This window comes from Crotalus tigris, unplaced genomic scaffold (genome assembly GCF_016545835.1).
Source record: "Crotalus tigris isolate CLP2741 ecotype Arizona unplaced genomic scaffold, ASM1654583v1 scf7180000024167.7108832, whole genome shotgun sequence".
In the NCBI taxonomy this organism is placed as follows: Eukaryota; Metazoa; Chordata; class Lepidosauria; order Squamata; family Viperidae; genus Crotalus; species Crotalus tigris.
The window spans coordinates 6,871,592-7,015,770 of NW_024100417.1; the positions used below are offsets into that span (position 1 = coordinate 6,871,592).

At 39.5% G+C, this 144,179-nt stretch overlaps 2 protein-coding genes across 11 annotated transcripts; both read left to right on the forward strand.

Moving 5' to 3' along the window:
- Positions 1-16,018: 16,018 nt before the first annotated feature.
- On the forward strand, positions 16,019-77,315 carry AADAT (aminoadipate aminotransferase). Of its 4 annotated transcripts, XM_039323151.1 has the most exons (15): positions 16,019-16,307; positions 17,567-17,681; positions 18,488-18,604; positions 20,906-21,074; positions 23,253-23,385; positions 33,558-33,632; positions 41,142-41,351; positions 42,433-42,498; positions 43,480-43,562; positions 44,020-44,116; positions 55,055-55,116; positions 57,550-57,614; positions 71,083-71,189; positions 71,302-71,403; positions 75,985-77,315. In XM_039323151.1, the coding sequence occupies exons 3-15, from the start codon at positions 18,538-18,540 to the stop codon at positions 76,024-76,026; spliced, it is 1,278 nt and encodes a 425-aa protein (XP_039179085.1). In that variant the 5' UTR covers positions 16,019-16,307; positions 17,567-17,681; positions 18,488-18,537; the 3' UTR covers positions 76,027-77,315. The 4 variants fall into 4 exon arrangements, with proteins under 4 accessions (XP_039179085.1, XP_039179084.1, XP_039179086.1 ...); XM_039323150.1 differs by lacking the exon at positions 17,567-17,681; XM_039323152.1 differs by lacking the exon at positions 17,567-17,681 and having other exon boundaries at positions 16,019-16,090.
- A 25,317-nt stretch (positions 77,316-102,632) lies between these two features.
- On the forward strand, positions 102,633-119,990 carry MFAP3L (microfibril associated protein 3 like). 7 transcript variants are annotated; one of them, XM_039323336.1, is made up of 3 exons: positions 102,633-102,916; positions 113,202-113,522; positions 118,152-119,990. In XM_039323336.1, exons 1-3 carry the CDS (start codon positions 102,850-102,852, stop codon positions 119,012-119,014), a joined length of 1,251 nt encoding a protein of 416 aa, XP_039179270.1. In that variant the 5' UTR covers positions 102,633-102,849; the 3' UTR covers positions 119,015-119,990. The 7 variants fall into 7 exon arrangements, with proteins under 7 accessions (XP_039179270.1, XP_039179269.1, XP_039179275.1 ...); XM_039323335.1 differs by having other exon boundaries at positions 102,635-102,916; positions 118,149-119,990; XM_039323341.1 differs by lacking the exon at positions 102,633-102,916 and adding an exon at positions 103,113-103,731 and having other exon boundaries at positions 118,149-119,990.
- Positions 119,991-144,179: the final 24,189 nt, after the last annotated feature.

Sequence of the window (144,179 nt, forward strand, 5' to 3'; positions counted from 1 at the left end):
GTTATTCTTTGCTCCTTTCTTAGGCATTTCTGTAAAATCAACTTGCCAAGCCTCTCCTGCATAACAGGCAATTCTAATATGTCCTTGTGGGATTTTGGCTCCCCCTTTAGGATTATTCCTCTGACATACTTCATACTGATCCATTACTGTCTTACACAGTCTTCTCACATTCTCAACTCTGTAACATCTCTTTAATCATCTTTTTATCACTCTTGGACCTACGTGGGTAGCCTGGTGAACTCTTCTCACAATTGGCCAAACTAGCTGTCTAGGCAGCTGTATTTTGTCATTTACTACCCACCAGCCTTCTTCCCATATACCACCTGCTTCTAATTTGTCTCTACCATCATACCAAGGGGGAAGGGAATTAATAGGTTCTTCTGGTATTAGTGCAACTGCACAAGTCCTGATCTCTGGTGACATGGCAGCCTGTTTTGCCCAATAGTCTGCTGTCTTATTGCCCCTGGAGACTAGACCAGAGTCAGTTTGATGTCCATGACAGTGCACAATTGCAATAGCTTTAGGTAAATGAATTGCTTCCATGAGATCTTTCAGAAGGAGTTTCATTTTTAAAGTTTTTCCATCTGCTCCCACATAGCCTCGGGATTTCCACAAGGTAGTATGTGTGTGTGCAGCTAAAAAAGCATATCAACTGTCAATGTATATAGTCACTTTTTGACCTTCTGCTAAATAGCATGCTTCTATGAGAGCTATTAGTTCAGCGGCTTGGGCAGACATGTGTGAAGGGAGTTGTCTTTGAAGCACTGGTCCATTTTCTGTCACTACTGCTAATCCTGTGTGTCTTTTTCCATCTTTCATGAAGGACGAACCATCTGTCCAGAACACCAATTCTCCATCCATCAATGGCTCCGTCTTTAAATCACATCTGGATCCAGTGATGCATTCTAGCACATCTAAGCAGTCATGGGGTTTTGGTAACAGAGTAGCAGAATTTAAAAGCTGACATCTAGATAATTGAACATTTTCTTGCTCTATGATAGTACTCACATATTGGGAAATTCTATTGGATGTTGCCCAAGCAGAATAATAAAGTTTGAACTGCAGGGGGTGTAAAAACATGGAGTGGAGCCCCAAGAATAATTTTCTGTGATTCTATGATCAGGACAGCTGTAGAGGCAACTACCTTTAAACATGCTGGTCATCCTTTAACAACATTGTTCAGGCTTTTTCACAAATAGGCCACTGGGATACACTCAAGACCAACTTTTTGCAATAGAATTCCCACTGTACAACCTGCTTGTTCTGTGAGGTATAAGTCAAATCCTTGAGACTGGTCTGGTAGAGCCAAGCAAGCTGCTCTCATCAGACTTTCTCTCAAGGTTTTCCATCCTTGGGTGTGTTCTCCAGTCCATTCCCAAACCATATCTGTTGAGTCCTCGGCTTAATGGTGAATGAGCACAGAACATCTCGTAGTTCCAACAAGTCTTTATTTTCAGTCTCTTCCACTCCATTACAGCTCTGAGGCTCGCAGGCCTCTCTGCTTCTTTTAACAACGTTCCCCGGGCAGAATGGCAACAATTAGGCACGCGCCGTGCCTCACGCATGCGCGCGAAGCTGGTGCCAGCCTGTCTGGTCCCGGGCAGCTTGCAACTGCCCGGGACCATTGCAACGTCCTGAGCCTGCCTTTGCAGGCTCAGGACACAACACCCCTTCCCCCCCGGCTAAGACTTATAAACTATATTGATAGTTATACACGACCTCAACACGAGCGTGGTATGCCAACCCCCCAACCAGCACATCTATTGCAGCTGGCCCAAACCCACGCCACAATGGTACCGGGCTATTGTTCTGGGATTAATATCCAATGCCCGTATTTCCAATTTCCACAATAGAAGGCACCCTCTCACTGTTTCTGCTTTGCCAGCAGAGTTACAAAGTCATCAAGATATTTGGGAGATCTTTTTACTCTCTGTGACCTCCTTAGAATCTGAGAATCCCCTATTCCTTCTTGCACAGAGGATAACATGGAGTTGCCCCCTCTTTCAAACCCTGGTGGTCCCCGTGAACCGTGCCCCGTTGCCTGGTCTGCTTGCTTGCCCACCGGGCTCGTCAGACCAGGACTTTGTTCTCCCAATAACCTGGTTGACCTGCCTAGTTGTAGGCTCTCTGGCCCCTCTATAATCCTGCCACTGTTTGGCAACTCTGTAGAGCCTTCTAAGCCCACACTGGACCTATCAAGGGAATGCATCCCTTCACTCCCCAGCCCCGTAACGGGACTGTCTGGGGTTTCTGTATTTCCCCAAAACTCAGTTGCCCCCCAATCTGTGCCGGAGGTGAATTTGCTCTCCGACCACCTCCCTGTGTGAAGGCTTCCTTCTGGAAACAGTAGCAGTACTGGGCCAACTAGGCTATTTGTGTGCCAGCTCTCTTGCAATGTTTGGGTTATTAGGATGCTCCTAGTTATTCTCCCTGACTGGAGTGCTGAATGGTAGTTGTGAATGATGAGTATGCCCCCTGGGTGACTCCCTGGCTGGAGTAGACACTGGTGCCTGTGTGATTTCTTGTTCCCATGAATTCCTGTTTGGAACACTTGCGGAACCTTGGAATAGGCCGTCTGTGCCCTCTCCATTTGGCCCCGGCTGCTGCTAACACCCATCCCTTTGCCCATAGTGGTCCCCCTCTCCCCTGGAAAAGACCCAGGAGGTCCAGAGGGTAAGTCCAGTCTCGTACGCAGCTGGTCGATATGCCACCGAAGGACACGACCGTCATCCAAAGAGACCTCGTATGACAAAGGGCCAGTAACCTTGCATACTACAGCAGGAACCCACAAGTGACCAGGCCCGTAGTTACGGGTCCATACCGGGACACCCACTTGCAGGTATCGCGGTGCCCTGGTTTGTGTAGCCTTAGGAGGTAGTCTGTCCGGGTGCAACCTGTCAAGTTTGGTGATCAGTTTGCACCCCCAGCGAAGTTCAGCTGGACTCTTCCCAGTGGAACTTGAAGGTGTGGTGCAGTACACAAGAAGAAAGTCTGCCAACCTGTGGTGCCAGTTTCCGTAGGTCAGTTTCTTTAAAGCATCCTTGGTGATGTGGACCATCCGTTCAGCCATATCGTTGGTAGAAGGGTGGAATGGTCCAGAGGTGGCATGACGAATCATGTTGGCCTGTAAGAAAGCTTGAAACTCGAAAGAAGTGAATTGAGGGCCATTGTCAAACACCAAAACATCCGGAAGCCCATGTGCAGCAAAAATCCCCCTCAGTACTTGAATGGTCTTGGCAGCAGTGGTTGAAGAGACAGGTACAACCTCAAGCCACTTTGAATACCTGTCAACAAGGCCCAAGAAGAATTGACCCTGAAAGGGCCCAGTGTAATCAATGTGCACCCTAGACCAAGGTGACTGTGTTTCCTCCCATCTATGTACAGGAGCCTGGGGCATTTCTGGGCGTGAGCGCTGACACAGGTGGCATGCGTGCACCTTAGCCTCTATTTCCCTGTCTAACCCAGGTCACCACAAATGGCTGCGCGCAAGCGCCTTCATTCTTACAATGCCAGGATGGCCCTCATGAAGGGAAGCCAAGACCCTAGACCTCATTGAGGTAGGAATAACAACTCTGCTGCCCCACAGCAGACAACCCTGAAAAGTGGATAACTCATGTTTCTTAAGCCAGAAACTCTGAAACTCAGGACCTGGACAACTCTCTGGCCATTCAGACAAAACCCAGGATAATACACGTGTGAGTGTGAGGTCCGTGGCTGATTCAGCAGCCACATCCATGGCATTTAAAGGTGACTCAGGCAGTGCCTGAATGGAAAGGATGTTGATGGCAGGGGCAGGGTCAGCCTCTACCACTTGTAAGGGTAATCTACTAAGGCCATCAGCATGGCCCATTTCTTTGCCAGGCTTCTGAACTAAAGAAAAATCATAAGCTGACAGAAAGATGGACCATCTCAGCATTCTGGGGGAGATGATATGGGGGGTTTGTTTGTTTGTAGTAAACAACCCCAACAAAGGCTTATGGTCAGTGTAGATCGTGAAATGTCTGCCATATAGAAAATCATGGAATTTTTTAATCCCAGCAACAACAGCCAAGGCCTCCCTGTCTATCTGAGCGTAGTTTCGCTCAGCAGAAGACAAGGTTCTGGAGTAATATGCAACAGGAACCTGAGTTCCATCAGTTCCATTAGATGGCTAAGTACTGCTCCCACCCCATAAGGGGAAGCATCACAAGCGATGCACACAGGAAGAGTTTCATTAAAATGTGCAAGCACATTATTGGATGTAAGTAAGGCCTTAACCTCATTGAAGCTTGCTTCATGTGCTTGTGACCACTGCCACACTGCCTGTTTGTCCAAAAGCCGATGAAGTGGCTCAGCTACATTAGCTTTGTTAGGGATGAATGCATTATAGAAGTTCAAGAGGCCCAGAAAAGCTTGTAATTCAGCTTTAGACTTAGGCCTAGGAGCCTGCATAATAGCCTTTAATTTAGACTCAGCAGGATGAATGCCATTGGCATCTATTTTGAATCCCAGGAAATCTGTAGAAGACACTCCAATTTTACATTTGTCTTTTTTAAGCTTGAGGCCTGTTTTCCTGAACCGCAGCATAACAACCCTCAACCTCTCAGCTAAATTTTGAGTGGAGTCTCCGGCTATTAAGACATCATCAAAATAGGGGCAAACCCCTGGTATACCCCTCAAGGTGTTTTCCATTACGCTTTGCAAAATTCCAGGAGCCACATTTACCCTAAATTGTAATCTTTTGACTTTGAATGCCCCTCTATGGGTTACAATGGTTTGTGCTTCAGCAGCAGCTTCATCAACAGGTAACTGTTGATAAGCCTGTGCTAAATCCAGCTTTGGAAAAACATGCCCCCCCTTGAGGGAAGCCAGAATGTGACTGACTACAGGTACAGGATATGCATGCTGCTGCAATGCCTTGTTTAGAGTGCATTTGTAATCTGCACAGATGCGAATGTCCCCATTAGCCTTAAGAGGCGTGACTATGGGAGTTTCCCAAGGACTTGAGTCAACAGGTTCTAAGACACCTTGCTGAATCAATTTGTCCAATTCAGCATCAATTTTCCCTTTTAAAGCAAAGGGTACTCTCCTTGCTTTTACTCTGATAGGAGTGACAGTGGGGTCCAGCTTTAAGGAAACTGGGGGGCCTTTGTATGCGCCCAGCTGAGGGCTGAAGACATCTGCAAATTCTTTGCAGACTTCCTGTAGACCTAATGTTTGCAAACTGTGAAGCCTTGTAACTTGTATTCCCAAGGCATCAAACCAATCGAGTCCTATGAGACTCGTGCGCTCACCCCCAACTACCAATACATCTAATGGACTTTCAAAATCCTTGTATTGTACATTAAGGGTGGCCTCCCCCTTAACACACACCTTGGAATTTTGAAAGTCTGTTAGAACTATATTGGAAGGCCTAAGCTTGGCCTGGAACCCACTGCTAGAGCAAATCTTTCTGAATGTGGGAATGGAAATAATTGAAAGTGCAGACCCAGTGTCTAGTTCCATAACCAATGGAACTCCTTGCAACTTCACCTTAAGTGACAGTTTCTTTTTAAGTGGCCTGTGTGTGCCTGTCCTATAAATGCTGCTACGTGATGCACAGAAACCCACCCTGTTTTGGCTGGGGACCCTGGTACCTTTCAGGCACAATTCTTCTCCGGATTGTACCTTCTGACGGCCCAGACACACAGCTGCTATGTGGCCTTGCTTCCCACATGCTCTACAGATTGCAGAACGGAACCTGCAGTCAGTCCTCTTGTGGTGACCTCCACACCCGAAGCACTTGGGTACAGCTGAAGACTTTTCTTTGCCTTCCTTCTGCTTTCTCTCTTTGGCTGGGTAGAGATGATCCACCTCATCTTCAGGATCCTCTTCCAAGCTCTCCTGGACTCCCTCATGGTGCACAGAAACAGCTTCTGGATTGTTCCTGATAGGCCTCATGTTCTTGATTGCCCCACCTGCTGCCTCTTCTGCAGTGACCTCTCTCAAGGCATCTTGGAACGATATGTCTTCTGTTATGTCCTGAGCCTGTGGAAGCAGGCTCGGGGCATTGCAACGGTCCTGGGCAGGTGCAAGCTGCCCGGGACCAGACTGGTTGTCGCCAGCGCTCGCGCACATGCATGGGTGCTGGCGCGCCAAATGTTGCAATTTGGCCCGGGAATCGCCTATAAAAGAGGCAGGGAGATTTGGGCGTTGTTGGCCTCTTGTAACCAGTATGCTGAACAGAAATAAAGAGTTCCTGAGAACTACAACTGCTTCTCATGTCATTGCCATTTCGCGAAGGACTTAACACTGGTGACGAGGATGGGATTGCCTTACATCGACTGAAGACAGGTGTAAGCTTACCCAAGAGTCCTGAGCAGTAGGAATGGCGTTGACTCAGCAGCTACCCGCCAATCTAGCAAGCATCGGGGGTAGGCTGGCTGATAGACCCTTCCTTTTTCTACAAAAAATGGAAGACTTTCAGAATTCGATGTCTCGCATCCGGAAAGATGGGAGTCCTACATAGCCAGGGTGGAAAACTATCTTAAAGTCAATCAAGTAAGAGAAGATAGTTTAAAAGCCACCACCCTGCTGTGCGTTTGCGGTCAAGACGCATTCGAAATCACTGAAAACATAGCAGCACCTGTACCTCTAGAATCTGTTAACTACACAGATCTCAAAAAACTACTAAAGGAACACTTCCAGCCCAAGTTGTCCATCATCGCTGGGCACCACGCCTTCGAACAGAGGGATCAGCGACCCGGAGAATCAGCCAAAGAATACATTGCTGCGCTGAGAAAAGCCGCTAAACACTGCGAGTTCAAGGATCTAGAAGAACGGCTGAGAGACAGATTTGTATGCGGACTGAGGCATAGAGAATTACAGCAGAGACTTTTTGCTAAAGAAGACTTATCATTCCAAGATGCCTTGAGAGAGGTTACTGCAGAAGAGGCAGCGGGCGGCGCCATCAAGAACATGAGGCCGATCAGAAGCACTCCAGAAGCTGTGTCCGTGCACCAGGAAGGAGTCCAAAGGAACCCAGAGGAGGATCCTGACGATGAAGTAGACCGTCTCTACCCCACGAAAGGAGGGAAACAGAAAGAAAGCTCTTCAGCTCTCCCCAAGTGCCTCGGTTGTGGAGGTCGCCACAAGAGGACTGACTGTGGATTCCACTCCACTATCTGTAGGGCATGCGGAAAACAGGGACACATTGCAGCTGTGTGTCTGGGCCGTCAGAAGGTACAACCTCGGGAAGAATTGCGCCTGAAAGGTACCAGGGTCCCCAGCCAAAACAGGGTGGGTTTCTGCGCTTCGCGAAGAAGCATTTATAGGACAGGCACACACAAGCCCATCAAGAAAAAGCTGTCACTTAAAGTGAAGCTACAAGGGGTTCCATTGGCTATGGAACTGGATACGGGGTCTGCACTTTCAATCATTTCCATGCACACGTTTAGGAAGATTTGTTCTGGCAGCGGATTTCAGGCCAAGCTGAGGCCTTCCGACATTGTGTTAACAGACTTTCAAAACTCCAGAGTGTGTGTTAAGGGGGAGGCCACCCTTAACGTACAGTATAAGGATTTTGAAGGTCCACTAGATGTAATAGTAGTAGGGGGTGAACGAACGAGTCTCATAGGACTCGATTGGTTTGAGGCCTTGGGAATACACGTCACAGGGCTCAATAGCTTGCAAACAATTGACCTACAAGAAGTCTGCAAAGAATTTGCAGATGTTTTCAGCCCCCAGCTGGGCACGTACAAAGGACCCCTTGTGTCACTGAAGTTAGACCCCACTGTCACCCCTATTAGAATTAAAGCAAGAAGGGTCCCTTTTGCTTTGAAGGGTAAAATTGACACCGAGTTGGACAAATTGATTCAGCAAGGAGTTTTAGAACCTGTCGACTCCAGTCCTTGGGAGACCCCCATTGTCACGCTTCTTAAGGCAAATGGGGACATTTGCATCTGTGCAGATTACAAATGCACTCTGAATAAGGCATTGCAGCAACATGCCTATCCTGTTCCTGTGGTCAGTCATATCCTGGCCTCCCTCAAGGGGGGGCGCGTTTTTGCAAAGCTTGACCTAGCTCAAGCGTATCAACAGCTGCTTGTTGATGATGCTGCTGCTGTAGCTCAAACCATTGTGACCCACAGGGGGGCATTCAAGGTAAAGAGGTTACAATTTGGAGTTAATGTCGCTCCTGGAATTTTGCAAAGCGTAATGGAAAACACACTACGGGGTATACCAGGGGTTTGCCCCTATTTTGATGATGTCTTAATTGCAGGAGTCTCTACACACAACTTAGCTGAGAGATTAAGGGCTGTCCTGCTAAGGTTCAGGAAAACGGGCCTCAAACTTAAGAAGGACAAATGTAAAATTGGGGTGCCTTCTACAGATTTTCTGGGATTCAAAATTGATGCTACCGGAATTCACCCTGCTGAATCCAAATTGAAATCTATTATGCATGCTCCTAGGCCAAAGTCCAAGGCCGAACTACAGGCCTTTCTGGGCCTTCTGAACTTCTACAACTCCTTCCTTCCAAACAAGGCTAGTGTAGCCGAGCCTCTTCATAGGCTCTTGGACAAACAGGCAGTGTGGCAGTGGTCACAAAAACACGAAGCAAGTTTCAATAAGGTTAAGGCCTTACTCATTTCTAACAGTGTGCTTGCACATTTCAATGAATCCCTTCCTGTGTGCATCGCTTGTGATGCTTCTCCTTATGGGGTGGGAGCCGTACTAAGCCACCTCAGATCAGATGGAACTCAGGTTCCTGTTGCATATTACTCCAGAACCTTGCCTTCTGCAGAGCAAAATTATGCTCAAATTGACAGGGAGGCTTTAGCTGTTGTTGCTGGAATCAAAAAATTCCATGATTTCCTATATGGCAGGCATTTCACGGTCTTCACTGACCATAAGCCTTTGTTGGGGCTGTTTACTACACATAAACAAACTCCCCAAATCATCTCCCCCAGAATGCCGAGATGGTCTATCTTTCTGTCTGCCTACGATTTTTCCTTACTTCACAAACCTGGGAAAGAAATGGGCCATGCTGACGGCCTCAGTAGATTACCCCTGCCGGTAATAGAAGCTGACCCTGCACCAACAATCAATATCCTCTCCATTCAGGCCTTGTCTGAGTCCCCTTTAGATGCCAGGGATGTGGCTGCTGAATCAGCCACAGATCTCACACTTTCGCATGTCCTTTCTTGGGTTTTATCTGGATGGCCAGTGAACTGTCCAGGCACTGAGTTTCAGAGTTCCTGGTCCAAAAGGAACGAGTTATCCACATTCCAGGGATGTCTGCTTTGGGGGAGCAGAGTTGTCATTCCTGCCTCAATGAGGACTAGGGTCTTAGGTTCCCTCCACGAGGGTCATCCTGGCATTGTACGTATGAAGGCGCTTGCGCGCAGCCATTTGTGGTGGCCTGGATTAGACAGAGACATTGAAGCTAAGGTGCATGCATGCCACCTTTGTCAACGCTCACGCCCTGAAATGCCCCAAGCTCCTGTACATAGATGGGAGGAAACACAGTCTCCATGGTCTAGGGTGCACATTGACTACGCTGGGCCCTTTCAGGGTCAATTCTTCTTGGTCCTAGGTTGATAGCCATTCAAAATGGCTTGAGGTTGTACCTGTCTCTTCCACCACCACTGCAAAGACTATTCAAGTACTGAGGGGGATTTTTGCTGCACACGGGCTTCCTGATGTCCTCGTATCTGACAATGGCCCTCAATTCACTTCTTCCGAATTCCAAGCTTTCTTACAGGCCAACATGATTCGTCATGCCACCTCTGCACCTTTCCACCCATCCACCAACGGTATGGCTGAACGCATGGTTCGCATCACCAAGGACGCCTTGAAGAAAATTACCTATGGAGACTGGCATCACAGGTTGGCTGACTTCCTCCTTTATCGCACTACACCTTCCACTTCTACTGGGAGGAGCCCAGCTGAACTTCGTTGGGGGCACAAACTGACTACCAAGCTTGACCGGTTGCACCCGGACAGACTACCTTCCACAATTACACACCCCAGGGCACCTAGACAACTGCTTGTGGGTGCCCCGGTTTGGACTCGTAACTATGGGCCTGGTCATTCATGGGTCCCTGCCACTGTATCCAGGGTCACATGTCCTTTGTCCTACGAGGTGTCCCTGGACAACGGTCGTGTCCTGCGACGACACATCGACCAGCTCCGCACTAGACGGGACCTTCCCACTGAGACTCCTGGGTCTTTTCCAGGGGGGGAGGGGGAACCCTTTAGGCAAAGGGAAGAGTGCGGGCTGCCTCCTATCAGTAACGAGGGAGCTACAGACAGCTCATTCAGAGATTCCGCGAGTGCTCCAAACAGGAATCCATGGAGCCCAACTAGAACTCAGGCACCAGTGCCTACTCCAGCCAGGGAGTCACCCCGGGGGCATAATCACTACTCACCCACTTCACTCAGTACTCCAGTCAGGGAGGATATCCGGGAGCGTCCAAACAACCCACACCCTGCAAGAGAGCTGGCACACATTCCGTCTAGTTGGCCCGACACTTCCCCTGTCCCTAGAAGGGGGCAAGCACACAGGGAGGTGGTCGAGGAACCAAATCCCGACTACAACACCTCTGACATCACTCAGGGGACAACTGAGTTTTGGGACAGCACTGAAACCCCAACAAGCCCGGGTACAGAATGGGAACGAGGGGAAAGACAACCTCTTGACAGGTCTAGGACAGACCTGGGAGGTTCTACAGAATTGCCCAACAGTGACAGTCACTTAAGAGGGCCAGAGAGTCTGCAGCCAGGCAGGACAACCAGGTCAAACAGAGAAAGAAGCCCTGGCCTGACGAGCCCGGTGGGCAAGCAAGCAGGCCAGGCATTGGAGCACAGTCCTTGGGAATCACCAGGGTGTAGCAAGGGAAACAAGCATACATCACCCCTCAGTCAAGGGGTACTTGGTAAATATCCAGAAGTCAGGAGGTCACAGAGAGCCAGAAGATCTCCTAAGTATTTAGAAGATTTTGTAACTCTACTGGCAAAACAGAATTAACAGAGAATATTCCTGTACACATGGGAAAACAGAACACTGGGAACAATAGAAGCAGAGGGGATGACTGGTACAAAGTAGTATGGGCACCACGCTCGTATTGGATTGTATATTATTATTGTATGATCATAGCCGGGGGGGAAGGGGTGTTATGTCTTGAGCCTGGGCAGGTGCAAGCTGCCCAGGACCAGACTGGTTGTCGCCAGTGCTCGCGCGCATGCGCGGGTGCTGGTGCACCAAATGTTGCAATTTGGCCCGGGAATCGCCTATAAAAGAGGCAGGGAGATTTGGGCGTTGTTGGCGTCTTGTAACCAGTATGCTGAACAGAAATAAAGAGTTCCTGAGAACTACAACTGCTTCTCGTGTCATTGCCATTTCGCGAAGGACTTAACATCTTCCTTTGCAAAAAGTCTCTGCTGCAAGTCTCTGTTCCTAAGCCCACATGCAAATCAGTCTCTCAACCTTTCTTCTAAGTCTTTAAACTCACAAGGCTTAGCTGCTCTTCTCAAAGCTGCAATGTATTCTTTAGCCGATTCACCAGCTCATTGATCCCTCTGTTCAAAAGTATGTCTCCATGCAATAACAGACAAGTTGGGCTGAAAATGTTCCTTCAGTAATTTTTTTAAATCTGTGTAAGTGACAGATTCAAGAGGCGCAGGGGCTGCTAGATTTTCAGCAATTTCAAATGCATCTTGACCAGAGACAGAGCAAGGTAACGGCCTTTAAGCCATCTTCTCTTACTTGATTTACTCTAAAATAGTTTTCTACCCTGGCCACATAAGACTCTCATCTCTCTGGGTGCATGACATCGAATTCAGACAGTCTCCTTATCTTCACCATTTTCTCCTTTGTAAGGAAGAGGTCTATCAGCCAGCTTACCTCCAGCGATGCTGTACTGGCAGGCAGGTGCTGAATTTAACGCCGTCTTCCTCTCTTCAGGACTCCTGGGTAAGCTTACAATTCTTCTTTATCTATTGTAAGGCATCCCACCTTCGTCGCCAGTGTTGAGTCCTTGGCTTAATGGCAAATGAGCACAGAACATCTCGTAATTCCAACAAGTCTTTATTTGCAGTCTCTTCCACTCCGTTACAGCTCTGAAGCTCGCAGGCCTCTCTGCTTCTTTTAACAATGTTCCCCGGGCAGAATGGCAACAATTAGGAGCGCTCCGCGCCTCGTGCATGTCTGCAAAGCTGGCGCCAGCCTGTCTGGTCCCGGCAGCTTGCAACTGCCTGGGACCATTGCAACGTCCCGAGCCTGCCTTTGCAGGCTCAGGACACAACAATATCTTTCTGGGTTAGTTGGTACAATGGTTTGGCTATCACAGAGTAGAGGGTAATCCATAGTCTGGCATATCCTATAATGCCTAGGAAAGATCTAAGTTGTTTTACATTGGTTGGCTGTCAGCGCTTGCAGTCTGCTTTCATGTAAGCATCTAGTTCCTTTATCTAGTACATAGCCTAAATAGTTTACAGTTTGCTTAGTCCATTGGATTTTCTTTCGGGACACTGTGTATTCCTTTTTGGCTAGATGGTTCAGCAATTCAATTGATTTTTCCTCCAACTATTGTTCACTTTCTGCTGCCAGTAGTAAATCATCTACATATTGTAAAAGCATTGTAGGTAAAGAATCAAAGTCTCTTAAATCTGCAGACAAAGCAGCAGCAAAGGCTGTAGGGCTGTTTTTATATCCTTGTGGTACTCTAGTCCATGTCAACTGGCAGTGACGTCCATTGTCTGGGTCTTTCCATTCAAAGGCAAAATAATCCTGGCACTCTGCCAAGGGGATGCAGAAAAAGGCATCCTTTAAGTCTATTACTGTGTACCACACTTGGCGATGTGATAGAGCAGCGGTTCTCAACCTATGGGTCGCGACCCCATTTGGGGTCGATCGACCATTTTTCGGGGGTCGCCAAAGGCAGCGATCCGCCATTTTCTCCCCTCCGGGGGCGGCGCTGCGCATGCGCCGTGCATGGGGGCGGCGGCACGCGTCCAGAGCGGCGCTGCGCATGCGTGCCGTGCATGGGGTGACGCTGTGCATGCGTACCGTGCATGGGGGCCGCACCGCGCATGCACGCGTGCATGGGGGCCGCGCCGCACTGTGCATGCGCATAACATTTGTGTGACGGGGGTCGCCGTCACACAAACGTTGAGAACCGCTGTGATAGAGTGATCAAAAGGGTGAAAGGATTGGCCACCAAAGGGTGCAAAGCTTGAATTCTAATGTTTGTCTCTCTAAGGTCCTGCACTAGTCTCCAAGTTCCATCAGGCTTTGGGACTGGAAAAATTGGGGTGGACCATGGAGACTGAGTTTCTTTGAGAATGCCAAAATTCTAAAAGGTTTGAATATGTTCTTTTATGCCAATACAAGCCTCCCTTTTTATTGGATACTGCTTTATTGAAACAGGGACTGCACCGGGCTTTAGTTTTGCCAAATGAGGAACAGCAAATTTAGCATATCCAGGCTAAGTCTTTTGATAATTGATATTATCTCTCATCTCTAACATGATGAGATAACATTTCATCCCAAATGTTCCACACTTTCATTAGCACCTGAACTTGTCCATATAGCAATCCACCCCACCATTTCCTTTCAGTAATTTAATTCAAATAATTTTTGGAAATTATATTTCTCCTTCTCTTCCTTATCTCTCTTCCCTGAGATCCCTATCAAGCATATTGTCTTCAGATGATATTAACTTTGTTCTCTTTGTCCTAAACTATTCTTATCAAGAAGATGGACTTCTGAAAGGATTCCATAGGACTCAGTGCGCACATAGGGAATGTTCTTGAAGGACACTACTGAGGCAGACAAGCATGTTTAAGTCAATTCCAAGAAACAAATTTGAGACAAAGTCTCTGACAAGCCCTTCTCTAATTCACACAAAGATAGAGTGAGGGAGGGGGAAAGCATATTTATACTTGCAAGATTCTGTTACTATAGCTGGTATAATAAAAGTAGTAATTTCTAGTTCTAGAAATATATAGCATTGATTTCTCAGTCAGGTTTCCCTTATAGGGCTGACTCTGTTAACCCACAACCCAAAACATTCCCCAAGCCTTGCTTTAGAACAATGCTTTTCAACCTTTTCACAGACTATACCACTTTTAGGATATGGCAATATTCAAGTACCCCCAGTCATCTAGCAAGGTGTCAAAAACTTGATGACAAAAAAAAGGAAAAAAGTGATAAAGTACAAGTAGTCCTTGACTTACAACAGTTTGCTTAGTGACTGTTTGAAGTTACAATGACACTGATAAAAGTGACTTATGAACATTTTTCACACTTATGACCATTGCAGCATCCCCAGGATCACGTGATTTACCCAGTACTGGGTTTACCAGGCACCTAATGCCGCTTGAGTCTAACAGTTAGATTTAAGTTAGTTTTCAGTCCTGAATCTTGAAAGCTCAGTTCTATGGGAATTGTAACTGGTGTAATCAGGCTACTTACCAGGGGTCATCATTGGAATCTGTGTCTATCAACCCCTGGCCATTGTCTGGTGGGATCAAAATTCCTTCCACCTGTTTTGGCGATGGGGTGAACTCAGTGACCTCCACTCCTTTCACCTCAGTTTCTCTGGCCCATGGCAATGCCTTCCCCACAGGGCTGGGGTTCGCTTTCTAAGTTGGTTTTGAATTCCGTTGCTCTGTGCCCTTCTCGGCTGCACTTAAAACATGCAGTCGAGCAAACCTGCCAAGCTGGTTGTTTGATTACTTCCCTCTTCTCTGGGGGCGATTTCTTCCATGGCTGAGCTGCTGGGTACTTGTTGCATATTTGACCAATCTCCATTCCTCTGCTAGGATATAGCAGTCATGGAGGGTTGTAGCCCCCCCCCCTTAAGACACAGGCATTGTACAGGTCATTGTTCAATCCGTCTTTGAAGCAGCTGATTAGGATGTCTTCTGGCCAGTCATTGAGCCAATATGCCAGATCACCAAACTCCTCAGTGTACTCAGCCACAACCCAGTGACCCTGCCTCAGTCTTGATGCGGTCTCTTGCTTTGTGGTTGACTAGGAGATCCTTGAACTGACGATAGAGTGCTGTCATTAACCAGCTGAAATTCCTCAGCTCAGGAGCATTCATGTTGTGGAGGTCAACCATCCAGCTCCCCGCTAGAAACACTGATGAGAAGTCCACCCTACCTATGGAAACTCAGTTGATACTTGACGAAGAGTTATCACTATTTTTCAAGCCCACATATTTCACAGCTTTCTTATTCTCAGAGGAAAAACAGAAACGGGAACACTTTTTTTTTGAGTTCCAGAAAGCAAAACAGAATAAGTAAATAAATTTGCTTTGACATTTCACTTCTAGCTCAGATGATTTACTCCTGCAAAGGAGCTTATCTTTCCATGTCTATATCTATGCTGATTTGAAGGGCGAAAGAAGGATGTGAAACAAATATCCAAATTATTGCTCCCTAAGGACAAATTCTTTAGACAAAATTGGCTGATCTATTAGCTGAATGCCACTATTAGGAAATAAAAGCTAGAAAGAGGTACCATTATTATAAAATTGATTACTTTGATTTTTAATGTTTTTTAAAGGGCATGCAGAGTTGTATGAAATACCTGCACAAATGTCAACAATGTCACTGTGGGAGATGAAAAGGTAAACAGTGAAGAAAGACAGGAGAAAGAAAATTTGCTCCAGGCTATTTTAAGATGAGATATGGTTCAGTGCGGATGTAAGGAAACACTCTGTACATGTTCAGTAATTCAGCTTTTAGTATTGGTTTTTATGTTCCAGAGCTGTGCTCTCCTTGTGATTTTAAAACTGTCCAGGGAAAGCTTACGTTAAACTAATTACCACACTCCTTGGACTGAAATCCAGCCACTAATATTACACTAATCTTGATGTTTGCTTTCTTTTAACTGTTGAATCCGTTTTGGCCATTTTTTAGTGAAAAGTGATACAAACATATTCGAACTAAGGAAAACGATACGGAGGAGGGGGCAACTGAGAGAGGGGGGGGGAGAGGGAGGGGGGGAGGGAGATTTACAAACACCCGCGCACATGCGCAGAACAACTTAAGCACTTCAGCGAGAAAAGAAGGCTGGCTGCAAGCCTAAAACGGATTCCCGAGTTCCGGGAGGCCTGAGAAGGTAGCGGAGTCATAAAAGTTGAGCAGAGAACCGTTTCTGCAGTCCAGAATCTGAGAATTGGCTCGCATCAGCGGTATTAGGGAAGGTTCGGGTTGTTTCAGGGGCTCGTTCTGAGCAGCAGCAACAACAAAACCCAGGCCACGCAGTCACCGCGTTTCGTTAGAACCACCTTTCGCTGCTGGACGGCCATAACGCTTGACAGCTGACGGCACCCTCGGTTCGTGTTTCCTTCCTACCTCTTTCTTGGGCCGGCCTTGTCCAGCCAAGTAGGGCGGTGTTTCACGGAGGCTTTTCCATTCGTTTACCTGGCTCTTTTTGTGTGTGTGTGTTGGCTTCTTTGAGCAAAATGGGGTGGGTGGACTAGAGAGCGTGGCTTTGCTTAATTTTGTTCGCCCTACCTGTTCCTGTTTCCAGACCAGCAGCCTCACAAATTGCGGTTGGAACCGCAGATAGGGAAACCTCAAAGCTGTACTTTCTGCCCACGAACGGTGCCCCAATAGTTCCTCTCATTTTCTAGAATAAGCTTCCTGGGTGGCTGGGGAGAGAATAAGAGCGCGCGAGGTGGAAAGTGATTGAAGATAAACATTTAGCGCCTGTTCAAGAAAACAAGCATTTAGGTTACGCATAAGAAAGAATTCTACCTCATTGATGCATGGGCTACTTTATATGGATTACTGTTTTTAAAAAGCTAAACAACCGTTAGATGACAGCATAGAGATACAGAAAATATTCTTTGTCTCTTTATTAGTGGTCATCCGGAAGTTTCAGAGCAGATAGGCTACATCAGGAGTAGGCAACCTTGGCTCTTTTATGACTCTGGGAATTGAAGTTCACAAGTCATAAAAGAGCCAAGGTTGCCTACCCCTGAGCTAGATGCAAATGCCTGGAATAAATAATCAAACAAAATTCACATAAAGTGTAATTGGCCGAATGTTTGCTTAATATCTCATATAAACCCAACCATTGTAATTTGTGGCTAGAGAGCCAGTTTGGTCTGGTGGCTAAGGCACCAGTTTAGAAACCAGTTGATGTGAGTAGTCACCTGAGGCATAACAGCCTACTGGGTGACTTCAGGCCAGGCACACTTGCAACCTAAACAATAGGAAGAAGAAACCCTAACAATATGTGGTTAATTTTGGTTGAAGGTATCTCTTATGAGTCATGCAGCTGAATTTTTCCAGAATAGTGGTGGTCTCAAACATATTTCTAGACAAATAGTAATAGGAACAAGAAAAAATAATTAAAATTCTGTTCCTCAGCATACATAATAATAGCTGGGAAGTGTGTAGTAAAAAATAGTCTGTCAGTGGGCTTGCATGTCATTTATTGTAATTGTTAATATAAAAGAGGAGTTGTTGCTTATTGGAAAAATACATTTCATATATAAAAATATATTTTAAGTACAATCCCATGAAAAACATTTTTTCAACTTGGAATCCTCCCAATATGTTAGACTACAACTCCTTTACTTACCAGGAAAGAAAAGGCAGCCTTATAATTCCAAGCTGAAAAGGACAGTAACTAGTTAGTGCTTCTGTTCAAGTGTTCATAATAAGAACAGAAAATGGAAAAGGTGAACACAGAGTCATATGTAAGTTACTTTTTATTTTCTGTCTGACTACAATATTTTTAAGAAATCAGATGCATTTATTGCTTTAGCATAATCCCAAAAGCTGCATGGTATAATACATTTATCTTGCATATATCTGCCACCGATGCAATAAAGGTGCACATAATTGCATCATGATAAATACAACAATCACAGTATCACCTTTGCATCCTCTTCCCACATACACAAATGCTTTGGAGAATGATTAAGTAGCACTTAAATAAATTTTGTTTTGGAAAATGAAGCCTTGAAATAAGGTGTTAAATAACCCCAGAAAATGTGCAGGTGTCATATCATCTAGCTGGAACAAAGATTTTCCCAAATGAAACAGCAATATTTCTGTTCTTGGAATATATCCCCAATTTAAACAATTAAAAAAAAAACAGAATAATTGGACAATGTCTTTTGTTTGGCAATCCTAGAAAGTCCTAAGTATTAAGAAAAGCCGAAATAGTGAACAGAAAATGGTAGTAATGTAAATAAAAGGCTTTCAACTCTATGACAAACAGCATGAAAATTACCATTAGTTTTAATATTTTATGTTGAATATCTCACATTGAATGTTTACTATTTTATGCTGTGTAACATTGAATATTTGGTAATATTTTTTCCAAAATTATATCCCTAACAGAAATATTTCTTGAGGAAAATATTTTGAACAAATAAAGTTTAAATAATGAATGATAGATGCGACCCGTTCTCTTTTGAATGTTATTATTTCTTTAAAAGCTTATTGCAGTTAATAGTGTTTTAAAGCAAGTATTTTGTGTGCTTTGTTTTGATTTTAGTTATATCCAGTTTATTTTGAAGATTGACTTCACAACTTGCTGCATTAAGCATGAATTACTCACGTTTCATTACTGCAGTAAGTGCAGCAAGACAAGCATCTCCAATAAGAGTTCTCAGTAAGTATATAGTTTGCAGTTCGTTCTTCAGACTTTCCTCAAGTTCTAGTTAGGGGTTATCATAGACACGATTATTAAGAAGAAGTGATATATGGAGGTGGGCACTTCTGGCATTTGTAAACTGTTGTGATTTTTTTCCCCACAAAATAGCTGATATAAGAGAATTTCCCATTCAGAAGAAAAGATGCCATGATATTTGTGACCACTTATTTCCAAGAAGACAAATTGGTGGGGGAAAAGAAAAATAACAATGCTTAGAAATTACATAGCAAACAAGTCTTGGAGCTTTTGTTCCAAAATTTGTTTCATATTAAGTGCAGAAATTCATTATTTCTGAAAATGTGGCATGGAAGATGGTACTTTGCACAATATCAGCTTTCTTGTTAAATAAATAAATTAGAAAGTGCAGAAAACTAGGCAGCTATTTTTTTTTAAATGTCCACATAGTAGGCAATGTACTAGCCTACCTTAAGCTGGGATACCATGTTGTATGATACTGTTATTTCCCCAAAATTTTTGGTGACTGGAGAATATGAGGTTTAAATATCAAAAAATGTTATGTATCAAGTTAATGAAGGCCTAAAGCAGTGGTTCTCAACCTTTTTAATGCCGCAATCCCAACCGGTCGTAAGTCGAGGACTACCCAACTGGTCATAAGTCGAGGACTACCCAACCGGTCGTAAGTCGAGGACTTTCCCTGCCCGGGAGCGCTGCGCATGCATGGTGCCGCCCCCTGCGCCGGCTGAGGCGTAGCTGGCAAGCGGCAGAGACGGCACAGGCCGACCACCAGCTGGGCCACCAGCTGGCCCAGCCCAAGGGAGGTAAGGCACCCGCCGGGCCCCACACGCACTAGCAACCCTCCCTGCACCCGCCGGCCTCCCACCTCCCACCCCTGGCCCTCTTTTACTTACATTTTAGTTGCTCAGCAGGGAGGGGTGGAAACTTCCAGACAGCTCGCCTTCGCTGCAGACAACTTGCAGCACCGTTTGCAGAATGGGACTTTTGGCGGGCTCAGCAGGGCAGAGACAGCCTGGACAATTCCTATTGGCTTTCGAAAGCCAATAGAATTAGATTCTATTCAAGAGAGTCTATTCTATTGGCTTTCAAAAGCCAATAGAATAAAAGGGAGTAGCACAGCCAAGGAAAAGGGGAAAAAATGGCAGACTGCATTGTTTGGCGACCCCCGTGAAATGGTCGTTCGACCCCAAATGGGGTCCCGACCCACAGGTTGAGAACCACTGGCCTAAAGTTTATGTCTTCAATATTGTATAAGGCAGGGGTAGGCAACCCAAACACTTAAAGAGCCATTTGGACCCGTTTCCCACCAAAAACAAAACACCGGGAGCCGCAAAACCATTCTGATATCTAAAATGAAGATAACACTGCATATATCCTTTTTTACCTTTATTATAGGTGTGTATGTGTTTGTGTGTGTGTGTGTGTGTGTATATATATATGTATATGTATATGTATGTATGTATATATATATATATACATACACACACAGGTAAAAAAAGGATATATGCAGTGTTATCTTCATTTTAGATGTCAAAAGGGTCTCTCTCTCTCTCTCTCTCCCTTTCTATCTGCCCTTGGTCTGCCACTCCTCTTCCCCCGCTCTCTTTCTTTCTCTCTCTCTCTTTCCTCTCTCTCTCTCTCTCTCTCTCTCTCTCTCTCTCTCTCTCTCTCTCTCTCCCTCTCTCTCTCTTTCTCTCTCTCTCTTTCTCCCCCCCTCTCTTATCTGCTGCTCACCTGACAAGCTTCAGGCTGTTGTCCAACAAGATCAGGGGTAGGCAACCTCGTCTCTTTTATGACTCATGGACTTCAACTCCCAGAATTCCTGAGTCAGCCTAGCTGGGCTAGCTAGCTCTCTCCTGCCCTTCCTGCTTCCTGCAGAGACGCAGCAAAGGGAGGAGCTCCGCCCAGTAAGCTTTTCAGCTCCTCGGAGAACACTGTGAGTGCACTCTCTTTTACACACACACACACACACAGAGAGAGAGAGAGAGAGAGAAGCAGGGAAGCGCAATTCCTCTCTCTGTCTCTGTCTCTCTGCAAAGGCAGAGGAGGCTGGGAGCCGCAGGGGAAGGCTCAAAGAGCCGCATGCGGCTCCGGAGCCGCAGGTTGCCGACATGTGGCATAAGGCTACCAGATTTGGCAAAAATTTAGATGACACCTAGGGGGCAGCAAAGGGTTGTTATTTTTGTTGCTATCTCATAATAGTTGATTTCTGCAACTCAGACTCATAGCACTAATCGTATCAGGTATGCTCTAAGTTTTGTTTTTATTATTCTTTTATTCTAGCTGAATTGATGCAGCAATCTCCCCCATCATTAATTTCTCTGGCTGGAGGAGCACCAAATTCCAACATGTTTCCTTTCAGAACTGCTACCATTATCATTAAAGATGAAACAAGAGTTGAAATCAAGGAAGAGCTGATGAAGAGAGCTCTCCAGTATTCTGCTTCAGCAGGGTATTTTAATGGCAGATAAAAGTTGTGATTTTGAAGCCACAAACTCCATAAAAAAACTTCCAAATGTGGGGGCAGGACAGATAGTCTCCTTTATCTACTTCAGAGCTATCTTTCTATTGTTGACCTCCTTGAAAATGTTTAATGTATGTAATATAAGGAAATAGGGCAAGAATGGATACTTTTCTTGTCCAGAAAGCAGCAGATTGTCTTGACAAAACTTGTCCCTACTTGACAAAACTGCATTCTCCTTGGAGCAGCAATCCACAACTTGGGGAATCCTTCTAAACCAAAGTGGAAAATGTAGCTATGATGGTATTTGCCCACCTTTAGCTAGTACAACAGTTGCAGATGTCTTTAGAGTGGGAAATTTTAATGACAATCATTAGAATTAGAATACTTTATTTGGCCAAGTGTGATTAGACACACAGGGAATTTGTCTCCAGTGCAGAAGCTCTGTGTACATGCAAAGCAACAGAGTAATTATAATCATCATCATCATAATACAAATAAGAAGGAGTAGTTAAAAAGATAAGATAATAATGTTATAGCCATACAACATGGATAAATGTACATAGACTACTGTGAGAATTAGGTGTTCAGCAGAGTGATGGCACAAGGGAAGAAACTGTCCCTGTGTCTAGTTTTGGAATGCAGTACTCTATAGCGGTGTCCTGACCTTGCAATATACAGATGTTCTATGGAAGATAGGCTGGTTGCAGTTGTTCTTTCTGCAGTTCTAGCTATCTGTTTGAGTCTGTACCCATCCTGTTTGGTTGCTATACCAAACCAGACAGTTATAAAAGTACAAATGACGAACTCAGTAATTCCTCTGTAAAACTGTATCAATAGCTTCTGCAACAGTCTGAACTTCCTAAGCTGATACAGGAAGAACATTCTTTGTTGTGCTTTTTTAATAATGGTTCTAATGTTGGGTGTCCATTTCATATCCTGGGAGATTATAAAACCCCCAAACCTGAAGGATTCTACTGCTGATAGTGTGCTCTCGAATATAGTAACAGATGGTAGAATAAGGGCTCCTCCTAAAATACACTCTCATTCATTCTCTTGTTAATTCAAACATGAACAGTTGCAACCTATTCTGATTGCATTTGCTCTTGAAGATTATTCGGATGATACAAACGCAATGGCCTATATCAGTGGCGGTGAACCTATGGCACGGGTGCCAGAGGCGGCACTCAGAGCCCTCTCTGTGGGCACGCACACACGCCGTCGCCCCAGTCCTAGGCCTTCAGCTGGGTTTTATAAAACTTTTTCGCTTTAGGCCTCCACCGCCGTGTGCAAAAAAAAAAAAAAGGTTCAATCAGGCAATTTCAACTTCTCGCGGAGAAAAAAAAGGTCTTGCAAAGTTGGAATTGATTGATTGAACTTTTTAGTCCCATCCAGTCTGCCATTACCACTGCAGCCACACCCACCCAATGGGCCACACCCAGCCCATGGGCCACACCCACCCAGCACTCGATGATGCATAAGTGGGTTTTGGGTTGCAGTTTGGGCACTCAGTCTCTAAAAGTTTCGCCATCACTGGCCGATATGGTAGCAGGTGAAAATCACTGTGGCAGAGCTACACCAATATTACAGAAGTTGCATTAATTAGGATTACTTAGGTTCAGGATATATATAGGGCCATCTCCCCCAGAAGCAATCTACCCATCCTATTTGATCAGTCCTGAAGAAGATGCTCTGGCTTCTTCCTAAACAAATCAGGGCAGGATGGCTACAAAGGGCTTCAAGACTTTTTGAATCTGTCCCAATAGAACATTCTTCTGAAATCCACAATGCCCCTATAGACTTATTTTTTTCAAAGAGCAACTAAGACTTGACTCTTTCAAAGAATATTTGGAAATTAAGAGATGCAGCTTGGATTGTTTTTCACCTTCAGATTTATTGTTTAACTACCACTGAAATAGCGGTAAAGAAGGTAATGTTAATGACAACTGCAAGAGTAAGTCTAAGCTAGGATGTGTTTTACGTACAGCAGCTAATGCTGGTGGTACATCAGAGTGGTTTAACCAAGATCTAAAGGAAGATACTTGTTCATATTAGTGATTGCATAATAAAAGAATTAAAAGATAGATTAGATTTGTCTAAGAAATGCAAAAAGAATGAAAATCTTATGAAGAAGTGCACGATACACCTTACTAATGTAATCATATTTAGCATTCCAGAACTGTTGTCCTGGTTGAAGGATTTGCAGAAGACTGTCCATAACCCTCCAACAGTTGACTACAGTCCTCAGGAAGGACAAATGGAAATGTGTATCACTACTGGAAGCCAAGAAGGGCTATGTAAAGTAAGAAAAATGAACTATAATATACAGTGAGCATAATTATATAACTACTGTGAATCTTTAAAAATCTTTAAAAAGCTGCAGAGGCTTTCAGATATGTAGGATTTGTAGGGATTATGTGAGTCTAATCCTGAACATTTGGGGGGGGGCATCAAATTGCTTATCTTTGCAGATAGCTTGTCCTTAGTTCCAGGTTTTTCTATTTTCTTTTCTCTATTAAAAGTATCACCAGTATTTGCTATAAACTTTGCAAACATATTTCTGTTTAATCTCTGCCTTCTCAGCTCACATATTAATGAAAGCAGTAGTAAGAAGCAACACTTTGGTAAAGCCATTGTAGATCCTATTTATTTGCAATAGTGGTGAATATCTGCAGCTTGAGTGGAGGATGAAGGTGAAGGTTTGTTCTCCGAGCTTGTGGGTTGGTTTCCAAACATTTCGTTACCAGGCTAGGTAACATCTTCACTGGAGTTTAGGGGATGTTAGTATTCTTTTTTTATATATATAATGTTTTATAGAGAATAAAATATAGAATAGTAAAACAAACAAAATTAAAACAAATACGTTCAATTCTAACAACAAAAGAAAAAAATAGTGTACAAAAAAGGAGGAAAAAGTGGTCAACTAAATTTAATATTTAATATGTTGGATCCACCCAGGCTGTGTGCTGAAAGAAAAGAAAAAGAATCAATTCTCCACCCCTTTTACATACATACATACATACATAAGAAAAAAGAAGAAAAAGCAGTCAACAGATTGAGCTAAACATTACACTAATCTTCAAATCTCTCTGTTAACCATATGTTGTTATATTTAACACATAGAAAGTCCACAAACGGTTTCCAGTCTCTTATTTAGCTCTCTAGTTATTATCTCTAATCAAAGCAGTTTCCAAATCAGTTTATTACAGCCATATGGCCAGAAACACTAAAATATCCAATTGTAGGCTATTTACATATCTACATATATAAACATGCACTGAGCATGATCAAATGATGAATAAGAACACTTATAATAAAATTAATTTTTAAAAAATTATTTAAAAGATCTAAAAATAATATTTTCAAATGTATTTATCTTATTTAGTTTTTGATGAATCCCCAGTGGTACTGCGCAGAATCTAGCCACCTACACCATAATCACAGCCTGTTCATCCTTAAGCAGCCACTGGAAATAAGTATGTCAGAACAGCGAGGATACTTATCAATTATTGGAAGGATATGGTCTTTTTGAATATCTATATAGAAAGAACATCAAGGGATTATGTGTCCACCTCTCCTGAGCCACAGGAGCAGAGTCTTTCAGTGGTATCTTTTAGACTTGCTGTACAGGACGGCTGATGGACGCGCATGGCACCTTGCACGCGAAAATGCTTTTCGGTGGTTTGCTTATTCCAACTGGCTAAGATAACTGTCAAGAATAACAACATATTTAATGGAGTCTGGAGCCAGAAACAGCGGGGCTATCCCTAAGTCCACTTAATCAAAGCAGTTGATTTCGCCATCTCTGCTAATTCAGTCAATTTCAAAATCCATTGTTCAACAGTCGGCATCTCTTTTTCTTTTCAGTGGCAAGTACAATCCTCGCAGGTGTCACCATGTGAAAGAATGGCATCCCGAATTGTTTTTCAATTGTTTTGTCCATCTTACTAAAAGAAAAGCTTCAGGTTTCATTAATATGTGTATCGTAAATATTTTTTCCATTGTCATTGTTTTCACATATTTGCAAGACCATGACATGATGAACCTGGATTTGGACTACATTTCCAATATTTATTAGAAATCCCTTTATACATTTCCACTAGTCCAGGGCTTTTCAACCGGTGGTACGCGTACCACTTGTGGTACATTAATGAGTGGCAGGTGGTACACAGTGTAGTGGGGGAGGGAAAGAGCCAGCACAGGCAAGGACTTACAGTGAGAGAGTCCTCTGGAGCGCAAAGGCCCCAGGCTCACTTCTGGCTCACCCTCCCCCATGAGAAAGGAGGAGGGGGTGGAGACAGGAGAGGCTATAAAAGGAGACAGTTTGGGCAGGAGAGGGAGAGAGAAAAAGCAGCAGCCTTGGGAGGAGGTGGAGTTAGCTGCACCGAAGGGGAAGAAGAGGAGGAGGAGGAGGAGAGGGGGGATCAAGCAGGCTGCCATGAGCCGATCTACAGCTACTGTGGCAGCTGCCTGTGCTGGCAGCAGCAAACAGGCAAGAAATGCAGCGGAGGAGGGGTCACCCTCCAAGAGGAATGAAAAAAGGCAGCAATGGCTGGAGGTGAGGCATGAGGGAGGGAGATGGAGAGTGGAAGGATTCTTATGTGCTTTTGTGACTTTGAAGTTCTGGGATTTGTGCAATGTGGGCTTTGTGTTCTTAATGAGTGTTTGGCAATTTCTGTTTGGCTGATGTTTCATGTTAGTTTCTATTGCTCTGCTGTTGTTAGCTTTAAGTTTTGCTGCAAGGGATTTTGAAGTATTTTTCTCCTGAATGGATTTTGCCTGTATCATTCCTTTACTTATGAATGGAGCCATTTGGAGAGGCTGCCTTAGCCTGCAGCCAGTACTTACATTTTTTTTCTTCCTTAAGTGCCGGCTGTGCTCCTTACTTTCCTTTCTAGCCAGTAGCTAATTCTTAAAGGGGAATGTGCCTTTTTAAGCTAGTTCACTCAGCAGCTTGTCTTTTCTGTCTCTGGAGGCCTTTCCTTGTTTGATCAATATATGGAAGAGAGAAAATATGGGAGGGATTTCAAATTCTTCCTTCAGAAGGTGATGGGAATGAGAAAAAGGGAGGCTGGGAAGGGAGGGAGGAAAGGAAGTCCCTCCTTAGCACTTGGCCACCAGCAGCTCTGCCATTGACTTTGCTTGTCAAAAGGTTGCAGAAGGGGATCACATGACCCTGGAACACTGTGACCATTATAAATATGAATCAGTTGCCAAGCATCCAAATATAAATCACATGACCCTGTATGAAAAATGGTCATAAGTCATTTCAGTGCAATTGCAACTTTGAACAGATTTTTTTTTTTTTTTGGTCATCAAGTTTTTGACACCTTGCTAGGTGGTACTCGAATATTGCCATATCTTAAAAGTGGTACAATCAGTAAAAAGGTTGAAAAACCCTGCGCTAGTCTATCTGGGGTCAATACATCATTTTATAAAAGTTTTCTTTCAAACTATAATTTAATGTAAATTTAGTTCCTTTGTCCATACATTCTCCCATTTATCTAGCATCATATTTTTGCCCATTTTTATCATACACTCTTTAACATATTCATCTTCTAGATTCATTTTGAATAGCATTTTATATACTTTAGAAATCAAATGGGCTCCCCAACCATCGGTCTGTGGACCGGTACCAGGCTGCAGCAAGCCAGCAACTGGTCCGCACAAACAAGCAAAGCCCCATCCATTGGATGTAGGCAGCACACAAAACTATGCATTCTCCGGTCTGTGGAAAAACCTCCACGGAACCGGTCTCCGGTGCCCAAAGGTTTGGGGACCTCTGCTCAACAGCATAAATGAATGGCCAATTCAGATTTTGTTCCTGTGAAAACAAAACTTTTTTTATCAAGTTTAAATCTTTCACAAATTCTATAATAATTAAACCAATCACAGACACATCTTTCACTTACTTCTTGTTCTCTTGTCTTTATCTTAAATCCCTCTTTTTCAAATATCAATAAGTCTCAGTATGTCATCCATTTACATTCCGAAATCATCTCTGTTCTGTGTAGTGCTTCAGGAGGTGATAGCCAGAGTGGTACTTTATCAGCTAATCTTCTTTTATACTTCCACCATACGCATGTAATCAATTGCCTAATAACATGAATCTTAAAGCCAGAATTAACTTTTCTTTGTCTTTCTACAGATAGGCATGCTGTCCAAATCTCAAATCAAAACCTTCGAGGTCTAACAGCCTTGAATTTTTTAAAATTATCCAATCTTTTAACCATACCAGACAATAAGCATCATAATATAATCTAAGATCCGGCAAATCCAGACCTCCTCTTCTAGCAGCTTGTCTAACCAGCTTATGTAATAATGGGAATGACTCAGCAGGGTCTATGTCTCTTTAAGAGCTTTTGTATAAAGGGAAGGCTCCGCTAATGTATTCTCTCTCTTCCGTTTCCTGCTGTAACTGGTTTATTGGATCCTGCTGTATTAGTACATATATGTATATTGTTCCTGGTGTATGATATTGCAGATAGTGTAAGATAAACCACCATTTACTATAGCCCACTGTTTACTGTGTTTACTCCTGGGTTATCTCGTGCAATAAGACTGTGCATGCTCTGACATGTTAGGGGCCCAGAGAGAGGAGAAACCCAGTGAGAGCTTGACCCAGAGCCAGAGGAGTTAGGGCTTGTGGTTTGTTGTGGTTTGTGGTGGTAACAGGCAACCTGGACTCTGTCAGTGTAATGGGAGGAGGTTTCGTAGTATCTCATCTGAATGAGACAAACTACCTCTCCTGGTGTTTGAAAATGGAGATGTACCTGCGAAGGGAGGAGTTGTGGATGATAATTGCTGATCCACCTGGAGCCCTGGATAATGGAGACCAGAGAAAGAATGAGAAAGCATTGGCCAGCATAATCCTGAGTTTGGAGGATAGCCAGCTGATACATATGAGAGGTCTCCAGTCTGTTAAAGAGTGCTGGGAAGTTTTGCGCAGTGCATACGTGAGAGAGACTGCGAGCAGCAAAGTAATGCTGACAAGAAAGCTATATAAGGCCAGGTGAAACCAGGAGAGAGCATGTCTACTCATTTGCAGTCTATGAGAAAGACATTCCTAAAGTTAGAAGAAAGAGGAATGACTTTTACTGAGGAGTAAGGAGTATGTGGTGCTCAGTTCATTGGACACTTCATGGGATGTACTAGTGACCAGTTTAGAGTCCATGCAAGAGAGTTATTTGACTGGCCATGAGTTATTTGACTGGCTGGTTGCTGGAGGAGGAACAGAAATGGCAGCAGGGAGGGGATGACAATGCACAGACCAGGCCTAAAACTGCAACATCCAAAGATGCCAGTAGAGCAGCCAAGAACATTTGCATGGTGAAACGCTGCTTCATGTGTGGTTCTACAGAGCATCTCCAGAGACACTGCCCTAAGAGGAGAAACAGGAGCAGCGAAAGAGGATCATAGAGCTACACAACCGACATTTTCTCTGGCAGCAACATTAACTGAAAAAAAAAACTTAGCTGTTGGACAGTGGGATGAGTTGCAAATAACCTACAAATGTTTTCAAACGTAAGACCAGCTAAACAACATTTGTTAGCTTGGCTAATGGACAACAGTCTGCTGTTAAAGGGGAAGATAAAGTTTATGTACCTGATATTGGAGAAACATTGGATAATGTATTATATGTACCAAAGTTAGACCATAATTTACTTAGTATTTCGAGTTAGATAATATGGGGCATGAAGTACTGTTTGCAAAGGGTCAGTACACCATCAGAAAAGGTGGGAGGATTTGTACACAATGTATTAAGCTGGATAATTTATACATGTTAGGAAAGCAGCAGAATGATTGTGCACAAACACTTACAAACACTCCCACGCATGATAATTGTGTACATTTATTACATAGGAGATTAGGTCATGCAAGTTTTAGAGTGCTGTAAGGATGCCAGACCTAGCTGAAGGACTACACATTAAGCAATGCAACACATATTTAGATTGCGCAATTTGTAAGGAGTCCAGGTCCAGAGTGTATCCTGTAAGTAAGAAAAGCTCAAGGCAAACAGAGTTTTGCAGATAGTGCACACTGGTTTAAGTGGTCCTATGGCGCCCTCTCTAGGAGGGGCTAGGTACGTACTAGCCTTAGTAGATGACTACACCAGATATGGGTTTTGCTATTTATTAAAGAGGAAAACAGAAGTTCTACAACAGCTCAAACAATGGGTGAACTGTGTAGAGCGAAGACGTGGACATAAAGTATGCCAGCTGCAAACAGGGGAACAGAATTCATGTCTGACAATTTCCAAAAGTGCCTGAGAAACCTAGGCATAAGCATAGATGTACGAATCCGTACTCAGCAGCAGAAAATGAAGTGGCTGAACGGAGGAATGGCGTATTGCAAACCATGAAAAACTCACTGCTAGCAGATATAGGAATGAGTAAAATGTACTGGGGGAAAGCCATGAAAACAGCCAACTATCTAATAAACAAGGTATGGAATGTTGCTATCAATGAAACTCTATATTACCTGTTATATGGAAGGAAACCTTCATTGGCTCACCTAAGGACATTTGGCAGTTATGCTTGGGTGCATATTGCCAAAAGTACCAGAAGGAAGGGACAGAAAAAGGCCAGGAAACTTAGGGTTGTTGGATAGGAGCTAGGTTTCAAAGGTATAGATTCACAGATGGAACAAAGAAAGTTGTTCTTTCAAGGTCTGCTAGTTTTGCAGAACAAAACAATTGGGACAGGGTGCATGCTAACCCTGAGCTGTTCATGCCAACACATAGAGCTATTTCTCAGGAAGGAGAGGCTACACCAAGCCCAATGAAGGAAGAACAGAATAGCATGTCAGAATTAGTAAGAATAGAAGAGGGTAAACCTGAAGTAAAGAGAGAAGTCGCAGAAATACAGAACAGATGATACCAAAGAGGTCTGAAAATAGCAATAAAGGCATACCTCTGATCGGTTCTCAGCAAGTGGGGTTAGAGCATATAGTGTAAGGTATGAACCCCATAATTACCAAGAGATGTTATCATTGCCTAACGTAGAACAGGATAAATGGAAGGAAGCTATGGACAGAGAAATGGAGTCTATGAATATGCATCAGGTGTTTACCCTTATGAGATTAACAGAAGGACAAAAGGCCGTGGGGTGTAAATGGGTATATAAAAAGAAGGTTTTACACAATAATGAACAGTATAAGGCACAATGGACCTAGGACTAAGGATAAGGCCATCTGAATGCTTATCATTACAATGCTATGTAGACAGTGACTGGGCAAATAATATGCATGACAGAAAGTCAAACTCAGGGTTTGTGATATTGTTTGCTGGCATGTATAAAGATGGCAATGGGAGAACGTATCAGAAACAGAAGCAAACATGTAGACATAAAATATTGTAACGTCAGGGAGGTTGTAAAGAATAAATTGATAAAGTTACAGCATTGTTCCACTGACATCAATATAGCTGATATGTTGACTTAAGTATTTAAATACAGGCAAGCATTAAGAGTATGTAAAAGCATTTGGGTTAACAGCTGTTTAGCTTTAAATGGGAGGAGTGTCAAGGTATTGATTTAACAGCTAACCAGCTTATGTAATGTATGTAATGATGGAAATGATTCAGCAGGGTCTGTGTCTCTTTAAGAGCCTTTGTATAAAGGGAAGGCTCTGCTGATGTATTCCTTCTTCTGTTTCCTGCTATAACTGTGGTTTGTTGGATCCTGCTATATTAGCTCATGTATATATATTGTTCCTGGTGTATGATATTGTAGATTGTGTAAGATAAACCACCATTTACTATAACCCACTGTTTACTGTGTTTACTCCTGGGTTATCTCACACAATAAGACTGTGCAGATTCTGACACAGCTTATATTTAATTCTTGGTTTTTTACTTTGCCAAATAAATTTAGATATATCTTTCCACTATTTGAAAGTGGAATCTTTAATCAATATCAGTATAGTCTGAAACAGAAATAACATTCTAGGTAGTACATTCATTTTAATTACTGAAATTCTTCCCATTGATGACAAATCTAATTTTTGCCTTCTATTTAAATCCAATTTTATCTCCTTCTATATTTTACTGTAATTATTTTTGTAAAGCTTAGAATTTTCCTCAACAAGAGTCATCCCCAAATACTATACCCTTTTCACAACTTTAAAACCAGTTTTAAATTCCAATTTCTTCCGATCTTTCACCTGTATGTTCTTAGTCAGTCTTTGATTTATTTATTCTTAAACCTGCCATTTCTCCAAACATTTTAATCTTCCTCACAACATGTTCAATGCTCTCTAATGGGTCTTGCACAGTCAAAACCAAATCATCAGGAAATGCACATAATTTTTAATTATGTACTTTAATTTGTAGGCCCTTTCCTGTCTAATATCTCTATTTAACAGTTCCAACATTAGAATAAATAATAAAAGGGATAAAGGACACCCATATTTTATTCCCTTCTGGATTTCAACTGGTCTCCATTCACTACTTTAAACATAAAGGCCCTGTTCAAATTGTCAAAAGCTTTTTCTGCATCCAGAAAAATTAATGCAACCTGTTTGTCGCTACATTGTTGTAAATATTTAATTATATTCAAAATTACTCTTACATTATCATTTAGTTGTCTTTTAGGTAAGAAGTCACTCTGGCCTTCATGTATATATTCCAGTAAAACTTTTTTAAGTCTTTCAGTTAAAATACATATAAGATTCCTCCATAGTATCTAAAGAGTTTTCTAGTTCTTTATATAATTGGTATAATAATTCTAAAAAAGTTTTTGAATGTTTCTGTTAGCCATATAAGTCTTATTCCTCTCTTGAAGCTTCTTTTCTTAGTTTGTATGCCAACCATCTCCCTGGTTTATTTGCATGTTCAAAAAAATTGTTTCATACATTTAAATTTCTTTTCAATTTCTGAAAAAGTCAACAAAGAAATTTGTTGTTGCAATATTTTTAGTTGATTAAGTATCATAGAATCCTCTGGTGAGTTCTGGAGTTTCCTCTCCTTTAATTTAATTTCTTATAACACATTTTAGATTTTTTCATCCACCCTCCTCTTAATTGCTCTATTGTATTGTATAAAATGTCTTCATATCACAGCCTTACAAGCATCCCAAACTGTTGTCAAATTGGTTCCCTTACCTAAATTATTATTAAAATAGTCTTGAAGTACCTGTTTATATTCTTTAACGATCTGTGGTCTCTGTAAAATAAATTCATTTAATCTCCATTTAAAAGACTGAGGACCAAATTTAAGATGTAAAGACACTGGATTATGGTCAGAAAAAGGTTTTGAAAGAATAATGGCTTTAGTTGCTTTATGAAGCAGATTTTTTGTAATCCAGATCAAATTGATTCTAGAAAAGGATTTGTCAAATGTCAGGGTTCTGACTGATGGAACTGAATAAATCAGAACTCCAGGGCACCAGATTTTCTCAAAGAACATGTTTGTTGGATACATAATATTGGCACATTCAAATGTGAAACCAAATCTAAAATCCCCCCCCAAGGATTCAGTGTAATAATTCCCAGCCCCCTATTTAGCTATAAGTCACATTCTCCAATAGAACTATTTGGCAGACTCTCTAACAGAACGTCCTTCCTTCTCCATTATGGTGTGGGAATGACCTTGGTTCCCACAGGATCTACTCATGTTTAGACTAGCAGAAATACTTCGTCCCCCCTCCCTTTCTTGTGGCAACCTAGAATGACAAATATGGCTGCAGCTAGGTTCATTGTAGAGTTGACAGTAAAGTCTTTTGTTAGTCCATTTTTACACCTCCAAACTTCGATCAAACCTAAAGTATCGATCAGCTCGAAAAAAGTTGGGGGCAGTTTCCCTTGTGTTTCTTTAATTCCTTTATCAGCTGATCTATCCAATTGTGGGGTTACTACCCCACTGTAGCCATCACAAAACATACTGACCACACAAAGCTCTTATAAACAGAAGAACACTGATATCCCCTAAACTCTGCTGAAGATGTTACCTAGCCTGGTAACGAAACTTTTGGAAACCAACCCACAAGCTTGGAGAACAAACCTTCATCCTTATCCTACTTATTTCACTGAGATCTTCCCTTAGAAAGATGTGCCTTTTCACTAGAGCTTGTGCAGAAGCTCACAGAGCTTGTTTTCATTTAGGTAAAAGTTTATTACATATAATCCCATACATTTTTTAAAACATGAAGTAAACAATTGTATAGATAAACTATGAAGCCATTTGCCAGATATACTTACATTCTTAAGGAACCAAAACCAAAAATGAATTGTGATGGAACAATGTTTTAAAATTCTTTAAATTTGCTATGTGCGTAATTGGCTTTGGTTTTTAAACAATTTACTACAATTAACAAGTTTTCTTTCCTCTTTATGTTTCATATTCTTGTGTTTTGTATTACTGTACACCAAACTTTTTTATTTTTTGTGATTTAAAAATCATCTCTCTTTATCTCTGTTATTATCAAAGGTCATATTTGTCTGCAGCAGGAAAAATTAGTGCCTTTTATATTTTGTTAGGTGTTTGAAATGCTTATTAATCCTGGAGATAACATTCTTTTGGATGCCCCCACTTATCCTGGGACGATAGCTGCTGTGAGTATTCCACAAATCTGGAATATTGTGATGGAAAAAAGATTTAGATTTGCTTCTACCTATTTAGGTCTTGCTCCCATTTATACCAGGCTGTCATTTCTTAAATTTTTGCAAAACTAGGAAAGAAAGGAGGAAAATATTTCCAGTAAAAACTAATTAATTTGCATTTCTTGAACTAACCTTCAAAATAGTGAATAATTATTCTTCAGTTTTGCAGTTTTTCAGGTTCTATAACATGATTTTCCAAGAAAAAAAATCTATGAAGAGGTTTGTAATTTGGGAAACCATTTAGTAATAGGAAAGAGCATGCAAAAATTAGAAAATGTTGACACAATATTTCTTGCAATGTTTTTCATTATACATCTAAAGGCAGGGGCTATATAAAACCTGAATTCATATAAAATATAAAATTCATTTGTAACTTAATGAATGGATGACTACTTACTACAGAAAGAGAAAAAGTTTTCTTTAAAACTTTTGCTGTGATTGTTTACACATTCTATTATTCTCTAATCACTTCACTCATATTGAAATTACAGTCTTATTGATGGATATGTGAAACAGATGTCATTTCTTTTTTTTTATTTATTTATTGAAAATTTTTATAAGTTTTTACAAAAAAAACAGAAAAAATACAACAATACAAAAACAGAAAACAACATAACATCCCCTTCCCCATCCCCCCCCCAAACACACACACCCTTCCCCCCCCCTAAGCTTCCCAGAGCAGAATATAGGCTTAATTAAAAAAGAATTAAAAAAATTATATATAAAAAAGAAAAAAGATTTAAGACTAAAATATATGTATATGTATATAAAAAATAAAAATTATGAAAAAGCAATATAATATTTTTTATATCCAATTTAAATTGTATAAATTCTATCCATTTATCCCAAACAGCAAGAAATTTCTCTTGCGTTTGTTCCTTTAAGAAAGCCGAAATCTTTGCCATTTCCGCCAAATAAGACACCTTAAAAAACCATTCCTGCAGTGTAGGCAAGGATTCCTTCTTCCAATATTGTCCTACTAACAGCCTTGCGGCTGTAATCAAATTTAACATCAATATAACCTCCTTTGTATCACAATCAGTAACTATACCCAACAAAAATAACTGCGGAGTAAATTTTACCCTCCTTCTGAAAATTCTCTGAATATTCCACCATATCTTAATCCAAAATGCTTTTATCTCTCTGCACGACCACCAAATGTGGTAATAAGTGGCATCCAAGCAGCCACATCTCCAACATTTAGGCTGTAGGTCCGGGTACATGAAAGACATTTTTTGTGGGTCAAGGTGCCATCTATAAAACATTTTATAAAAATTCTCCCTTAAGTTCTGTGCCTGTGTAAATTTGACATTTCTTACCCAAATGGTTTCCCATGTATCCAATGGGACTGGTTCACCAAAGTTTTGAGCCCATCTAATCATACAATCTTTAATTAATTCCGTTTCTGAATCCAATTCAACTAGCACCCCATAAATTCTCTTAATATGGGCTTGTCTTTGATCCTTCACTTGCTTAATAAGATTTTCATCTTCTCTAAGAAGGCCCACCTTACAATCCACCTTCCATCTATCTGCTAATTGCCTGTATTGAAACCAAGAATAAGTAATATTTTCTTGAGCTAACTCCTCCCGTAATTTTAATTGCCAATTTTGTCCATCCCATCTGAGTAGCTGTCTGTAAGACACCATGTCCATTTTAACACCTCTTTTTATTCCTTCTATCGCATGCCAGGGTATAGCCCATAATGGTACTTTAAAATCACTTTTATAATATTTTCTCCAAATCCTAAGTAAAGAAGTTCTTATAATGTGAGATTTAAAAGCCCAATCCACTTTTTTATTGAATATTAAATAGGCATGCCACCCATAAAGTAAGTCCCATCCCTCTAGATGGAGTATCTCGAGATTTGTCAAATTTACCCAGTCACTAATTAGTGTTAAAACCACCGCATCATAATATAATTTCAAATTCGGTACCTTGAGTCCACCTCTCTCACGGAAGTCTTGCATAATTTTAAACTTAACCCTTGGCTTTTTCCCTGCCCAAATAAATTTGTTAACACCCTTCTGCCATTCACTTAGGTTAGTCTCATTCTTCAAAATCGGTAACATTTGAAACAAAAAAAGAAACTTGGGTAGAATATTCATTTTTATCACTGCAATTCTTCCCATGAGAGATAATTGCAGCTTCTCCCAATTCCTCAAGTCTTTCTGTACACTAACCCACAACCTGTCATAATTATTTTTAAATAATTTTGCATTAGAAACAGATAGCATCACCCCCAAATATTTTACCTTATTAACAATTTCAAAACCCGTCAAGTTAGCCAGAGTCTGCTTCTCCTGAATAGTCATATTTTTAGGTAGGATTTTAGTCTTGTTAACATTAATCCTAAAACCCGAAACCAAACCATATTGATGAGTTAACTGTAATAACTTTACTGCAGAACTAATAGGTTGCGACAAGGTAACCACCAAGTCGTCTGCAAAGGCTCTTAACTTATATTCTTTTTTATTAACTTCTATTCCTTTAATTTCCTGCGAATCTCGAATTTTGATCAACAATATTTCCAATGTTAAGACAAACAACAACGGTGATAGTGGACATCCTTGCCTAGTACCTTTCTCTATTGTAAATACCTCTGACAAACCTCCATTAACAATAAGTTGTGCCGTTTGTTTTTGATATATTACCGTAAGAGCTTGTAATATCTTTTCACCAAAATTCATCTTTTCAATTACTCTTAACATAAACTGCCAATTCAATTGATCAAAGGCTTTTTCAGCATCTAAAAATATTAGCCCTGCAGGGACTTGGTTATTCTTGTCTAAATATTCTAACAAATTAATGATTTGTCTAACATTATTTTTCATATACCTACCAGTTATAAACCCAGATTGATCTTTATGCACAAGATGGTGCACAACCCTCATAAACCTATTTACTAAGATTTTTACAAATATCTTATAATCCACATTTAAAAGAGATATAGGTCTATAATTCTTTGGTAAAGTAAGATCTTGATCCTCTTTTGGAATCAAAGAAATAAAAGCACTACGCCATGAAGGAGGAATCTCTGAACCCTGTAAGATATCATTAAAAAGATCACCTAGTGGTTGGATCATCTCCTCCATTAAAACTTTATAGTAAACAGCTGTCAACCCATCCGTACCCGGTGCTTTCCCTAGTTTCAATTGTTTAATTGTTATCGCAATTTCCTCTTTAGTAATTAAGCCATTAATTTCATGTTTCTGATCCTCTGTCAGTTTGGGAAAACTAGCCTCACTTAAATATTTATTTATATCTAAGATTTGCACATTAGTAGATTTGTATAATTTTTGATAATAATCTAAAAAAGATTTCTTAATCAATTCCTTCTGAAAGACTAATTTGCCCTTATAATTTATTTTATCTATTATCCTCTGTCTCTGCTTCTTTCTTAATTGATAGGCCAGCCATCTCCCTGGTTTATTGGCATTACAAAATGTATTTTGTTTCATAAACAATAAGTTAGTTGCAGCTTGATCCGCCAGCAACATGTTAAATTGTGCTCTTAACAACTTTACAGATTCTTTAATATTTTCATCTGAAGGATTTAAAATCAAGGACTTTTCTTTTAACTTAATTTCATCCTCCAATTCTTTACGTTTTTGAGTCTGCCTTCGCTTATGAGAATTATTCATTTTTATCAAAATCCCACGCATAAATGCTTTACCAGCATCCCATACCATTGACATTGAAGTCCCCTTATGCATATTTAAAGCAAAATAATCCTTTAAAGACTCCTTTAGCTTTTGAATATTCTTTTCTTGTCTGAATAAGTTTTCATTCACCCTCCAGGATCTTCTCTCCTCTTTTTCTTGAGTCAGCTCCATCCAAACTGGACTATGATCCGTCAGTGACCTAGGAAAAATCTTTACATTCTTTACTCTATTGTATAAGTCCGTTGTAATAAAAAAAAAGTCAATTCTTGAAAAGGATTGGTGTCTATCTGAAAAGAAAGTAAAGTCTCTCTCCTCTTGATTACATTCCCGCCAATAGTCCCTTAATTCCCAATCTTCCTTCATATCAAAAAAAGCTTTAGGTAATTTTGCCTGTTTAAAAAGAGGAGAAGAACCTTTCTTATCCCTTTGTATATCTAAGACACCATTCCAATCACCCATTAATACCACGGATCTATAGTCCAGCAAAGTTATTTTTTGATGTAGCAATCTATAAAATTGTTCCTGTTGCTGGTTTGGTGCATAAAGTCCCACTATGAGTATTTTCTTACCATACAGACCAAGTTCAATCATCACATATCTTCCTTGGGGATCTGATTCTACCAGACAAGCTGGTAGATTTTGCTTCACATAGATAACCACTCCCCCCTTTTTCCCAGGAGCAGAAGATACAAAGTGAGATCCCAGACGGGCATTAACTAGGTATTTCTGATCTTTAAGTAAAATATGAGTTTCCTGTAGACAAATAACATCATTGTTATGTTGCTTCAAATAGTAAAAAAAATTCTTTCTTTTCTGTGGGGAATTCAATCCGTTAACATTCCAGGTCAGGAACTTTGTCATCTCCCTTGGCCATGAGCCTGGAGAAGACTCCCTGGAGATCTGCCATTCCTGCCTGTATTGCAGAACTCTTAGGTCTTGCTCCTCCCACCCGCGATGAAACACTTTCAGAAGAAGATTCTTTAGCCTCTCTTTTACGTTGCTCCTTCTCCTTACGTCTATAAGCTGCATGGGTCATTCTCTGTTCTTTGACCTCCGTTTGACGTTGCCATTCAGCTTGCAGCATCCCAGCAGAAACCAAACCAAGTGCTTCAGATTGCTCCAACTCTTTGCCACTCAGGGGTTTCTGAACAGATGTAGCTGAGCCTGCACCCAGGACCGTGTTGTAGAACTCTTTGGCTTTATCAACCGTATTCAACCTATAACGCATCCCCGCATGGCTCAGAACAATACCCATCGGGATCTCCCATCTAAATGGCATCAATCTGGCTTTGATCTCATTAGCTAGAAAAGCAAAGTCTTTCCTACTTCTTAAAATTTTTGATGGGATTTCCTTTAGGATGATGATATCTTGGGCAGCAATCTGAAATCTCTTATTATAAAAAACTTGTATAATTTCATTACGCAGAGACTTCTTTGTAAAATAGATCACCACATCTCTAGGCAAATTCTTCTGCTTGGCAATCCAAGAGTTAACTCTGTAAATTTTTTCTACTTCTCTGCGTAATTCTCCTTTATCCATATTCAAAGCAATAGCTAAGTCAGTAAGCACCACCTCCATCAGGTCTTGATTCATATCTTCCTTAAGGCCCCTGATCCTCAGAGCGTACTCCATCTGTCTATACTGGAACATAAGGATATCTTCTTGTGAAGTCTCCATCTTCCTTTCCATATCTTGAAATTTCTCCTCAAAAGAGTCAACTTTATCTGCCACTTCCTCCACTCTTGAGTCCAGCTTCACCACCACTGTAGCCAAGCCTGATACAGTTGCAACTATATCTTGCCGCAAAATGGTGTTATTATCTTCTAGTGAGACCTTCATCCCACTTAACTCTTCCTTAATTTCAGATTTAATCTGTGTAACAAGTTGCTTCATTTCATCTCTAATTTGAGATACAACATCTCCCATTATGCCTTTAATCTCTTGTACTGACGGGCCTGGCAAAGAAGGGGAGGGTGGTGGCTGGGTCGGTGGTACATGTTTAAGTTGTTGTTGTGATTGTGCAATTAAAGCTGTGGGAGAGGAAACCACCTTGGATGTTATAGAAGGCGGCTGTCTCTTTGAAGCCATTTTATATGACGCAGTTCACTCTTCCCTTCTTCCCAAAAAAAAAGAGAGGAGGAGGGAGATAGAATTAAAAAAAAAAAGGACAAAAACACTGTAATCCTTAAAAGTCCAAAGAAAAGAGGAGAAAAAATCCAATACCAGAAACAAAAAAAAATCAAAAGCAGTCATTTAAGTCCAAAACTTTGAAAGCAGAAAGACAAAAGAGAAAAGGAAAAAAAAAGGAAAAAAACTCCGACACTTTTAAAACGCCATCTTTTTTCCTCTCTCCATGCCAGCAAAAAAAAGAACAAAGGAGAGATAATCAAAACTAACTAAAAGAAAGAAATAAAACACTAAACTATATAAAAGAGAATCCTTTAAACTGCTCTGTCCGCTTCGGAGATTACTCACCAAGACGCTGTAAACGCGGAGATAGAGGCGGCGGTTTCTTTTGCTTCAAAAGGAAGCAAAAACAGCTGGGAGGCGGAGATCAGCAGGAGCTCCGAGGGAACACTCCTTCCACCTCCTCTAGGAATAAATCCAGAGGGGGTTCAGGGGTTCTACCTCTACTCCTGCGTTCTCTACCCCTTCCCTTTGCCCGGGAAGGGAATTCCGAACCGCGGGCCAGCTGATACGCGCTGTGCTCCGCGATTCTGACACCTTCCCAGCTGGACGGCTAGTAAGTAGCCGCCATCGCCGTCGCCCCGTACCGGAAGCCTCAGATGTCATTTCTTTTATTGAGATAAATCATTCATGTTTTTGGAATGTTTCACCTGATCAGAGATAAGTGGAAGATAGTAACAGTCTTCCCTCATAATTCTACCACTACTTCTGACCAGCTATATTTTAACTGAGAATTCTGGGAGTTGTAGTCTGAGCACACTGGGAGAGTACCAGACTGGAAAAAGTTGGACTAGGAACTCTTCTATACATTTCAAAGGAACAAATTTGAATGTGTATCTGTATCCAATCCTGATTATCTAATAATTATCTACAGTGCAGATAATTTTATAATTTACATAATTACATCATCAATATATGCTTAAATATATCATATAATATGCAATTTGATGTAGGAAACAGACAACCCATTTAACGTATTATAGTAGCAGATATTATGATGTGACCAGGTCACATTGAGATTGCAAACAAGTAAAAACAGAGGGACTCTAGCAGTGCCACAACTTCCATCTTGTTCTGAACTGCTCCTGCAGACATCATTGTGTACGTATAATGAAATTTTCAAAATCAAAAAGCTGACCTTATAATAAATATAATTTATTATATATAAATAAATAATGTCCTGCATAGCATACAGACTTCAGTTCCCAGAATTCCTACTCAACAATCTCAATATATTTGAAGAAGGCCAGATTGGATAAGACTAAAATAAACTAATTTCATACAACCTTTGCCTAACCAGATCCTACACTATATTGTCTTGTTACATATCTTGTGAACCACCCTTTAGAAACCCAATAGAAAAGAAAGACAAATCGCAGTATGAAAAATATGCATCAAAGCTGAGCAATTATTCTAACATTTTAAGAATATTATTATTATTTTAATACATATTTTCTCACAAGATGACCAATGAACTGTGGGAAATAAGAACTGATTATTTAGTTTGCAGGAATAGTACGTTATAACAAGTTTAGAAATTAATTTATCAAAAGCTGAATATAATGCATATGTACAATAAATGCTTGTTCTCTTCTTTTATTAAAATAGCTTAGACCGCTGGGTTGTAACATCATCAATGTGCCCAGTGACCAGCATGGTATGATTCCAAAAGCTTTGAAAGAAGTTCTTTCCAGGTGGAATCCAGAAGATGTAAAAAAGCTCAGGAATGATACCCCAAAATTTCTATACACAATTCCTAATGGTGGCAATCCAACAGGAGCCTCACTGACAACAGAACGCAAGAAAGAGATCTATCAGGTATAACCATCCAATAAATGGTCTCTATACATAATTTTATAGCATTTAAGATGCAGTTAGGCTTTAGTCTAAAATAAATGACTGTTTATTATCAGCCACATGGGGAAGGCTTGTTCTGAAAATCAGAATAATAATATGCAAACTGAAAGATACACATTTCAAAAGGCAATCTGTAATGTCAGTATATGTTAGATACAAAATAATATTTCCTTGCTTATTTGTGTATTCAATGAGAGAACAAATTATTCCATAAGATTACTTATTTCTCCAGTTTATACTTTTTAAAACCTGGGATTAAATATTTGTTAATTAAAGATGTAATTGAAATATGATATCCTACAGTGTGATCCACTAGCCTTTTGGGCCCAGGGATATATAAATATTTCTAGTTCTTACATATCCAGATCCATATTAATTTTTCTGTGGAAAAGTAACATGCATATGCTTTCTTCGGTTTGGGTAGATTAGGGGGTTTTTTTCAATGAAACAATTCTATCTGATTTCAAAGGTTGAAGTTGTGTATGAGAATACTTTTTAAATCAGTCTTGGGAAATCTATTCTTCTAGAACTTGTTCCAGTCAGTCACAATTGTTAGGATAATCAGGGATTTGAATTAGGGACAAGAGTCATCTAGAGAGTCATTAAAAACCCCACAGCATCAATTCTGCCATAAATCAGATCGTATTATTTCTATTGTTCAAGAATATTTCCTACTGTTTATTTGAATTTACTTCCTTTTTTCTAATTTTTATACAATTACCCTTTTCAAAGTTAGTTAGGTTGAATTGTTCTTAAATTATATTTGGATTTGGATTTGTTTTCTAATTTGTATAATAATGTGCTTTGCCATTAGTGTATATCTCTGTGGGATTCCCATTGTATTCCTTGATTGAGGTTTTGGGAGCCATGTTGATCCCAGCAAGGAAATAGAAACAGACTTTAGAATTCCCCCAACTGATAATAACTGAATGTTTTAACAATAGAAAACAGCTCATTTGGTAACAATAATATATGATTATGAAACAATTGTTTTTATTATTTTGTTTGCATGTATGAATATGAGTGTATATATTTCTTTCAGCTTGCAAGACAATACGATTTCCTTATAATAGAAGATGATCCATATTATTTCCTTCAATTTAACAAGGTAGGTTTTTGTTAATTATTTGTGAACTAGAAGCTACAGCAAAGAATGCATGGATTTGTATTCTTTGGATATTTCTATATAAATTGTGTTATGATTTATCACTACTGTTTCTACAGTCAGTAGAATATTTTTCATTAATTATGATACTGTTTTCAAAGCTACACAAAGTATACCATAGACTTCTGCTACGTATGCATTCAAAGCCTCAACAATATCCTTAAGAAAGTATCATTATGGTTATAGGCTTATATGCCAAGCAATATCAGTTTTTTTTTAATTGAAAAGTTTTACAAAAGTTTACAACAAAACAACCCCAAACCCCCCCACCCCTCCCCTCCCACACTTCCCAGAGCTGAATACAGGGTTTATTCAATATGACAATCATAATCTAAATAACATTAACCAACTATATAAAAACCAAATCCATAATACGCTTTAACTCCCTTTTAACATATAATAAACAAATTGTAAATAAGCATAATAACATAAACAAATTAATATCCTAATTCTTAAACAATACGATATAAGCAATATCAGTTTTTATTAGTTATTTAAAATATGAGAATATATCTGTGATTTCATCCACACACATTTCAATTTAAGAAAAAACACTAAACCAAAACATTCTATTTAGACTTTCTGTATCTTGATAATGTATTACTGTCAAGAGGCATCGTTTATAATGGTGATTCTCCTTTGCCAAATATTCCACTTCTTGTACATAGGTAGTTATACTTTAAATAATTGATGGACTTTTCAGAGTAGATTTGGGGCAGATATTGAGATGGGTGGGGAGTATAATGGGAAATCGTGCTACCTGAATGGAAATGTTGGATGCAGCCCAGTTTTGATGCATGAATAGGTTTCATAATGCATGTACACCTTTTTTTTTTTTAAAAAAAAAAAACTTTTCCACATGTTGTGAGCCACCTTGTACAAGTATTAGTTACTAACAGCAAACCTTTACTTTCTTTCCTGAAGCCTTGGGCACCAACCTTTCTTTCAATGGACATTGATGGGCGAGTTATCAGGACTGACTCCTTTTCTAAGATCCTCTCATCTGGGTAAATTCAACTGCACCATAGCTGGACATTCAATTACATGGGGGCTGGCCAAGCATACACTTGAAAATCCCTAAAGTTACTGGTATAAATTTAATCTGAACAAAGACTTTCATTGTAGTCTTTTTTGAAATTGAATTATATGGTTTCACAGACAAATGCTGTTCCATGTATACATCTTCTATCCTTCCAATTTTCATGACAGTAATCTTTTTCCTGAAACAGTATCAGATATTTTCTTTGTCTTAGTTGTCCAGTTCTATCATTAGTTATCTGATTCCTATTTAATTAACTTTTATAAAATTGGTTTGTTTTTCTCTTCCTGATACTTTCATAATTTGCTTTTGTTGCCTCAAAATGAATATGAATATTAGGATATATATTGTCTTCCACAATTTCAGACATGGCATTTTATGTGTATGTAAGGAAGTATTTTAAGTATATTTTTATTTTTGCACAGGCTAAGAATTGGATTTCTAACTGGTCCTAAGCCATTAATTGATAGAGTTATTCTACATATACAGGTTTCTACAATGCACACCAGTACCTTCACCCAGGTAAGAATTATCATGATATATATAAAGATATGCTCTTAACTTTTAAACACAAACACCAGTATAACATCCATGTATTTACAGAATCGTCTAAAACTGAATGCACTGAAGAAAAGCTTTTCATTATTTATAATTCCTTAATCCTATATAATAGGTATGATTGGCATAATTTTAATAAAAAATTAAGATTTTTCCTATAGAAAAAAGTACCAACAGGATGAAAAGTTAGGCCATTTTAAAAAGAAAATATTCTCTCACTGATTTTATTTAATAGCTCTTAAAAATACTTTATAACTTGTTTACAGTTGTGAGCACTGAAAGCTCTATAACGAGCCCTTTCTCTGTTCCACTTCTATAGCTGTTATTAATAAGGTTATGAACAAGCCAAACTACTAATACTATTAATAGTATTACATATCTACAGTGAGGGAAAAGATTATTTGATCCCCTGTTGATTTTGTACATTTGTGCATTGACAAAGAAATGATCAGTCTATAAGTTTAATGGTAGGTTTATTTTAACAGAGACAGAATAACAACAAAAAAATCCAGAAAAATGCATTTCAAAAAAGTTATAAATTAATTTGCATTTTAATGAGTGAAATAAGTATTTGACCCCTTCGCAAAACATGACTTAGTACTTGGTGGCAAAACTTTTGTTGGCAATCACAGATGTTGTTTGTAGTTATCCACCAGGCTTGCACACATCTCAGGAGGGATTTTGTCCCATTCCTCTTTGCAGATCCTCTCCAACTCATTAAGGTTTTGAGGCTGACATTTGGCAGCTCGAACCTTCAGCTTCCTCCACAGATTTTCTATGGACTTAAGGTCTGGAGACTGGCTAGGCCACTCCAGGACCTTAATGTGCTTCTTCTCGAGCCACTCCTTTGTTGCCTTGTCCATATGTTTTGGGTCATTGCCATGCTGGAATACCCATCCACAACCCATTTTCAATGCCCTGACTGAGGGAAGGAGGTTCTCACCCAAGATTTGACGATACATGGTCCAGTCCATCGTTCCTTTGATGCAATGAAGTTGTCTTGTCCCTTAGCAGAAAAACTCCCCCAAAGCATGATGTTTCCATCTCCATATTTGATGGTGTAGATCAGTGTTTCTCAACCTTGACAATTTTAAGGCATGTGGTACTGCAATTTCCCTTTAAAAATTCTAGAATCAAAAATATGCTTTACTTCGTAGTGAGTTGACTCACCACTATGAGGGGTCCAGGTGCCTTCTTAGGGGGAGGTCTTAAAGTGGATTCTCACAAAGGTTTCAACAAGCTGCAATGGAAGACAGTGAATTCTCCCTAAGAGCCTAGGGAGTTTTAATTCTACTGTGACTGGATTGATGAACCTTACGATGGGGAAAGGCCCCAAGAATTCCGGTCCTAATTTCTTACTGGGTAATTTAAGGCATAAATATTTAGTCGACAAATAAATCTTTTCCCCAACTTGGAATGTTCTTTGAGGGGCTCTCTTTTTATCTGCCTGCTTTTTATAAGTCTTGGAAGTCTTTTTTAAAGCAGCTTTCATGGCTTTCCAAACCTCTTCCCACCCCCTCACCCATTGATCAAGTGTCTGAGAAGTGGAGGGCGCTTGAGGGTATTCAGGTATTGGGCAGAACTCTTTTCCTGTAGCCACTCTGAAAGGCGTGAAGCCAATGCTGCTGTGAACAGAGTTATTGTAAGCTACCTCTGCTGTTGTAGAAATGAGAGACTTGAGTCAGCTCTTTTGGGAAAGGAAATGGTTTATTGCGCAGGTTCAGAGAGCTAATCACAGCAAAAAGGGTCTGAACCCCAAACGGGCATGGGTGAACATTCTTATACCCCTTAATACATAAGTATTTCCTGATCATGAAATATTCCATACATGGTTATATTCTATAGTTCCTTATTCTAACATAGGAAAGCTACTAAGCAGTTTGCAATATATCATGTGCAAAGTTAAAAACAGGATATTGGGCTGATCTGGCACTTCTAAATTTATGTGTCATCTGGGAGACAGGAAACCTCCCTCGCACCCACAGTTTCTGTTAGACAATCAGTATTTTTCCAGCTTCCCACTTTACTGCAAAAGAGAAGAGGTCAGTCCAGTTGGTTTGTTGGTAGGAAATATAACATCTGAGATATTGCTCCACCATCTTGTTAGCGGCTTCCACAGCCCCATTAGTAGACGGGTGAAAAGCAGATGATAGACCTTGAGATGATCCAATTAATTTAAGAAAGCTCCTCCAAAACCTAGCTGAGAACTGCACCCCCCCTTCCGAAATTATTCATTTAGGTGCTCCATGCAGCCGGTAGATATGTTTCAGAAACAATTTAGTCAATCGTTGAGCAGATGGGAGTCCTTTGCAGGTGATGAAATGAGTCTGCTTCGAAAACAAGTCTATCACACTCCAGATGACAATATTTCCTCTACTCTCAGATATATCTACTATAAAGTCCATAGCTATTTCTTCCCATGGATGAGAAGGGTCTGCCACCAGCTGCAGTAACCCAGGGGGCTTCCCTGGAATTCTTTTCATGGTGGCACATACAGCACAATTCCTGACATAGTTTTCCACATCCTGTTTTAGTCCCGGCGACCAAAATTGCTGGCGGATGAGATGTAGAGTTTTTAAATATCCAAAGTGTCCAGCCTGTTTTACATCATGGCTGTGTTTGAGAGCATTAAGGTGGAGGGCTTCAGGCAAGTACAGTTCCCTCCCCCCTTGTAAGCCAAACCATCCCTGCATATTAGGGGGGGTTGATTGTCTTTGAACCATTCATATTAGTAAAGTTGGAAGGGACCTTGGAGGTCATCTAGTCCAACCCCCTGCTCGGGCAGGAAACCCTACACCATTTCGGACAAGTGGCTGTCCAGTCTCTTCTTAAAAACTTCCAGTGTTGGAGCATTTACTGCTTCTGGAGGCAAGCTGTTCCACTGATTAATTGTTCTCACTGTCAGGAAGTTTCTCCTTAGTTCTAGGTTGCTTCTCTCCTTGATTAGTTTCCACCCGTTGCTTCTTGTCCTCCCTTCAGGTGCTTTCGAAAATAGCTTAATTCCCTCTTCTTTATGGCAGCCCCTGAGTTATTGGAATACTGCTATCATGTCCCCCCTTGTCCTTCTCTTCGTTAAACTAGACATACCCAATTCTAGCAACGGTTCCTTATATGTTTTAGCCTCCAGTCCCCTAATCATCTTTGTTGCTCTTCTCTGTACTCTTTCTAGAGTCTCAACATCTTTTTTACATCGTGGTGACCAAAACTGGATGCAGTATTCCAAGTGTGGCCTTACCAAGGCATTGAAGAGTGGTATTAATACTTCACGTGATCTTGATTCTATCCCTCTGTTAATGCAGCCTAGCACTGTGTTGGCCTTTTTGGCAGCTGCAGCACACTGCTGGCTCATATTTAGGTGATTGTCTACTAGGACTCCGAGGTCCCTCTCACAGTTACTACTATTGAGCATGGTGCCACCTATGCTGTACTTGTGCATTTGGTTTTTCTTGCCTAAATGTAGAACCTTGCTTTTTTCACCATTGAATTTCATTTTGTTAGTTAGTGCCCAGTGTTCAAGTCTGTCCAGATCCTTCTGTATCTTAAGCCTGTCTTCTGGAGTGTTGGCTATTCCTGCCAGCTTGGTGTCGTCTGCAAATTTGATGAGTTCCCCATCTATCCCTTCATCCAAATCGTTGATGAAGATGTTGAAGAGTACTGGGCCCAGAACAGAGCCCTGGGGCACCCCACTACACACTTCCCTCCATATAGATGCAGTTCCATTGAGGACCACTCGCTGAGTACGGCCGGTCAGCCAGCTACGGATCCATCTGGTGGTGGTTCTGTCTACCCAACATTTTTCTATCTTGTCAAGTAGTAGGTTGTGATCTACTTTATCAAATGCCTTACTGAAGTCCAAGTAAATTATGTCCACAGCATTCCTCTGATCCACTAATTTTGTCACTTGGTCAAAGAATGCAATAAGATTTGTCTGGCATGATCTATTTTTGACAAACCCATGTTGGCTTTTAGTAATGACTTTGTTTGCCTCTAGGTGTTCGATTCGTTGTTTGATTATCTTTTCCAGGATCTTCCCAGGTATTGAGGTCAGGCTGATAGGTCTGTAATTTCCTGGATCCATTTTTTTTCCTTTTTTGAGGATGGGAACTACATCAGCTCTTTTCCAGTCCTCTGGTAGTTCCCCTGTGTTCCAGGATCTTTGAAAAATATAGTTCAGTGGCTCCGATATCACATCTGCCAGTTCCTTGAGAACTCTGGGGTGTAATCCATCTGGTCCTGGCGATTTGAACTCATCTAGGCTGGACAGGTGCTCACTAACCATTTTCTTGCCTATCTTAACTTGTGTTTCTGTTTTGTTTTTTATGGCACTAGTTTTGATAGGTTGGTCTGTTTTTTCCCTTTGTGTAAAGACAGATGCAAAAAATGAGTTAAATAGTTTGCTTTCTCCCTGTTGCTTGTCACCTTCTTGCCACTTCCACCCACTAATGGACCAATCATTTCCTTCACTTTTTTCTTGTTTTTTACATGTTGAAAGAAGCTTTTTTTGTTATTTTTGACTTTGGTCGCAAGCCTTAGTTCATTTTGAGCCTTGGCTTTCTTCACTTCTTTGCAGGCTCGGGCTATTTGCTGATATTCTGACTTAGTTATGTTCCCCTCTTTCCACTTTCTATACTTGTCCTTTTTATCTTTCAATTTGTCAGAGAGTTCTTTATGCAGCCATGCTGGTTTCTTTTGAGAGCTGTTGTTTTTCCTCTTTGTTGGTATTGTGCTAGACTGTGCTTTTATTATCTCATTTTTCAAAATTTCCCAAGCTTCTTGAGTTGTTTTCCCCTTGAGGATTCTCATCCATGGAATCCTTCCCAAGCCCTCTCTAAGTTTATTGAAATTAGCTCTCTTGAAGTCCAAGACTCTAGTTTGACTGTGTTCTATTGCTTGTGCTTCTATAATGTTGAATTCTAATATTGCATGATCACTTCCTCCCAGGGTTCCTATGGCTTCAACACCTTCTATCATTTCATCTCTGTTAGTGAGAATTAGATCCAAAATGGCTAATCCCCTAGTTCCCTTCTCTACTTTTTGGGAGATAAAGTTGTCTGCTAGGTTTGCCAGGAACCTGTTTGATTTTCCACTTGGTGCGGAGTTTGTCTCCCAGTTGATGTCAGGGTAGTTAAAGTCCCCCATTACTATTGTGATGTGCTTCCTACATACCTTAGTTAGCTGACTAGCAAAAAGTTCATCTATTTCCTCTGTTTGGTTGGGTGGTCTGTAGTATACACCTATGGCAATGTCATTTCCCCTCCCTTTTATATTGACCCAAATGCATTCAAGACAGTTTTTATCATTGTTGTGCTCTATTTCTGTGGAGATGTAGTTATTTCTTATATAGAGAGCAACTCCACCTCCTCTTTTATTTGGTCTGTTTCTTTTAAATAATTTAAATCCCTCTAGCTGTGTGTTCCATGTGTGGGTTTCATCCCACCATGTTTCCGTAATGGCAACAATATCGTATCTGCCCTCATTAACCTGAATTTCTAGTTCACCCTGTTTGCTGTTCATACTCTGTGCATTGGTGTATAAACATTTGAGTCCTTTGTGGGTGGCCCTGTGTTTCCTTTCTACATAACCTGTGTGGTGCCTGAGTTCCCCTATTGTCTTACCACCTATTTGGTTAGTGCACTTTATGTGGCACTCGCTATTAGAGGCTTCATTTTGCTTGATAGCAAGGTTGATATTCTTGTCCACACACACATCTATGCTACATGCACTGATAGCCCTATAGTTTTTAAATTGCCGGGGACAGGGTTGTTCCGTGTCAATTAACTCCCTGTCCCCGCTGTTTAGTTTAAATTTCCCTCCAGAAAATCTGTGAATTTATAGCCGAGTAACTCAGTCCCTTTTTTTGATGGATGCAAACCATCTCTTTTGTACATCTTTTGATTGGACCAGCTACTGACATCGTGACTAATATATCCAAAGCCTTCCCCTTTACACCACTCCTTTAGCCACATATTGAATTGTGCTATGCGCTGGCCTTTTCCGTTTTGCTCCTTATACACTGGTAAGACCTCTGAGAAAGTAAGCCTACAGCCTATTCTGCTAAGTTCCTTCCCCAAGCTCTGGAAATCATTCTGCACAGAGAGTACATCTTTTTGGGATAGATCATTAGTGCCAAGATGTACAATAGCCTCCACATCCAAGTCCTTGCTGCCATTCTTGATTATTTTAGAAATACGCTTCTTGTCCCTACTGGCAGTAGCACCTGGAAGACACCTAACCTGTTTCAAAGCCTCTGTGTCCTTCCCTAAATTTACATCCCTTATAATTGAATCACCTACCAGAAGGTAGCTTCTCTTTTTGGGAGCCTTTCTATTCTTGCATGACTGATGTGCAATACCTGATTCACACTTTTCCCTGTCAGAATCTAGTTCTTCATCTCGGACCACAATCCCCTGCTTATTTGAGTTATCTTCACAAATACCTTTACCTGTCTCCTTAATGTCCCTATTAAGGTCAGTAAGGGCACTGTAACTGTTGTGCAGGGACACAGCGAAAGCTTTGTGTTTATGGTTCACAGCTCTCACCCTGCCAGATCCCACGGTTGTCCACACTGCCCTTCTCCTGCAGGATCTTTGTGGTAAAGGGGGCTGATAGCATGGGGGCTTACTAGAGTAGAGGGGCTGAACTGGACATTGATCGGTGAGGAGCTCTTGTTTTATTTTCTTTGCCCCAGGGTCATCAGGACTAGGGGCCCTGTGGGGCATGAGTTGAGCAGCAGTTTGTGGATTGGAGATAACTGCTCATTAACCTCTTCACGTTCGCTTTTGTACTGGGGCAATCTCTATAGTGCATCATCTAGGAAGTTTTTTCCTCCCGGTATGTACTTTAGGGTGAAGTTGAAATAGTTAAAGTACTGTGCCCACCGCGCTTGCTTTGGGGACAATTTGCAGGGAGTTTTCAGTGCTTCCAGATTTTTGTGATCTGTCCATAGTTCAAAAGACACCTTGCTCCCTTCTAGATCAGACTTGTCAAACACAAGGTCCGGGGGCCTGATGTGGCCCGCGAAGTGGTTTCATGTGGCCCGCGAAGCCATCCTGGAAACAGTGAGGGAATGGCCCCCACTGCCTTGGCCCTGGCCCAGGCCAGCCGGGAGCCAATGTACAATTTGTGGTGGCCATCTTGGCACTTCCCCGGTGGACTATACCTTGGCACTTGCCCCGGTCCCACCCCCTCAGAGACCCTCAGAGACCCTCAGATCTGTCCCATTCCTGCCCAGGCCCCCACAGGCACCCTTGACACGAATGATATAGAACTGGCCACACCCACCCAGAAGGCCACACCCACTCCATCCACACCCACCCAGTAGGCTGCACCCACTCTGGCCACATCCACCCAGCCCCCCAAGGGCAACCACAATGCTGATACGGCCCTCAGTGAAATTGAGTTTGACACCCCTGTTCTAGATAGTGTCGCCAGTTTAATAGCCCCCACTAATTGCGAAGACCTCCTTCTAGATTGCCCATCTCCTTTCACTTTCAGTAATTTTTTTAGAGGTGTAGGCGCAGGGTTGCAAGATCCCATTTTTATTCTTTTGCAGTAATACAGCTCTGACGGCCACGTCGCTGGCATCAGCTTGAATTACAAAGGGCTCCCCTGGGCAAGGGTGTTTTAGGACTGGTTCAGCAGCAAATAGTCTTTTAATTTCTCGAAAGCTGTTTGACAGCCCATAGTCCATGCTAGTGGTTGGCTCAGTCACGGCTTCCTTCCTCCTTTGCCTGTTTTGAGCAGTTCTGTAAGGGGTAGGGCAATCTCGGCAAAAGAGGGGATGAATTGATGACAGAAGTTGGCAAAACCTACAAAGCTCTGGAGCTGTTTGTGAGTCTTTGGGAGCTGCCATTCTATTACAGTCCTCACTTTGGCTGGGTCCATTTCAATGCCCTCATTGGAAATTCTGTAAGCAAGATAATCTAATCGGGTCTGGTGAATTCACATTTTGACAATTTGGCATAAAGCTTGGCATTCAATAGCTTCTTTAATACGTCTCTCACCAGCTTTATATGATCAATCATATTCATACTGTATATCAGGATGTCATTAAGATACACCAGAACCCCTTTGTATAAATGATTATGTAGGACCTCATTAATCAACTGTATGAATACAGCTGGGGCCCCCTGTAGTCCAAATGGTATGACTTTGAACTGGTAGCTTCCCAGGGGGCAGTTAAAGGCAGTTTTCCACTCATCTCCCTCCTTTATTCTCACCGAGTAATATGCCTCTCTCAGGTCTAATTTAGTGAAGACACTCCCCTTAGCCAGGTGGGTGAATAAGTCCTTCAGGAGGGGGAGGGGATATTTATTTTCCGCACTCACCGCGTTCAGACCTTTATAAATGCAGAGACGAAGAGACCATCCTTTTTTTTCTTTAAACGACAGAGGCCCCCACAGCAGACTTGGCCCGTTCAAAGAATCCCCTTGCTAGGTTTTTATCCACGTATCGCTGCATCTGCTCCATTTTGAGGAGGGACATAGTGTACATTCTCGATCGTGGGAGTTTGGCTCCGGCAACAGTTCGATAGAACAATCATTGGGTCGGTGAGGAAGCTGGGCATCGCATTCTTTCTCACTAAATGCCTCCGCTAGATCCCTGTACTCGCTGGGGATGAATGGCTCTCCTGGTGGTGGTGAGGCAGCCATGTGTGATCTCTCATTAGGTGGCCTAAAGCTTTCTGTAACGTTGGTTGAATCAGTGGGGTTTTTGGCCCTATAGGTAGCCTCACAGTTCTCATTCCTTTCTCCCACCACATAAATGGCTTCCATTTGTCCAACCAGGCTAATCCTAGGATCACAGCCTCAGTCCCTCCCATCAGGGAGCCATCAGCTTGCTCAAACTTCATGGGTTTGGAGAGCAGTTTTGCTCGTATGGCAAATGGCAAGCTAATGACGCATCGGGAGCATCCGGAATTGACTAGCACTTTTAAGTCTGCCTGTGCCCTTGACTTAGGGATTATGAGTTTGGCAGGCAGTGAGAAAGGTGGGATGTGTCGACTCACCATCGGGTCGTTCTCTCCTTCATCGTCGTTGTCGAAAGAGGGTAGAGCAGGGGCAGCTCCAGCCTGAGTCCCGGCATCCTCCTGTGTGGGGGATGTGAACTGGCCAACAGGTTCCTGTGTGATCTGGCTGCTTTCCACCGGTCTGGGGAATGTGATGTGGGAATCCCTTCGTGGTAGCTCCACCTTATCTGCCTTTGAAGCTCTTTAGGGTGGCAAGGCCGTCTTGAGGTGTCTGGAGTTTCCGTTGAGCTTGTCCCAATCTGTCAACCAGATCAGCTGTCCTAGCTGCTTGTGTTTTGCTCCCAGCTGCGAAGCCTGCAAAAGCTCTTTCTCCACCGGCTTGCTTACTGTCGCTTCCCCCCCTGGGGTAGCAGCTGCTGCCGGGAAACTGGCTTCAGGCAATTTGTCTTCCTTCATGATAAAATCTTCCCTGAATCTTTGCCAGCTTATCCCCCAAGTCTAGGGATAGCGACTGGGGTTCAGGACCCCTAAATAATTTGGAAAGTTTGGAGTTTTCGCTTAATGTCATGGTTCCGACAAATGAAACTCTTCAAAGAACTTTGAGGCATTGTTTACCTTAAAGAATCTTTATGGGAGTAGCATAGCTTTGGCACTAACATAGTTGAAGCCAAAAATTGGATTCCCTTCCCTGAGCACATAGTATAAAGGCACAATTCCCTCCTTCAATTAACAGTCATAAATCACATTGTCCAATTAGTTTGAAATGCAGGCTTTCCCTCCTGTTCTGCTACAGGCCAATTTTTATCACCTCTTATTTCACACACTAGTACAATATTGTTATGTCTAACTAACTCCCACCACATTCCGCCTCCTCCCTCAACGTCATCTAATTCTATAAGTAAAGCATAAGAAAGAAAAAGGCTGCATCTTCATATATTGTCAAAGCAAGAATATCCAATGTTAGCAGTGTTGACACAAGGGAGATTGACAGTTATTTTATGTTTCTTCCATTTGCAAATAATCACACCAATTGTTGTCATCTTCTCACCAAGCTGCTTGGTGATAGTCTTGTAGCCCATTCCAGCCTTGTGTAGGTCTATAATGTTGGATAGCTCTTTGGTCTTGGCCATGATGGAGAGTTTGAAATCTGATTGATTGATTGCTTCTGTGGACAGGTGTCTTTTATTACAGGTAACAAGCTGAGATTAGGAGAATTCCCTTTAAGAGAGTGCTCCTAATCTCTGCTCGTTACCTACATAAAAGATATCTGGGAGCCAGAAATCTTGCTGATTGATAGGGGATCAAATACTTATTTCACTCATTAAAATGCAAATCAATTTAAAACTTTTTTGAAATGCATTTTTCTGGAATTTTTTGCTGTTATTCTGTTTCTCATTGTTAAAATAAACCTACTGTTCAAATTATAGACTGATAACTTCTTTGTCAGTGGGCAAACGTACAAAATCAGCAGGGGATCAAATAATTTTTTCCCTCACTGTATTTATAAAAATGATTTTACAGTTTCAAATAAATCTTACAAGGCTGTAGTTGTGCATAGATTTTTTAAATTCTTTGAGTCATTCTTGACTCCTAGCAATTACCTGAACAAGGCCCTGCAGTTTTCTAGGTAACATTTTTGGAAGGGCTTTTCCATTGTCTTCTTCCTATGACTGAAAAGAGGGACTTGCCAAGAGTCACCCTGCTGGCTTTTTGCATGAGGCTGGACTAGAACTCCTCACCTAATAGTTTCTAGTATGGTACCTTAATCGTAACACCAACTGTGTCACTCTTTATAGCTTATTGAGAATAATCCTGTTCATAGGATTGTATTACTTTGGCCTTTTTTCCCCTTCTATTAAGGCCATTTTAGATTTTTTATTAGTGTCTGTTGATGAGCAAATAACATACTGACTGTAGACCTACTATTCCTATAGATTATGATAGCCCAGCTTCTTCAACAATGGGGACTGAAAGGTTTCCTGGACCATGTAGAGAGGTAAATATATTTAGCATATTTCATTTTTGATATATTGTATGTTTTTAATTATTATATTTTCTTGTATATATTTTAAACGTATGTTGTTTTAATATACTCACAAATAATTCTATATATACACACACATATACTGTACATAAAGACATATTTATATAATGGCCACAATAATATATGCAATTTATTGTACTAAAGTCCATCCATTTGAATGTACAGAATTCAGATTTAATTGCCTGAGAGCTACCCATTGAAATACTTGCAAAGAATTCTGGACATTGTAATCTAGAACATTTTGGAATTGCAGCAAGTGTACATGCATCCTTTTAAACATGGTTAGATTAAATATAAATTAAATAAATTGAAAATATTTAGAATGGAATTTCTATTTCTAACAGTATCAGAAATTATTGTACATGTTTTGCAGGACTCTGCATTTTACATGCTAGCTTTTGGAAATTGTAGAAATAAATAAATTACAAATTGGGGAAACTGAGAAAATTGCAAGCAAAATTGGTAGCTCTGGATAGTTTATATCAAATGGATAACTTCACAAGAAATTGGCTAAAACATATAATCAGCACACTGACATCAATTGAAATCTGTCCTGTACATTTGAAAGGAGCAGATAAAAAAAAAGGAATACTGTCTCATGAACTCTGCTCAGAGACCAACTCTGTTTAAATTCCTGCTATCAAAATGTTTCCATTGATAATGGTTATTACCACATTTCCCTGAAAATAAGACCTATCTCGAAAATAAGACCTAGCTTAATTTTTATGTGTGCTCCAAATATAAGCCCTACCTAAAAAATAAGCCCGAGTTAAGATCTCCGCCCACTGTGTCCTACCATCTGGTTGTACGAGGTGGGGTGAGGCACAAACATAAAAATCAAGCTACGGCAGGGGTGGGGGAATGGAGTTGCTGCACGCATCCTGCTTCCACTTACCTCAGGGTCCCCACAGCCAGGCCTCCCATGCCCCAACACTTGCCTCACCTTTTGACAGTGGCATGAGCAGCAGCAGTTCCATCCACTTCTTTTGGTTGCTGGCAGCCACTCGCAGCAGGAAGCCATGTGGCATGTCTTGCCGGTGCTGCCAGTTATGTCAGGATGCCACATGGCACATTGTACCAGTGCTGTTGCTCGTGCATGCCACAATACACCACCTGGCATCCTGCCACGACCAGCAACACTGGTGTGATGTGCCACTTGGCCTCCTACCATGACCAGCAGCACCAGCGTGATACATCACATGGCATCCTGCAGCAAGTGGCAGCATTGGCACAACATGCCATGAATGGCGGCACCGACACAATGCACCACGTGGCATCCTGTGAGTGGCGGCACTGGCGTGATGCCACGAGCAGCAGCACCTGCACAATGTGCCATGCGGCATCCTGCCACGAGTGGTGGCACTGGCACAACACGCCATGTGGCGTCCTACAAATGGCCGTGAGCGGCTGCAGAAGTTGGGCAGCAGAGTGACAAGTGTCGGGACTGGCTGCAGTAAGCGGGTAAGACATCCCCTCAAAATAAGATCTAGTGTCTGTCTAGTGTCTGAAGACAAAAAAAAATATAAGAGCAGGTCTTATTTTCAGGGAAACATTGTAGAACTGTAAATTAAGCTTTTATTTGATTTGGAGGGTTTTTTTCCTCCTATCCCATATTGTTTTCCTTTTTGGGTCACAGTTTTTAGTTGTAGCTTCCATATGTTGTTTTATATAGGAATATCATAATCCTCATTATTTGGACATTATTTGTTTCCATCAGGAAACAATCTATAAATATCATTTTGTGCTAGAAAAGAACTAAGACATAGAGATGTATTCAAGTTTGTGCTACAGTCAGTGAAAATTGAAATCCAATACTTTACATTCACATTTATATCATTGTCATATGAACAGTAAATGATCCTAAGAATGATACACAGATTTTTTTGTTGTTTAATGATTCTGAAATCATTAAAGAACAAAAGAAATATGTGTGTCATTATTAGGAATGATGCATCCAAATGCATCCAATTCAATATAGTTTGGATGCGTCAAAAAGATATACACAAAACAGCTGTGTTCCTTGCATAGTGATTATATATACAGTATTCCTCCTGGCAGATTTTTATTTAAAAATTGCTTGCAGTAATTAAAAAAATTGTCTTAATTTTGAAGAATAGCTACAAACTGTCATTTAGGGCACAGAAGTCTTTATAACCAATTGCTATTTCTATAAAGTTCATAAAGTCTTCTCTAAACCAGAGAGTTGACTATCTGTGGCCTTCAACTCTCAGAATTTCTCAGCCAGTCATGCTGAGTCTTCAAATTCCTATGGTTGGACTCCCCTGACCTAAATGACCTTCCTTGTTTTGAGCATCAAAACTGCTAATTTGGAAGAGTTTCTTCATCATTATGCTTTTCTCTTTTCTTTTTCTCATCTTTTGTTAGTGTGGTGGATTTTTACAAAAAACGGCGAGATGTGATGCTTAATGCAGCAGATAAATGGCTAAAAGGTTGGAGTCAATAATGAACATTTGAACTATTAATACATGATTGAAATATACTACTAAAAAGGGAAACATATAACTTTTCCCTTTGTCTTGAGAAGTGTGTGAAAAATTAATGTATCCCATTTTAGGGTTACCTTCAGTAAAAATAATCTTTTTTCGTTTTGAAGGTTGTTCAATGCTCGGTAATAACTCTCCTGTGAAAATATAATATGGTCCCTTGCCTTTTTCATTTTATTCCTGTGTTTCATTTCTGCTATTGCTGTGCCCCTACAATTATTCCAGATAATATACTTATACGTGGTTCCTTTTAGTAAAGAAGCTTTTCTGTCAGGCATAAATTCATTTACTGGTATCATTACTAGCCAATAAAACTCAACACAATCCTTGGATATAGGTATAGATATATGTCAAGTCCATAATATTTCCCACATGTTACTCCATTCTACTAATGATGATGATAATTGTTCATAACTGCTTATTCAATAAATTGTGTATAGATAATCCTCAATTTATGACAACAGTTGGGACCAGAATTTCCATTGCTAAATAAGACATTTTTGCTGCAGTTGTTAAGTGAATCACAAAGTTGTTAAGCGAATCTAGCTTTCCTCATTTACTTTGCTTTTGGGAAATCAGCTGGGAAAATCACAAATTGTGATATCATGACCTCAGAAGTCTGCAACTGATATAAATAAATGCCAATTGCAAAGCACCCAAATGTTGATCATATGACCATGGGGATGCTGCAATAGTCATACGTGTGAAGCATAGTTGCAAGCTATTTTTTTCAGTGCCAAATACTTTGAACAGTCACTAAACAAATGGTTAAGTCAAGGACTACCTATATTGGAGCTAACCGTTATAACTGATAGCTATTTCACCAGATACAATCTGATGGATATTGTTGTGTCAGCCTCCACCAGATAGACCAGGCTAGAGATTCAACCTACCAGGCTAAAACTGACTTTATTAGTAACAGCTATAGTAAACAGAATTTTACAAATGTGAACGTGCTCTATAAATCTTCCTTATTCTCTAATACCAGCCTAAAGTTCAGCCATATATGAAGAAGTTTACTCAAAAAGAAATCCTGTTTTGCTCATTAGAACAGATTTTTCAATACAGCCATTTGTAGTGAAGAAAATAGGTTGCATTTACTTTACCAGCAGTAATTTAGAATGAAAACAAACATATACCATACATATACTGTTTAGTCTGTACCCAGCCAGGATTTTGTAGTTTGTATCAATCAATCAGAATAGAGCTGGAAGGTCTTCTGTACAATCCCCTGCTCAAGCAGGAGACTCTATAGTACCATTTCAGACAATTAACTTCCAGTCTCTTCTTAAAAACCTCCAGTGATGAAGCATTCGCAACTTCTGAAGGCAAGGTGTTCCACTAGTTAATCACTCTTAGGAAGTTTCCCCTTAATTCCTGGTTGTTTCTCTCCTTAATTAGTTTCCATCCATTGTTTCTTGTCCTGCCCTCTGGTGCTTTGGCAAATAAGTTGACCAATCTCTCAAATACTGGAATACTGTTATCATGTCCACCTAGTCCTTCTATTCTCTAGACCAGTGGTTCTCAACCTGTGGGTCAGGACCCCATTTGGGGTCGAACGACCATTTCACGGGGGTCGCCAAACAACGCAGTCCGCCATTTTTTCCCCCTTTTCCTTAGCTGTGCTACTCCCTTTTATTCTATTGGCTTTTGAAAGCCAATAGAATAGACTCTCTTGAATAGAGTCTATTCTATTGGCTTTCAAAAGCCAATAGGAATTGTCCAGGCTGTCTCTGCCCTGCTGAGCCCGCCAAAAGTCCCATTCTGCAAACGGTGCTGCACCAGTTGAGTAGTCCTCGACTTACGACCGGTTGAGTAGTCCTCGACTTACGACCGGCTGGGGGGTCACAGCATTAAAAAGGTTGAGAACCACTGCTCTAGACTAACCAAACCCAAATCCTGCAACTGTTCTTCATAAGTTTTAGTCTCCAAGGCTTTAATCCTCTTAGTTGCTCTTCATTGCACTTTTTCCAAAGTCTCAACATGTTTTTTGTAATGACCAAAACTGGATGCAGTATTCTAGGTGTGACCTAAAGTGGTGCTAATACTTCACATGATTTTGATTTATGCCTCTCTTTATACAACCAAGGGTTGTATTAGCTTTTTTGGCTGCCGCTGCACACTTCTGACTCATATTTAAGTGATTGTCCACTAGGACTCCAAGGTACCGTATATGCCGGCATATTAGGCGACCCGGCGTATAAGACGACCCCTGTCTTTATCGCCGAGCTGCATTCCTAGAACGTCGTCTTATACGCCGGAAACTACCAGTATTTCCGGCATATAAGACGACTCGGCGTATAAGACAACCCCCGTCTTTGACACCGAGTTTAGCGCTTCCGGAAGTCATCTTATACGCCGGCATACATGGTACCTCCTCACAGTTACTGTTTTTGAGCCAGGTTTCGCCTAATCTGTACTTCTACCTTTGGTTTTTCCTGCCTAAGTCTAAAACCTTGCTTTTCTCCATATTAAATTTCATTTTGTTGGATAGGGCCCATTGCTCAAATCTGTCAAGATCTTTTTGGATCCTGAGCTTGTTTTCTGGGATGTTTTGGCTATTCCTGCTAGCTTAGTGTCATCTGCAAATTTGATGAGTTCTCCTTCTATTCCCTCATCTAAGTCATTTATGAAGATATTGAAGAGTACTGGGCCTAAGACAGAACTTTGTGGTATCCCATTGCTTACTCCCCTCCATGTAGATATAGTACCATTAACTACTTGTTAAGTACGGTTTCTCAGCCAGTTACAAATCCATCTGGTGGTGATGCTATTTATCCAATATTTTTCCAGCTTACTAAGAAGTAGGTTGTGGTCTACTTTGTCTAAGTCTTGCTGAAATCTGAATATACTATGTCTACAGCATTTCATTCCATTGGCATCCTTCAGTTTCGATAGACTATGGTATTGTGCTCTGGAAAGAAGTCCTAAGGCAGCATCTGGTGTGGCTAAAAAGGCCAATTCGAGAATGGCAGTCCCTTCCACACTGAGGGCAGATACAATCTGTCCCCTGTCCAGCCCCCAGGTTTCACTGGTTCCGGGACTGTCTCTTTGCCTCAGCCTACCACACAAGTGTCTCTTCAAATTGGAGAAGGCCATGCTGCATCTTTAGCCTCCAGGCTGAATGATCAGAGGTCAAGGATTCCCAGCTGTTAATGTCCATTCCCAAGTCCTTTAGGTCCTTCTTGCAGATATCCTTATAACGCAGCTCAGGTCTCCCTCTGGGGCGCTTTCCCTGCACTAGTTCTCCATACAGGAGATCTTTTGGAATCCAATCATCAGCCATTCTCACAACATGCCCAAGCCAGCATAGACGTCGTTCTTTCAATAGTGTATACATGCTAGAGATTCCAGTACATTCCAGGACTGCACTATTTGGGACTTTGTCATGCCAGGTGATGCCGAGAATACGTCAGAGACAGCGCATATGAAAAGTGTTCAGCTTTCTCTCCTGCCATGTGTGAAGAGTCCAAGGCTCACTGCAGTACAAGAGTGTGCTCAAGACACAGGCTTTATAGACCTGGATCTTTGTATGTTCTGTCAACTTCTTATTAAGCCATACTCTCTTTGTAAGTCTGGAAAATGTGGTGGCTGCTTTACCAATACGTTTATTCAGCTCAGTATCTAAGAGCGTGTCTGAAACAGTTGAGCCGAGGTACACAAAGTCATGGACAACCTCCAGTTCCTGTGTAGAGATTGTAATACAGGGAGGTGGATCCACATCCTGACCCATGACTTTTTCAGGCTGATTGTTAGACCAAAGTCTTGGCAGGCCTTACTAAAACAGTCCATAAGTTGTTGAAGATGTTCGGCAGAGTGAGTAGTAACGGCAACATCGTCAGCGAAGAGGAAATCCCGTAGGCATTTCAGCTGGACTTTGCTCTCAATCTAGAGAGATTAAAGAGTTTTCCATCTGATCTGGTCCGGAGATAGATACCCTCTATTGCAGTTCCAAAAGCGTGTTTCAGCATGACAGCAAAAAACAACCCAAATAAAGTTGGCGTGAAGACGCAGCCCTGCTTCACTGTACTTCGAATGTCAAAGGAATCTGATGTTAGGCCATCAAAAACAACAGTGCCCTTCATATCCTTATGAAAGGACCTGATGATGTTGAGGAGCTGACATGGACATCCAATCTTGAAGAGAATTTTATATAAGCCATCCCTGCTAACCAACTCAAAAGCCTTTGTAAGATCTAGGAAGGCTACGAAAAGTGGCTGTCTTTGTTCCCTGCATTTTTCCTGCAACTATCTAAGGGAAAATACCATGTCAATGGTGGATCTGTTGGCTCGGAATCCACACTGTGATTCTGGATAGACTCTTTCTGCAAGCACCTGGAGCCTCTTCAGTATGACACGGGCAAGCAGCTTCCCTACAACACTAAGAAGAGAGATGCCATGATAGTTGTTACAATCACCCCTGTCGCCTTTGTTCTTATATTGCATCCTTCATGTCCTGTGGTACTCCACCTTCCCTCCAACAAAGGCAGAAAATTTCGTGCAATTCAGTGGGAATGCTCTCTTTGCAGCACTTATTTCGGCAGGGATGTTATCTTTCCCGGGTGCTTTGCCGGAGTCGCGTTTAATTCTGTCAAGCTCCTCCAAGACAGGCAGGCACTCAATATTATTTAATGCTTCTTCAGTTACCTCATTTTTTTCTGGAATATAACTCAGAGTAGCGCTGCACCCAACATGCCATATGCTGTGCTCGGTCCCGGATAACCTCGCCTGTGGCAGACTTCAGAGGGGTAGATTTCTTCTGTATTGGACCTACGACCTGCTTAATGCCATCATACATCCCCTTGATATTGGCTGAGTCAGCTGTTATCTGGATCCGAGAGCAAAGTTGCAGCCAATAATTGTTAGCACATCTCCTGGTGGTCTGTTGGACTTTGCTACGCGCAGCTTCCAAAACCCATAGGTTGCGGTCACTGGAACAGGCTTATATGCAATTAAAGCTCTCCTTTTTTCCTCGATGGCTGGCGTTAGGTCCTCCGAATGGGCTTCAAACCAATCTGCTGTCTTTCTGGTCTCTTTACCAAATATTGACAAGGCGGTGTTATAAACAGCGTTCTTGAAATATACCCAACATTCAGATGCATTTGCTTCAGATGGGCCTGGGAGAGTCTCCTTTAGTGCTTGTGCAAAATCAAGCAAAATCAAGCTCCTCCAAGACAGGCAGGCACTCAATATTATTTAATGCTTCTTCAGTTACCTCATTTTTTTCTGGAATATAACTCAGAGTAGCGCTGCACCCAACATGCCATATGCTGTGCTCGGTCCCGGATAACCTCGCCTGTGGCAGACTTCAGAGGGGTAGATTTCTTCTGTATTGGACCTACGACCTGCTTAATGCCATCATACATCCCCTTGATATTGGCTGAGTCAGCTGTTATCTGGATCCGAGAGCAAAGTTGCAGCCAATAATTGTTAGCACATCTCCTGGTGGTCTGTTGGACTTTGCTACGCGCAGCTTCCAAAACCCATAGGTTGCGGTCACTGGAACAGGCTTATATGCAATTAAAGCTCTCCTTTTTTCCTCGATGGCTGGCGTCAGGTCCTCCGAATGGGCTTCAAACCAATCTGCTGTCTTTCTGGTCTCTTTACCAAATATTGACAAGGCGGTGTTATAAACAGCGTTCTTGAAATATACCCAACATTCAGATGCATTTGCTTCAGATGGGCCTGGGAGAGTCTCCTTTAGTGCTTGTGCAAAATCCTCTACTTTGCCCTGATTGGGGTCTTGCTAGTATTGATATGTGGTCTTCCTTCCTCGAGTGATGCAATCTCTTTATTTTCAGTTTTATTTTGCTGCACACCAAAGAGTGATCTATATCGCAATCAGCATCCTGCGTGTGATTGTAACACTGGGAAGGTTGGAGCGCCTGGGAAGAATCAAGTCGAGCTGGTGCCAATGCTTCGATCTTGGGTGTCTCCAAGAGACATTGTGTTGAGGCTTTGTTTTAAAGAATGTATTGTTAACACAAAAACTGTAGTAGCAACAGAACTCCAGCAGGTGGTGGCCTTTTTCGTTCATCTTCCCGATGCCGAACTGACCTAAGCAAGTGGGCCAAGAACTATAATCAGCTCCAACTCTGGCATTGAAGTCGCCAAGAATAAACAGTGGTTCTTTTTCAGAGATTTTCTTAATAATAGCAGCCAGATCGTCATAGAATTTGTCTTTGGATTCTACTGAAGATGATAATGTTGGTGCACATGTACTAATAAAAGTAGCCAATTCTGCTGGTAAGTGTAGCTGCAAGGACAGAATTCTTTCACTTCCAGCAGCAGATGGAGTAATGAATCCTAGTAGGGTGTTTCTTTGTTTTTTTAGACAACAGAATAAGGCTGCCTGCATTTATTTTATTTATTTATTTTATTTATGAGACTTATATACCGCTTTAAGTGCGAGCACTCTCTAAGCAGTGTACACCAGTAAGCAATGTATATATATATATATTTACATTGCCCCCAACAATCTGGGTCCTCATTTTACCTACCCCGGAAGGATGGAAGGCTGAGTCAACCTTGAGCCGGTGAGATTTGAACCGCTGACCTGCTGAACACAGTCAGCTAAAGTGGCCTGCAGTACTGCACCCTAACTGCTGCGCCACCTCGGCTCTTGAAGCTTGTTCCAAAGAAACAGCTAGCACAAGCATTAAAAGATGCAAATGCTGCAGTATCAAGTATAAGCACCAATTCACTGCAAGAAACAAACCAACTAATGTACAGCACAGCTGCAGTTATAACTGAATACCTGGGATGCAAAATCAACAAAGAAGAAAAACAAACAAACAGTGCACCAGAAAAATGAAAAGTTAAACTAGAAAATAAGATCAGCAAGTTAAGATCACATGCAAGCAAACTAGAACAGATGAAGGAAAAGAAGTTGAAGAACCAGAAGACCGAAGAATACCTAATCAAGAAATACCACTTAGAAACAAGGAAGATCAAGGAAGCACTGGAAACAATAAAGCAACAAATAACAGTTATAGCCAGGAAAATCAGTAGATACGAAGCTCGAATTGCAAACTATAGGCAGAACCTCCAATTACAATACAATCAAAAACGTTTCTACCAATCCATCAATGGAGAAACTGCAATGAATCAGTCAGTACCTGACAAGGAAGAAACAGTGCAGTTCTGGAAGCAGATATGGGATAACCCAAAGAAATACAACAAGGATGCGGCTTGGTTAAAAGAGGTGGATGCAAATAAAACAGAAGTTGAAATGAAAGAACTAGTAATAAAAACAAAAATGGTAGAAAAAAGAGCAAGGAAAATCAAAAATTGGTCAGCACCAGGTGAAGATGAACTGCATGGGTTTGGGTTGAAACATCTAACTGTTATACACCCACTCATTGCCAAGCAGTTCAACAATATACTACAAGGAGGAGAAATTGAAAAGTGGCTAACAACTGGGAAAACCTACCTAATAATGAAAAATCCAGCAAAAGGGGCAACACCAGGCAACTACAGGCCAATTACCTGCTTACCAACAACTTTCAAATTACTAACTGGTATGGTAGCTGATGCAGTACAACAGCATCTAGTTGAAAACAATCTCTTTCCACCTGAGCAGAAAGGAAACCGCCCTAATAGCAGAGGAACAAAAGATCAACTCCTAATAGACAAAATGATCTTGGAAAACTGCAAGAAAAGGAAGACCAACCTGAATGTGGCATGGATTGACTACAAAAAGGCATTTGACTCTCTGCCACATGATTGGATAATAAAGTGCCTAGAAATAACAGGAGTCAGTAGAAACATCAGAAAATTTGTGCAAAGATCGATGGCACAATGGAAGACACAGTTGCAGATCAATGGTGAGAGGCTGGGAGAGGTTAATATCAAGAGAGGAATATTTCAAGGAGATTCATTATCACCATTACTATTTGTTATTGCACTGTTTCCTCTGTCAACAATACTGAATAACTCAGGACATGACTATCAAACATCAAAAACATCTGCCAGACTATCCCACCTCCTTTATGTGGATGATCTGAAGCTATATGGAAAAACATCATCTGAAATAGAATCGCTGCTCAACACTGTCCATATACAGTATATAGCCAAGATATTGCAATGGAGTTTGGCTTGGACAAATGTGCCACACTTACTATTAAACAAGGAAAAGTAGTGAAAACCGAAGGAATCAAAATGCCCCATGAAAATAACATTAAGAGGGACGTCATCATGGAACGGGTGAAGGAACAGATCTCTGTTCCTAAGTCCCGGGAAAATCTTCGCCAAGAACCCAGCAAGGGCTTTGCTGATCCCAGAGAGATCGGTAAATTAAAGAGGAAGCTTCAGAGGAGCCGGGTGGAAAGCAAACACCCAAGCAGAATGAAGCAGCACTCTTAAAATTGGCAGAGATGAAACCAGTCTTTTAGACAGGCCTGGAGCGATGGCGGCAGCCCGAGAGGGAGTGGAAAATTGAACCGACAGCTTTGTAACAGGAGACGAGGAAACCCCCGAAGGAGGTAATGATCATTTGGCTGAGAGAAGGCGCAGGAAAAGTAAAGCTATAAAGAGAGAAACACAGTGGCAACTAAATTGAAACAGAGCGGAGAAGGGAGCAAATAGAGCAGAATGAGAACAGTGTGAAGAATGCTGAGAGCCCACTGTAAAGTTTTACAAAATGTGAGAGACTGGAATTTAAGAACGGCAAGAAGGTGTGAATGAAATCAAAGAAAGGACTGGAGAATAGGACAGTTGGAGATAATTAAAGGTGATTAAGAAGGACTTTGAAAAATTAATATAAGGATTAAAAGGTGAAAGGAGACAACGGAGAAATTTAGCTTATTTTTGAAGAATAAATAACATTGAAACTTGGACTTTAATTGACATATATCTGGATAAAGTGACGAGTGGATGTTTTTGGAAATATTGGATACAGAGAAGAAGAAATAAGAGGTGATATTTGGTGCATTGGTGGACATATTAAATTGAGACTGAGAAAAAAAGGCTGATGCAATATTCACTCACATACAAGCAGTGTTTAAGCTACAAGTAGAAAAGCGGACTCAGGCAAATGTACTAAAAGTACTGAAGTAAATGAATTGTATTAATGAATTGTATTAATGAAATAGAAATAATCATAGCATAGTAGAGAAGTATAAACAGGTGACTATTCAAGTAAGAGTGATAGCGAATGAAATTAAGAGTGGTGACAACACTTAGAGAATAGTATACGTATATGTATCATGTATGGTGTTATAGAAATATATATATATATACATAACAGATGTTAAGAATATTATAAAGTATACAAGATAAATAGTGGGATAAGGAAAGGTACAACTTTACTTGTAATTTTAGTTGTTAAGGTTAATGTTATACAATGATATTATAGTCATATATATTGATTTATAGTTAGAAGTATTATATATATTCTTTATGCAAAAGTGGAGAAATATTACTCAAGTTATAAAAATGACAAGTACTGTAACTACAACTAAAGTTAGCAAAAAAACAGTTACAAATCCCACAAATACAATGGCCTCTCCTTCAGGCCAAAGAATCGTGTTGGGGAAAGAAAAAGAAAAAGTAGAATTGGCAATGAACCCACAGAGTTTGCAGATAACACTACAAACAATTCAAGAAACAATGATGATGACCCAAGAGGTAATAGCAAATAATCATGAAGAAATGAAAATACATCATAAAGAAATTAAGAATGATATTGGAAAAATGAGAGATGAAATTAAAAATATGAATGATAAGATAGGTAATATACAACAAACAATAATGGAAAATGAACAAAGAATTCAAAAAGTTGAAACAAAAATGGAGCTTGTTGATAGTAAAATAGAAGGGATGATACAGAAATCTGATCAAGCAAATAGGGAGTTGACTGAATCTATTGCTTTTCTGGAAATGAACAAAGCTTCGTTTTGTTTAAGATTTCAAAATATTGTTGAGGAAAAGGAAGATTTGGGAGAAAAGATGGCAGAGATTTTGGCGGTGATTTTAGGCAAAGAAAAATTGGAAGTAAAAAGAGACATGGATGAAACATATAGAGTATACACAAATTATGCACGAAGGTATAGATTGGCGAGAGGTTCATATAAGGTTTACTAGAAGATCAATAAGGGATGAAATATATAAAAAAACAAGAGACGAATCAATAATGTATAAGGGTAAAGAAATAATTGTATTAAAACAAATACCACGTAGTATGCGAAATCAGAGACGAGAATACCAATTAATTAAATATAAAGTCAAGTTTCGTTGGTTAATACCTGAAGGCATATTTTTAACTTGGCAGGAGAAAAAAAATACAAGATAGATACACTTGAGAAAGCACAGGACTTTTATGAGAGTTACTTTTCACAAGGTGAAGAACAAGAAAGTAGGGAAGAGCCGGAGAGTAAAAGTTATGATGAAGATCTATTAGAGGAAGTTGATTGAGAGCGAGAAATACAAAAGTTACAAGAAAGAGAAAGGTTAGAAAGAGAAGCAAAAGGAAGACTTATAGAGACAAGAAGGATAAAACAAAATAAAAACAAAAAAATAGGTCAAGTTAAAAATGGGAGACGTAATTAAGCTCTTTTCTATAATATCAAGAAAAAGAGTTTAGACGTTTAACAATTTAAGGAAATTGGATGTAGATGTGATGTATCTTTAGGAAGTTTACATAAAATAGGATTATAGAAAATTACTAGAGAAAGTAAAATTTAGAAACATTATACACAATATTAGCATAAAACAAGAAAGGAGGAATTATTATATATGTCAAAGAAAAATAAAATTAAATAAATATATTTGGATGAAAAGGGGTGAATTTTAATGTTGGAAATAGTATTAGAGTAGAAACAGTATATGAACTAAATAATATGAGAATATTTGTATGATCACCATGCTTAGATGGAATTCCGGTCGAATCTTATAAAAAATATGAGTGTTACTACAATGAATAATGTTGGATTCCTAATAAGTAGTAGAACATGAAAGAAGGAAAATGTAAATAAGAAACAATGGGGCAATAAGGACAAATATTTCAAAAAAGAAAGAGGGGGGAAATGTAAAGAATAGAAGAGTACTGTTACTAACTGCTTTAACAAAAAAGGATATATTACGTGTGTATGTGTGTAATTTTTGTTTTGTTTTGTTGGTCTAAAATAATAAGAATTAAAAAAAGAAAAGAAAATAACATTAAGAGTCTGGAGGAAGATTACTACAAATACTTGGGTATCCTTCAAGCTGACAACATCAAGCACACTGAAGTCAAGAAAAAGATTAGAGGTGAATACATCAAGAGAGTGAAGAAGATCTTAAAGTCCAAACTCAATGGAGGAAATACCATAAAGGCAATCAACACCTGGGCAATTCCAGTCATTAGGTACACAGCTGGAATAGTGGACTGGACTCAAGCAGAACTAAAAGCAATGGATAGGAAGACCAGAAAAATAATGACAATGAATCATGCCCTTCATCCACGCAGTGACATTGACAGACTTTATCTACCAAGGCAAATAGGTGGGCGTGGAATGCTACAAGTACATCAGATGGTTGAAGAAGAAAAAATGGCTTTGGAAGAATATCTGAAGAATAATGATGAAGATGCACTGAAATTAGTATATCAGGAAGGCTTACTGACTACTGGAAAGACCAAACTGGCCTACAAGAAAGACCAAATGAAGAACAGAATAGAGGCATAGGAAGACAAAGCACTACATGGCCAATACATTAAAAAAATAGCTGGGAAAGCAGATAATAACAAGACCTGGCAATGGCTAAGAGCAGGAAAATTGAAGAATGAGACCAAGGGACTAATTCTGGCTGCACAAGACCAAGCCTTAAGGACAAATGCATATAAAGTCAAAATTGAGAAGACAGAAACAGATAGTAAGTGCCGCCTATGCAAAGAAGCTGAAGAAACAGTGGACCACCTGGTAAGCTGTTGCAAGAAGATCGCACAGACTGACTACAAGCAGCAGCATGACAAAGTAGCAACAATGGTGCATTGGAAGATCTGCAAGAAATATCATTTTGCCTGTAAGCAAAAACTCGTGGGATCATAAAATAGAGAAAGTCATAGAAAATGTAAAATTAAACTGCTCTGGGACTTCAGAATTCAAACCGATAAGCACCTGCAACATAACACCCCGGACTTAACAATTGTCGATAAGAAAGACAAAAAAGTCTGGATAGTGGACGTGGCAGTGCTTGGAGACAGCAGAATAGACGAGGAAGAACTGGAGAAGATAACAAAATACAAAGACCTACAAATAGAAATAGAAAGACTATGGCAAAAGCAAGCAAGGGTAGTACCAATAGTAATAGGCGCCTTGGGTGCAATCCCAAAACAACCAGAGCACCACTTGAACACCATTGGCATTGACAAATTCGCTATTAGTCAATTGCAAAAGGCGGCCTTACTAGGAACTGCTTCCATCCTGCGACGATATCTGTAATACCATCAAACATCCACATCTGCCTATCCCAGGTCCTGGGTAAGAACTCGATAGGTAGACAAAATGCCAAATCCAGTCTGAACATCTGGCTGACTGTGCGATGATCCATAATAAAGTTGGAAGGGACTTTGGAGGTCCTTGAGTCCAATCCCCTGCTCAGACAGGAAACCCTACACCATTTCAGACAAATGGCTGTCTTAAAAACTTCCAGTGTTGGAGCATTCACCACTTCTGGAGGCAGGTTGTTCCACTGGTTAATTGTTCTAACTGTCAGGAAGTTTCTCCTTAGTTCTAGGTTGCTTTCTCCTTGATTAGTTTCCATCCGTTGATTCTTGGTTGCTGTTTTCTTCTAAAAGTGACATGTTTCCATGTCTTTCCCTTTAGGTTCATTTATAGCATCATTTTTTATGGAAGCTATTTGTTCTCTGTTGTGTTCAATTTGGGTGTATCGATTTTCTTCTTTTTGTTCATGTATCGGGTCATTTTTTTTAGAAGCTTTTCCCTATTGTGTTTAATTTTGCTGTAGTCTTTCTTGATTAGGTTGGGGATTCTTGCTTTGTTCATTGAGTTTCAGAGTGGTTAGAATTGCTTCTAGACCCTTTACTTTTTCTTCTGTAAATTCTTCCTTCATCAAAAAGTCCCCTCTGAGTTTTCCTCCACCTGTTCTTTCTCATAGTGTAACTTACTGTATATTCTAATAAGATAGGGGTGTCAAATTGCCTGCCCGTGAGCCGGACGCATCATGAAGAAACCGTGCCCACCCCATTGCCAGCAATGGAGAAACGTCGCAAGTTTGACATGTCTGTAATAAGAGATCTGAGTCTACTTTCTCCCCATTCATAGGGTAAAGAAGTCAGCACACATCATTAAGTTTTAAATCATGACTTACTGTATGTACTTCAGTGCATTTCTAAAGTAATTCCTTAAGTTAGTTGGTGGTAGCCATATATGTGCTTTTCTGTTTTTCACTCTGCTATTTCATATCTCTCATTTAAGGTCTGGCAGACTGGCATATCCCTGCTGCTGGAATGTTTCTATGGATTAAGATTAAGGGAGTTCCTGATACCCAAGAACTGATCATGAAAAAAGCTTTGGAGAAACAAGTATGAAAAATAAATATTGAACTTAAAGCACAATGGGGAGAGAGGGCAAATACATTTTTTAACAATTCTAATATGAGAAGCATATGACTGACTGAGAAGGGTTTTGTTTTAGGTGTTGCTTGTCCCTGGATGTTCATTTAACATTAACAGTTCTGATCCCAGCTCTCATGTCAGAGCCTCCTTCTCTCTCTCTTCTCCAAGTCAGATTGATCAGGTGAGTGAAGTTTGCCTTGTCTCCACATCTACCATTTCATCAGACTCACAGTCATTATTCTTATATTATAGTTGATAAGCCATGTTCTATTCCATTTCAATCTTTCAAATTTGAATCTTTCATTACTTTTCATATTTCTATTGACAGGATGATTTAGTTATTTGCTGGAAATTTTTAAAGGATTAGAAAGTTAATTCAGTCTTATAGAGTATGGGATTGGTATAGGCATTATAGGATCCTGCTTTTAGGTAACATTAGAATCATCTCCATGTAACACAGAATATTGTTATGAATTTCTGAACACAATGTACATTTAGATGTATTTATTTATTTTATTTTATTTTTAAAATTTATAAGCCGCCCCACTCCCGAAGGACTCTGGGCGTCTAACAATAAAAAACACATAAAACATAACAAACAACAATACAAAAACAATCATCCAGGGGTAAGGTTTTATAAACCCCAGGCCTGCCGGAAAAGCCAGGTCTTAAGTAGCTTACGGAAGACCAACAGGGTGGGAGCGGTCCTAACCTCCGGGGGGAGCTGATTCCAAAGCATGGGCGCCATCACAGAGAAGGCCCTCCTCCACGGCCCCGCCAAATGGCACTGCTTGGCCGACGGAGCCCGAAGGAGGCTCAGCCTGTGGGATCTAACCAGACGTAGGGAACTATGAGGTAGTAGGCGGTCTCGCAAATAGCCTGGCCCTGAGCCATATAGGGCTTTAAAGGTAATGACCAACACCTTGAATTGGACCCGGAGACCAATAGGCAACCAGTGCAGCTCATGGAGGATAGGTGTAACGTGGGTGTATCGAGGAGCACCCACTATCACTCGCGCGGCTGCATTCTGGACCAACTGTAGTCTCCGAATACTTTTCAAGGGTAGCCCCATGTAGAGCGCGTTGCAGTAGTCCAAACGTGAGGTGACAAGGGCGTGAGTGACTGTAAGGAGAGCCTCCCGGTCCAGGTAGGATCGCAACTGGTGCAACAGGCGAACTTGTGCAAAGGTCCTCCCAGCCACAGCCGTCAATTGATGTTCCAAATTCAGCTGTGGATCAAGGAGGACACCCAAGTTGCGAACCCGCTCCAAAGGGGGTATATTTTCCCCCGCAAGAGTCAACACTGGACAGTCGACATGATCCTTGGGAGGCAACATCCAAAGCCACTCGGTCTTGTCAGGATTGAGCCTGAGTCTGTTAACCCCCATCCAGACCCTCACGGCTTCAAGGCAACGGCCCATCACATCGGCCGCTTCACTGAGAGAGCTCGGGGAGGAGATATATAACTGGGTATCATCAGCATACTGATGAAACCTCACCCATGCTGTCTGATGATCTCACCCAGCGGCTTCATATAAATGTTAAATAGGAGGGGAGAGAGGACCGACCCCTGTGGCATGCCACATTCAAGGGGCCTCGGGGTTGACCTCTGCCCTCCCACCAATACCGATTGCAACCGGCCAGAGAGGTAGGAGGAGAACCACTGTAAAACAGTGCCTCCCACTCCCACCCCTTCGAGTCGTCGCAAAAGGATACCATGATCGATGGTATCGAAGGCCGCTGAGAGGTCAAGTAGCACCAAGAGGTTATTCCTCTGTCTCGGGCCCGCCAGAGATCATCCATCAGCGCGACCAAAGCGGTTTCTGTGCTGAAGCCGGGCCTAAAGCCAGATTGAAAAGGGTCTAGATAATCCGCTTCATCCAGAGACCGTCGGGGCTGGAGCGCCACCACTCTCTCTACAACCTTCCCCACAAAAGGGAGATTGGAGACTGGACGGAAGTTATTTAAATCAGCCGGGTCCAGGGTAAGCTTCTTGAGCAGGGGCCTCACAACCGCCTCCTTCAGGGATTGTGGAAAAGACCCCTCCCTCAACGAAGCGTTGATCAACACCTGGAGCCAGCTTCGTGTCACCTCCTTGGCAGCCGAGACCAACCAGGAAGGACACGTGTCCAATAAACAAGTGGAGGCGCTCATTGCTCCCACCGCTCTGTCAACATCCTCAGCGGTCACAGACTCAAATTCATCCCATAAAACTGAGCTAAGACCTGCCCCAGTCATCTCGAAAGGCCCTGCCCAATCGGAGTCTAGGTCTGTCCGAATCCGAGCGATTTTGTCTGATAAGAATTGCACAAATTCCTCCGCTCTACCCTGTAAGGGCTCCCCAGCTTCCCGAACATTAAGTAGGGAACGGGTCACCCTAAACAGGGCGGCGGGGCGAGATTCTGCAGACACAATAATTGCGGAAAAATGCGAACATTTTGCCGCTCGTATCGCCACTAAATAAGTCCTAATATAGGCTCTTAGAAGTGTCCGGTCGGATTCGGAGTTACTAGCGCTCCAGCATCGCTCTAGACATCTCTTCTGACGCTTCATCTCCCGTAGTTCCTCAGTAAACCAAGGTGCCCTCCGGGATCCACAATCACGGAGAGGTCACAAAGGCGCGATCCGGTCTAACGCCCCTGATGCCGCCTTATTCCAAGCAGCGACCAAGGACTCAGCCGGTTCGTGGAGGAGGGAATCAGGAAAACCCCCAAGCGCTATTTGGAACCCCTCCGGGTCAATTAAATGCCTGGGGTAGAACCACCTAATCGGTTCCGCCTCCCTGCGGTGGGGGAGTAGGACCGAGAAATCTAACCTCAACAGGAAGTGATCCGACCATGACAAGGGAGAAGTGACCATACCCCTTAAATCGAAATCACGTCTCCACTGCCCCGAGAGGAATACCAAGTCGAGCGTGTGTCCTCCCCTATGGGTCGGACCCTGAATTATCTGGGTCAGGTCCATGGTTGTTATGGAAGCCATGAACTCCTGAGCCACACCAGAGGATTCGCCGAGTGACAGCAAATTGAAATCCCCCAGCACCATAAGCCTGGGGAATTCCACCGCCAACCCGGCTACCCCCTCCAGCAGCTCAGGCAGGGCTGTTGTCACACAGCTGGAAGGCAGATATGTCAACAACAAACCCGACTGAACCCTTGAATCCAACCTCAAGAGAAGTGACTCACACCCAACAACCTCTGGGGCTGGGATCCTGCGAGGTCTCAGGGATTCTCGGACAAGAATCGCCACTCCCCCACCCCTTCCCTGGAGTCGCGGTTGGTGCATTATCTGAAACCCATCTGGGCACATCTTTGAGAGAGGAACACCTCCCTCTTGGCCCAGCCTGGTCTCAGTAATACATGCCAGGTCAGCCTCCTCATCCAGTATCAAATCCCGGATGAGGGGGGCTTTATTAATAACCGACCTGGCATTAAAAAGCAGCAGCCTGAGGCCAGGGTCCTGAACACCCCCCTCTCCAGGTATTGGAGAAGAGTCCAAGGTGTCAGAACAGGTAATCGCTCTAATGCAGCGAGTCCTTGTTCCCCGAAGATGGCCCACCCCTTGGCTCCCGCCATATCTACCTCTCCCTACGATAACCGGGATGTTCCGGCCCACCTCCACCCCCGAAAACTCCCCACCCACCCCGCAGGTCTCCCTTCCACCATCCCCCCCTTCCGGCAGGCCACATCTCACATTCAAATCGAGCCGGGAAGTACATCCAGCCCCCCCTCCACTTCTGTTTACACACTCAGCAGAGGGGGCACCAGTTCTTGTTCCCAGCTCCATCACTCACACCCATACACACCCTAATACAATAAACTAAAAAGGTTAAAAAACGATCATACAATCAGCATACACTAGCTAAAAGATTCTGAGAATCAAGGTCAAGAATCACAAAGAGCCACCACCACCCCCCCCCCCGGCAGCAACGGCAGCAATGACAACGGGATGGTGCCACCCAGCCCCCCCGTGGTGCGTGGCAGCCCCACTGGTCTCGCAATGTATCGATGAAATATTGTAGGCATTTGTAGATATTTAGCTATCAAGTCAATTGGCCTAGGAATAGTACCAATATAGTTAATGTAGGATCTTTAAAAAAGATTTATTTCTACTTAAATTCATGAATAGTGCCAATGCATAGAAGAGTGATTTCTCTTCATCTAAATCTTAATTCCATTTAGACAATGTGGAATATACGTGAAAGAAATATATGTATAGGCATTGCATGAAACATTGCAGTGCACTTTCAAGGTGGAATCTGTTTGTATGTGACATTGATCATGAGAAATATTCGTAGTAGATGGAAAAAAGGTTGGGTAAGCTATGGCTCATCTATGTAGCTATTTCATATCTTGAAATTCCAGCTTATGTTTCTGCATTTGTATTGATGAAACTATATTGGAAAGAATATTCAGATCTTTTACATGCATACCTAGTGCCCTCCTTGAGCCATATAATAAGGCTCAAAATATTACTGGTTTTATTTTGTTATTATAATAATTCATAATACTATTCTTATTATAATTATATACCCATTACTATATTTAGGGCTAAACAATATTATACAAAATAAAAAGTACAAAATAGTAAACTACAGAAATTAGATGGATGAGATAAAAGGAAATACAGCTAAATCTAGCTTACAATATCAGCATTCACTGTTTCTTTCAAACTTTCTGTTTTTGCAAATTATTTTTTCCTTATTTATACCATCATTTTACTGATTCATGTCCTTTAAATAGCAGTTCTTGTTGTTGTTACAGGGTTTCCAAAGATTGGCTGACATCATTAAAGAAGCTGTATGATTTATTAAATGAAAAATCCTTAAGAAGAAAAATACGTTTTTCCAGCTGTATAGAATATACAATGATATAGAATATAAGTGATAAAGAATTTTATGCACTTTTAAAATGTACATTAACATCTGAAAACATTATATGAATATGTGCAAAACTTACTTATTAATTAGGTTGCCACAAAAACTTTATTCAGGGTGAAATCTTTTACCACCAAAGTTTTTAATACTTTTCAGATTTCACAGGGATGCTGTTTTTTTATCTTAGTATTCTCCCCGAAGGTAAGCATTATACATTTCAGAATCAGGCATATTTGTGTGGAATTGGTTTAATTTCTGTTTCTTTTAATAATGTTCTATATCTTCTAATACTTGTCATGATTCATTCAGAAATTTTTTAAGTCTATTGCATGTTTTGTATTTCTTTGAAGTTTAAAACAAACAAAACTAAGTGGGAAAAAGTTTTCTGCAAATGGAAATTTAAACTCAAGGAAACCACAGGTAAGAATGAGCAGAATTTGAGAATAGACTCCCTAATATGAACAACTTTATTTTTTGGCCCATATAAATTAAATATTCCATTATATAATGCTGTGTATATCTTATAAATTAAAACTGTATTTGATGTCATCATAGGAATTCTTTCACAGCAAAGTTTTCTATGGAAATCCTGATCTCCTATACTTAAAATTTTGGATTAAGAAAACAGACCTTCATAATAAATTTCAGTGTGTAAAAGCAGGAAAATTTATATATTTTTTAAAAATGCTATTTACATTTTTCTGAGTTTCATCCTACACAGTCACCTATAAGATTCCTATCCTCTAGTTTAGAAAAACAAACATCTATATCAATAAATAACATTCTGTCTATTTCTTCTGAGAGTAGATAGCTTTATTTTCAGGATGCATATTTTAAATACTCAATAATTGAATTATAGAAGTGAGATCATGTAATACTTATGAAAAGAGAAATACTTCCTCCGCCTGGTTATTGGCCAAGCAAAACAAGTTGTCAAGCTACGAAGATTTATTTTATTTGGACTGCCATATTGTTTCTAGCTTGTCTACAGTTGCAAGGGGGGGGGGGAGAGAAGAAGAAATGAAGAAATGTGTTGGCCAGTTGAAGGTTTCTTCTCTCATAACAATTGCTGGAAGATTAATTGGACAGTGTGATTGAACTGTCAGAGAGGGAGGGAAGATTTTACTCTTTTAATTATCTGTTTCCACCATGTTGCCTGCGCTACCTTTTCTTCTATTTGCCAGTATGTTATGCCTAATTAAAGTTAACATTAAAGATTACTGTCTCCAGTATTTTACTTTGTTGGGCTTTTCAGCCAGGATTTGACACTAGCCTAATTGAAGAGCCAAGAAAAGTCAAAAATTATTTTGCACAGTGCATTTATTTGTCATATTTTAGTACTTTAAAATAGAAATGCTGATGCTCTCACGAGGATATTTTTTTTAATGATTATGATTTTTTCTCTAGGTTTAACTAATTGATCATTCCTAAAGAGGGAATATTGCTATAGATTAAAAATAAGCAGATAATCTGAAACTATCAGATGGTGGTGGGAAAAGTACTGAAGAAGAAAAGATAATTTCTTCTCCAAGTTCCTTCTGTTATTCAACATGTCACTATAGCTCACTCTATCCTCTCATGCCTAGCATCAATTGACCTATTCATGTTAATGGCTGCGATCAACTTCACAACCACTTAAATCCTCTGGCATTAAGCCATTCCTGGGTGCAATCTGATATAAAAAGGTCTAAGTTCTCTGAAGTGACTACATGTCTTAGAAACCCTGCATTACAAGACAAGATTGCCAGGCACCAACAGCTGCCAAACAGTGGTGGCTATAGGCATGGGTGTAAACATCTGCAAGATGGCAGACAGTATTCCAATCCAATTCCTGTGCTTTTCTTGTATTGATACATACAAATGGAGCGACACTTAGATTATAATGCCATGCCCAGGACCTGTACCACCATGGACATTGCTCCTCCAAAGCAACCCCCCCCCAAAAGAGAGAGGAGATGTGTCTGAGTATGTTTTGACTCCTGGTAATTGTCAGGATTAATTTTTACAGTTTTCTTGGCCACATTTTGAGAAGTGGTTTGCCCTGGCTTTCTTCCTAGGGTGGAGTGAGCAAAATTAGTCCAAGGTCACCCTGCTGGCTTTGTGTCTAAGTCCACCCTTATGGTCCTTACCATCTATTTAACATTTCAAGGCTCTTCATATTTGTCAGCAACTAGGAGTTGTTCTGAATTGAAAGGGATTTCATTTGCATTTATTTCTTTTTTTAAAAGACATTTTATTGGTTTTTTAATTCTCAAGAAAAGGTACTCAGGACACACCATGGTGTTTGGGTAATCAAACATTCAAAGGTGAAAATATATAAACAACTCAACTCAATACATTCACTGTCCCCTCTCTATTTCCCTCAAATAGCATAATACGTTTAAAATATTCCATTTCTAATTTAAATTTCTATTACTGCTAAACCTGTTTTAAAACTTTGTCAGTTTATAATTACCATAATCAAATCTAACTTTAAATCAACAAGTTATCAATTCAGGTATCCCTTCCAGATATATTCTAATTCTTAATCTCTCACATCCCTCCTTTTATCACCAATCTCATTTATTTCTTCTTCCACTACACAATTGATATTCTAATTAAAATAAAATATTAATCTACCCTATACATATATAATCCCACAATCAATCAATCTCTTTAAGATAACAAAATAATGTTAAACCTTAAGTCATTTCAATTCATTAAACAAAGTTCAAATTTCATCCAACTGATTATCATGCCTTATCACATCTATGATATCATACAGAAAGGTCATCTTACTAATTTGAAACACTCAATTACTTATTGAAACCATCCAAATCTAAAAAGTCAACATTTTTTCAATTCCAATACATAATAATTTTCATCAAAATAAATCTATTATTCCAAAAGGTACATTCTTAATCTATTTAAAATATCTATTCTAATAATCACCCATATATATATATTCATATTCTTACTTCTAACTCTAAATCTTAATCCTTAAAACAGTCCATAAATCCAACATTGCCTTTTAATCCATTACACAATTTTAAATTTCTCTTTTCAGTCTGATTCTAGCTTTTTTCTGTGCCAGGCAGGTTTCCATAACCAAGCTTCCCTTTCAGTCAGTAAATCTATTTTTGTTGCTTGCAGTGGCCTTTGAAAGGATAGGAATCCCATCCTCCGCATTAGGCATCTATTTCTCTCATCCTTAAAGCATCATTGCTTTGTAGTTTCAAATCTCAGTCTTTGCTTCTTCTGTTCCTCAAAGTTACAGATGGAAAGTTTATGAGATAGAATAAGTTCCTCTTTTATCTCTGTTGATTCATCTTCTAGTATGTTTTGATTTATAGAATAGTCAGATGTAGTATGGACATCAGTTTGAATGTTTGAAGTGAGATTTCTGGATCTTAATTAAGTAGTAAACTCATTTGTAGCACATATTTCTGCAGTAGCCTCATAAATCTTTTCCAATATAAGTTTACAGTTTAAATGTAACTGAGGTTTCTCCATTTTGATAGTAATTAAAAAGAGTCTCTTTTCTTTTTTGTGGAGGCTATATTTAATAAAAGTAAGGCAGTGTCCACCCCCGCAATTCCCACAGCTGCACAGCTTATCTTTCCTCTTCAAAAATAATTTGAAGGTCAGGTCTATTCCATCTTCAAAGAGTAACCAAAAGTTTTCGCCACTAGATGTCCTCAGTAGGTTAAAAAAAAGATCTTTTCCAGACACCATTTCCTTTTTTCTATCTTTTAAAGTATAATGTGAAAAAAGAAATAATCTTCCAGCATAAGATGATAGTACAGTTCTTAGAAAGAGAAAAAAATAATAATTTCTGTACCCCAAAAATATGGTAATAAAATATAGTCTTCAAAATTTTATTCTATTTTTAGAACAAGGCCTTTCTTCCCAAACATGTAGACGCTGCTTTTTCAAGCCAGGGAAATAATTCCAACAAGGCTCTTACAGGCACAAAAAACAAAATAGAGCAGAGAGAGTAGCAAGGAAAAATCTCACCTGGATTCACCACAGGGGTTCTTACAGCTTAGATGTTCTTTGACTTGCGGTTTGAAGCGGCAGGGTGATCGGCCATTTTACTGGCCGATCTTCTCCGTCGGCCCTCAGAGATAGCTCAGACAGCTGGAGGAACCGCGGCTCCTCTGCAGCCGAGCAAAGCCTCAAAAGAAGTCGCACCCTCGAAAACCTTTGGATTCAGCAAATACATTGATTAAGAAAGATTCTGGGCAAAGAAAAAAGATTAAGATGGAAACCAAGAAAATAGATGATGGGACATATCAGAGAGAATACTTAAAAAAGAAATGTGTTTGAATATGGTTAAAGAAATAGAAAAAATTTGAAACACACCACTCTAAGAGGGATGAAATGTTTTAAATACTTAAATGTGACTGAATTCAAGAATATATATATATATATATATATATATATATATATATATATATATATATATATATATATATATATATATATATATATTCCATTATTAGTGCTTTCTTTTATTTTAACAAATAAAACAAGAATAGTATTTATTTATACACAGTGTCATGGTTCCAATAGATGAAACCGTTTAAAAAAACTTCAAGGCAAAAATTTATTTCTTAAAGATACATTTTATTTGGAAACAAAATATCAACACGTACATAGGTGAACCCAGGACTAAAAATTCCCTCCCCCTTGGTTACAAAGTTACTATTGCAATTCCCACCCTAAATTGCTGTCATAAATCACATTCAGAAATTGTTGCAAAACGTGGGCTCTCCTCCCAGCTCTCCAGCCCGCCAAAATGTTATCAGCACTGACCTTGGTTCTCACACATAGGAATTGTTTGGGCTAACTGAGAACTACACACACACAAACCTTTTCCTTCATCTAAAACAGTGGTTCTCAACCTGTGGGTCGGGACCCCATTTGGGGTCAAACGACCATTTCACGGGGGTCGCCAAACGCAGTCCGCCATTTTTCCCCCTTTTCCTTAGCTGTGCTACTCCCTTTTATTCTATTGGCTTTTGAAAGCCAATAGAATAGACTCTCTTGAATAGAGTCTAATTCTATTGGCTTTCAAAAGCCAATAGGAATTGTCCAGGCTGTCTCTACCCTGCTGAGACCGCCAAAAGTCCCATTCTGCAAACGGTGCTGCAAGTTGTCTGCAGCGAAGGTAAGCTGTTTGGAAGCTTCCACCCCTCCCTGCTGAGCAACTAGTAAAAATATAAGTAAAAGAGGGCCAGGGGTGGGAGGTGGGAGACCGGCGGGCGCATGGAGAGTTGCTGGCATGCGTGGGGCCTGGCGGGTGCCTTATCTCCCTTGGGCTGGGCCAGTCGGTGGTCGGCCTGTGCCATCTCTGCCCCTTGCCAGCTACGCCTCGGCCGGCACGGGGTGGCACCACGCATGTGCGGCGCTCCTGGGCAGGGAAAGTCCTTGACTTACGACCGGTTGGGTAGTCCTCGACTTACGACTGGTTGGGGGTCGCGGCATTAAAAAGGTTGAGAACCACTGTTCTAAAGAAACTAATTTGATGTTGAATTTGATCACAGCAGCAAGGTTATTGGTAGGGCAATATTGGAAGAAGGATTGCTTGCCTACTATAGAAGAATGGATGCTTGAAGTGGCAAATTTAGCAGAAATGGCTAAGATTTCTGCTTATTTGAAGGATCATTCACAAGAAAGATACATTTCGGTTTGGAGAAGATGGATAGATTATATTCAGTATAAATATGGGACTAAAAAGTTCCACTTAGCTTATGAGTAAATCTTAGAATATTTTTAATAGTTTATTATAGTGGAGTATTATTATTTTAATAATTAGTTTAATAATTAGGATATTATGTTTGTTTATGATTTTATTATTATGTTTACTTTTAACTTGGTTATATTTATGTTAAAGGGGAGTTAAAGCGTATTATGGATTTGGTTATATAGTTGGTTAATGTTAGTTAGATTATGATTATTATAATTGTAACCCTGTATTCAGCTCTGGGAAGTGGGGGAGGGTGGGGGGTTTGGGTTGGATTGGTTTTGGCGTTTATATTGTAACTTTTATAAAACTTTTCAATAAAGAAAAGGTTAAATACTTGGGAATATACCTGACAGCAACATGTTTAACGATAAAAGAAGATAACTATATAAAATTACTGAATCAAATAAAACTTGACTTGGAAAAATGGAAAAACTTGTTAGGAAGAATTGCTATGGTGAAAATGAATATATAAATAATATATAAAAAATACTGTTTTTATTTCAAACAATACCTATAAAACTGGAGAAAAAATTCTTTGAAGGCTTGAATTCTTTCATTTTAAAATTTATTTGGCAAAGAAAGAAAGCTAGAATTAAACTGAAAATGTTCAAGAAGCTAAGGAAAATGGAGGTTTTGGCTTTGCCAGAATGGGTTTTATATTATCAAGTATTAGTACTAACATGGGTAAAAGAATGGGTAACTTTTAGAAATAAAAGCTTGTTGTATTTGGAGGGACATGACTTACACCTTGGTTGGCACGCTTTCCTATGGTATGGGAAAAATAAAATTCATAAATATTTTCAAAACCACTATATTAGAAATGCATTATTACTTACATGAGAAAAAATAAAATGTAAAATATACTTGAAAATTCCAGGATGGCTTTTAACAATGGAAGCATTTGTACATCCAAATTTAGTCAGTTTTGAGAAAATATGGACATATAAAGATATTTTAAACAAGAGATGGAAAATCAGCGTGCTGATCTATCATAGTGGGCATGTTTACATATGCAAGTGAGATAGGATAATGATGTTAAATTGTACAGATTTTATAAAGAGCAGACCTTGTTTGATCAAATATTATTGAATTCTGATGAGAAACTAATTAAGAAAATATATAACTTTATATATATATAAATATGAGTAATAATTATATATATGGTTAGAAATATGAGTAAAAATTCGACTCTTGGATATGTCCATATTGCTAAAATAACGATCACCAAGAGAATGAGTAAGAAAATAGAATTTAATCAACCTAGCTTTCGTCGATAACTCTCGACATCGTCAGGGTTAAAAGGCAAACACTGAGAGAGAACCTATATATGACCGTTAAATGCCTGTTTCCGGCTCCTGGAGCGCATCACCGGCCCCAGCTGATCAAGAGACTTGAATACACCCTCCCCCCCACCCTACAGAATGAGGGATATGCGAAGTGATGGAGGAATTGCACACAAGGGAGGAGGGGGGATTCTGACCCCATCCGACCCTGGGGTTAACGGTGGAACAGTGCGTGATGGAGTGCAGGAAAGGAACGGGAAAGGAACACACATTGATGAAAGGGGTGCATTTAGAGCGCAACTTGATCAGCTGAGGCCAGTGACGTACTCCAGGAGCCGGAAACAGGCATTTAATGATCATATATAGGTTCTCTCTCAGCATTTGCCTTTTAACCCTGACGATGTCGAGAGTTATCGACAAAAGCTAGGTTGATTAAATTCTATTTTCTTACTCATTCTCTTGGTGATCGTTATTCCTAATCCTATAAAAACTATGATTAGTTTTTATAGGATTAGGAATAGGATAGGGTCAGGGTTGGAGTTGGGGTTAGGGCTAGTATTTTTTAAAAATAAAGTTCTTAATATTTAGCAAACCGCACATTGTCTGGGTACATGTATTTAAAAAGAAAAAAATGAGTAGTAACTAATTATAATAAACAATACATTAATTTATCACTCGATAATCTTCTTATAAGTGTATATTCAATGTTACATATCACATTCCTTTCTTTCTAACTCGTTTTTCTAGCCATTGATAAAAATTATCCCATGTTCTAAAATACACTGAGTCTCTTTTATCTTTAAAGTCAATCTATTCATTTCTGCACATTCTAAATTAATTCTTCTTCAGTTGGTAAATTTTCATTTTTCCAATGTTGGGCAAATACAATTCTTGCTGCAATTAGTACAGGTAAAATTAAATATATACAGTCTTTATCATAATTTGCTCCTATTATTCCTCACAAAAATAATTCTGGCTTAAGGTCTATTTGTTTTTTAGTCATTTTCTCCAACCATAAATTTATTTTGGACCAAAATCTTTTAACTTTAGGGCATGTCCACCAGATATGGTAATAAGTACTGGGTCTTTGTTTGCATTTCAAACAGTTGTTTGAAGTATTTTTAAACATTTTTGCTAATATCACTGGTGTTAGATGCCATCTGTAAAACATTTTATATAAGTTTTCTTTATATATCATTGCTTTTGTTAATTTAGCATTTCTTTCCCATAACTTTTGCCAGTTTTCTAATTCTATTTTATGTCCAAAATTCTTTGCCCATGTTATCATAGTTTCTTTTACTTGTTCTTCTTCTATCTTTAAGCTTAACAGATATTTATAGAGTTTCTTAATCAGTTTTTCATCTGTTTTTAACAGTATCTGATCAAATTCTGTCTGTTCTTTATAAAATCCCATTGTTTTAACATCTTTTTCATATCTCGTTTGGATTTGCAAGTATGGCCATCATGATATATCAATATCTTGTTCTTGTAAATCTTGCTTGTTTTTCAATTACCCTTCATTGTCCAAAATATTTTTATAAGTCACAACTTTGTTGTAATTAATTAAATTTGGGTAAGCAAATGCTTCCATTGTTGAAGGCCATCCAGGTATCTTGATATAAATTTTCGCTTTTATTTTTTCCCATTCTAAAAGAAGTGCATTTCTTATAAAGTGGTTTTGAAAGTATCTATGAATTTTATTCTTCTCATACCACAGAAAGGCATGCCAACCAATTCCTAGGTCATGCCCCACTAGGTATAATAGTCTTTTGTCTCTAAGCATTATCCATTCTTTAAGCCATGTTAATATAGTTGCTTGGTAGTATAACATCCAGTCCGGCAGTCCAAATCTTCCACTTTCTTTCATTTCTTGTAGCATTTTCAGTCTGATTCTAGCTTTTTTTCCTTGCCAGATAAATTTCAGTATTACTGTATTTAGTTCATCAAAAAAGGCTTTTCCCAATCTTACAGGTATTGTTTGGAATAGAAAGGGTATTTTCGGTAAGATATTCATTTGTAAGTTTTTCCACTTTTCCAAGTCCAATTTTATTTGTTTTAGCAATCTTACATAATTACTTTGCACATCTTGCTGTTAAATAAATTCCCAAATATTTAACTTTTTTAACTATTTGAAGATATTTTTTTGCTAGTTGGTTTTTTTGTTTTTCTATTAGATTTTTTTTGTTAGTACTTTAGTCTTTTCTCTGTTTATTTTCAACCCTGCCACTTCTCCAAATTTTTCTATTTTCTCCATAAGTTTAATGCTTGTTTCAAACGGTTCTTCCAATATAAAAACCAAGTCATCTGCAAATGCTTGTAGTTTATATTTTTCATCTTTTATCTCCAGGCCTTCAATTTCTATATCTTGTCTGATGTTTCTATTTAATATTTCCTGTGTTAGTATAAATAATAATGGAGATGGTGGACATCCCATTCTTATACCTTTTTTAATGTCAAAGTTTTCTGTAAAATCTCCATTTATAATTATTTTAGCCCTTTGTTTATGATAAATTGTTTATAAAGTTTTCTCCAAAATCCATTTCCTCTAGTTGCTGAAACATAAATTGCCAGTTTATGTTGTCGAACACCTTCTATGCATGAAGAAATATTGAAGTCATCTGTTTCCCTGGATGAATTTCATAGTACTGTAAGACATCTAGAATCATCTTTTTTTAAAAAAGTATCTTTTAGATAGAAAGTCATTTTGGTCTGTATGTATAAATTTGGTCAAAAATTTATTTAGTCTTTCTGCTATTATTGAGGTGAAGATTTTATAATCTACATTTAATAACGATATTGGTCTATAGTTTTTTATTTGCATTCAATCAGAGTCTTCTTTGGATATTAAGGTAATATTGGCTTCAGTCCATGTATTTGGTATTTTAGTCCCCAAAAGTATTTCATTGCACAGTTCTTTCAATATTGGGCTTAGTATATCTTGTAATGATTTATAAAGCTCTGCTGATAATCCATCTGGACCTGGAGTCTTATCATTTTTTTGCCTTTTTATAGCCTCTATGTTGTTCGTCCATCGATTTCAATGAAGACCTTGACATCTTGTGGGTTATGGGCCATCAATGATGTGTCCGTAGGTGGCTAATAAGACCAATGTTAGCATGGAATGTTCTGCCACATACTGAACAAAGAAATGTAGACACTGTTACTTCTGATTTACAGCTCTGGCTTTGTGGAGTGCTCACTTCTCTTGTGCCAAGATTGTCCTTCTGTGTTCATATGTCTGGCAACCCTGGTACACCAAGGTGCGCCATGTTGGTTGATCATGCGCCAGAAGTTCCCAAGAGATGGTGTTAATATCCAGGGACTTAAGAGAGGCTTTCAATGTGTCTTTATATCGCTTCTTTTGTCCCCCATGTGATCACTTTCCTTGAGATAGCTCACCATAGAAGAGCTGTTTAGGGATGCGATGATCTGACATCCTTACAACATGGCCTGCCCAGCGCATCTGGGCATTCATCAACAGAGTGTAAACTGATGATAGGCCTCTATAACAGACATGTCAAACACAAGGCCCGGGGGCCGGATGAAGTGGTTTCATATGGCCCACGAAGCCATCCTGGAAAAAGTGAGGGAATGGCCCCTGCTGCCTTGGCCCTGGCCCAGGCCAGCCAGGAGGGAGCCAATGTACAATTTTGTGGTGGCCATCTATGCTGAAATGCATTCAGTCTTAGCTCCACAAGGCTGTCTGGAAACAGCAAGGAACCAGCCCCTGCTGCATCAGCCCCGCCCCCTGGGTGCATGCTGGGGAGGTGTCACCCTTTGTGAGGAATGAAGAAATGCACCACCACCTGGAAGTGGCCAGCAAATGGCCCTCACCTACTTCACCTATCCGGTTTGATGGGCTCTGGGGGAGGGGTTTCAGTAGGCAGTGAGGCTCCTCCAGTGGACCATGCCTTGGCACTTGCCCCGGTCCCACCCCTTCTGCCAGAAACCCTCAGATCTGTCCCACTCCTGCCCTGGCCCCCACAGGCACCCTTGAATCGAATGATGTAGAGCTGGCCATGCCCACCCAATAGGCCACAGCCACTCCATCCACACCCACCCAGTAGGCCACACCCACCCTGGCCACACCCACCTGCCCCCCCAAGGGCAACCGTAATACTGATGCGGCCCTTAATGAAATTGAGTTTGACACCCCTGCTCTATAATCTCCATCACTGATACTTTTCCATTTGATAAGTTTTGAATATTCTCTGAGATTTTTGGTAAATCTGCTTTTTTAAAATACTGCTGTATTTTTTCTTTTGAAATTTCCTCTGCATTGTAAAGTATCTCATAATAGTCTTTAATAATTTTTTTAATTGTGTCATTTTGCAACTGTAGTTCACCTTTTGAGTCTTGCATCTTATTTGTCTGTTTTTTTCTCTTTTTCTTTTTTCAATCTATGTGCTAACCATCTTCCCGGTTAGTTGGCATTTTCAAAAAAGTTCTGTTTAGCCCTTTTAATCTGTTGAGCCATTATTTCCGCCTCAGCTAAATTTAATTTATGTTTTATTATCTCCATTTGTTTCGTAAGTATTTTCTTTTGTGGGTCTATTTGTAATTCTGATTCTAACTTTCTGAATTCTTCCTTCAACTTTAACTGTTGTTGTTTCTTTTCTTTATTCTTTTTAGCATTATAGGTTATAGCCAACCCTCTGAAATATGCTTTAGCTGTGTCCCACACATTTTGAAGCGATGTCTCTTCTTTTTTTTTCTTTTTTTTGAAAAAAAGTCCATTTCCTTTGTCGCTAGTTGTATGAATTCTTTTTCTTTCAATATAGATTTGTTCAAGGACCATCTTAATTTTTTTCTTAGTTCCTCTACAAATCATCTTTATTGGATTATGATCTGCCCAAGTATTAGTTTCTATCTCAATTTCTTGTATCATTGTGGTAAGTTCCGAGGATGTCCATATCATATCAATTCTAGACCATGATTTATGTCTATTTGAGTAAAATGTATATTGTAGTTTCTTTGGGTTATTTTCTCTCCATATATCTTGGATACAAAGTTCTTCTGCCATTTTTGAAAGGAGGTAATATATTCCCTCCTTTCCTTCCTTGTTTAGCGCTTTTATATTCCAAAGTTCCATCTGTTATTGCATTGAAGTCTCCCATTATACAGAGATTTTGATAGTCCAATTCTAATATTTTTTTATATATATATTGGTAAAATTATTCTTGTTTATCATTTGGTGCATATATTGCTACCATCAGTATCTGTTTTTGGTCCATCATTATTTCCACCATTAATATTCTCCCCTCTTCATCTGCATAAATTTGTTTAGGGTTCATCATTTCTTTAATGTATAGAGCTATTCCTCTTTTCTTTTGATGTGCTAATGCAAAATGAAGTTTACCAGTTTTTGGTTGGTCTAACAATTTATAGTGTTGTTTGTCTCTTAATATGTGCTTCTTGGAGGCAGATTATATCCATTTTTAATTTTTGTAGTCGTGTAAAGAATTTTTTTCCTTTTTGAGGGAGAGTTTAGTCCATTTACATTCCTTGACAAGATCCCACTTTCCTTCTCCATCTCTTTCAATTATATCTAGATCGATTTTATCTGTCTCTGATCTCTTGGTCTTGCTCTTTCTTCTATGTGTGTGTTTTTAATTTCTTCCTCTCTTGATTTAATTGCTACTTCTATTTCTTCCTGTTTCTTTGTTTCTCTCATTGTACCAGATTCAAAATCACCTCCCTCCCTCTATGGTTGTTGTAGAATTCCATTGCTTTAGGTGGTGTATCCAGTCTATATCTTTTCGTGTCCCAATAGATTAAAATCCCTTCTGGAATCAGCCATCTGAAATTCACTCCTTTTTCAATTAATTTTCTAGTTAGAAACTGGTATTCTCTTCAGGATTCTCTTATTCTCCTAGGAATTTGTTTGAGAACTACAATTTCTTTTTCTTTGTATTTCAAAGGTTCATCTCTTACTCTTCTCAGAATTTCATCTCTTATAGATCTTTTGACAAATCTAACGTGTACTTCTCTAGGGACTTTATTTCTTCTGGCGTAGTTTGAGTTGACTCGATAGATTTGACCTAATTCTCCTTCCATTTCCTGTTTCCCAATTCCTAATGTGTCAGTTATCAGGTCTAGAAGGTCCTCTTCCTTATTTTCCATTATATTTTGAAATCTTAAAAAGTATGAGACCTTTTCATTTCCATGACAGCTATCGAATCTTCTAGTTCTCCATTTATTTGCATTAATTTCTGGTTTCCCATTGTAACTGCCATGTGGTAGCAATTGCCTCTTGAATTGCTTGTAGTGTCACTTGAGTTTTCTTTTGGAAGTTATTAGTCTTTTCTTGTTGGAGCATTGTATCAATTGATCTCTGATAAACTGGACTTACAGAAGAAAAGGAGGGAGCAGAGGTTACTTTTTTTCCCAACTTTAGATAGATTTGAGACGCCCATCTTTATCTTTTAATCATACTTTATAATCCACCAAGTAGATCAGAATTTATAATCCCATAAGCTCCTAACAAATAGGAGAGCTAAATAATAAAAAATAAAAAGAAATAAAAAGAACAAAAGGAAAAAAAGGAAAAAATATACCAAAATTTGTAATCCAAAGTGATCTGTTTGTAGAAATTTCTTGTTATTCACTCTGTCAAAATAGCTTGTAAAAATTCCAGGTCAAGCTATATTTGTAATCCAGATGACTTCAAAAGCAACTTTTATTTATAATTGTAATCTATCCTGTAGAAAAGGGCAATCCAAAAAGATTCTTCTCTTTTCCAACCACAATCTCCAGGACTATAAATTCCAAGAACATCAAAAAGTTTAAACAATAAGCTGTGTCTGGGCATCTAGCCAGGTTTTAGAGTTTCCGTCAAAACAGCTTAATAAGATAAAAGATACAAGATTAAATGTAGTTCTTAGTTTTGCCACTAGATGTCAGTAGATGTCCATTCCTACCAAACTTTAAAAAGTTTTAAAAAGTAAAATTCAATGGTTTCCAAACAAGGAATTAAAAAAATATAAAAAAAAATTATAAATGCAAAAGTTTCCTAAATTATCCTTCTTCTATCCCTCCATTGTCTTCACAATATTGTTATAAGTCAGTTTTAATTTCCCCCAAAGCTTAAACCACCACTTATAGTTCAGGAGGGAGAGGTAAAGAAAAAAATCCCTCCCTCCCTAAAGCTTGGGGATTTCTTGCATTGGGAGCCTTTTTCCAGAACCGGTATTTTTCAGTTATAGAGAGGTAAGGAAAGTAGTCTCACCCAGATCAGTTGTTTTGCTTTCTGCTTGTTAGTGTTCATTGTCTCCGACGATCAGCGGGTTCTGGCTGACCTCATGGGTGCAGTCAGCCTTTCTTCCTGCCAATCCCAAGGGCTAATTTGGACCAAGCGAGCCAGCTACAAAATTTTGCCCTTTGGCCAGTCACCTCTATAGGGCGACTTTTGGTCCTATTGGACCTCCCAACTGGTAGAAATCGGGCTTGGGGAACGGAGCCTCATTTTCCTGCACCTATGTCACCGTGACATCACTGGAAACTCCGAAAATATATAACTTTTTATTGAATTTGAAAATGGAAGATGAACAAGTAAAAGAAACAATGATAATGGGCAAAGAATTTTGGATACAATATAGACTTAGAGAAATGGCAAAACTTGTGGGAAAGAAATTATAAATTGACAATGTCAACCTCTTAAAAAGAAAACTTACATAAAATGTTTTATAGATGGCACTTGCCACCAACAAGACTAGCAAAAATGTTTAAAAATATGTCAGATAGATGTAATCACAAGTCAGATAGATGTAATCACAAGTCAGGTACCTATTACCATGTATGGTGGACTTGTGTTAAAGCAAAGAGATATTGGACAAAAATAGATACTTGGCTGGAAAAGATGTTGGGAAAACATGTATATTTTAAACCTGAACTTTTTTTAGTAGGTATAATGCCAGAAAAGCTTGACAAAGTATATACTTGATTTTAAATGTGATAACAGGGGCAAGAATCACATTCACACAATATTGGAAAAATGAAGAAATACCACCAGAAGAAGAAATAATTTTAAAAAATACTAGATTGTGCAGAAATGGCAGATTTACTCTGAGGTTGAAAGAAAAAGAAGAAACAGAATACTTTCAAACTTAGGACTTATTTTATCAATGGCTGGAGAAAAGAATAAGGGATTAGGAATTCATTTTGTATTAGTGAATGATAAACTCAGACAACACGTTTGTTGAATAAGTACTTTTGAATTGTATTAAAAAATAAATAAAAATGTATATATATAAAAAAGAGGAATATTAGGAATCAAAATGCTTATGAAGAGTCTTGTCAGGTCCACCATGCTGGTGTCCTGCCATTCGGTTGAAGCGGGGAAGGAAGATTGCTGGCATTCTTCGCATGCTTTCACTTTTGCTATAACCACTTGGGAATTAGGGAGGGGGATTGTCTTCAGAGATGAAGCAGTCTCCTTCCCAGACAGTTACAACCTGTTTCCAAGACCGTCATGCCCTGAGGGTGACCTGTTATCTACCCGGCACTTCAGTATTCTCAAAACAGTATCAGACTTTCAGATTCCGCCTGAATTTTCTGTATCTACTTTCTCTCAATAAAAGTTCTTTTTATTAACCTCAATGGAGTGAATCAAGAGTTTTACTTTCCTGAGGGACCAGCTGGGGCAGGTCCTTACATTAGGTGGAATTACCCCTTGGTGTGAAGTTTGCTGGAGACCCCCAACAGCTGGGATTCTTCCTGGCCTATGCAAGAATATGGGCCAGAGAGCCCCACTGAGGGTGCCAAGGTGAAGAGTGTCAGCCTGGCACTGGAAGGGGCTGGGGCCCATTGGATCATGACACTCTACAACGCAAATGTGTCTGAACTGAGAAACTTCGACAGCAAAGCAAGGGACCACATCAAGACCATGAGGTAAGGCTGCTGAGTAGTGGCAGAGTACACCGAGAAATTCCATGACTTGGCATGCTCACTCAATGATTGTCTGAAGGACATCCTCAACAGCTGTTTCAAGGATGGATTGAACAATAACTTGTACAATGCCTGCATCTCGAGGGGAGCCCCTGCAACCCTCCACAATTGGTATGTCCTAGCTGAGGAGGTGGAAATTGACCAGGCATACAACAAGTATCGCCTAGCTCAGCCATGGAAAAATTCAGCCTGGAGAAGAGAGAGGCAAGTAAGCTGCAAGCTCTGCAGACTCATTCCACTGCCTGGTTCGAATGCAGCCAAGAAGGGCATCAGCCAGCTGAGTGCAAAATCAACCATCTGACCAAGAAAGTGAACCCAAGCTCTGCAGGAAAGGGCACCAAAGCCCTGCCATGGCCTAGAGAAAATGCACTGAAGGGAATGGAGGTCATTGAGTTCACCCTGTCATCAAAATGGGCTGAGAGAACTCCAACCCCGCCGACCAGGGGCTAACTGACACCGAATCTGGCGACGGCCCCTGGTATTAGGATTAGCTTGCTTAAAGAAATTGAATCCCTATGTGAATTGGAGGAGGGGGCTGCTAAAAATCCAAATGGGCTACCCTTCCCAGGAGCAAGGGAAATTCAGAAGGCAGCACCTCCATGGCAGGAATTATGGGCAGTTGCACAGGGAAAGGACCTTCCCACTATACCCAAGGAGTATCGGGACTTGAGAGAGGTGTTCACTGAAGGGGGTTCAGATGAATATCCTCCCCACTGGCTTAAGGACTGTATTATAGAAATCCTGTTGGGGCTAACTACCAAAACCAAAATTATATTCTATGACCCCATGGGAGCTGGAGGAACTGCAGCTGTTTATTGACAAGAATCTTGCCCAAAGGTTCATCCAGCCAGTGCGACTATGGGTAGCTGTTCCTGTTCTGTTCCGAGAGAAGAAATACAAGATGCTTTGTCTATGCATGCACTATAGGGGGCTTAATGCTGTATGTGTGGAGAATGTCTTCCCCTTGTCCCTAATGAGGGACATGTTAGCCCACTTGGCTAAGAGCAAGATATTCACTAAACTGGACTTATGGGAAACCATGTGAGGATCAAGGAGGAGGACGAATGGAAGCTTTCAATTGCCCACTGGGCTGTTTCCAGTTCAAAGTCCTCCCCTTTGGGCTATAGGGTGCCCCTGCCGTGTTCATGTAATTAATCAATGAGTTTCTACATGAACACCAAAATGAAAACTGAGCATGTGAAACTGGTGAAGGCTGTCCTTCAGAAACTACTGTATGCCAAACTCTCTAAATGTAAATTCGACCAAAGCAAAATAGATTACCTGGGTTATTGCATTTCATGTGAGGGGAATAGAAAGTCAAAGCAGTGTTGGAGTGGGCTCCACCCTGAACCAGGAAGCAACTGCAAAGTTTCTTGGACTTTGCTAACTTTTACCGGCTACTCATCCCATCGTTCGCCCAAACAGCCCTTCCCATTATGAACCTGTTAAAAACCAAAGGGGAAGACAAACCCAAGCCCATTCAACCTCTAAAATGGATGATGGAATGCCAAGCAATATTCGAGAAGCTCAAATGATTGTTTGCAGCTGAACCAGTTCTAAAGCAACCTGACCCGAGTTCTCCATTTGTCATTCAAGCAAATGCTAGCTATGTAGCTGTGGGGGCTATGCTGCTACAGAAAAAAGAGTGGCCAGCTGCAACCATGTGCTTACACCTCTAGAAAACTATCAGAGACTGAACACGGGTGGGTCGTGTGGGAGAAGAAGCAGTGTGCTGGGCAATCTTATCTTGAAGGCATTTCCTAGAAGTAAAGTACCTTTTGAAGTATGGACTGATCATAAAAATCTAGAGGCATTCCAAACCTTTTGGAAACTATCTCCAAATCAAGTGCTATGGGTGCAATACTTTAACTGTTTCAACTTCACATTACGTTACCTCCCAGGGGAAAAAAACTTTCTAGCTGATGCACTATCACATATACCTCAATACAATTGCCCTTAAGTAGAAATAGTCAAACCAGTGCTCCCATCCCACCAGTTAGCTGGCCAAATGACCACCCAAGCACAAGTGAAGAAGAGGTGTGCAATAGACAATGAAGTGACTGCAGCACTTAAGAAAGCGAAAGCTAAAGGAAGACAAATAAGAGAATGTCTGCTTGATCCAGGATGAGCTGGCTTGGTAGGGGGTAAGCTCTATGTACTGGAGAGTCAAAGGTTGATGATTTTGGAAAAAAACCATGATTCTAAAGTGGTGGGACACTTTGGTTTTGTAAAGACTTTACATCTGGTAATGATGACCAGGACTTAGGGGACAGTATCAATTGTGAATACATACAGATGGCCTCTCTCTCTCTGATCACTTGCAGAGTCCTGGATGCAGGGTCATGAAAGGACAGCAAAGAAAACACCCAATGTCCTAACCCACCAGAGAACATACAATATATTTAGGGAAACACCCAAAAGGGAACATGTTAACTACTACTGCTTTCTCCCTTCTTATCTACAGTGTGCCAGACTTACTGGGTGAAATATTTATCTTATGTATGTCAGCTTTGCTGGATGGGTTGCTTATGTAATTAGAAAGAATAAATACAAGGATTTCTTGTCATTCGGGGCTTCTCTCATTTTAGAGGAGTCCGTCTCTATTCAGCTGAATGAACACATAAGCTTGAAGGCAACTTCTGGTTTCCTGTATTTTTTATCAAGCAAAACCTCAGAACCTGCACATCAGTAAAAAGACAGTTTTGGTGACATCCCTCATTGAGAACTATGTAGCAAGTTGCCCTGTTTGCCCTTCCACCAAACAACATCAAGGGAAAACCCCAGGACTCCTTCAGATCATGGCTGAGCCTCCATGGATTTCATTGTGGAACTCCCTGTAAGCTCAGGAAATACCGTTATATGGGTCATGACTGATTTGTTTTTTTAAACAAGTATACTTTGTCCCATGTCAGAAAATTCCAACAGCTTGGGGACTAGCCAAATTATTTTTACATATATTTACCAATGACATGGGGCACCTCAACACATCATTTCAAACAGAGGAGTGCAATTCACTTCTATATTTTGGTGGGCCTTCCTTAACTTACTTGGGACTGATGAGGGGCTTAGTTCCAATCACCACCCCCAAATAAATGGGGTGTGTGAACAAGAGAACTCAGTATTGGAACAGTACCTCAGATGCTTTACTAATTAACAGCAGGACAATTGGACTGACTTGTTGCCTTTAAGCACAGGGTTCACCCCTTTCAGAGTGGCTACTGTTAGTATGTTATGCCAATGCCCGAACTACCCTCTAAATGACCCTCAGGTGCCATTGTTTAAAAAATGGGTCTCCCAATTATGAAACATATGGCCCGTCATGAGAAAAGCCCTTGCAGACACCCAAGAGGGTTACAAAACTCATGCTGACAAGAAACTAACAGAACCCAAACCATTCAACATTGGTGATCATGTCTCTCTCTCCCTCCATTACATACAGTCTCTACAGCTTTGAAGAAATGAGGACCCACGTTTGTGGGCCCCTTCAAACAAATTATAAACCCTGCGATTGTAAAGTTGGATTTGCCAAAGCTCCTTCGTCCAGTCCATCCTGTGTTCCATTGTAGTTTATTAAAACCTGAGGTTATTTCCCCCCTTAGGCTAAACCTTCCATTGCCTTCTGAGCCAATAATGGTCAAGGAGGAGCAACACTTTAAAGTCTGAGAGATTTTGGATTCCCGCAGGCATAGGGGAGAGCTCCAATATTTAATAGAATGGAAGGATTTCTCTGAAGATTAGAATGAGTGTATGAATCACTGCCATGTTAGAGCTCCCAGACTTGTTTAGTGTTTTCATGACCAATACCCTAATAAACCTAAATAATGTTTCAATTTCATATTTTTCTTTCTCTCCCTGTTTATTCTGTTTCCTTCTGCAGGACTGACATTTTTTTCTGGGGGCAGCATGTCAGGTCCACCATGTTGGTATTCTGCCATTCAGTTGAAAATGGGGGAGGAAGGTTGCTGGCATTCTTTCCATGTTTTTGCTTTTGCTGTAACCATTTGGGAATTAGGGATTGTCTTCAGAGATGAAACAGACTCCTTCCCAGTCAGTTCCAGCCTGGTTCCAAGGTCGTCATACCCTGAAGGTGACCTGTTATCTACCCAGCACCTCAGCATTCTCAAAACAACCCTGTAGCATCATATTGGCTACCAGTTGACTGGTTAGGGGGATTGGGTCTGGGGAAGTGAAATAATTGTTTTGTGCTTTGTGTGGGACTTTCAGATTCCACCTGACTTTTCTGCATCCACTTTCTCTCAGGGAAAATTCTTTTGATTAACCTCAATGGAGTCAAGAGTTTTACTTTCCTGAGGGACCAGAAAGGGCAGGTCCTTACAAGGCTAAAACTGATAATGAGATTGGTGTGGGAGAGACTAGCTAATGACCATATGGGGCATATCTCACCTCCTCACACTCCTCAAATACATCTCAGATCACATCCACACAGGTCAATAAAAAAAGTGTTACAGATTTTACATGCCTTGATGCAATGGTGAAAAGACTGGCTTAAGGGAAGAAATATTTTTTAAAAAAACTGGAATACCTAATGATACCATAAAGATATTTAACTCATAGGCTGTGAACCAGATGAGGTTTTAGGTGCAATAGGGAAACTTCCAGTTGTCAAAACATGAATGAATAGATATCATGAACTATGGGCAGCTTTTCAAGTAATTCTTGAACTCTGGTCAGCAGAAGTTCAAGTCTTCCAATTCTCCTCTAACATTCTGTTTCTCCTCAAATGTCATACCCTGCCCATTAGTGGGTAACCATAGACAAATGTAAGAGATTAAGGTAAATATGAAGGAATTTCATATCAACACCACAGCCAACTAATGATCAGAAGGCATCATTTCAAGTGAAGAAATTACATGTGCAGGCTGAGTAACATTAGAGTGGAGGCTGTGCATATAACCACTAGAAAATGCTACATATTGACAACAATAAGGTAATCCTCAACTTACAACAGTTCATTTAGTGACTATTTAAATTTCAAAGGCACTGAAAAAAATGATTTATGACCATTTTTCGCATGACCACAGCAGTATCTCCATGGTCGCATGATCAAAATTCAGATGCTTGGCAAACGATACACATTCATGATGGTTGCAGCATCCCGGGGTCATGTCATCCCCCTTTGCAACCTTCTGACAAGCAAAATCAAAGGGGAAGCCAGATTCATCTAACAATTGCAGAGATTTATTTAACAACTGTGTCAAGAAACATCCTAAAATGGGACAAAATTCATTTACTGTCAGGGCCCACTTCAAAACCTCATCCCAAGAAAGCAGGACTCTTGGAACTGTTTCATTCCAAAAGGAACTTTTATTAGGAGAAGCTGATAGCAGGCATAGAAGGCAGGATCTGAGGGTTTCCCGCTCAGATCAATAAGTTAAAAGAGTCCGAAGCAAACCCCACCCCAATAGTTCATCCGGTCAGTTTAAATGGGTCAATCCCTAGGTGTTAAGTCCGCTGTGGGAACGGAGGTAATAATGGGGTCCGTTCCATGCTTTTTTTTTTTTTTTTTTTTATTGAAATTTTTCAAAAGTTTTACAAATAAAAATCCACCCCCCCCTCCCCAACCACCCCACCCCCCCCCGACTTCCCAGAACTGAATATAGGATTATTTAACAAATATTTTAAAAATAACATTTGCAATTTATAAAATAATTAATAATAATAATAAAAATCACAGTAATAATATATATAGAAATAATATACATAACATAAACTTTAAAATGAATAATATATACTAAAAAAGAAAAAAAATAAAAAATAAAAAGAGAAGAGAGAGAGAGAAAGAAGAAAGAAGAAAGTAGACGAAAAATAAAGCATATATATATATAAAAAAAAAAATATATGAATAATAATACATTAAAAATGTATATATATAAAAAAGAAAAAGAAGAAAGAAAGAAAGAAAAAACAATCATTACAAATTATAAAAAGGCTAAATAATATTTTTCCATATCCAAATTATGTTGTATAAAATTTATCCATTTTTCCCATACCGCAAAAAATTTTTCTTGAGATTGCTCCTTTAAGAAAGCCGAAATCTTTGCCATTTCTGCCAAATACGAAACTTTATGAAACCATTCTTGTAAAGTAGGCAAAGATTCCTTCTTCCAATATTGTCCTATTAACAACCTAGCGGCTGTAATCAAATTTAACATCAATATAACCTCCTTAGCATCACAGTCAATAACAATACCCAATAAAAATAATTGCGGAGTAAATTTTACCCTTCTTTTAAAAATTCTTTGAATATTCCACCAGGGGTCCGTTCCATGCTTGTGAAAATGTTGTTGGGTCTTCACACCTTCCCTTCCACAGTGAGAGATAAGCCAGATGGTCAGAGGCATATTCCTTTCTCACTCCAAGTTGATAAGGCAGAGACAGTTCAAAAAGTAAGTATATAGAAACAGCGGAAAGGATACATTGTAGCAAAGCAGAAACATACCACAAAGCCTCCCCCCACCCCCTCTGGAGAATGGCAGAACCCACTGAAAGAAATGGAAAGAATTGAAAGAGAAACACCCCCTCCAGGGAAAGAATGGGTTCTGACACTTACAACTGTCTCACTTAGCAACAGAAATTTTGGGCTCAATTGTGTTAATTAGTTAAGGACTACCTGTAAGATGACTGATATAGAATAGAATAAAAAGACACATGAACATATCTGGGGAAACAACAATTCAGAATCAATAATAACAATGGCGAGGGAAATAAGAAAATAACTGTGCACAGAGAAATATATATGATTGTAAAGTAAATTAATTAACAATAAAATGTTTTCAACAGTGTAATGAGTACCCAATGTTCAAAACAACTGAATACTTTTATTCTCTAATCTAATATGATACATCTCCGTATTGGAATAGCAATCCTTAAACAGATATTCAGAAGTTAAATTACAGTGATAATGGAATTAAATGATGTTAATTAGACAATATATTTAAAGTACTGATATAATGTTCTTCATTAGGGAAAACCTTCCAGGATATCTCATGTAAAAAGTGAAAAAAAAAATACCTACCACACAAAAATAAAACTGCACACAGAATTTAAAATAAAGCATTAAAAAGCTTTTAAAACTAATGATTATTAAAATTAATACCATTAAATTCATACTAGAAAGCTTGAAGCAAATTCAAATGTACTTTAAAAACACCATAACATTAAACATTAAAGCAGAACTGTTTACATGTGAGGTGCCAAAACTAAGTGGTTAAAAGTAATGATGCATTGTATTAACTCAGGCCCTGGTGTTTACATGGGGACATATTTAAATTTATTATGGCTGCCCATTCCAAAAGAAAGCAATAAAAACAGATAAAAATAAAATTACTCAGGAAGCTCAGACTAAAACAGCTATGACAAAAAAAGAAAGAAAGAAAGAAAGAAAGAGAGAAAGAAAGAAAGAAAGAAAGAAAGAAAGAAAGAAAGAAAGAAAGAAAGAAAGAAAGAAAGAAAGAAAGAAAGAAAGAAAGCTCCACAAACACATTAAACTCAAAACTGGTTGTGTTTTGGAAGTGGTGGGTCATTCAGTTTTTTGTCATTTTTTTCAACTTCTAGGTCTAGACAAGTGGTTCTCAACCTTCCTAATGCCACGACCCTTTAATACAGTTCCTCATGTTGTGGTGACCCCCAACCATAAAATTATTTTTGTTGCTACTTCATAACTGTAATTTTGCTACTGTTATGAATTGTAATGTAAATATCTGATATGCAGGATCAGATTCTAGAATAGACTCTAGAAGATAGAACCATCCAACAAAAGGAATTCCACAACTACAGGTAGTCCTCAACTTATGACCACGACTGAGCTCAACTTTTCTGTTGCTAAGCAAGGCAGTTGTTAAGTGAGTTGCACCCATTTTACGATCTTTCTTGCTGCAGTTGTTAAGTGAATCACTGCAGTTATTAAGTTAGGAACACAGTCGTTAAATGAATCTGGCTTCCCCATTGACTTAGTCAAAAGATTGCTAAAAATAATCACATGACCCTGGGACACTGCAACCATCATAAATACAGGCCAGTTGCCAAGCATCCACATTTTGATCACATGACCAATTGAAGGAAAAACAGCAAGAGAATGGAAAAAAGGAAAAGGGTTATAAATAAAAAATCAGAACCCCTGTAACATTTTGTGGATGAAGCGAGGGGTTATGTGACTACTTTTTCATGGAAGTTTCCCAAAACAGAAGGATACGACTTTACAGCTGTCCTAGATTCCAGCTATTTCATTCCCTCCTTCCAACATTTTCACCTTCCACTGAGTGTACTTGATTCTCATCTAAATGTTTTCTGACAAGTCCCTCTCTCAATGCATTTCCTTTTTCCTAACAATTTCTGGCAGTGGAGTATACACTTCCCCAATCGGAGCCTCGCCTTTGGATCCCGACCAGGCGGGAGGCAGAATAAAAGGAAGCCGTTTAAAGGCGGGAGAAGGGAAAATCCCGAGGTTGGCTTGCTCCTGATTCATGACGAAAAAGGCGAAGGGAAGCTCGCAATTCGGGCTGGCAGCTGGCTTTCTCACCCACGCCAACTCCCTTCTCTTCTCTTGCAGCCGGGCGATTCCGAGTTTAAGCGCAGCTCCTAGCAACCCTGAGGAAAATCCCATGGATGGGGGTGGGGAGACTCAATTAAGGTGCTTGCAACCCCCCCATGCAAGGGCAGAGACCAACCCCATGAAAGGCCATCCTGGTTCATGCCTGCGCAAAGCAGCAACTCTGATCTAGACCGGGGGGGGGGTTTCAACAGAAAGGAGGTAAGCGAGTGAACAACACCTCGGATGCAGCAGCCTGTCTTCTGCTGCCCACAGCAGCCCCCCTCCCTCTCAAACCACTACTCATTTAGCAGCTGCGGATCCGATTTTGCCAACCAAAAATAAAAATACCCGGGGATTGGGGGGGCTGTGGGGAAGAGAGAGTACCAAGTCTGCGCCTTGCTCTAAGAATGCGCTTTCCAGTTTTTTTTTAAAAAAAAGCTAAGATTTTTTAAAAAATACAATCCAAAAGTATTTAAAAAAGCAATTGCACTGAATGCATCAAGGCGAGCAGGCGGAAAGAAAAGATGATCGCCGGTACTTTTATTCACAGACACCAGATTTTTTTTTCCCAGATCATAAAATGTCCATTCCTCCCTCCAAAAGGGAGGGAATCAAAATATAAGAGGAACCTTTTATAGGTGGCATTTGGAACCTCAAAAGCTGTCCTGTATGTATCCTAATTTACAGCCCAAATGTTGGAGATGTGGAAGCTTAGATGCAACTTATTTTCATATTTGGTGGAGTTGTAGAAATATAAAAGCTTTTTGGATTAAGATTTGGTGGAACATTCAAAAGATTTTTAAGAGAAAGATAAAGTTTATGCCACAATTATTTTTGTTAGGTGTTATTGTAAATTTTGATGTTAAAGAAATTAATTTGATGTTGAATCTTATAACAGCTGCAAGATTATTGGTGGGGCAATATTGAAAGAAAGATTCTTTGCCTACTATGGAAGAATGGATACTCAAGGTGTTTAATTTAGCAGAAATGGCAAAATTTTCCACTTATTTAAAGGACTACTCACAAGAAAGATATATTTCGGTTTAGAGAAGATGGATAGATTATATTCAGAATAAATATGAGACTAAAAAGTATTATCTAGCTTATGAGTAAATTTTAGATTATTATTAATAATTTAATATGTAGAACTTACATTAGTCTTAGTTTTATGGTTTAATGATATTATTTTCGTATTTAATTTGTTAATATTTATTTTGAAAAGGAGTTAAAGTATGTTATGGATTTGATTGTATAGTTGGGTAATGTTAGTTAGATTATGATTGTTTATTTGTAACCCTGTAATCAGCTCTGGGAAGTGGGGGAGGGGAGGAGGGGGGAAGGATTTGGGATATATATTGTATAAAATCTTTAAAACTTTTAATATAAAAAAAAATACAAAAGGAACCCACCCCCACGGCAAAGCCCTCCAGCGTGCTGATTCCACAGCTAACAACCCTTCCTTCCCTTCCTCCCTCCCTCCTTCCTCCTCCTCCTCCTGCCTCATCCCCCCTCAACTCCCTGCCAGCCCGTCTCCCCTCTTCCACCGAGGTACAAGTGACTGTACGCAAGCACGATCTGAAGCAGCTCCGCTGGCTTCACAAGTTCCCCGGGAAGATACATCATGGATGCCAATGTCCGGGCCGCGGCTTCTGATTGATGAAAAGGCTGGGAGAAGGCGGGCTGAGTCATTGGCTCTTGCTAGCTCTACCTGAGAGGCGGGGAGTTGCTGCTTTGATGCTTTAAGTCTTACCATTCTCTGTATTGTTTTTATCCACCTGGAGATGGATAGAGGAGTGGTGTCTCAGTTCCTAAGATCATCAGAAATATATGTTTGCTGATAGTCTTAGGCGACCCCTGTGAAAGAATCGTTGGACCCCCAAAGGGGTCATGACCCACAGGTTGAGAACCGCTGGTCTAGACTATAGCTCTGAAATTACTTAGCTTACAATGAAGATGACAAAGGTAATGCTGATGCACCTTGTCAAGTGTTAGTGCTCACATATTTTTTCCCCTGACATCTATTCCTAACTTGGTGTTTCAGATCTTCTAATGGTGCAGGCACTGCTACTACAATTGAATATATTCAACTGGTCCTCAGTTTCAGTGTAGATTTGTTTTGAACTTTTTTTCTCTAATTCCCTCTCTCCAGCTTTGAGTATTATGAAAATGACAAACTCTTTGGACAGAAACTCAACATGAAAAACTAAAATATTGAAAGCACCAGAATGATCACTGAAGCAAATGGAAATGATAGGCGCAAACTCGCCTCTGCTGAATAAAAAGTCAATAACAGCCGAATGTTATACAGGTACATTTTAAAATACCGATATCATATTTTATGATCCATCTAGAAATAGTGCGGCGCTATATATTAGATGTTCTCTCCGCTGCGCCCTATCGGAGAAGAAAGAATTCCTCTGGGGCTAAGCCTCCTACGCCTTCTTCACTCCCCTATATAAACACTAATGTAACCTTCGCTGGGTACAAAAAGAAAGAAGCAAAGGACAACACAAACGCAGTTTCACAGCAGCCTGGCTCAACAGCGAGCATGCTCAGTGCCTCTCTGACCTACTTGTGCAAGCTGAGTCCGGGGAGCTCAGTCTGCAGCTTTGCTGGGAGATAGCCGACCTGGACGGCGGAGGCGGCAGAAGCTTGAGTAGAGGGGTGCAGAACTTGACGTTCCCCGGGAGAGCAAATCCTCCTGCACCTGCTGGGGCTCCAAAAGCCGAAATTATCCGGAAGTAGCTTCCAAAATGCCTAAACGGCAGCTCTAGGGAAAGCTGTGGACAAGAAAACGTATCGGCTAACGAAGCTGCCTCTTGGTAAACATTGCTGTCCGGTTTATCTCCATCCCTACTGGGAATCACAGAACACTGGCACTGGGCAATGCAGACAGGGTGCCCCACGCTAGGAGGTGAGGGTCAAGTCAATCAGGAGGGAGAAAGAGAGGGTTCACCTCTTTTCCAACTATCCCTGATAGATTCGACTAGCAAAGATAATGGTGGGTGGGAAGGGCGATGTTGCAGAGGAAGGTAGCGATGGCTGTTTGGTGGCTTCTTGTGTGGCAGCTTATGCGGGCGCAGCGCCTGAATCCATTGTTAGGGTTAACGAAAAACTGAGGCGGTAAGTTGTGATGATAATTAGTTGACGCGATGAAATTTGGTCAGCGTTTAAACTATTAGGCATAAGTTATCTATTACTTATTTTCCTTTTGTTCTGCCCACTTTCCAAGAGCGAAGTTTGGCTGGCCTCATCTGACTCTTGACTAGACTTGTGAGGCATTCTGCTTTCAGAGACTTAATGAGAATGGAAAATGGGAAGAAAAATATCCAAGGCTGGCACAGGAACACATGAGTTGATACTTCTGTGAAAAGATTGTAAGAGAAGAGCCCTGTTAGTTTGTAGAAAAGGGCTGTTAAGGATGGGGAAAATATTTTCTCTTTAATCCTAGCCATATATTGTGTCTTAAGGAAGGCTTGCTTCCTAATCAGAAGGCTTGAATTAAATTAGGAGAGAGGAGGTATTTGCCTTCCATCTGTTCCAGAGTTACAATTCCCAAAAGCATCAAATAGTTTTGAATGCTGGAAGTTGTAGTTCAACAATATCTGGAGTGCCAGAAATTCTATATGCCTGTTTTAGGATACTAAAAATACCAATAGAAGAAAATATTTGTAGCTCAGGATTGAACTGTGGAATCCTTGCCACTTTCTGGGCTTGGTAGCTTTCTTGCTGACATTTCATTACCAAACTAGGCAACATCATTAGTGCTACTAGGTCGTAATCCCACTCCCTACTAATATTGATGATGTTACCTAGTTTGGTAATGAAATGTCTGCAAGAAAACAACCAAGCGCAGAGCTCACCAAGGACCCCACAATATTAAAAGTAGAATGCAATGGGACTCTAAAGAGGCCCATATAAGATAGGCAGATCAGCAGCTGAAAAGATTGGACTTCTTTTCTATTGATAGACAGGGGAGAGTAGAGAGCGCCTCAATTTCTGTTGACCCACTCTGGCTCTGATGCTTTCCAAGAGAGCAAAGCTTTAGATTGCCTTGTCCTTGGAACATCTTCTTTCAGGAAAGGGTCTCTGGTTTAACAGTCCTAGAGTTTTACTCAGAAACACGGACATGAGGTGACCTCTATGCTGGAATTAAACGCATGGAAAAAATAACAGCAAGTGTATTTGAACCAGTGTGGGTGTTTTCGTTTGGGAAAAACCTGAATAAATATGATAACTGGCAATTTAGTGTGGCCAAGTATCCACACTTATTGAGACCAAGGCAAATTCAGTTAAGTATAGGTAGTACAGGTAGTCCTCGGCTTACAACTATGATTGGGACCAGAATTTCCTTTGTTAAGCAAGGCAGTTAAGTGAGTCAAGCCTCATTTTATGACCTTTTGTCATGATTGTTAGGTGAATCTCTGCAGTTGTTAAATGTAATATGTGGTCATTAAATGAATTCTCCCATTGATTTTACGTCTAAACCAGCTGGTAAAGTCACAAATGGTGATTATTTTGGTGACCCCGGGATGCTGCAACTGTTGTAAATACACGCCAGTTACCAAGCATCCAAATTTTGATCATGTGACTGTGGGGATGGTATGCTATAATCATAAGTGTGAGGAATAGTTGTACATTACTTTTTTCAGTGCCATAGTAACTTTGAACAGTCGCTAACTACCTGTATGGCATTATACTTGGTATAAATCAGTGGTTCTCAACCTTTCTAATGCCGCGACCCCATAATACAGTTCCCCATGTTGTGGTGACCCCCAACCACTTATACATCACCGGGTACCAGGGGCGTGGCCAAAGAAAAGGGGAAAAAAATGGCGGACAGCCTTGTTTGGCGACCCCCGTGAAATGGTCGTTCGACCCCAAATGGGGTCCCGACCCACAGGTTGAGAACCACTGGTATAAATGCAAATAGTCAGTCACCTCTCTCAGTATCAGGTATGAAAGAATACCTAAAAGCATATAATTGCTCTTTGTTTTGCCATTAATTCTGTACATTTGCACACTGTGGCACAGTAATTGGTTGCCAAAATCTGTAGATGGCTAACACTTGTTTCACAACTAAAAGAAACAGCTGGGATTCTTAGTAGAATTTAGTCATCCACCTGACTACGCTCAGGAGGTTATATATTTATTTTGAGATTATTAATCAGTTTCCATTCTTATATTTGCCTTACCTCCAAAACATTGTGCCTTGGATCCTTTTCAATAAGTTTCTCAGTACAAGCTGCTGCTTCTCCCTGCAAGCACCTACTTCTCCTATATAGGAGAATAAGTGCTCCTGAGAGTATGGGACTGGACTAGGATAGGGGAATTGTTTAAGAAAGGGAAACAAAGCTTAATATCCATGAAATTTCCTAAATTAACTTATCTTAGGAACCAAGTTGTCATAACAAATAATTATGATGTAAATAAGAGTAAAGTGACATCTAAAGGGGGAGGGAAGCATTAACATAATGCACAGTAAAGTTCTCAAAATATTTGTTTAAAATGGGTTTTGATGATAACCTTCAAAGTAGGGTTCTAGGAGCAAAATTCTTTAAGGAAAAAGTTTCAGAAAAGAGAAACAACTGTGCAGTTCTGTACATGCAAAATTGATTTAGACTATTTACCATCCTTTTGTTCCTGATGTTTTATTTAAACTGGACATTTCAAAGTTTGAATCTGGGAACTTAAACTTCCCAAAGGTAGAAGTTGTGGGTGCTTCATCACTGGAGATTTTTAAGAAGAGATTGGACAGCAACAGCCATTTGTCCAGAATGATATAGGTCTCCTGCTTCTGCAGGGAGTTGGACTAGAAGACCTCCAAGGTCCCTTCCAATTCTGTTATTCTGCTATCTAAAGATTGGGAAACGCTGTTCTACTTACTATGTCTTATCATATCTGATATTAAGTAAAAAAAAGGTTGGGAAATGGTCAAATAAAATTAAAAATCATAATTTCTCTCCAATAATTTAGTGGCAAAAAACATGCAGAAGATTCCATTATGCCACCTAAAGTTCTGCAGAACCCTCAGTATGGTCTGCCTAGCATGCCAAGGACAAAATTAAGAGTATCATTATATTACATTAAAGAGGACCATAAACATTTGTTCCCCAAACAAAAGCTCATAAAGGGTTGGGAAAAATTAATTGCCACTGATAACATGGAAACTTACTAGCTTCTGGAAAAAACAAGAAAAATTAATGGGAGTCTACACTCTCTAATTAACTTGAAATAGTTCATTACCTGAATTCATTATAAATAACTCACTTCAAATTATTTCTAATATTTATAACCCAAAGCACAAAATTAGTAATCAATTTCATTGCATGTATTTCATAAAATAAAAATAAAGTGCGGAAAATTAAATAAGTACCTATTGTTGCATAAATATTTGATGGGCTGCCACAAAAAATAAGAGGTCAGCCTATTTTTCAAAGCACCAGAAAGCAAGACAAGAAACAATGGATGGAAACTAATCAAAGAAAGATGCAATCTTAGAACTAAGGAGAAATTTCCTAACAATGAGAACAATTATCAAGTGGAATGGTTTGCTTTCAGAAGTTGTGGGTGCTCCATTACTGGCGGTTTTTAGGAAGAGACTAGACAGCTACTTGTCTGCAATGGTATAGGGCAGTGGTGGTGAACTTATGGCATGGGTGCCAGAGGCAGCACTCAGAGCCCTCTCTGTGGACAGGCGCGCCATCGCCCCAGTCCTAGGCCTTCAGCTGGGTTTTATAAATCCTTTTTGCTTTAGGCCTCCACTGCTGTGTGCAAAAAAAAAAAAAAAAGGTTCAATCAGTCAATTTCAACTTCTCGCAGGGAAAAAAAGATCTTGCAAAGTTGGAATTGATTGACTGAATTTTTTTAGTCCCACCCAGTCTGCCACACCCACCCAATGGGCCACGCCCACCCAATGGGCCACACCCACCCGGCACTCAATGATACATAAGTGGGTTTTGGGTTGCAGTTTGGGCACTCAGTCTCTAAAAGGTTCACCATCACGGGTATAGGGTCTCCTGCTTGAGTAGGTGTTGGACTAGAAGACTCCCAAGGTCCTATCAAACTCTGTTATTCTGTTTATTCCGCTGATACCAGCTATCTCCTGTCACTACCCCAGATGAACAATTGCAACCCCATAACCTGTAAGATGTATGATGGGTCTTTCCCAGGAATAACAGCTGCCACCAACTAAACATTTATATATACTCTGAAATATCACAGAACTCCTTTTATAATAAATCAAGTTTGGGTCTTATAATAAAGCATTAAATCATTACCACTGTTGCAGTTTAGAAGTTGTCTTTAGAACATATTGAGGAAAATAAATGAATCAAAGCCAAAGGTACTAACTTTTAATCAGAATAACACAGTATTTAGTTTATATTACAGAAAATTAAGAATTCTTTTAAGAATATTGATTAACTAGGGCTCCATTCACTTTATTAAAGACATGCTATGCTTAATGTAAGGTTACAGCTAACAAGTGACTGGAAACAGAAACTTCTAGCTGCTTCTCATTGAAAGAAGATAGGATTTGTTTACAATATCTATAGCTAGTAGCTGGACTGCTATTTTAATTCATTAAAATAATTTATAAGATAGTTCCACTCACAATTTGTGAGTATATCAATAACAATAAAAATCAAATTAAAAAAAGGAATACAAAACCAATAAAACAAAACACAATCACATAAGTCCACTACAAACTCCAATTTCCCGCAATGTTCTTTACATTTACAAGAAAACTTTACTGTTATGCTTGCATGTTAGTTCAAGATAATAATGGACAATGATAATTTATCATATTCACCTTTATGGGGAAAAATCCATAATGGATGACTAGAAAAGACAAATTCAAAAGTTAGAATCACAGACACATTAAAAGTCATGCACGCACATATAAACTTCCTTTTTTTTATTGAAAAGTTTTATAAAAGTTACAATATACACCCCAAAACCCACCCACCCTAAACCCCCCCTCTCCCTCCCCCACTTCCCAGAGCTGAGTACAGGGTAACAAATATAATAATCATACTCTAACTAACATTAACCAACTATGTAAATAACCAAGTCTATAATGCGCTTTAATTCCCCTTTAACATAAAAATAAAGAAATTAAAAATAAACATAATAATATAAACAAGTTAATATCCTAATTCTTGAACAATACAATATCCAAATTGTTAAACAATATTAATACTAAAAATAATAATAAAACTAATAAAAATTCCACTATAGTAAACTATTAATAAAAATAATAATCTAAAATTTACTCATAAAGTAAATGGAACTTTTTAGTCCCATATTTATTCTGAATATAATCTATCCATCTTCTCCAAACTGAAATGTATCTTTCTTGTGAATGATCCTTCAAATAAGCAGAAATCTTAGCCATTTCTGCTAAATTTGACACTTTAAGCGTCCATTCTTCTACAGTAGGCAAACAATCCTTCTTCCAATATTGCCCTACCAATAACCTTGCAGCTGTTATCAAATTCAACATCAAATTAGTTTCTTTAGCATCACAATCTACAATAACACCCAATAAAAATAATTGTGGAGTAAACTTTATCTTTCTCCTAAAAATCTTTTGAATGTTCCACCAAATCTTAATCCAAAAAGCTTTTATATTTCTGCAAGTCCACCAGATATGAAAATAAGTAGCATCCAAACTACCACATCTCCAACATTTGGGCTGTAAATTAGGATACATACAAGACAACTTTTTAGGATCCAGATGCCATCTGTAAAACATTTTATAAAAATTTTCTCTTAAATTTTGGGCCTGGTAAATTTTACATTTCTAACCCAAATTACCTCCCATATATCCAATGGAATCGGTTCTTAAACATTTTGGGCCCATTTTACCATACAATCTTTAACTAAATCCATTTCTGAATCCAATTCTATTAAAGCATTATAAATTCTCTTTATATGCGCTCAGTTTTGATCTTTAATCTGTTTTATCAAATTCTCATCCATTGAAGTAATACCAACCTTTTGATCTAACTTCCACCTAGCCAACAATTGATTATACTGAAACCAATATTGTACAATATTTTCTTGCTTTAACTCAACTAACGGTTTTAATTGCCAATCATTCCCTACCAATCTAAGTAGTTCCTTATAAGAAATCCTATCCAAATTCACACCCATAGATACCCCCTCTATTGCATGTCCAGGAATCCCCCAGATTGATATTTTATAATTTAACTTATAATAATACTTCTTCCAGACACGCAATAAAGCACTTCTTAAAATATGAGATTTAAAAGCTTGGTCAACTTTTTTGTTATAAATTAAGTATGCATGCCACCCATATAATAAATCCCATCCCTCAAGATAAAGTATACTTTTATTTGTTAAATTAAGCCAATCACTAACCAGTGTTAAAACCACCGCATCATAGCATAATTTCAAATTAGGTGCCTTAAGTCCTCCTCTTTCCCGTACGTCTTGTAAGATCTTAAGTTTAATTCTTGGTTTTTTCCCCGCCCAATTAAATTTATTAATACCCTTCTGCCATTCATCCAAATTGGCATCTTTTTTCAAAATTGGTATCATTTGAAACAAGAAAAGAAACTTTGGTAGAACATTCATTTTAACAGCTGCAATTCTCCCCAACAAAGATAATTGCAATTTTTTCCAATTGTTTAAGTCCTTTTGAACTTTTAACCATAATATCTCATAATTATTTTTATACAATTTTATATATAGACTTTCTTAACTGTGTCTCTTTTAATAACTACTCAATGGAGACTGTAAGAAAATATATATTTCTTTTTGGCTTTTTACATAAAGTCATATAACACAAAAATGGAGGAATATGTCTAGAAATAGATGATTATATTTCTTTCATTGCCAATGACTATATAATCATAACCATAATCAGAATTAGAGAAAAAGACTTCCATGTTAAGTGTGGCTTGCTTGGAGAAAGAACTGACTGATCTTTGTGTAGAAATTAAGCATTGAAAACAAATGAAGCAAAAACCTGGAAGAAAAAGAAGATAGAGAGTCTTCAATTAATAGGGATGATTTTTCACTTCTTTCTGGGTTGTTTTGTATGTGTGACTTGGTCACTACAGCTGAGAAGAAGCAGCTGCACTCGTAATCTTCCTAGTCTTGGGTATTCCTGTGAGTAAAACAAATATCTAATAAAGACATGCAGCTGTTTCCTGAACACTAGCGTTGTGCACTAAACCTGGAAACATGGTTTGCTTCTCATGGTAAATAAACATGACTATAAATAAATCCAGGTGATTTACGCAGCTATAGTATTCACAAAACTTGTAGGACATTTATAAAAAAATATATAATAAATAAGCTAAATTGGCATAAAATAAGGTTTTAATCAAATAACATTTACGGTAAACAAAAAACATTTTTCTTTCAAAGACCTCCCAATACATTGTAATACAATCTATTACATTTCTTCACATCCCCCAAGTTTTCTGGTCATGTGAGATCTTGACAAAATACCATATTCTACTATGATTTTTATTGCTAAGATTGCCTCTGATTCCCAATGAATCCCATAAACCCAGTGCTTTATTTAGAAGTATCTCACCTGCCCAGAACAGTACAGAACCAGATGGAGCAGGTGACAGATCATTCTGGATCATCTACAATATATTGAATTCAAAATGTTCATCAGCATTAAAGTGCAGAGAAGCAATATAGCTTATCCTCCACTTAACGACCACAATTGAGCCCAAAATTTCTGTTGCTAAGTCAGACATTTGTTAAGTGAATTTTGCCCCATTTTATGATCTTTGTTGATACATTTGCTAAGTGAATCACTTCAGTTGTAACAGAGTTGTTAAGTGCATCTGGTTTCTCCATTGACTTTGCTTGTCAGAAGGTCGCAAAACCCGGGACACTGCAGTTGTCATAAATATGAGACAGTTGCCAAGCATCTGAATTTTGATCACATGACCATGGGGATGCTGCAGTCATCATAAGCATGAAAAACTGTCATAAGTCACTTTTTTCATTGCTATTGTAACTTTGAACAATCACTAAATGAACCATTGTAAGTTGAGGACTACCTATATGCAGTTCTAGGAAAGAAATATTATTACAGTCATCTGAACAAATCAATGGTTTTTCTAGCCAATAAACCTGCCAGCTGAGATTTATTTATTTATTTATTTATTTATGAGACTTATATACCGCTTTAAGTGCAAGCACTCTCTAAGCGGTGTACACCAGTAAGCAATGTATATATATATTTACATTGCCCCCAACAATCTGGGTCCTCATTTTACCTACCCCGGAAGGATGGAAGGCTGAGTCAACCTTGAGCCGGTGAGATTTGAACCGCTGACCTGCTGAACACAGTCAGCTAAAGTGGCCTGCAGTACTGCACTCTAACTGCTGCGCCACCTCGGCTCATCTCTTTAACTGGCAATGACATACACCAAACCAGGGATATTTTATATGCAAAGCAGGACTGTAACTTTGAATTAATGTTCCCTTCCCTATTCTCTCATATCTCTTCACTGAGAATTATGCTGACTAACAAGCCAGTTACTCTTACTTTTAAGCAACAGATTTTAGGATGATACTAAATTCTTTTTGTATGATTATTAACTGCAAACTATGTAAGGATACTCTTTGAAATATATGCAATATACAGCCATAAAATTGTTCTGACATTCATATGTTATCCATAGTATATATATTTAATAGAACTGCACACAAATTGAATTTCAGATGAAACATCCTAACTCATTTTCAGTGGAAAGCTCTTTGCTTAAATAGATATTTGCTAAAATGTTATACAAATAAAAAAATACAGATTTTATTTGAAATATATGGTAAACTCTTAGTTACATTGTGTCATGTAGACAAAAAGTTTACCTTCATATTATATGTGTATTATTGCTTTTTTAGCATAACCTGAGACATTTTAGATATGCATTTTGGCATAAATAGATTTGTTAAGAATATTGATTTCTGTTACTTTAATCCAGCAGTTCTCAACGTTTGTGTGACGGCGACCCCTGTCACACAAACGTTATGCGCTTGCGCGGCGGCGGCCCATGCATGGCGCGCATGCGCAGCGCCGCCCCCAGAGGGGAGAAAATGGCGGATCGCTGCCTTTGGCGACCCCCCAAAAGTGGTCGATCGACCCCAAATGGGGTCGCGACCCATAGGTTGAGAACCGCTGCGTTAATCCTTATTCCTATACAATGATAGTGATATGAACTCAGTGGTAAACTATTTTTTGCTCATTTGGATTTTTTTAAAAAAATGAAACATTATTTCTGATATTTTTTAAAATTAAAATACTGATCTGAACAAAACAGTATTTTTCTGTCATTGAAATTGTATCAAACAGTACACAAACAAAAAATATCAGGAATTGTGATAGCACTAACATTGAACTTAAACTTTTGAAACAATGAGTTCTGAGATAGATTATTAGTTTAAATCAAAATTGCTTTAACTACTTCTACTACGTCTATTTTTATTTTTATTGTTATAACTTGTTTTATTTTTCAGGACTAGATTTTGTTTGCTTTTGAAATTTGATGGGTCAAATTTGATGGGCTGCTCCAGCCTGGTATATTTACCATTTCCAGGTCCATTAACTGTGATTGGCAGATATATTTGCAGACAGGTGAACATGTTCAAGAGCCACCTTCTTTTGTACTACTGGACCGTCTTTCATGTTTTCGATTTATTAGCAGTATGGACAACTGCTGAAGATGTCATTAACAGCACTTTAAATCATACAGACCTGTTGATTGGATCTGTACCAATGGTAATCTCCAGAATTGACCACATTATAGTCAAGGAAGGTTATAGTGCCTTGATTGACTGCAACGTTCAAGGTTATCCAGAACCAGTGTACAAGTGGTACAACTCAAATGGCCATTTGGTGAAAGAAGATGGTAACAGAGGTACAGTTTTCAGATGCTTTTCTATGCAACCTAGACAAACATATTGTCTTAATGTTATATTTTCTTAAAAGCACTAACTGTGTAAATGTGTTTTTCTCTATTTACTCAAGGTAAATGAATAAGCAGATTAAATAGTATTTATTCAAGCAAATAAATGCAAAGTATTAAATATACTTGATAGATTGAAACAACTACCAACTCTACCCAGCAGGAAGATTCTTTTCCTAAACTTAATCTGGATATTTTAGATGCTGATGGGGCTGAGAAAGTTGTCTCTATAACTTTATATAAGAGCTTTGCACGTCCATTAACCACTTAAAGTCATAAATCTTAAATCTGCACACTATGGATGCCTTATACCACACCACACGTCAACTTATTCAGTTTAGGACCAGTCTTTAATCCCAGTCATGTTGATTCTGACTGTTGCTGTTACTTCTCTTGTTCTTTTTATTACATTTGTGAACTCATGATCAGTAACAGAGTTTCACTTCCTAATGCACACCACTTATTCAGAAACATTATTTTTTGTTATAGCTTAAAGGGAAGAATTATAGCCATCTTAACCCTTGCAGTGTTGATTCTGATTACCCATATTTCCTTGCACTTGCAGTTTTCATACTAAAAAAAACATGCAGGTGACATTATTTTAAAAAACTGCATGGAAATATTACAGTATCTGAATTATTTATTTATTAAATAATAAATTTATAGGTAAAAGGCAATGATGGTGAGAATATGGTAAAAGTTTATTTTCATTTTTTTATTCTTCAATTACAACTGATATTGAGATTTGGGTGAATAAAAGAAGAGCACTTATTTACAAACTATATATTAATGTATGGAACATGCTTGTTAAAAGATGGGATGATAGTCCAAAAGATGGCTCTACATATGCTAGTAAAAGATAAGCGTATTATTAGCAGTTGCTAAGATGGCTGTATGCAAATTAAAAAAGCAGAAGACAAATACCTATTGATGGGAAGAGGACATGTGGGAGAGAAACATTGTTGTAGGTTCCTACTCAGGGACTCATGGGAAGTAGCCAGCAGGATGAACAGCATGCTATTTGCTGTAACTGCTTACTGTGCAATTCACTATATCCATTTGTTCAAGTCCAACAAGGAACTATCTGGATTTGGAAAATCAGATATTACAAAAAACCATATGGACTTTTGAGTGCTTTGCTTTAGTTGGAATGATACTGCTGGATTCTTCAGAATATTGATGATTCCTAATCTGCATAAATTGCTGGGATGCTTTTCTTTAAGCATCAGTACATGGCGAGTGGGAGTAATGGTGAGAAATCTTGTCTATCACAAGACAATATGAATTAGAGTTTATCTTTGATTGTATGGATATATATGGAGATTTTCTGTGCAAATGACAGCCTCCTACTGAAGCAAATGTTCTTTGCCCATTATCCTTTCTCAAATTGACAGAAAATTATTCCAGCATGCATGTAGCTGCCCTGAATACCATTTCCTGTTTAGCTGTGTTATGTCTTCTGAGTCACATTCAATGATCATGTCCCAAATATGCCCCTGCAGGGTATGTTAATAAAACAATTGTTTGATTCTCCTGCCTTTGTTTCCCTTTCACATCCTAATGTCATCTACCAGGGGAAAACTTCTTCCATTCATGACCACAGAGAACAAATTAAGCTATACATTGTCTATTGTAATGTGAGGGATCCACTTAAATGCCAATTAAAGAATTCCTACTCCTCAGAATTCTGAACACAAAAGGACAGAGGTAGGAGTGAAACTGATGGTTCCACCTCCTCCTAATTTTCAAGGACTGCTCTTGAAATGTTGGAAGCTGAAAATGTACGTATGGAGCCGGTCATTGAAACTGACCAATTTGATGTTTGTGAGGTTTGCAGAGTGGAGTCTAAGAGGGAGGCCAGCAGGGAAATGAATACTGCAGTTTTGTTTCAGAGTGAGCAAATCTATCCTCCCTTCTCCATTACTCCTCCCCTACATATTACACAATTCTGCACATAATCTTTTTTCTACAAACTGAATGCTGAAGGATCCAGATTGGGACAGGGAGTACTGTATGTCTATAAAGAATAAAGCCTGCTTTGTAAACCTGGATCTTGAGCAATATGTCACCTTCATAGCCAATCCCTAGTTATTCTACTTATTCCTTCATCTCAGTTCAACCCCTTCCCCTGTTGGGGAGATGCAGAACATGGTTCCCAACAGGAGGACCTTTCTTCCTTAATTATTTTGCCATACATATAGAAGGGTCTTTTTCAAGCTATTTCTTCCCTTGCTTGAAACATTATCAAGACAAGGAGAAACCAAAGATGCAAATTCCATCCAAGACTTTGAATGATAATAATAACATTGATCAGCAGTTCAGCCTTGTTTTGACAAGGGAATTGGCATTCTTTTTCAAAATTCTAGTTATGAAACACTAAACCAAATTAAAAACAAGCCTGAAGAACAGCTGATTGCCAGCTGAGATGCTAGTCAAGCTAGTGAGATGCATATCTTCAAACTCAGGGTTGCAGGATTTTGAGAAAACTGGTCCTCCTGCTTTTTACAGAGTTGCACCCCTACCTCCATTAGCTGTTCTGCAGGCATCAGGAAGTTGCAGGTATGGGAGCAATTGGCATCTGTATCCAATATTCTCTTCAGCCAAAGAAAGAGCCAGATTTGGAGAGGATATGTGTAAGGACCCACCCCACTTTGCATCTTAAGAAGACAAAACTCTTGGAATAGTTCTTCCAATTTGCATCTTAAGAAGACAAAACTCTTGGAATAGTTCTTCCAACAGGCATCCTTTATTAAGAGAAAATGGTTGCAGGCGTTCTAGATAGGACTTGGGGTCCAAGCTCTCCCATTCAAGGTTTTAAGGGGTTCCCCAGTAGCCCCACCCAATCACCCCCTTCTTCCAGCGACAGTCTCAGGCACTACACTCACACCCCCTTTTCCTTACCGCCGGCTGGATGGAGACTTCAGAGAAAACTACATGAAAGGTAATAGCCCCGTTGTTATAGTTAGTCCTTTTGGTGATATCCACATCCAGTCCTTTGAAGTGTACCGAAGGAAGTGAGGGCCATAAAGCCCCTTTGTTCACCCCCTTCCCTTCATCGTATGACAGAATCCAGAGAAGGCAGAAATGGGGTTTTCTATAGTTGATAACTAGAGATGAAATATAATTGGATTCTGACAATATGTATGTATAGCTTAAAAGAGTTAACCCTAAGCGTACAATTCACTTGATTCTGCCATGGACGAAAGAGGCTGCAAAGCCACCCAATTTTGGGTACTCTGAAACTGCCATGTGTATCTGCTGCCTTAAAGGGGGAAACACTATTTTAAAATTGGCTATTTGTTCATGGGCTAAAGATGAGATACAGACAACCTCAATAAAACATAGCAAAGTAAAAAAGGTTGTTAGGACATATTTGTATTTTAGTTAGTTACAAGTGAGGAAAAGCACAAAGACTGGCATTCTTGTTTAGGCATGCCACTAAATTGCTTTTCTGATGTAGGTCTCCTAGCCCAGATCTTTACTATGATCCCTTTGGTCTTGGAAATTATCAGGAAGTATATCAGCTAAATAGTATATGATACATATAGTTTGTATGCAGAAAGTTAAATCTGTGACAAATGCAGCCAAAACTAGGAAAGATTCGAATCTAAAATGAAGAGCTGCTATCAGAGTTGTGACCAAAACAAAACTAAATGGACCAATGGTGAGATAATCCCCTGGGTACTCCAAGCATGAGAAATGAAATTCTGAGGTTTACTTGTACCAGAGAGCTGTGACAATCAAAGTAGACAATTGGGGTTTGGGCAATCAAGTAATCTGACTTGTTGTAGTTTAAGGGAATCTCTTGCCATTAAACAGCTCATTCCTCATAACTCTTCCATCTTTTTAGGCCTCTATTGTATCAAAATAAATTTAAGCATCTTTTGAAATATATGTGCAATAAAATACTGATTTAATTGTACTTAAGTCCAGAAATACATCAAAGTCCTTTTTTATTTCCTTAATTTATAGGAACAGGTTATTTTTTTGCTTATATACAAATCATTTACAGCAGAGGTCCCCAACCATTGGGCACCAGGGACTGGTTACGTGAAGGGAGTTTTGTCCGTGGACTGGAGGGGGTATGGTTTTGTGTGCTGCCTGCATTCTGTGAATGGGGCTTTCCTTGATGTGCGGACAGGTTGCTGACATGCCGCAGCCCGGTACTGGTCCATGGACAAGGGGTTGGGGACTCCTGATTTACAGTCTCTTACCTACACAAAAGTAAACCATGAGATTTCCTTCAGATTAACTTTAAAATAATTGGAAATGTGTGCAATGTCTTCACAGAATGATTTGAGGGATAATTTTGCTTGGGAACATACACATTTTTACAATCTAACAATATCATGAGATATTCTGTGGCAATCCTAGGACAAGCAGCTTGGGGTATTTACTAGACCTAATTAATGGCCAAGACTTCAAGTTTCTTAGCAGCAGTTATTCCAGAATATTGTAGACGCATTATAAGATGTCTTTGAATTACTGTAATGACTTGAATGTATTGTGACATTTCCTAAATGATGATGAGAAGAAAAAATAGATACATTTTACTGATTAATTCTGGCTTCTTTCCAGCAGGAAAATGGATTCTCAATAGCGGGCAACTAAATATTACCAGTGTGTCATTTGAAGATCGAGGAAAATACACATGTGTTGCTTCTAACATCTATGGCAAAGTGAATAATACTGTCACTCTAAGGGTTGTATTTACCGCTGGAGATATGGGGATCTACTACATGATTGTATGTCTTGTAGCATTTACCATTGTTTTGATCTTAAATATTACTAGACTATGCATGATGAGTAGCCACTTGAAAAAGACTGAGAAAGCTATCAATGAATTTTTTCGGACAGAAGGAGCTGAAAAGCTGCAAAAAGCTTTTGAGATTGCTAAGCGCATCCCAATCATCACCTCAGCAAAAACTCTTGAGCTTGCCAAAGTAACCCAGTTTAAAACAATGGAGTTTGCCCGCTACATTGAGGAACTAGCTAGAAGTGTTCCCCTACCACCTCTTATAATTAATTGTAGGACTATAATGGAAGAAATCATGGAAGTAGTCAGATTAGAGGAACAAGGCCATAAATTTGTACGGCAATCAACTGTGGGGCAAGGGATCATGGACCCTGACGAAATGTATATGATTTCCAGTCCCCTAAAACGTAGTGACTCTCTTGCTGCTGATTCAGATGCATCTTCTTTGCATGAACCACCACTCAAGATTGCTATAAAAGCCTCAGTTCACCAGTTAACTAAGAAGGACAGTATTGATCACCTGACACACGATAATGTAGCTTTACAAATGAAAGAAGAGAAAGAAGTTGCTCGGGTACAGGCACAACCTAGTGACCTGGTCTTGGAACCTTCTACTGAATTCACCTCAGTTGAGACAATTGTGGGAAGCGGCAAGGAAACATGTACTATTTATGAAAGCCATTTATGATCATTTATCAGCAAATGCATAATAATAAAAATAGTGATAAAATGAGGTGGCAGAGGTGATAAATCAAAAAGATTTTTTTGCCAGTAAGCCTTGTCTGAACACTATAATTGCAAAAACAATATGGATGGATTACCTGATAAATTCTTTCTCATTATATACTGTGCAGTATATTTAGCTGAGACATTTGATAGAATAATTCCTATGACACTAATATTTAATTGCTCTTTTTGTTCCAGGGAGATTTTAATTAATGTTATTTTAGCTCACAAAACACCTCAGATAATGGATTAGGATTCTGTTGATTGCAAGAACATCTAGAAATTGTGTTTACCACTTAGAAATAAGTTCTTAAAATTCTCAATCTGAACATTCCATTTCAGAGTAGAGCTGTTGAAGTCAGGAGAGCTTTTGTAAGATCTGTAATAACAAGATGCTATAATGCTATAATATAACCTAATGCATGCATACATTACAAAAAAAATCGCCTTTATTTTTCATTTTGTTCTATCAATTACTTTTGTGTATTTTTGTAAATTCAAATATTGAACCTGAAGAACATTTCTGTAGCCAAACTAAAATACTGTATGTAGGATACCATTATCCTACATTTATTTCATCAGATCGTTTATATTTAAAACAATATATTTTTGGCAGTTTTTAATTTAATTGAAAAAAGTAATAATTTCTTCACAAACTGGATAATTGGCTACTTCTTTCTTCCACAAGATCATAAGCAGTCTCTAGGCAGAAAGTCTCAAGATAGCTACCCGTTATCCCAATTACAAAGCACCTTGATGCTTGGTGCTTAATTTTCCCATGGAAAGTTTTTCAGTTAGTAATGAAGAATGGAGGCTAAGTGCAAGCTAAATGGCTTTGGCTGTTTCCATGGGGAAGGAGGATTATAAGAGAAAGCATGAGAGATAAATGTCAAGGTTCTGACTAATGAAACTGAATAAAGTAGAACTCTGAAGCTTGAGAATTCATCAAAGACCATATTTATTGGATACATAATATCAGCACAATCAAAAGTGAAACAAACTCTAAACTTTCCCTCAGAGATTCAAAGTAATTAATTGTAACAATTTCCCTTCCTTCTATTTTGGTACTGATCACATTATCATACAAGTACATTTGGCAATCTTCTTGACAGTTCTTCTTTACACCTTCAGGATCTGGTGAGAATGACCTTGATTTCCACAGGATCGTTCTATGTTTAGTCTAATAAAAGTAAAAAAACAACCAGATCCCCCCCTCTATTTATGTGGCAACTGAGAACAAATGACAAAGATGGCATCAGCTAGGTTCATTGTAGAAGTTGACAGTCGGACCCCCCTAAAGAAAAAAAAGTTCCTGCAAAACAAATATAAATATACATTAGGGATCTTTCCTTATGTACTGGAGGCTCCTGGGGCTGCTTATCATGAAACTTTCGTATTAATCTATCTGCCATTACTTCACTACTCTTAATCCAGTAGCCTCTGACAAGGGATACCCCTTCCACTGCACTAGATACTGTAACTTCTCTTTATGCAATCTAGAATCAAGGATGCATTTTAGTGGGTCTCCCCTTCTACTGGAATTAGACCTGGCACTTTGCGAGGAATTGCTCAAGGTTGAATCTGTCACTGGCTTTAGTACACTACAATGGAATACCAGATGAACCTTTCCAAAAAGCCAGGGAAATTTAAGCTCAACTGTGACAGGATTTATGATTCTTATTATGGGGAAAGGGCCAATAAATTTTGGTTCCAACTTTTTACAGTGTAGCTTTAATCTTAGATATTTAGTCGAGAGATAGACTTTCTCTATGACATGAAATGGTTTTTGAGGAGATCACTGCTTGTTGGTGAATTGTAATGGCTTAGTTTAAAGCCCGCTTGAAATTTGCCCAAGTGGTCTGTAACGATGTCATCCATTCAGTCAAGGTCTGTGAGAAGGGGGCTCTTGAGGATATTCAGGCATGGGAACAAACTCCCTGCCCATAGCTATTTTTTTTTTAATTTTAAAAAGAGTTTTATTGAAGAACAAAAAAGAAAACAACAAAAAAAAGAAAATTAAAAACATTGAACGTGGTAAATCAGCATTTGACAAACATCTCAGTTCATATTGACATTAATTACAGATAAAACTCTTTACAATAACATCCTTCTAATTTTAATCTTAACTTATCTCATTACAATAACTTCCCTATTTTTGTTTTTTTTCCCCACCATCTATAGAATTTATTCCATATTTGGTAAAAAAAACTGTTTCATCCTGATTTTTTAGTCTTTTATTTAACCTGTCTAATTCTGCGCAATACATAATTTTCTGAATTAAAATTTCCCCACTAGGTACAGCGTAGCTTTCCAGTTTTGAGCAAATAATATCCTTGCCGCTGTAACCACATGAATAAATAAATATGTATCCTCTTTACTAACATTTTTTCCAAGGATTCCTAACAACAATGTCTCAGGTTTGTACTGAATGTTTAACATAATCATTTCTATCACCCATTCCCAAACCATATGCCAATACACCTGTGCTTCCTTACATGTCCACCAAATATGAAAAAAAGGTGCCCCTTTCTTTTTTGCATTTCCAACATAAAGATGAGTATCCTTTATACATTTTGGCTAATCTGGCTGGAGGGAGATGCCATCTGTACACCATCGTATACAGATTTTCTTTGTATGGTGACGCCAATGTAATTTTATTGTTTCGTGTCCATACCTGCTGCCATTGGTCCAAATTAATATTGTATCCTAGATCAATCGCCCATGTCACCATTGTCTCTTTAACCTGTTCTTCAAATAATTTTATGTTCCAATAAGTGTTTGTAAATATTCTTCATTTGTTTTTTCTTCGGCCCAAGTAGTATTTTGTCTAGCCCCGTATCCTGTCTATAAATACCCCATTCATGCTTATCTTTCAAGTGTCTTGCTTGGATCTGAAGATAAGACCACCACTCTATATCTATTCCTTGTTGTCTTAACTCTTGTTTGGATTTTTAAAAAACCCTCTTCTGTCAAGATGTCTTTATACCTGATAACCTTATCTTTCCTAAACAGATTGGGGTATATAATTGCCTCCAGTGCCTGCCCATAACTATTTTAAAAGGAGTAAGTCCAGTACTGCTATGCATGGTATTGTTGTAAGTCACTTCAGCAAATGGCAGGAAGTCTGTCCAGTTAGTCTGCTGATAATTGACATAGCATCTTAGATACTGCTCCACCATTGCGTTCGCTCATTCAGCAGCTCCATTTGTACTTGGATGAAAAACTGAGGAAAGACGCTGAGTTGACCCAATCAATTTCACGAACTCCTGTAAATTGAACCCCCCTGTCCAATATAATCCTCTTTGGGGCTCCATAGAGCTGGTAAATATACTTCAGGAACAGCTTGGTTAATGTCTGGAAGGAAGCCCAGGGCAGGCTACAAAACGAGCTTACTTGGAAAAATGATCAATAATAGTGCAGATCACTGCATTCCCACTGCTCTCGGGAAGTTCTACAATAAAGTCCATTGCTATATCTTCCCAGGATTGGGAAGGGTCCACTACTTCCCAGGATTGGGAAGGGTCCACTACTTTACCCGGACATTTCTTCATGGCTGCACGGGTTGCACAGCTCTTAACAAAACTTTCAATGTCCTTCTTCATCCCTGGCCACCAAAATTGTCTCCTCACCAGATGCAAGGTTTTGAGGAACCCAAAATTACTAGCTTGCTTGGCATGATGGCTCCATTGTAGGGCTTGGATCCTGAGAGTGCTAGGAAGGTAAAGTTTGGATCCCTTCCATGCAAGTTCATCTCTATAGGTTAATACCTGTCTGTTGGCTCTGAATCATGCGTCAGACTTAACTCATCTTTGAGCTGCTGGGTTAAGCAATTGTCAGGACTGGTGGGCCTTTTTTGAGTTTGGTCCCTAGTAGTCACTTGAGAAGCCATTTGTGGTGGGGGGGATGATGGCATTGATTATTTCTTCATGGTGGCTTTTGTATTGAGGCATCCTGGATAAGGCATCAGCCAGGAAATTCTTCCACCAAGAAGGTACTTTAGGGAGAAATTAAAATGATTGAAGTATTGCACCCAGCAAATTTGTTTAGGGGATAATTTCCTTGGGGTCCTAAGTGCCTCAAGATTTTTATGGACTGTCCACACTTCAAACAGCACTTTACTGCCCTCCAGAAAATGGCATCAAGTTAACAATGCCCACCGTACTGCAAATGTCTCTTTCTCCCACACAGTCCAGCATCGTTCTGTGTCTGAGTTTTCTGGAAGTGTTATGTGCAGGGTTGTAAGACCCTTTGATTGTTTTTCTGGAGGAGGACTGCACCCACAGCAATGTCACTAGCATCTGCTTAGATGAGGAATTGTTTCTCGGGGTCAGGATGTTTGAAGACCGGTTCCTCTGCGAACAGTCTCTTGAGCTGTTCAAATGCGGTTTGGCATTTTATCATCCAATTTCAAGGTTGACTAGGGTGGGGCTTTCCTTCCCCTTTCCATGTTCTCAAAAGCTCAGTAATGGGAAGCACTGTTTTTTGGAAAGGAAAGAAGGAATTGCCGGGAAAAGTTAGTGAACCTGAAAAAACATTGCAGTTGCTTGCCGGTTCATGCAGGCTGCCATTCTAACACTACCTTCACTTTGGTCCATTTCCACTCCTTCACTGGAGATTCAGTACCCTAGATAATCAAGGTGGGACTGATGAAATTCACATTTAGAAAGCTTGGAATAGAGGTTTGTTTTCCATAATTTCTTAAGTACTTCGCAAACCAATTTGACATGTTCCTCCATGGTCTCAGTGTAGATAAGGATGTCGTTCAGGTAAACTAGGACCCCTTTACATAAGTGATCATGCAGTATGCTGTTTATCAGTTGCATAAACACGGCAGGGGCTCCCTGGAGACCAAAAGGCATGACTTTGAACTGGAAACTCCCTAGACAAGCGGTCTTGAAAGTGGTCTTCCATTTATCTCCCTCCTTGATTCTTACTCAGTGATGAGCTTCTTACAAATCCAGCTTGGTAAAAATCTTCCCCTTGGCCAGGTGGGCTAACATGTCTTTCATTAGGGGGAGAGGGTGCATATTTTTCATACAGCATTTAATCCTTCAAATCCACACACAGTCTCAAAGATCCATCTTTTTTCTCTTTGAATAGTCCAGAGGCAGCCATGCAAGACTTAGCTGGCTGAATGAAACCCCTCGCCAGGTTTTTATCAATATAACCCCTTAGTTCCTTCATTTCTCTGGGAGTCATGGAATACATCTTTGACTTAGGGAGCACCACACCTGGTAGGATTTCTATGGCACGGTCAGTGGCTCAGTGAGGGGGGAGAGTATGTCACACTCTCTTTCACTAAAGGCTTCCATGAGATCCCAGTATTCTTTAGGGATGAGCTGTACTCTGGGTAATCATTCAGCTGTGACTTTCAATGGTTTGGCAGGTTCACATTCCATCAAAGTGGAGACACGTTCCCTTCTTGACCATTCTGTTCAGGGGGAGGGGCTCCTTTCCTAATCTCATGGTTCTCACCCCAAGATTATAGTCTCAGACATTCTTAGAATTATCACAAAACAGATAATCTCCCAATGCTGCCCCATCTCTCGTCGTACCAGTTCAGTTAGGTATGTTGCTGGGGACCCACCAATCAATAACCATCAGCCTGTTCAAACTTCATGGCTAGGGGCAATTGTTTGGTGCAGATTCCCAACTGAAGCCCAGTTGGAAGGTTGATTAAGCATCACATGCAGCCTGAGTCTATTAGGACATCTAGGTCTGCCTGAACCTGTTTTTGTTACTATAATTTTAGCAGGGATGGCTCGACTTACCATTGGGTCATTTTCACCTTCATCATCACTGTCTTAGAGTGCTGGGAATTGCAAGTGTTCAGCCGGAGTTCCATCTCTCCCCCATGAGGGGAGAGACCTCAATGGCTTGATTTTGATGCTCCCAGTTTGACTTCTCCTGGCCCTTTTGTTGTGGCTTTTTGTGCTTATAGTTGGTAACTGTGGCGCTCTTCATCAGAGGAGGTGGCACCAGCCACTTGGTGCCCCATCCCCAGGGGTGGTGCTGCGAGTAGTAGACGATTCCACCCTCTTCTCCATCCTGGGATTCTCCCTGAGTTTCACTGTCCTTCCAAAAGAATTGGGTAGGTGGTCAGGGCTCAGGACCCCGTGGCTCGCTCCATGATAGCCCTCTATCCTGAAGCAGGAAAGTTGTTTTAGGAGAGTTGGTTTAAGTGAAACCAACTCTAAACTTTCCCCCAGAGATTCAAAGTAATTAGATGTAGCAATTCCCTCCCTTCTATTATGTTACTGATCACATTATCCAATAAGTGCATTTGGCGGTCTTCTTGACAGTTCTTCTCTCCACTTCAGGGTCTGATGAGAATGACCTTAGTTCCACAGGATCATTCTATGTTTAGTCTAATAAAAATAAAATCAACCTGATCCCCCCCCCTCTTTATGTGGCAACTGAGAATGAACGATATAGATGGTGTCAGCTAGGTTCATTGCAAAAGTTGACAATAAATATATTTAGCATTAATTAAAATACTTTCCAATTCAAACTGGAAATTTTTTGAAATGAATTGAAAAGTTGCTAATTCAAATTGCATTAAACAAGCAGAATTATTTTTCAGAATATTTATGTCATATGATGACTATATGCAAAAAACAAATCTGATTCTTATGCAGCAGAGGGATTTTTTATACCTGTAAACTAGACCAAGCAGTCACAAGGAATTTACAATGATTCAAAAATGCGCACACATACATACATACATACACATACAGAGAGAGAGAGAGAGAGAGAGAGAGAGAGAGAGAGAGAGAGAGAGAGAGAGCTTCTGTAGTGCATCACATTACACTGCATCTATACTCCTGTCTTCATGTGGCATACCACATTTGCATCAGATCAACCTAATCTATGCAGAAATTTCATTTCAATATAATAAAATGTGACTTTGTATTGCTACTATTATATGAGGATAGAATCTGCAAAGTATAGCTATAGGAACAATTTGCTTCTGTGTGTTTTCAAGAACAAGAAACTGAAGATCTGCATATAAAGCTGCCCTGAATGACGGCTGCCAAGTAGGAATACCTGCATCAGATGAAAAGAAATAACTTCACTGCGTGAATAGATGTGAACAAGTTACAACTTCAGTTATTCAGCAAATAACTATGGGATGACAGTGATTGTGTTTGTGCCTTAATCATTTTAATAAACAATTTAGATTCAGAAGTTTGCTAGGATACAGACCGGCAACTTACAGTATTGCTGCAGTAATAAGCAATAATTGCTAGTGTACAGGGAGACCTCTCATTAAAACTCCACCAGGTATTATTTCCCAGGCACCCTCACAAAACAGGTTTTCTGACATCTTTATATAGCAAATCAGTTATTATTAGGCTTTAATATGAGCTTAGGTAAACAATTTTTGTGATTCTTAAATGCTCTAATTTTTGTTGTGGTTGAAGGGATTACTCTCCCTTCCTTTACAAACAGAAGCTGGCTGTATTAAACCAAAGGCCACCAAATTCTTGCAGTAGCCCATCCAATGACACTAGAAAGCCCATTAGCAGGATAGGTGTCCAATCTCTTTCTCTACTCTTTTACATTACCAGCTGTATTTAGACTGCCTTGGTGCTTCAGGATCTAGAGTGTCATATGGTACACTTATTCTGAAAAGGAATAGGTGAATAAGCTCTCAGTGTACATACAAACAACAGAGTGGTAAGTCATTGATCATAAATTGTAAGATACAAACAACAAGTGATAAATCATAGTACACCAATAAGAGAGGGTAATAGGAAAGATGAGAAGATGAGAAAGTTCATAGCAGTACCACCCTACTACATGGGTAAATATATTTAGGCATTAGACAGTGCTGTACGAGTGATGGCATGAGGGGGGGGGAGGGACTCTTTGTCTAGTTGTTTTGGCATGCAATGTTCTATAGCAGCATCCAGAGGGGGGAAGTTGAAACAGTTTATGTCCAGGATGTGAGGGGTTTGTAGATATTTTCTCAGCTTTCTGACAGTGTACAGGTCCTCAATCAAAAGCAGGCTGGTTGCAATTGTATGATGTAAATTTTTAGATATCTACTCCTATTCTTCAGGAGTATAAAAGATTAAAAGAGAACCTTTTCACTTATCATCCACAGACAGAACCTTACTCCAATAAATAAATACTCACAAAGAAGTAGCAAATCTAAAATGCACTGCATGAAGAAGGTCTGTTGATTTAGAAACACTACACTAACTGAAAAATACAGGGATTTTCCCCAGGTAATTAAAATTAAAATTAGTTTACTGGGAAAAAAAAGAAAGAGCTAAGCATTGGGGATGGGAGGTATTGCCTTTTATTTAATTTGTTGGTGCTCTCATGTATACATTATTTTAACTTTATCTTCTGCAGTATTATGTTTCTTCATCAACTTCAAGTTTGTTTCTGCATTGAATTTAATGGAATTTACTTTTCATAGAAGAGCTTACTTGTACATCCTCTCGTCAAATCCTGATCTTATGTCAGTGGATAAGAGTTAGTTCTGAATAAGATACTCTCCTTCAGTCAGAAGGGGAAAAGAGATTTCTCTGCATATCCAAGAGTCACCTTTTCAACTCAGCAACCAAAAAGGGAAGTCCACTATATAGTTATATAATAAAACCATGTTCTTCTACTGTACCATCTGCAGGGCAGAAAAAAAACATTGCAATTGTAAATGTAAATTAGCTTCATATTTGATTTAATTTTATATCAGATTTGTTTTTCTCCTGGCCCAGTCACTTCTGGAATGTATCCCACATATTCACCTGTAATTACAGTATCATGTGAAAATATTGTATCTACTTAAAATATTTGTATTCCACTTTTTTGCAATAAAAGAACTAAACATCTCATAAATTATACAGTATTTAGTATTTAAGTAACAACATACTTAGAAAGATTAAAAAAATAAATATCAAAGATTCATTGAACCATGCTAGCAATAGCAGTGGCAACAATTTTACAACAAGAAACAACCAAAGACTGGTTTCTGTGTGGCTAACAGAGGAAAGTCTAGTTGTTCTCATGATTTGAGCAGATTCAAATCATGGGTAAATGGGTATCCTTTGGACAAAGTTAAGGGATTTAAAGATTGTAAATCATTTTTATTTTACATCAATTCTAGTAATTTCAGTTATTTTTCAGTGCAGAATTTGTTGCTAAGATCTGTGGGGAAATAAAGACAAAGCAGTGCTTTTTTTGTCATAGAACACATTGGAACGGCGTTCTGACACTTTTTTTCGATGGATTTTCCAAGTTTTAAAAGTAACTTTTGAAAATTTGATGTTTGGTCCATGTGGACTTGAATTGCCCTGTCGAGCGTAACAGGTCAGCAAAAAAAAATTTTTTTTTCGAAGTGAGTTCAATTGTTGCTTCCTATCTTTGCCAGAATAGGTTATCTCATTGTTGGTCCATTCTTTGGAAAGTTTCATTCCCATTTTCATTTCAACTCCAAGAGTTCCAACTTTGCTACAAGGTATATAGCTAAGTTTCATTTTGCAAACACAGAGCCATTCATTTTTCAAGCAAAAATCATTTTTTGATCATAGGTCCAGCAGTCTGGCCAGTCATTTGTAGTTTGTAGATCAGATTCAAAAATATCAACAGGCACCGTTATTTTTGTGTGTTCTGTCATTGTGTCCATTAATATTCTGGCCTTTTTATTAGCAGGACCGGTAATTGAGAAGTAATTAGTAATTTTTTTCATTTTAAAATTTGGTGTCACACTTTTATACTAAAAATTAAAAAAGGATATTCAATTCACTAACAATTTTTTAAAATAAATTATTTACCTTTCGCATGTAGTCAATCACTGTACACACACCCACACACGTCAGTTATGTAACGAAACAATGGTCGCCACCCGCAGTAAGCACTCAGCGTGTGACCACAGGACCAATCACAAGCCAAGCAGTGCCACAAGCCGAGCAGTGCCATCACAACCAGCGTGGACAAAGTACACATGCATCGGCCTCGACACACATGCATGCACCATTTTAATGATTTTGCTGCTGACCTACTACACTCGACAGGGCGATTCAAGTCCATGTGGACCAAACATCAAATTTTCAAAAGTTACTTTTAAAACTTGAAAAATCCGTCGAAAAAAAGGTTGCGGAACACCATTCCAATGTGTTCTATACCAAAAAATGCACTGGTTGGATACAAAATTGAAGACTTAATCTCTGGACAAACTATTGAAAGCTATAAGTATATGTTCGCAATTTTTTGATATTGGTCTTCAAAAGAATTTAGGTATTCTAAAAGGGAGCAGAAATGTGTATTTCTGGATTATATTTCATTAATTCCTCATCAATTCCTGACCCACCAGGTCTTTTCTGCATTGACCTCAATGGCTCTGTCTTCCAGATTACATCAAAATGGTGATTTGTTCTCTCCCTGATGGAATTCCACATAGCCTAAAGGATGAGGGAATTTCATTGCCAGATGATTTGATTCCTCCAATCTGTGATAGGAAGTTTAGATAAAGGAGAACAGGCAAAAGAATAATTTATTTTCACTCATGTCTGAAGCACACCTGCAAAATGTTAAAATCTCATTTTTGAAGGATATTGAGCACCACACATTTTTCACATCATTGTACAGGTCTTCATCATCATTATGTAATAAATATTCTTTGTGTGGTGACGTCACCATTTCCTTTATCAAATGGCTTTATGATTGGGATATTTTTCTGCCTTGTAAACTAAGATACTATTCCTATTGCATTTTGAGTCACTAGGAAACACGTTTTGACATCCTTCAGGTGTCTGAAAAGTACTCCTATGTTCTATGTTCATATTTTTCCAAGGCTAAACTTTCCTAGTTATCTCAGTCTATCTTCATAAGATTTAATTTCTAATCTAGATGATTCTGGATTTTTATTTCCTTAATTCTCCATATCTTTCATAAAATGTTATGCCCCAAATTGTACTTGTTGTAGAGGTCTGACTGAAGGAGAATATATTGGAACTCCTAATTCAGGCATGGAGTCTAAAATTACATATGTTATTCTGAATTGCTGACTCATATATGCCTTAAAGTCAGTTACAGTCCCATCCAGCCCAATTTGCTAATTGGAATGTCATGGAGCACTTTGTCAAATACTTTGCAGGAATCCAACTATATTATGTCCACGATGTTCTCCTGATTGAGTAAGGAAAATGCCTATTCAAAGACTGAAATAAGATTAGTTTTCAATGTTCTTAGAGACTTTGGCGTCTACTGTTATTTACACAGCATTGTGTCAACTAAATAACTGAGTTTTGTGACATTTGAAAATGAATTAATTTCATAGAGCATTAACTTTTGTGGACTGGAGCCCCTATCTGTAAATAACTAGGGACACATGACAACTGAAGCCAGCAAGGCCAGAAGCAATGGACAAGAAAGAAGAGCATTATCAATCCTCTGAGCAAAAGCCTTCAATATCCAAGGCTGAAGGAAAAGGGGGAGCAGTTTGTTATTGCATATGGTTGGCAAGAGATACCAGAGATACAGGGACTGTGGAACTGAAAATATGTTTAGATTCAGCTGCAGTAGTTAATATTTGGCATTATAGGAGCTGCTTTCTCATATATAAAGAAAACAATTTGGACTTTTGTCATTCAATATTTTACAATCAAGCTCATGAGAGCAAGATCATGTACTTAAAAATCAATTTATTGCAATGCCCTGGCAAGGTGCATACACAATACAGTGGAATTAAACAGCGACAAAATAAAAACTTAAACATATGCAATTAAATAGAAATTAAGGTTATTTCTTTGGCATGTGTGTAAGCACATAAAAACACATATATAAACATTTGCTGGCTTCCACATAAGGCCTCAGAATTCTAAAGTGTAGTGTTGGAAGCCAAGAAAGAGGTGCCTTTAGCTGTCAAAATAAAAAAAAAATGCACAACAACTCATAGTATAAGGTTTGCTAATAGTTTAAGTTAGGGGTAGGCAACCCAAAACACTCAAAGAGCCACTTGGACCCGTTTCCCACCGAAAGCAAAACACTGGGAGCCGCAAAACCCTTTTGATATCTAAAATGAAGATAACACTGCATATATCCTTTTTTACATATGAGGTTTTTACATCTGAGGTTTTTGCGGGTGTTTGTATGTAGGTCTTTGGTTATTCGAGTTTTCTCCCGCATAAAATTGGAAGTGTCTTGGCAACGTTTCAACGAAGTCCCATTCGTCATCTTCAGGCTGGTGTTTTCCATATTCAGGCTGGTGCTTCGAGGAGCAATGTGTGGTCTTAGCTGTTTCTTCCTTTTAACTGCCAGTGGGGGTATGAACTGATTGGGTGGGAGCTTGGCTGTGTTCTGATTGGGTAGAGGTGTGTTCTGATTGGTTAGGGGTTTGGCTGTGCTCTGATTGGATGGGGGGTTGGCTGTGCTCTGATTGGATGGGGGACTGTTCTGTTTGGGTGGGGGCTTTGTTGTGCTCAAGTTAGTCTGAGTTGCAAGGGGATTTAAGATGGTAGGCTGCCTTGCTATTTTTTGGCTTCGCGTTTGTGGTCGTGCCTCATCTTCATGGTGGGTGTCAGTTTGCTTCATGTATGGATTGGAGGGGTTTAAAGTGGCTAATGATGCAGCTGTGGTCTGGCTTCTGGTTTGTGGTCGTGCCTCATCATCGGTGTGGCTTTGGGTTTGCTTTTTGCGTGGATGTGTGGTGGTGACATCCTGTGTGGTTTTAGTGAGTGTGGGTCTGGTGTCATTCTTTGTGTTAGGGAGTTGTTTGTCAATAAGGGCGGGTTTCCAAATGGCTGGTAGGCGGGAGGTATCATCTCGTTTGTTCATGCTGTCTGGGCGTTTTTCTATCTCGATGGCTTCTCTGATTATTCTGTTATTAAAATGTTCAGTTTTGGCGATAGTTCTGGTATTTTTAAAGTCAATTTCATGTCCTGTGGCTTTAAGGTGTTGGACCAGGGAAGATGTTGGTTCCTCTTTTTTGACTGAGTTGTTATGTTCTTCAATGCGTGCACTTATTCTTCTGTTGGTTTGTCCAATGCATGTGGTGGGACAAGCGGTACATGTGATTTCATATACTCCTTGATTTTTTAACTCAATTCTGTCTTTGGGGTTTCTTAGGATAGTGGATATTTTTCTGTTTGTGCAGAATGCTGTTTTGATGTTGTGTTTATGGAGGATCTTGCTGATTCTGTCTGTGGTGCCTTTTATATATGGGAGGAGGGCTTTGCCGTTTTCTTGTTCTCTGTCTTGGATTTTAGTGGGGGTTTCTTTTTGGATTAAGTTTGTAATCTTATTTCTTTGGAATCCATTGGATGTTAGTACATTGGTGAGAGTGTGTAGTTCGTTTTTTAGGTGTTGTTCGTCAACTAAGCGTTTTGTTCTGGAAATGAGTGTTTTGGTTACGGAGTTGATCTGTGCTGGGTGGTGGTGTGAGAGAGCGTGCAGATAGCGGATTGTGTGTGTTTTCTTCTGGTAGATGGTGTGTCCTAGGGAGCCATTGGATTTCTTGTAGACTAAGAAATCCAGGAAGGGAAGTTTGTTATTAGCTTCTGTTTCCATGGTGAACTGTATTTTGGGGTGTAGGCTGTTGAGATGTGTGAGGAAGTTGTCCAGTTTTTCTTTCCCATGTGGCCAGATTATGAAGGTGTCGTCTACGTATCTGAGCCAGAGTTTGGGTTTATGATCCAATTTTTCTAGAGCTTGGGTTTCAAAATGTTCCATGTAGAGGTTTGCAATGACAGGTGAGAGGGGTGATCCCATGGGTGGTCCTTCTGTTTGTTTGTATTTTTGTCCGTTATAGATGAAGTATGTGTTGGATAGGCAGTGGTTGGTCAGATCTAAGATGTGTTTGGGGGGGTTATATTTGTTTTGGATAGCTGTCAAGGCTTCTTTGATAGGCACTTGGATGAAGAGGGATATGACATCGAAGCTCACGAGTTGGTCGCTGGGCTGTAAGTTTTGTTTCTTTATGATCTCTATAAACTGGAATGAGTTTTTTACATGTGAGGTGATGGATTCTACATAGGGCTGTAATTGTTTGGTGAGAAATTTAGCTAGGTTTTGTAGAGGTGAGCCTATGGAGCTAACTATGGGTCTGAGTGGGGTTCCTTCTTTGTGTATCTTGGGAAGACCATAGAGTTTGGGGCATAGCCATAGCCAAGACACTCATCTCCAGAACAAAATGTTTAGCTGACGAATAACACCTAAAAACTGAACTACACACTCTCATCAATGTACTAACATCCAATGGATTCCACAAGAGTGCCAGCGCATCATGGCCGCCCAGGTCATGCACCACCAGCAGGCCAAGAGCCTGGAGAGCCTTTTGCCCGACACGCTGCATGTCCTATCTGCCGCTGCCGCCACTGCCCTCATGCCCTCCTCTGCTATGCCGCTCAGGCACCCTATAGCAGCGCTCGCCACCGCCAATGCTGCTGCTGTCCAGGGACCACCTGTCGTGACACTAGCCCCCTCAGTGGCGCCATGGCTACATCCCCTGGGTAGAGGGCGAGCCTGGGCAGTGTGGAGTCCCGGTGGGGGCGGCGGCCAGCGATGGCATCATTCCCCGGGCTGTCCCCGGGCCGCCGAGCAGGCCACCTTCTGCACCACCAGTGTCTTCGGGCCGGAACTGCTTCAACAGCCCACCAACCGGTCAGCTCTGTCCACCGGCGACACCGGAGCCTCCCATGCTAGCAGAGGCTTTGGTGGGCTACTCCCTGGGGGATCCCGTGGCTTCCCCACGTGGCTCCCCGGCCCCAGACGTCTCAGACTGAGCCAGCCTGGGAAAGGGATTTCCTGGCCGTCCTTCTCCCAGGGGACAGGACCAATCAGGAGCCCTGCAAGGGGGCAAGTCCCATGAGAGAGAGAGAGAGAGAGAGAGAGAGAGAGAGAGAGAGAGAGAGAGAGAAGGGAAGTGCGAGTGCCTCTCTGTCTCTGTCTCTCTCTGCAAATGGCGGAGCAGGCTCTGGAGCCGCAGGAGGTGGCTCAAAGAGCCACATGCGCCTCCGGATCCATGGGTTGCCAACCCATGGTTTAAGTTATGGACACACTGTAATTTGGGATATCTCAATTGATTTGATAGTTACATCCATGAAATGTTGCACTTCAGCTGGTCTTACCCTATTTTCCACTTTCTTAGCCAGTGATTTCTGCAGTAGGAATTTATTAATTCATGGATCTTTTTTATCCCTCTTAAGAAAAACTGCACCCAAGCCTTTTCTGATTTTAGAAAAGCTTTCAGAGTATTTTGGAAACATCTCAGTTTAAGATGTACCATTAGTTCTAAACAATTATTGATTGATTTTCTAAAATTTATTATTTTTTGATTTTATTCATTAGTTTTTCCATTCTTTTTTTTTTTGAAAATTTTTATTTTTTAAAACATACAATCATTTATAAAAATACAATAAAATTTTAAAATAGAGAACCCCCCCTTACCCTCCCTCCCACCCCCACCCCCCCTCCCTTCACTTCCCAGAGCAGAATACAGGGTTAAGAAAAAAAAAGAAAAAGAAAATTATAATAATTAAGAAAAAAGAAAAAAAAAAGAGAGAAAGAAAAAAAATATCATAATTAACCTTTAACTCCATAACTTATAAAACAATTCTCTATAATATTTGATATTCATTCATAAAATAAATAAAACTTTTTAATTCCATATTTTTTCTGAATATAATCTATCCACCTTCCCCATACAGTAATATATCTTTCTTGTGTATGATCCTTTAAATAAGCAGAAATTTTTGCCATTTCTGCAAAACTAGATACTTTAAATATCCATTCTTCTAAAGTAGGCAAAGAATCTTTCTTCCAATATAGCCTACTAGTAACCTTGCTGCAGTTAATAAATTCAACATCAAAGTAGTTTCTTTTTCATTTAAGTCAACAAAAATACCAAGTAAAAATAGTTGAGGAGTAAACTTTATCTTCTTTCTAAAAATCTTTTGAATGTTCCACCAAATCATAATCCAAAAAGCCTTTACTTTTTTACAATTCCACCAAATATGAAAGTATGTCGCATCATTATTGCCACATCTCCAACATTTGGGCTGTATGTTGGAATACATACAAGATAATTTTTTAGGATCTAAATGCCATCTATAAAACATTTTATAAAAATTTTCTCTCAAATATCTCGGATCCTGTATATTCTGAGCCCATTTAATCATACAATCTTTAACCAATTCTGTTTCCGAATCTAACTCTAATAAAACATTATATATTCTTTTTATATGAGCCGGACCTTGGTTTTTAATCTGAATAACCAATTGTCTATCTTCTAGTGTTATTCCCTCTTTCTTGTCTACAGTCCATCTATCCATTATTTGTAAATATTGAAACCATGACTGTAGAATATTTTGCTGCCTTAATACATCTAGGGATTTCAAATGCCACTTGAACCAGAACAAATTAACAATTCTTTATATGAAATTTTATCATATTTGTCCCCTTAGAGGTTCCCTCATTGCATGTCTGGGAATCCCCATAATGGTATTTTATAATTTACTATAATAATACTTCTTCCAAACACGAAGTAAAGATTCTCAAATATGTGATTTAAAAGTCCAATCAACTTTCTTATTAAAAATTAAATATGCATGCCAACCAATATTAAATCCCAACCTTCCAAAAAAAGAATATCCATATTTGTTAAATTAAGCCAATCACTTAACCAAGTTAGGGCGGCTGCATCATAATATAATTTCAAATTTGGTGCCTTAAGTCCCCTCTTCTCGAGCATCCTGTAATATCTTAAATTTAACCCTTGGTTTTTTCCCTGCCCAAACAAATTTATTAATACCTTTTTGCCATTCCTAAATTACGTTCGTTCTTTAAATAGGTAACATTTGCCTTTGGCAGGACATTCATTTTAATAACTGCAATAGGTATAACTGTAAATTATTCCAGTTTTTTAAATCCTTCTGTACCTCCATCCACAGCTTTTCATAATTATTTTTATACAATTTTACATTAGAAGCAGATAATGTAACCCCCAAATATTTTACCTTATCAACAATTTCAAAGTCTGTTAAGTTAACTAGAGCCTGTTTATCACCATTAGTCATGTTTTTAGCTAATATTTTGGTCTTATTATTATTAATTTTAAAGCCAGAAACACGTCCATATTGTTGAATCAATTGTAATAATTTCACCACCGAAGAAACAGCAAATTTGCCTCTTTTTTAAGAATAGGTATCATCTGAAACAAAAAAAGAAACTTTGGTAGAACTTTCATTTTTACAGCTGAAATTCTCCCCAACAATGACAATTGCAATTTTTTCCAATCTATTAAATCCTTTTGGACTTTTGCCCATAGTGGTTCATAATTATTCTTGTACAATTTTCCATTTGAAGCAGTTAGATATACTCCCAAGTATTTAACCTTTTTTACCATCTGAAAACCTGTGGCTTTAATCAAACTTTCCCTTTCTTTAACTGACATATTCTTAGATAATATCTTAGTCTTATAATTATTAACTTTAAAACCAGAAACATTCCCATACTGTGTTATAAGTTCTAATAAACCATCAATCGCCTGATTCGGCTGTTCCAAAATTAAAACCAAATCATCCGCAAATGCCCGCAATTTATACTCATTCTTCCTTATCTTTACACCCTTAACTAACTTCGATTCCCGAATCTGAATCAATAAAATTTCCAATGTTAAAACAAATAACAATGGGGATAATGGACATCCTTGTCTTGTCCCTTTTTGAATATTAAAATTCTCAGTCAATCCCCCATTTACAACAATTTGTGCAGATTGCTGCTGATATATAGCTTTAAGTGCATGTAAAAAATTATCCCCAAAATTCATTTTCTCTACCAAAGAAAATAAAAATTGCCAGTCCAATTGATCAAAAGCTTTTTCAGCGTCCAAAAAGATAAAAGCCACAGGAATCTGATTATTCTTATCCAAGTACTCAATTAAGTTAATAATTTGTCTAACATTATGTTTCATATATCTCCCTGTTATAAATCCTGCTTGATCACTATGAATCAAGTCTTTCATAACCTGCATTAATCTATTTGCCAAAATTTTTGTAAAGATCTTATAATCAACATTCAATAATGAAATTGGCCTATAATTCTTAGGCTCTGTAAGATCCTGATCTTCCTTCGGAATCAGTGATATAAAAGCTCTTTTCCAAGAAGGAGGAACTTGCATACCCAACAAAATACTATTAAAGAGTTCCTTTAGTGGCTCTATCATTTCTTCAGATAAAATCTTATAATACCTAGAAGTCAGTCCATCTGTTCCAGGAGACTTTCCAACCTTTAACTGCTTAATAGCTAAGCCAATTTCCTCCACAGTAATTAAACTATTCATCCCATTTTGTTGTTCCTCTGAAAGTCTAGGAAAATGTACTGATTGTAAATATTTATCTATATCCAAACCCCTTATATTATCACTTGAATATAATTTTGTGTAAAAGTCCAAAAAGCTTTTTTTAATCAAATCTTGCTGAAAAACCTCAGTACCTTTATATTTTACTTTCTCTATAATTCTAGCTTTCTGTTTCTTTCGTAACTGATAAGCCAACCACCTCCCAGACTTATTTGCATTGCAAAAAGTATTATGTCTCATATACGACAGATTGGTAGCCACCTGATCTGCCATCAACATGTTAAATTGTTCCTTAAGCATCTTTATAGATACCTTTAAATTATTATCAGTAGGGTTAAGAACCAACTCTTGTTCTTTTGATTTGATCTCTTCTTCTATTTCTCTACGTCTTTGTGACCCTTTTTCCCTAAAAACTTTATTCAATTGAATCAAAATTCCCCTCATATATGCTTTACTAGCGTCCCACACCATAGACATCGATGTTCCCTTATTCATATTTATAGTAAAAAAGTCCTTTAAATGTTCTTTACACTTTTGTACGAACTCCTCCCGATTAAATAAGTTCTCATTCAATCTCCAGGATCTTCTATTCCCGTCTTCCGAATATAACTCCATCCACACCGGACTATGATCTGACAATGTTCTAGGAAAAATTTTCACCTTCCTCACTCTAGGGAGGAAGTCACTAGTAATCAAAAAAAAAATCAATCCTTGAAAATGACTGGTGTCTATCAGAATAAAAGGTAAAGTCTCTATCACTTGTATTCCTTTCTCGCCAAATATCAATAAGCTCCAATTCTTCCTTCAAATCAAAGAAAGTCATAGGTAATTTAGTTTGAATAAAAGTTTTAGAGGAACTTCTTTTGTCTATAGTTGGGTCTAAAACCCCATTCCAGTCACCCATCAAAATTACCGATTTATAATCCAACTGAGATATCTTGCCATGCAGCAACTTATAAAATTGTTTCTGTTGTTGATTGGGAGCATATAGTCCAACAATAAGAACCTTTCGGCCTTGTAATAATAATTCCACAAAAAGATATCTTCCTTCAGAATCAGCCTCAATTAGTTTAGCTGAAAAAGTTTTCTTCACATAAATTACCACTCCCCCTTTTTTCCCAGGGGCTGGAGCAGTAAAATGTGTGCCCAGACGGGAATTCATCAAGAATTTAGAATCCTTTAAAGTTATATGAGTCTCCTGCAAACATATCAAATCATTATTATGTTGTTTCAAATAATGGAAAATCTTTCTTCGTTTCTGGGGCACGTTTAAGCCATTAACATTCCAGGTCAGGAACCTGACCATCTCCACCGGCCTGGAGCCTCTGGAGCATGGCCTGCAGATCTGCTGTCGAAGATCTTTTTGGTCTTGCCCCTCCCACAGGCTCTGTAACAACCAAACTTTCACCACTCTTCTGCAACTGCTCTTTTTCTTTACGTTTATGGGCAGCTCGTGTCATCCTTTGCTCTTTTATGTCAGAATTCGGTGCAGCTTGTTCCATAACCATCATTGATGAGGCTCCTGCCATAAGAGACTCTTCCGTCATCCTTATTTGTGGAGGTGGTGACAATCTTGCTTTTAAGATAGACTGATAAAAATCTCTTGCTTTGGAAACAGTAGTTAATCTGTGACGTATCCCTTCATAATTTACTATTATTCCTCTTGGAATCTCCCATCTGAACTGAATTTGACGATGTTTCAACTCATCAGACAAGAAAGTAAAATCTTTTCTGGCTCTTAAAATTTTTGGAGGTATCTCTTTTAAAATTATCACATCTTGATCAGCAATTTGAAACTTTTGTTTGTAAAAGGCCTGTATAATTTCATTACGGATAGATCTTCTAGAAAAATAAATAACCACATCTCTTGGTAGATTTCTCTGTCTAGCAACCCGTGAATTAACTCTAAAAATTTTTTCTATCTCATTCTCAATTATTTCAGGCCGCCAACCAATATTAGGAGCAATATCTTTCACAATAAGCATCTTTAAGTCTTCCTGAGGGTTCTCCCTCAGGCCTCTGATACGCAATGCGTGTTCCATCTCCCTATATTGTGAAATGATTTGTTCATCCTGTGTAATTTCTATCTTGTTCTCTACCTCCTGCATTCTAAATTCCATCCTTGATGCATTTTCAGTAATCTTTTCCAGCTGGTCATCAATCCTTTCTATGTGCAGGGCTAGGCCCTGAAAGGCCAGAAGGATATGGTCTCTTACTTGTTTGTTCTTTTTCTCCAATAATTCTTCTGTATTAGCCCTCTCTGCAATTATAAGATCTTTTACCTCCTCCTTAATATCCAAGGCATGCTGTTTTAAAGTTTTTCCATTCTTATGTACTACAATGAAATCATCAGTTTTTTTTTTTTTTTTGAATTACATGAGCTGGTTGACTTACATCACAATCAAACATAATAAATGTTACAGTACTTCCTGGACTGAATTTACAGAATCAATTATTTAGCTTTACCTATTTTTAAAATAATATTTCTAAGATCATCAGATTCACAGAAAATAGAATTTCTACATTTTTGTAACTGCAGAAAAAGTGAATGAATTGCTATTCATCATTTAAAGTCAACTGTACAACATAGCAATAGCAATAGCACTTAGATTGATATATGGTTTCACAGTGCTTTACAGCCCTCTCTAAGCACTTTACAGAGTCAGCATATTGCCCCCAACAATCTGGGTCCTCATTTTACAGACCACGGAAGGATGGAAAGCTAAGTCAGCCCTGAGCCAGTGAGACTCAAACTGCTGGCAGCCGGGAGTCAGCAGAAGTAGCCTGCCATACTGCATTCTAACCACTGCACCACCAGGGCTCTACATACTACGGCAAACACAATATAATCACTATGTTTTAATATTAAGAATTGTTCATCCTAGGTTTTGTAGTTTGCAACAATAAACTACATATGTTAAAAAGAGGTGATCACCTTGATCAATTACTTTATATTGATCTGATTAAGTGAATCATTTTCAAAATTTAATATTGAAAGAAAAAAATGAATTTGCTATGTAATGAAAACTTACTGAGTAGAAAAACAAGCTTGCCAAAGAAACTAAAATGGGTAACCAGGAAATGGTAGCATAAAGGGAAGATGTAAGATAAACACGTAGGCAAAAATTATCTGGATCTTCAGAATGGGAAAAGGAAGAACATAAGCTATAAAAGCAGTTGCAAGAGAAAATTAAATGAATGGGATAATAGGAAAACTGGCTGAATGAGATAACAGGAAAAGCAGATTAAACTGAAAAACAGGAAAGAACCTATTGTTCTAAGAAGCCATAAAATATCTGCAGAAGTCAAAACAAACTATAATATAATATAATATAATATAATATAATAATTAATATAATATGATATAATAATTAATATAATATGATATATTAATTAATATAATACAATACAATATAATATATTATTAATGTACATGTGATGTATAATTTAGTATGTAGCAGGAAATATGTAGGAGGCAGTCAGAAAGAATGTGACCTCACAGTACCTCAGCCAATGGGGAACAAGGAGGGATGTGGTGGCTGGGACAGGGTTGTATAAAGAAGGGAATATTTTGGGTTGAAACTTTAGAGAGAACCAAGCTTTGATAGCTTCTCTCCCTGCATATTGCAATAAACAAAACAAAAGTTTCATCATTGGCAGCTAGGGATATCCGAAAGGGGAGGGAATACCTGGGTAGGTTTTTCCCAGCCCTAAAGGTCAGATTACCCCCACTGCAACAGAAAAGGAATTGGAGACCCACGACAAAAAGCCAGGACCCAGTGTAAACCTAAGGGAAAGTCAGCCAACTCAAGGAAGGACTTCAACTCAGCCTGACAGGTAAGTTACCAGAGGGGTATCCACAGCAATAACAGTTTGAAAAGGAGGGATGCCTCCCCAGCCAGTGTGCCAGCCAATAAGGAAAAAAAGATATTTACATTCCAGAATGAACTCCCTTAGGGAGATGGGAATCCCTTAGGAAGAATGTTGAAGTATTGGAAGTTAATGCCTTAAACATGGCATTTGGACAGAGGGAGTATGATACATTACAGTATATATCTGACCTAAGTCCATGTTTGACCAGCCAACAAAGTAAATTGGGCTTCTCAGCTTGGCTTAAAGCAGTGGGGAACAGATAGGCAGTGGTTAGGGCCCATTGGAAACACTCCTTGCCTAGAGAACAAGCTACAAGTTGCCTCAGGAAAGAAAAAGTGGAAATTTAAAGAGACACAAACGTTCACAGGTCTGTAAATGATGTTTAATGGTATGTGTGTATGTGTTTTGTGTTGAGTCATTTCTAAGACCTGAGGGAGGGAGGGGGGGATACCCCCTAACAGCAATAAAACAAGGCCTTATTCCAAAAGGAAATTTGGGAAATGGCTTGTGAAAAAGTTCCCTGAAAATAATAATGATTGCTTTGCCTGGGGTGAAGTATTTGGAAATTGTTTATGTCTGGTGTAAATGTGAGAGAGATGAAGAAGGCTACTTTCTTAGTAATTAGAAAGATAATAGAAGTTGTTAAAAAGAATTGGAATGATCAGATGGGAGAGAGAGAGAGAGAGGTTTTATACCTGACCAGGATGAAAGGTGAGAACTCTAATCTGTTAGAGAGTGTGGGAAGTCAGCCCCCCAGAGAAGGAAATATTAAAAGGGCAGAAAAATATATTTTCTCAAAGGATCTTACTCTCCAACGGACTGAGACTGGTAAGCACCATCTTGCCGCCAGCAGACCCCTTGTGTCTATGGATGGGTTTCCCAGGCCCTGCTCATGTGGAGCCAGGGTAGTAAAGGAAGTTTGGAGTTTGAGCTCAAGGGCTGCTTTGGAAAGAAGGCGAAGATGAGTACCTCTAAATTTTAACTTTAAAGCCCAGGGGAGCAAAGGAAATGTTTGTATGTCTGTGTGTGTGAGTGAGAAGACCCTTTTTCCCAATCACAGTTGGATTTTGCTCCCTCTGGCCTTTCCTAACCACAGAAAGGATCTGTTCAAGTGGCAGACCCTGGAAAGCATGGGGGTTTGGCCAGAGTGCAGGACCTTTTGTTAGGGAAAAGGGAGAGGCTATGTGCAAATGGAATGAGTGAATGGGAGAATTGGATTTGGGCAACCAGCTGGTTAGGCCCTGTAAGAAAAGCCCAAAGTTAGAAAATTAAGCCCTGGGCTAGGAGCATCCCTCACTTCTGGAAAGCAAGCAGACGTCCTCCCAGACTTTTGAAATCCGCAAACAGTGGTGGTGAAAAGTGAAGGTAAAGCTGGTAAGAAAGCGTCCCACACCTTGTGCAGGGGAGCAGAAGTGTCCTTGACAGACCCCTTTTTGGTCTGAAACCATGGTGGTAGATCCCTAAAGGAGCATCCAGTACTCTGTGAGGGATCCAGAGTGCTCCGTGGGTCCCTTTTTGACCCAAAACTGTGGTGGTAGGCGGAAGTCTCACTAGGAGGCTTCAGTGCGCCGGACCCAATAGAACCAAAATGAACCCCTGCATCAGGAATAAGGGAATCATGGGGTGTTCTAGTTCAAGAGTCGAGATACGCTCCCCAGTAAAAGCTTGCTTGAGGCCTGGGACAGGAATCAGCTACCCATTCAGGCAGGTATAAAAAAGAGATAGGTAGAGAAACTATGCAAAAAAATGGACTTTGCTCAGGGTTTTTCTGGGAAACCAATTTGGCTAAATAGATGTACTTAAAGGGAAAATAAGCAATAGTGATTTCCCCCACACACACACTCTCTCTCTCCCTCCCTCCCTCCCTCCCTCCCTCTCTCTCTCTGCAACCATGTGGTATGTTTAAGATTTGTGCCTTCCCTAATTTGAGTTAACTAAGATGTATGGTGGGAGTGACCAGGATGTGTAAAACTAAAAGTTCTTTTTCCTTTTCTGTTCTCTTTTACTTGTCTTTTTTTTTATTGAAAATTTTTAAAAGTTTTTACAAATAACGACAAAAAAACAACAACAAACAAGAAAAACAAAACAAAACAACCCTCACCCAACCCCTCCCAAACCACCCCTCCCATCCCCCCCGAGCTTCCCAGAGCTGAATATAGGCTTAATTAAAATTTTAAGAAACCTAAACAAATTTTTACAACTTATAAAATAGTTAATAATAAAATATATATAACATAAACGTTAAGGAAAAAAAAGAAAAAAAATACTTAAAAAGAGAAAAGAAAAAAGAAAGAAAGAGAAAAAGAAATAGGAAAAAGAAAAAAAGAGAAAACAATCTATAAAATATCAAAAATTATATACAAGTTACAAAAAGGCTAAATAATATTTTTTTATATCCAATTTATGTTGTATAAAATTCATCCATTTTTCCCATACAGCAAGAAATTTCTCTTGCGATTGCCCCTTTAAAAAAGCCGAAATCTTTGCCGTTTCTGCCAGATAAGAAACTTTAAAAAACCACTCTTGCAAGGTAGGCATAGATTCCTTCTTCCAATATTGCCCTACTAACAGCCTTGCGGCTGTAATCAAATTTAACATTAATATAACCTCCTTAGCATCACAATCAGTAACAATACCTAACAAAAATAATTGCGGAGTAAATTTTACCCTCCTTCTAAAAATTCTTTGAATATTCCACCATATCTTAATCGAAAAAGCTTTTATATTTTTACACGACCACCAGATATGATAATAAGTGGCGTCCAAACAGCCACATCTCCAACACTTAGGCTGTAAGTCAGGGTACATAAGAGACATTTTTCGTGGATCAAGGTGCCATCTATAAAACATCTTATATTGAAACCATGAATAGGTAATATTGTCATGTGCTAAGTCTTCCAAAGATTTTAACTGCCAGCTCTGACCATCCCATTTAAGTAATTGTGTA

Coding starts and splice junctions, on each gene's coding strand:
- AADAT (XM_039323151.1), top strand. CDS start 18,538: ATGAATTACTCACGTTTCATTACTGCAGTAAGTGCAGCAAGACAAGCA. Junction 23,386..33,557: donor GCCAAGAAGGGCTATGTAAA/GTAAGAAAAATG, acceptor ATATTTTGTTAG/GTGTTTGAAATGCTTATTAA. Junction 41,352..42,432: donor GCAAGAAAGAGATCTATCAG/GTATAACCATCC, acceptor TATTTCTTTCAG/CTTGCAAGACAATACGATTT.
- MFAP3L (XM_039323335.1), top strand. CDS start 102,850: ATGGAAATGATAGGCGCAAACTCGCCTCTGCTGAATAAAAAGTCAATA. Junction 102,917..113,201: donor AACAGCCGAATGTTATACAG/GTACATTTTAAA, acceptor TACCATTTCCAG/GTCCATTAACTGTGATTGGC. Junction 113,523..118,148: donor GAAAGAAGATGGTAACAGAG/GTACAGTTTTCA, acceptor GCTTCTTTCCAG/CAGGAAAATGGATTCTCAAT.